Below are 143167 nucleotides of genomic sequence, written 5' to 3' on the forward strand. Positions count from 1 at the left end.
ATTTGAATGAAAAAAAAAAATAAATAAATAACTGGAGGAGTAGAGACGCGCTGCTGTTCGTCCTCTGACTTCCTGCAAATCGCTCGTCCGTTCCTAGAAGTCACCTCTGTCCCCAACGCCACCCGTCTCCCTCCCACGCCCGGTTCGCTCCTCCGGCCACGAGAGGGCACTGTGACAAGAAACCCTACCAAGCAGGGAGCGGCGCCCTTCTTCGCCCCGCGTCGCCTCCGCTGGTCGCGGGGCGGGGCCGAGGGACCGGAAGTGCCGGAGCCGCGGGAGCCCCCGAGCGATCCCCCTGCCGCCTCTGAGTGCCGCCTTCCGCCTGGGCTACCGCCGGCGCCGCCGCCGAGGGAGCTGCCGCAGCCGGGTCGGGGAGGAGGCGGCGCGGCATGAAGCGGCGCAGGCCCGCACCCTGACGCGCGTCGGGACGGTCCGGGCGGGGCCGGGGGGAAGGTGCAGTATCCGCCCCTCCTTCCTCTGCGCCTGCCAGGCCTGGGCCGCAGCCCACCCGGGCCTCGGCCTCACGGAGCCGCCCGCGCGCCCCCGGTAGCCCGCCCCGCGGTGCACCGACGCCCGGCCTGCGCGGGCCGGACTGCGGGGCCCCACTTGCCGGAAGAGGAAGCGGAGGCTCTGAAATTCCGTCCACCAACGTCCATTGGGCCCCCTGAGCTGGGTGCTGGCCTCCGCACGTCCACGTCCGTTATCTTCCGAGCCTCGCCCGGGTGGGGAGCGGGGATGGCCCAGGCTGACAGACGGGGAAACGGAAGCCCACAGGGGCGAAGGGATTTGCCTAAAGCCCGACTGGGCAGGTCGCATTTGGACCGAGATTTTTCTGGTTTCCCAGCTGGTGTTCTTTTCTCTCTACTGCCTCCCTCGAGGTCGATTCCCCTCCCTTCCCTGCTCACTACCACCTCTCCTTCTGCTTCACTCACCTGGGGCAGGACAAATACTTTCCTTTCTAAAATTTCTCTGATTACACATTTTTCTCCTCAGACTTGGCCTCTCCCTAGGCCCCCTTCTCGACATTCCTCATTCATAGATTTCAAAATCTGGGTCCACTCTCTGATGATGAACCTCTCAACTAGCTGTGGTCCCTGAAGAGGGATAGCTAGGCTGGTTCAGTGAGGCTTGGGGTGTTTAAGTGGACGACGATTTGGCCCTTGGATTAAAAGTTAAGAGATGATATTTCAGTGGGTCCAAATTCAAGAGTCCTATCGGAAGCTATTTTCTAATCCAACATGCTCTTCTCTGCGAGGCTATTAGTGCATTGGGAAGGTGTCTTGACACTTCCTACAGGACTGCCGTGCCGTCATAACTTCACCGTTTTCCCTCCATTTGCCATTGAGCTTTTCTCATTACCTCTCTCTTCAGAATTAAAACTGAAAAGTAACAGGTGTAATCACAGTTCCTCCTTTATTTTTTTTCTAAGCTATAATTTCAACAACCTTAATGCTTCCTTTTCCAGAAAGGATACCTAATTTAGTTATTTTAGGAGTATACATGGAAAAAAAAAAGCATAAGTGGAATGCATTTAAAATGGGTAGTACATTCTTTATCTTGTAAAAATCTTAAGTTACTAAATGCAAGTTAGTTCCCTTCCCACAAAAATGGCCTATTTTGTCATTTTTGGTTATTTTACTGAGTCTATTCTGTCTCCAAATAGCTCAATATGTATTATGTAAAATAATACAAATGTATTATGTAAAACAGGAACAGAAAAATAGAAATTAACTTTGTTAGTCATCTTGTCATTTTTGAGGATTTGTAATAGTCAATGAGTAACCTCATATCTGTATGCCTTTTATATTTTTTGAAGCTTTTCCATAACTTTTAATGTATGTCTGGGCGTCAGGATTTATACTATTGTTAGGATATTCTTTTGAGTACATTTCTGAAATAATTTTAATCTAAAATGTAGATACAAAATAATTCAGTTAAATTCTGAAAATTTCTGTAGAAGTTTCTGTATAAGGAACTATAAGTATCTGTATAAGAAAATTTCTGTAGAAGTTTTAAGTATATATGAGACTTTTATAATTTAATCGTTCTGGTCACATATGATTCATTTTGATAATGATTAGCAGCCTTATATCTTATTTCATTGTCTTGGTTAATAGGATTGGATGTGAGAAAAGGCAAGACTCCTGTGAGAAGAGAACAGAATGAGCAGAGGGATCTATGCTTGAAGTTGAGTCACTTGGAAAAGATCTCTTTGAATGTGGAAGAGATCTGAGCAGATGAAAATACAATCGGGTAAGCATCAGGGAAGGGCCTTAAATGAGGTAGGTGGGGGGTAGTGAAATATATGCACTGTGCTGAGAATGTATGCCGACCCTATTTTCTAATTTTTGAAATTACAAAACTCGGATCATATATTTCGAGAATGTGTAGGTGTTATGAAAATCTGAAAATTAAATCACTAAGTTACACATTTGTGTAATGTACTAAAATTATATATCGGGTCTTAGGAAATGCAGGATATCTATTTATCATAAACATGGAGTAGTAGTGTCATTTAAACTGTAAAATTTGTGTGTGTAGAAAGATAGAGAAATAGTCCAGGGATCTTACAGTTTAGGAATACTAATAATTTTGCTTAAGTACAAGCTAATGCAACTTTTATATAGGAGAAATGTCAATCAAATTAATGATAACTCAAGGAGCTGGGCAGTAAGACTTCAGAGGTCTGTCTGCTTAGCTCCCTGTTCTATTCTCTAGCCCAGTTCTTGGAGATGAAGTTCCAAATTTAACACAAGGGGAATTGAGAAAAATGAACCCAATTTGTGAAGCTGCTTCTTTCGCTCCATTAAAAATAAAGCTAGATCCATTGACGTATTTGATAGAAAGTAGGCCTACACTAGCTTTTAGGCAGACAAACAACCACCTTTGTCAAGTACTGCCATTTAATATTGGCATGCTGAATATCATTTTAGCTAAATGACTTTTTCTCTGCTGAGCTATTTGGATTTTAATCATTGGTGGTAAATGCCCAGTTGTAATAATATTACAAGTTGTATACTGATATAAAGTTGCGTTAATGTTACATGTTGTATACCTGATATAATTCTCAAATGGCTTTTCTGGCCATTTTTGCTACTATTACATTGAAAATGGTAGTACAATTCACTGTAGCATGAAAGAATGATACAATATCCTGGCCACACAGTTTAGTTTATTTTGCATGCCATACTGCATGCCTGATGGGCTAATTCACAACCCATACCGGCTAATTACTTTTTCTATGTAGTTAACTCCTGTTAACCTGTGAAATTGAGCTTTAAAAAAAAGCATATTAGATATAAAACATGTATTGATTGTTGTTCATTTGCTTACATAAAATACAATGTGAAATTGCTTACATAAATGCAATCTGCCAAGTCCACAAGTTTTTGACATTTAATAGTTCAAAAGAACTGGTTGCCATAGAATTTCTGTTTATTTTGCTTCTTTTTAGTAATGTCATGAGTAATACATATCAGAATATCACACAATGGCTTATAATAACAGTGCTTGTTATTTTTCTTTGATACTTTGCTCCTGATACATTTGAATATTGAAATAGATAAGGCAGAAATACATCATCTTCAGGATTTATATCATGAAAAGAAACATTAATAGATGAAATATTAACACTGTTTGGAGGTGTTTGGAGGTTGAACTGGTAAATTGGGCTCAAACTTTTATCAAAATATTGATAACAAACATCAGTTGCTTTCTTTAAATAAAATTTTTTAAAAATATATTTTTATTGATTTCAGAGAGAAGAGAGAGGGAGAGATAGAAACATCAATGATGAGAGAGAATTAACTCATCAGCTGCCTCCTGCACATCCTCTACTGGGAATTGAGCCCGCAACCCAGGCATGTGCCCTTACTGGGAATCGAACGCTGACCTCCCGGTTCATAGGTCGATGCTCAACCAGTGAGCCACACTGGCCAGAACCATCAATTGCTTTCTGTATCAACTACTTCAACTATTAAAGCAACTTGAAGTAGTAACTTTTTTTCCCCCTCATTTAATCAGGAGAGTAAAACTTGTGTAATCTGTAATAATAGGCACATAGATTCCTTATAGTATAGAGTTACCACAGTAATCCTAAGATAGTGATGTCTAGGCAAGAGCAGAAGACAAAGAAAAACATACCAGCCAGTTAAGTCTTTTGTTGCTTCGAGTTTCAATTAAAAGAAAACAGTATTTATATTATCTTGAGTAAGTGTCCTCAGAAGATTATTAAAAGTACGTTGTTTTGCGACAGTTTTATCGCTGTTCTAATAGGTCATGATTATTTCTGTTAGCCGAAGAAGTCTACATTTATTAAATGTGTCACTTTTTAAAGTACAGAAGCACTTAACTCCCTTGGCACATTCAGCTTCCCTGTTGACATCTCTTGGAAGGAGCATAACAGCCAACTGGCATATGGCCTGTTTCCTTCCAGTGTGGGAAAGAAAAAAGGAATTTTGGCAAGAGATACCTAAAGAGAGCCTTTTATAAAGGTTCCCAAAGGGATTTAGAGTCAATGTGAAATAGACATGACCTCAATTTTTTTAAAATCTTATTTTTAAACTGAACACAGAGAAGGGGGAGCTTTTCTTACTAGGTTTCATTGCAACTGTGCTCAAAAACTTTTTTTTCTTGCATTGGGGGGAGGGTGCAGGGTCCCTGTCAAACTGTCATTCTGATTAATATAAGAGAAGGTGGGCCTGAGAACAACTTCATGTGCTTTGTTTTTCTAGGAAAATGCAACATGGCAGCAGCAATGGAAACAGAACAGCTGGGTGTTGAGATCTTTGAAACTGCAGAGTGTGAGGAGAATATTGAATCAGGGGATCAGCCTAAATTGGAGCCGTTTTATGTGGAGCGGTATTCCTGGAGTCAGCTTAAAAAGCTGCTGGCTGATACCAGAAAATATCATGGCTACATGATGGCTAAGGCACCACATGATTTTATGTTTGTAAAGAGGAATGATCCAGATGGGCCTCATTCAGACAGGATCTATTACCTTGGTGAGTATGAAGTCAGTTTCTGAGAGGAAATGCTTTCTTAATTCAAACTTAGAGGCTAGATGCAATTGGTAAATAAATAAATGCATCAGTGATGGTTCCATGTGGGTGGGGGGGGGGGGGGCTTTTATGGCTCTAGCGGGTTTGGCTCTGGTGGAATGTTGGCCCGAAGAGTGAAGGGTCCCGGGTTGGATTCCAGTCAAGGGCACATACCTTGGTTGCAGGTTCGATTCCTGGCCCCAGTGGGGCATGTGCAGGAGGCAACCAATCGATATATCTCTCTCACATTGATGTTTCTCCTCCTCCCTTCCACTCTCTAAAAATCAATGGAAAATGTATCCTCCCTTAAGGATTAACAACAACAAAAAGCTTCTTTGAAGTCTTGGTTTATCCCATTAACTTTATTTTACTTTCAGATGACAAATCATGGTTGATCATGATCTTATTTTCAAAGTTAAAGATGCCAGAAATTAATTCTTTCTAAAGCTAGATCAGAATGCCTTTCCTTAGTAATGGTCAGATTAAGAGCACAAACAATAAAACCATTAGTTTGTTCCCATTCTCAGTAGCTGCTGCTGTCATTTTTTTTAAACCAAGGCTGGTTTTGGTCTCTTCTTCCCTATTCACTCCAGATTTAAGGCTTGTATAAATTAAATATATTATACCTTCTGGAGTTCTGCAGTCTGTTCTATGATTCTATGTCTCTAGATCTATTTTGTTCATCAGTTTATTTTGTTCATTAGACTTTCCTCCCCATTTGTGTGTGTGTGTGTGTGTGTGTGTGTGTGTTTGTTTTTTGTTGTTGCTAATCCTCACCTGAGGATATTTTTTATTGATTTTAGAGAGAGAGAAAAAGGGAAGGAGCAAGGAGGAGAGAGAGAGATAGAGACATCACTGTGAGAGAGACACATCAATTGGTTGCCTCCCATACACACCCTGACTGGGTTGGGGATGGAATCTGCAAACCAGGTCCATACCCTTGATAGGGAATCAAACCCGAGACCCTTCGGTCTGTGTGGTGATGCTCTAACCATTTAGCTACATTGGCCTGTGTGTGTGTGTGTGTGTGTGTGTGTGTGTGTGTGTATTTTAAGAGATATTCTCTGCAAGAATCCATATTGATAATTATAGATTCATTCTTTATTTCTTTAACAACCCCAGAGTTTCATTTTATAGGATGTCCCAAAAATATTTTTCTAAATAAAAAACCATTGTTTAAAAATTTTTAATATACTTCAAACACCAATTAATACCAGTGTGTCATCAGGAGAGAAACAATGAGGAATGCTCATTTTGTGCTTACACAGAACTGGTATATGTATACATAGAATGCCTTGGAAATTTAAAAAATAAATTTCAATTACAGTTGGCATTCAATAATATATTAGTTTTAGGTGTTACAGCATAGCGGTTAGACATTTACATAACTTATGAAGTGATTCCCCCGCCTAAGTTTAGTGCTTCCCTGGCACTATGCTTTGGAAATTTGTACTGCTTATGGATGAAGCCAAGGAAAACATTTTAGAATAAGGAGCAGTTTCAAGAGGGACAACTGAAACAATTATGGGGAATGGCTCTCATTTGAGGATAGCTGAGAACCAGGTGTTTTTTTTTTATATTTGAGTGCTGAAGGCTCTTGGAAGGAGAGGGCTTAAGAGGAAATGGTCACATTTAGTAAAATTAGGAATGGTGTGGATAGTTGACTGCAGTCTTAATAATTCTATAACAAAGTAACTCTGGAATATACAAAACAGAATTAAGACAAAAAAAGTGCTGAAGTAAATGTCAGCTAATATTTAACTTTCTACTCCAAAAGACAACACAAACTAAGAAAGGTTTAGGAAAATAAGGGATAAAGGATGATGTGGATATTTCAGGGCTCATCTCCAGCCTTTGCGAGGGTTGGTGTGGAAGTTACCGTGCCCTTCCACAGACCATCTTCTCTGCCTTTATCAGAAACACTAGGCTGAGACGGTTCCACTCAAGAGCTGCTTATTCCAACTGTGAGATTTATTTTCTCTTTCCTTCACTCTCTCCTACCCTTTTTGGAAATGATACCTTACTAATACCTTTTAGGGTAGCAGGGCTTTGTTTTTCTTTGAGTTTTCTTTGGTTCACATCTTCAAAACCAAAGTGTATTTCTGTTCTCTTTTGTATGTAGCTAGCTCATTCTGTACTACTTTGTCTTTATATTCAATTATTGCATGATTTCCCAGAATAGATGTGGCTTCTACTTAATATAGACCTCTTTCCTTTACCTTTACCCAATAAAGTAAAAAGAGATTTTTAGCAAATCAGATACCAGCTTCTGTGTTGTTTTAATATAAGTATGTATTTCATTGAAACTTATTAGTGATTACAGTTATAGAACATTTATAATGAAGAAAAACTAGAATTCAGACATGTGTATATCTAATAAAAGAGTAATATGCAAATTGTCACTCCAACACACAAAGATGGCTGCCCCCATGTGGACACAAGATGACTGCCACAAGATGGCCAGCAGGGGAGGGCAGTTGGGAGGGACCAGGCCTGCAGAGGAGGGCAGTTGGGGGCAATCAAGCCTGCAGAGGAGGGCAGTTAGGGGTGACCAGGCCAGCAGAGGAGGGGACTTGGGGGCGACCAGGCCTGCAGGGAAGGGCAGTTGTGGGGGACCCAGGCCTGCAGGGGAGAGCAGTTGGGGGGGACCAGGCCTGCAGGGGAGGGCAGTTGGGGGCGACCAGGCTGGCAGGGGAGGGCAGTTGGGGGTGACCAGGCTGGCAGGGGAGCAGTTAAGCATCAATCAGGCTGGCAAGGGAGTGATTAGGGATGATCAGGCTGACAGGCAGAAGCAGTTAGGGGCAATCAGGAAGGCAGGCAGGTGAGCAGTTGGGAGCCAGCAGTCTTGGATTGTGAGAGGGATGTCCGACTGCCCGTTTAGGCCCGATCCTGCCAGGAAACGAGCAGTCAGACATCCCTTGAGGGGTCCCAGATTGGAGAGGTTGCAGGCTGGGCTGAAGGACACACACCCCCCTGCACGAATTTTGTGCACCGGGCCTCTAGTTTCTAAATAAGCACTTTAGTGGTTCAGAAAAATAAGAAATTTTAGTAATCTGAAGTTGTCCCAAAGCACGCTCATTTGGAATCTCATGAGTCTGTTGCCAATTTGTAAGGGGCTAACAATTAAAAAAAAAACCCTGCCTGGCAAGTGCGGTTCAGTGGTTGAGCATCAGCCCATGAACCAGGAAGTGTCCCAGTCAGGGCACGTGCCTTGGCTGTGGAGTTCGATTCCCAGTAGGGAGTATGCAAGAGGCCGCCGATCAATGAATCTCATCATTGATGTTTCTATCTCTCCCTCTCCCTTCCTCTCTGAAATCAATTTAAAAAAAAAAAAACCAACATAAAAAAAAAACTAAAAATAAAACAAAAACTAAAAATGACACTTGTCCCTATATCATCTTATACACTTTTGTTTGTTTTGAGAGAGAATAAGATCTTATTCTCTCTCAAAACAATGAAAACAGTTTCATTCTGATATCAAGTTTTATTGAAACGAATTTCCATGGCATATGGCGTATGTATCTCCTACTTGTTAACATTTATTATAGATTCCACAGAGTAAAAATTTGCAGATATACAAGGCATTATGTACTTATTACTATGATTGCAGTCGATGGCTATTTTTAAAAGTGATTATTTAAAAGACTGTTTTTTCTTATAGCTATGTCTGGTGAGAACAGAGAAAATACACTGTTTTATTCTGAAATTCCCAAAAACATCAACAAAGCTGCAATCTTAATGCTCTCTTGGAAGCCTCTTTTGGATCTTTTTCAGGTAGGATTAGACATTGTTATTCCTGTGATTTGGTGTATGTTTTCAGCATTTATTTAGAGACAGAAATTCAGTTGGCGTTTTGTATATGAAGTAGATGTGAATCAGAGAGCATACTTTGATTACGTGAATCTTTTCCAGTTTATTGAGTCTTATTTTATGGCCCAGAATATGGTTCATCCTGGTAAATGTTCTGTGTTCACTTGAAAAGAATGTGTTCTGCTATAGTTGGGTCTATAAATGATCATTAGATCAAATTGGTTTATTGTACTGTTTTAAGTCTTCTATGTTCTTACTGATTTTTTATTTGTTCTATCAATTATTGAAAGAGGATGTAGAAATCTCCAACTGTAATTGTAGATTTGATGATTTCTCCTTGTAGTTCTGTTCGTTTTTGCTTTATTTTTTTGAAGCTATGTTATTAGGTACATCAGGCTAGGATTGTTATGAGCTGACAAATCGACTTCTTTATTGTTATGGAATGACTTTTTTTGTTTCTAGCAATAATCTTTACCATGAAATTTACTTTAATACAGCCACTCCAGCTTTCCTTTGATTAATATTAGCATGGAATATGCTTTTCCATTCTTTTCCTTTTTTTAGCTGGTTTTATTGAGATATAATTCACATACTATCCAATTCACTCAAAGTACACAGTTCAGTAGTTTTTAGTGTACTCACCGAGTTGTGCAACTATCACCACAATCTAAATTTAGAACTTTCTGTCATCCCCAAAAGATTTTGTGTAGATTTGTTTTCAATTCCCTTAGTTATATACCTAGGAGTTAAATTGCTGGGTTGTGTGGTAACTCTATGTTTAAAATTTTAAGGAACTACTAAATTGCTTTCTATAGCAGCTACACCATTTTACATTTCCATCAGTCATATATGAAGGTTCTAATTTCCTACATTCTCACTGATCCTTGTTATTCATCATTTTTACTATAGACATCCTAGAAGGTGTGAAGTCTATCTCATTGTTGTTTGCTTTGCATTTTCTTAATGACCAGTGATGTTGGGCATTTTTTCATGTGTTTATTGGCTATTTGTATATTTTCTTTGAGGAAATGTCTGTGCAAGTCCTTTGCCCATTTTTAATTGGGTCTTTCTAATGTTGAGTTGTAAGAGTTTTTTTCTGTATTCTGGATACTAGACCCTTATCAGATGTGATTTGCAAATATTTTCTCCCATTCTGTGAGTTTTCTTTTTACTTTTTTCTTTAATTGTAGTAATTATGAGTATATAATCAGCTATAGTTACCTTTGGCAAGTGTTTAGTACTATAATCATTAATTTAGATCCATACATTTAAATATAGTTACTTGGATCTCTCTTTTATGGAGGATAAAACATTTTTAGACTTCCCCTTTATTGAAGGAAGATGTTACCATCTGTTACCAGTGTGTCAGTAATGCCAAGCCTTTCTTTGGTCAGGGAACTCAAAGGGTGTACCTTTCTCCGTGTGTAAGAAGACATACATAGACAAATTATGGATGATATTGGTCAAGGTCCAGACAACAGGAATACTGAAGAAGAGGATGCTGAATAGAACCACATGTAGCAGTCCTACCAACATGATGTAGACCAGCGAGATGCCTTGGTTATTCATCACTCGAGGGTTGGGGTTTACTTCGATGTTATGCCACCCCCATATGCATCCTCCCAGTGTCAGAAGTCCAGCAAAGTTTTACATTTTGATGAATTCAGTTTTTTTCCCCCTGTGATTGCTTGTGCTTTTGGTGTCATATATAAGAAACTGTTGCTTCATCCAAGGTTACACAGATTTTCATCTGTATGTTATTAAGTGAGTTTTATAGTTTTAGCTCTTACATTTTGGTCTTGGATCCATTTTGAGTTAATTTTTGTATATGGTGTGAGATAGGGGTTCAAATTAATTTGTTTAGTACCATTTGTTGAAAAGCTATTTTCCCCCCATGGAATAGTCTTAGCACTGTTGTTGAAAGTCAATTGACCATAAATGTCTGGGTATATTTCTGGACTCTCAATTCTATTCCAGTGACCTATATGCCAGTACCATGCTGTCTTCATTAATGTAGCTTTGTACTAACTTTTGAAATTGGAAAGTGTGACTAGCGTGCATCTTAATTCTTCTTTAAACATTTGGTAGAATTTATCAGTAAAGCCATCTAATCCTGGACTTTTCTTTGTGGGAAGTTTTTTTTATTATTATTAACTCAGTATCTTTACTCATTATAAGTCTATTCAGATTTTCTATTTCTTGAGTCAGTTTTGGTGGTTTGTTTGTTTCTAGGAATTTAACCATTTTATCTACATCATCCAATTAGTTGGCATACAACTGTTTATACTATTTACTTAAAATCCTTTTTATCCATATAAGATTCTTAATAACCAACTTTTGGTTTTGTTGAGCTTTATTGTTTTTCTGTTTTCCATTTCATTTTATTTCAAATCTAATTTGTATTATTTCCTTACTTCTCCTTGCTTTGGATTTAGTCTGCTTTTCTTTTTTTACAGTCTTAGATGGAAAGTTGGCTTATTAATTTGAGCTCTCTCTCTCTTTTTTAAATAATTCTTTATTGTTGAAAATATTACATATGTCCCCTTTTTTCTCCTGAGATCTCTTTTTTAATGTAGTTGTGATTTTTAAAAATATATATATTTTATTGATTTTTAACAGAGAGGAAGGGAGAAGGGGTAGAGAGCTAGGAACATCAATGAGAGAGAAACATCGACCAGCTGCCTCCTGCACACCTCCCACCGGGGATGTGCCCGCAGCTAATGTACATGCCCTTGACCGGAATCGAACCTGGGGCCTTTCAGTCCGCAGACCGACGCTCTATCATCTGAGCCAAACCGGTTTTGGCTGATTTTTTTTTTCTTTGACCCATTAGCTTCTTCCTTCTTGTGCCAACATCTGTAAAATTGTCAAGGCAGTTCAAGTATACGGCTTACCTCATTTGTTTCCTATTTCTCAAGGATCACTGTCCTTTGTTGTCTGATGTCCAGTGTTATTTCATATATTTTGTTCATTTTCTCAGTTGTTTCAGAAACAGGGAGGATATATCTGGTCCTTGTTACTCCACCTTGGGTAGAAATGGAAAGTTTGTTTCATTTTAACATTTAAATCTCTAACATATTTGGAATATGTGAAAAGTAGATCCAGTATTATCTTTTTTTAATATATCGTTATTGATTTTAGAGAGGAAGGGAGAGGGAAGAGAGATAGAAACATCAATGATGAGACAGGATCATTGATTGGCTGCCTCCTGCATGCCTTCTACAGGGGATTGAGCCTGAAACCCGGGCACGTGCCCTGGACCAGAATCGAACCTTGGGCCCTTCAGTCCGCAGGCTGACGCTCTATCCACTGATACAAGCCAGCTAGGGCCCAGTATTATCTTTTTGTATATGACTGTGCAGTAATTCCAACTGATTTAAAATATCAGTTGTCTGTTTTGGATTTTTTTTGTTCTCTAACATTGTTCATTCTGTGTATTCATGTTTTAATTTTTAATATCTGTAAGGCTAACCTTTTTTTCCCCCCTCATAATTGATCTTTTTCAGGCTTCTTTTTATCATCTTGCTTGTTATTCTTTCAAATAACAAATTTTATAATCACAAAGTTATAAGTACAGTTTCTTGTGAAAGTTAATTTCTTAGCTCTGAAATTTCTTATGTTCTGACTATTAAGCATTAAGACATATTAAGCCCTGACCAGTTTGGCTCAGTGGATAGAGCGTTGGCCTGCGGTCAAGGGCATGTACCTTGGTTGTGGGCACATTCCTGGTGGGGGGTGTGCAGGAGGCAGCTGGTCGATGTTTCTCTCTCATCGATGTTTCTAACTCTCTATCCCTCTCCCTTCCTCTCTGTAAAAAATCAATAAAATATATATTTTTAAAAAAAGACATATTAAGCAGAGATCAAGTCTGGTGACATTCAAGGAGAATAAGAGGGGAGAAATTAAAATATATAGTCAGAATTGCTCTTGGCTTTTATGGAAAGGCTTAAGAAATATTTAAAACAAAAGATCAGAATCAATAAAACTGTATGTTCATAGAATTTGTGAGGGTTGTTTTTTTGGAGCCTAACACACACACACAAATGTATATAAATATAATTAAACATCAATAAAAAAGCGATATGATACAATGAATAAAAAAAACAAACTATGTGAGTTTTTACCAGGATTCCAAGGTTGTCTTTTTTTTTTAACCTCACCTAACATTATTTTGGGTTTGCAAGTATGTATCTGTATTTGCCATTATTGTAACAATGTTTACTTTCAGTGTGCTGGCTTAATTTTGGAGTGGCACATGCTTACAAACTTGCTAGTCCTCTTTTGTTGTTGTTAATCCTCATGGGATATATTTAAAGAGAATTAAAGGGAGGGAGGGAGGATTAGAAGGAGAGAGACATTGCCGAAACTGGTTTGGCTCAGTGGATAGAGCTTCGGTCTTCGGACTGAAGGGTCCCAGGTTCGATTCCGGTCAGGGGCATGTACATTGATTGCGGGCACATCCCCGGTGGGGGGTGTGCAGGAGGCAGCTGGTCGATGTTTCTCTTTCATCGATGTTTCTAGCTCTCTATCCCTCTCCCTTCCTCTCTGTAAAAAAATCAATAAAATATATATTAAAAAAAAAAAAAAGAAGGAGAGAGACAGAGATAGTGACAGACATTGTTGTGATAGAGATACATTGGTTGGTTGCCTCCTGCCTGCACACTGACCAGGGCCAGGGATCAAACCTACAATCCAGGTATGTACCTTGGAATTGAACCTGCATGCCCTCAATGCAGGTGCTGACTAAAAGGGCTAGACCTCTTTTTAAAGTATTATTCCTTGAGTAGAGGCCCAGTACGAATTCGTGCACGGGTAGGGTCCGACCGGCCCACCCCATGCATTGGGGGCTGATCTGGGCCGGGCCAGTGCGGGGGGGGGGCCACGGGTGGTTGGCCAGCCAGACCTGCCCCCGATTGGCGGAGGGGGGTGTGTGTTTGGGGGTGAAGCCAGCCTGGGGGAGGGGCCACAGGAGATTGGTGGGGGGCGATCAGGACCCGGATCAGGCCGGTTGGCTGCCACATGCGCATTATAGCGACTGGTCGTTCCTGTTCTGCCATTCCGGTCGATGGGCTTTTAGATAGATAGATAGATAGATAGATAGATAGATAGATAGATAGATAGATAGATAGCAGAAACCATGTCTGATTTCTTTTATCAAACTCAAAGTGTGAAGAGCTCTTAGTGAGTGAGGGAATGTATGGGATGCCATTTTTTTTAAACATTTTTATTGATTTCAGACAGGAAGGAGGAGGGAAAGAGAGAGAAAAACATCAATGATGAGAGAATCATTGATTGGCTGCCTTCTGCACACCCCCTATTGGGGATTAAGCCCACAACCCAGACATGTGCCCTTAACCGGAATTGAACCTGGGACCCTTCAGTCTGCAGGCCAATGCTCCATCCACTGAGCCAAATCAGCCAGGGCTTGGATGCAATTTTTTTAAGTTAGCACTAACTAGATTTGTTTTCTTTATATTTCTTTCTGTATTTTATATATGTGTCAAATTATATTTCTAGCTTGGGGAAAATCATCAGTCATTAATTACAAATATTCTTTTTTTTTAATGTATTTTATTGATTTTTTACAGAGAGGAAGGGAGAGGGATAGAGAGTTAGAAACATCAGTGAGAGAGAAACATCGATCAGCTGCCTCCTGCACACCCCCTACTGGGGATGTGCCCACAACCAAGGTACATGCTCTTGACCAGAATTGAACCTGGGACCCTTCAGTCCGCAGGCTGATGCTCTATCCACTGAGCCAAACCGGTTAGGGCTACAGATATTCTTTGAGAAACATTTTAACAAATACTATAGGTAGGAAAACAAAAAGACAGATTCTGCTCTCAAGTTTTTTATGCTTTTTAAAACCTATTTCTATTCAGAAATACTGACAAAAGTGAAAAGCCAAACTATAGCCAAATGAGTAAAAGAGACAGTAACTCTTACATAAATTTCAAAGAAGAGATCACTACTATACACCGTAATGCATCAGGAAGCTTTCCTGGCCAAGGTTGAATTAGAGCCAAGGTTTTGGGATATCGTTAAAACTTGTGTGGGTAGAAAGAAAAATACCCTTTCAAGGGGGGAAATGGAAGGGACAAAGGCCAGGAAGCAAAACATCACATGTTAGGTTTTACATCAGTGATGTGACCAACCTGACCTAGGGGTTTATTAGAGGACTAGAGGCCCGGTGCGTGAAATTCATGCACTCAGGTGGGGGCAGTTCCCTCAGCCTGGCCTGTGCCCTCTCACAGTCTAGGAGCCCTTGGGGGATGTCCGCAGGGAGCAGGCCTAAGCCGTCAGTCGGACATCCCTAGCGCTGCCACAGATCCTGGCTTTCATTACATTTTTTTTATGAGCAAACTATTTTATGTTAAAATTAATTTTGCATTAGGCAACACTGGACTATGGAATGTATTCTCGAGAAGAAGAACTATTAAGAGAAAGAAAACGTATTGGAACAGTTGGTATTGCTTCTTATGATTATCACCAAGGAAGTGGAACATTTCTCTTTCAAGCTGGTAGTGGAATATATCACGTAAAAGATGGAGGGCCACAAGGATTTACTGTAAGTTGGTATTACTACTTATTAAATGTGTTTTCGGGTCCTAAGAGTTATTTGCACCCAAATCAGAAAGGAAATTAAACCAAAATATACTGTTTACCTATCAGCTAAAAAATTTAGTATTAATTTCTAATTTTAGGAGTTAATTTTTCTAGTGACATTAATATAAATTTTTAAAATGCTAAAACCACATGCTATCTTATTAGGAAGATATAGTAAAGGACATCAGTGCCCACTTTCTGAGTAAGTGCTAAGGAGTGGGAGTGGGAGAATAATATTATCACAAGGCAATCTATTTTTTGTTCCCTTATAAGCTTAATTCATCTTAATAAATGGTTTTAAATGTTTGGTTTTATTCCACGCAATTTTTTATGTGCTAGTAGAACTGTTCTTTTGATAGAATTGTGATGATCCTGGCTTTCATTACATTTTTTTATGAGCAAACTTTTATATTGTTAAAATTAATTTGAAATGTTTAATAAATAAAAATAATTTATTTAATAAATAATTATTCTATTAAACAGATTTGGATAACAAAATTTATGAAGTTCCTATTACTCTTGGCTTTCTAATTCATAGTTTCTAAAAAGAACAACGAGTCCTTCCTAATAAGAAGGCATATGAAATATATTTCTAGGGAGCAATTTTCATAGTTGACATTTTACTTGGAATTATTGTTCATTTTATAGGAAGGGTGCTGGCAAACAAGTATGTATGTATCAGCCTAACACTTTCCTTAAAATGTTGTTTACTTTTCTAGCAACAACCCTTACGGCCTAATTTAGTGGAGACTAGTTGTCCCAACATTAGGATGGATCCAAAATTATGCCCAGCTGATCCAGACTGGATTGCATTTATACATAGCAATGATATTTGGATATCCAACATTGTAACCAGAGAAGAAAGGAGGCTAACCTATGTGCACAATGGTAATGATAGTTCTTCAAATCCACTTTTCTGAAAAGTTTTTTAAATGTAATTTGCTTTTGCTTATGTTTTGAAAATGAAGTTAATTAGGTGATCTTTGTATTTTAAATTCAAATCTTTAAAATTAAAAAAGAAAAACATGCAGAGGATAAGTGGTATGTATCACCTGTGTAATGCTGCCTTGTTTTGTGTGTGTGTGTGTATTATATTTTTACTGATTTCAGAGAGAAAGGGAAAAGGAGGGAGAGATAGAAACATCAATGATGAGAGAGAATCATTGATCGGCTGCCTCCTATAGCCCCCTACTGGGGAATCGAGCCCACAACCCAGGCATGTGCCCTAACTGGGAATCGAAATGTGACCTCCTGGTTCATGGGTCATCACTCAACTGCTGAGCTCCACAGGCTCAGCTATGCTGACTTGTGTTTTAATGTTCATTTCCAGACAGCACAACAGTGCACCCTTGATGTGATTGTTCTTTTAGCCAAATGAGACTGCCAGAATTTCCCCAAACTGTTCTCCTTAAAATAAAATTTTAATTTAAAAAATTAATCTTGTTTTTGGGAAACAAACAGGAAAAATTAATACTGTAACAACTACCTGAATATTTGTCTCCCCTTCTTGGAGAGTCTACTTAGTTATTTTGTCATAATAGGAAAAACAGAACTTTGTGTACCTGTGTGTTTGTGGAAATACTTAATTTTTATTGAAGTGACTATAATAATAGTATGCAGTACTCAAAGAACAGAAAAGATGTGGATGCTTTCCTCTAAAGCTTTCATACAAATGAAAGATGAGAAATACTGTATTGCTTTTTCTTTGAATATGTGAAACAGCTTAAGAATAAATTTCATAATGAAGAATGGTCACTTTGCAAATTCATTTGTCCAACTTTTTCTTTTTTAAAAAAATATATTTTATTGATTTTCCTCAGAGAGGAAGGGAGAGGGATAGTGAGTTAGAAACATCGATGAGAGAGAAACATCGATCAGCTGCCTCCTGCACACCTCCCACCAGGGATATGCCCACAACTAAGGTACATGTCCTTGACCAGAACCGAACCTGGGACCCCCCAGTTCCCAGTCCAACGCGCTATCCAGTGAGCCAAACCAGCCAGGGGGCTGTCCAACTTTTTCTCAATCTAGTGTTCACAAAGTTGATTTATTAGGCATCTTCTTTAATAAGTTATTTTAGAATATACACTGAGTGGCCAAATTATTATGATCTCTGAACACATAATAATCTGGCCACACAGTGTATATGCTATATAATAAAAGGCTAATATGCAAATTGTCCCCTCGACCAGGAGTTCGACAAGCACGCAGGCCGGCCAACCTCCCATGTCCCCTCCCCTGGCCAGGCTGGCCGGACCCCATCCATGTATGAATTCATGCACCGGGCCTCTAATACATATGTGTGTGTGTGTGTGTGTGTGTGTGTGTGTGTGTACATATATATACACACACACATATACATATATATACACATATATACATATACATACATATATATGTGTGTATATATACACATACACACATACACATACACACACACACACACACACACACACACACACTGAGTGGCCAGATTATTATGCGTTCAGAGATCATAATAATCTGGCCACTCAGTGTAGTAGTGTATTGACAGCAAACATTTTTTCTTCATTAGGATAATCAGTATTATAGAAGAAGCCTTTTCATGAACAGTTTACATTGATAGAAAGACCACTGAATTAGGAGTCAAGAAATCTGTTCTATTAGTCAATCAACAAAAATACATTAAGTTCTTGTGTACCAGACAATGTGGCAGGAACTAATGATGTAGAATTGCACAGTACAGTAGCCAGTACACTTCAAGTGAAGGGACTGTGTGAGAAAGGTCTTGATGCAGAAGGTACTGTGGTACTAGTATGTGCAAGGAATTAAAAGCAGTTATAATCCTAAAGCAAGGGGTATGAGTCAAGAAGTGGGGATAGATAAAACTGGCAGATAAGAAAAGCCAGGACAAGGGTAGACTGTATGTCATGTAAATGAGCATGATCTTTATTATGATGTGGCAGTCCATTGAAAAGTTCTAGCAGTTGAGTGGTATGGTGGGAATCATACTGTAGATAAATTGTTTCAGGTACTTTGTGGAAGTTATATTTGAGAAGCACAAGACTAGAGACAGGGATACCAAAGCTTCACTGTTGCAATTATTCAGGTTCTATGGCCTAAAACAAGTATAGGATAGAGAAAAGAGTGTGGAATAGGGAAACTTTTAAGTAAAAAGTACATTTTGGTGTTCAGTGGGTCTCCATTTGGAGTCATGGAATCAGAACAGCTACCAATGGCAGTAGAAAGATTAGGTTGGTAATTAGTGAATCTAGGTTGGAAAGCCTGGCAATTATTTTATGCTTCAATAAACTGAGTACTCATTATGTACTAGTTATTGTACTTGAGGCTGAGACTGCAAAGTTCTGATGATAACAGATTAATTAATTAGAAGTCAAGATATCTGTTATAAGTATTCAGTTAGTCAACAAAAGTATGTTAAGTACCTGTGTGCCAGGCAATGTTACAGGAATTAATGATACAGAATTGAATAAGATATAGTTCTGTCCCTCAAAGAAACTGTAGAATTAGGCATTCTTTAGGTTATTTATTTCTTCTTCTATAGAATTGTTTTCCACACAGGATTATTGTGAAGATTGGCAGAATTTAAAATAGAAAGCACTGAAAACCTGCAAAATTCTGTAGTAGTGTTTTTATTCTTTTGTATAATGGTATGTGGTATATTATTTTCAGGATTAGTATCGTAGTTAAAAGTACAATCTAGAACCAGACTCTGTCAGTTTGAGTCCCAGATCTACCATTTTTTAGCTATGTGACTGTAAGTTATTTAATTTATCTCTGTTTCTGTATCTGTAAAAAGGTTAATTAATAGCATATCACATATGGTTTTATGAGGTTTTAATGAGGTAATATTTGTGAAGTGTTTAGGACAGTGTCTGAACCATTGTAAGTGGTAAGTGTTTGTTTAGATAGAAAGGTAAGTAGAGAGTGAGCATCATCACTCTTATTCCTCTTATTCACAATAACTTTCCTAGTGAAAGTCTGCTTTTAGATGGGTTTATCAGTCAACATGTGCATGTGTTTGTTCTCTGCCTAGTGATAGAGGAATTTAAAAGTAATGTTAATGCCAGCCTCTACTCTCAAATGAGGTATCTTATTGAGAGAATAGGTTGACCATTTGTTCATTTAATAAATAACTTTTAATAATTAAGGTCTGTAATAAGTAATAGGGATATACAAATGAGTAGTACTTATTTTCATATCTAAAGGAGAACAAAACATAAAACAGTTTTGTGTGGGAGGTATATTTTGGGGTAGTTGAAAGGTCCAAGAAAACTACCATGGAATCACATGATAGCTAGTCTGGTTTATTTTAAATCTGAGCACTGGTTTTGGTTATGTCAGTAATTCCAAAATTCAAAAAAATTTGAAAACTCAGATTATTTTTCATTAGCTAGGTGCTAAAACTCATTTGGTGGCAAAACCTGACCTGACCTGAGGATATTTATAATCGTAATCCTACCTAGTGTGCCTGTTCATGTTTGCTGCAGGAATATTGGTGTATTTGATTACCTTGCTGGAGATGTTGCATAATTATATGATAGATGTATAATACTTGGGGGGAAAATTCCGAACTCCAAACACTTCTAAACTCAAATATTTTGGATAAGGGATTATTGGTTCATACTGCACATTCATTTTAGACAATATATAGTATAGAAAATACAAATAAAAATAATACATAAAATTTAAATCACTATGAAACATTACTCTACATACCCATTAGACTGGCTAAAGTGAAAACAATGAAGAACACCAAAGGCTGGAGAGACTCATCATACATTTCTAAGAATATAACAATACAAATACTTTGGAAAACTGTGTGGCAGCCCATCCTCTGAACCAGAAGGTCACAGTTCAATTCCCAGTCAGGGCACATGCCTGGCTTGCAGGCTCAAACCCTAGTGTGGGGCATACAGGAGGCAGCCGATCAACAATTCTCTGATTCATTCCCCCCTCTCCCTCCCTCTCCCCCTCTCCCTCTTCCTCCCCCTCTTCCTTCCTCTCTGAAATCAATAAAAAAATTTTTTTTTTTAAAAGAAAACTATGTGGCAGTTTCTTAAAAGTTAAGCATATACTTACCATACTATTCAGCCATTCCACTCTTATGTCTTTATTTAAGAGAAAAACATATATCTCAAAGATTCTTTTTTTGCCCTTTACAACTGACAATTTATTAAGTGATTTCAGTCTCCACTCCTGGCTCAATACTGATAGAAGTAATCTTTACCACCGAAGGACTGCAAGTCAATGAGTTGCTTGTGGGTCCTCATCTGAAAACTATTCCAAGAACCTTCCCCATGGGGAGTTTTTCTAATAGTGATTCTCAGACTCTTGGTAGGCATCCGAACTGATCCTTGCACTTTGTGATTCTTTTCCTTGGCACCTCTGATCAAGTCAGCACACACGTTCTCCAAAGATTTTATGTTGTGGCTGGTTAGAGAAATTTTAATTCGGTGAATTGCCACCTCTAGTTCCATGGGTGTCTTTCTTGTATCTTTATAACCCATGGCTGAGGTGCTGCTTTCTGACCCCCTTGTTCCTCTGCAAGAGCAAACAACAGCGAATCAGAAACAGGAGTGGGTAAAACAGCTCTGCTGCAGCTGCGACCACATCTTCCTCAAAGAGCTACAAAGATTCTTCTACAAGAATGATCATAGTGCGTCTGGCCAGTGTGGCTCAGTGGTTGAGCATGGACCTATGAACCAGGAGGTCATAGTTTGATTTCCGGTTGGGGCAGTCAGGGCACTTGCTCAGGTTGTAGGCTCAATCCCCAGTAGGGTGTGTGCAGAAGACAGTCAATCAATGATTCTCTCTCATCATCGATGTTTCTATCTCTCGATCTTCCTTCCTCTCTGAAATCAATTTTTAAAAATATTAAAAAGAAAAAAAGAATGGTCACAGCATCTTTCTTCATAATACCCAAAAATTGGAAGCAGCCCAGATGTCCATTAAGAGATAAATGTATAAAAGAACTGTGGTATACAATGGAATACGATTCAGCAATAAACAGGAAGCAATTAGCAATACATTGATACAATGTAATGTTGATGCAACAACATGGATGAATTTAAAAAACACAAATAGGTACTATATGATTTATTTTTAAATATAATTTAGTTTTGTTTTTTCCATCACCATTTACCCCTTCTATGCCCTCTTCCATCTCCATCCATCCCCTTTAACCCCCACCATCACCACACCGTTGTCCATGTCCATGAGTTCTCTCTTTTTTTCCTAAATCCCCCACCCATACTCCCCTGTATGATTTCATTTATATGGTATTCTGGAATATGCAAAACTAACCTATGATGATAGAAATCAGATCAACAGTTCCTTCTGGGCAGGAATGGACATTGACTGGGAAGGGGCATGAGAAAACATTCTGGAGTATTGGAAGTATTCTGTGTCTTGATAGGATGTTATACAACTGTATGCATTTTTCAAAAATAAAAGGTACACTTAAGGTTTTATAAATTATAAAGCATTTTTTTTTAAGCTTGTCCATAGTCCCACTATTTGGAGAAAACCACATTTTGGTTTACATCCCAATACATTTTTTAAAATACATTTTTATTGATTTCAGAGAGGAAGGAAGCGGGAGCGAGAGATAGAAACATCAACGATAAGAGAGAATCATTGAGTGGCTGCCTCCTGCAGGCCCCACACTGGGAACCGAGCCCACAGCCTGGGCATGTGCCCTGACCAGGAATCGAACCGTGACCTCCTGATTCATAGGTTGATGCTCAGCCACTGAGCCACGCCAGCCCGGCCCAATACATTTTTAAATATATGTTTAACATTTTTATAAATGGAATCACAGCATACATGCTATTTAGTGTAATATGTTTTTTAAAATTCAAGGGTATTGTAAACATTTCCCCCTGTCATGAAATCTTACATAAGTAAGGCTTTGTGTTTTGATCATTTTTGTTTTTAAAGTACAAGTTCCCTTCTAACTATTTACAGGAAACTTTTAAGTGTAAAATAGATAAAAGTTGAGCTGCTCTGGTTGAAAAGCAGGGAGGTCAGGGAGGGGGAATCATGAATTACATGATCTGTAAGACCCATTCTAGGTCTAAAAATGTACTTCTCGAGAGTTACAAGTTAACATGATCTTTTTCAGTATTCTTTTTTTCCATGATCCTAGCTAAATTGGAAAATAACATTTATGGAGCACATATTATGGTTTAGGCTTTGTTCTAAGTGCTTTATGTGAATTAATTCATTTAATCCTCATAACAACCTTAAAAGGTAGATTCTTATTCCCGTTGACAAATGGAATACTTCAGTGGAATGAGACTGGGTGATTAGCCCAAGTCAGACAGTAAATGATTAGAATTCAGTCTCTTTGGCTCCAGAGTTCACCTCTATACTACTGCTGCCTTTCAAAATAAACTGAATCATTCTACTTTGTACCCATGAAAAGGTAGAGAACTTCCTGTGATAATTTTGCCTTTTATGTTTGTCTAGAGCTAGCCAACATGGAAGAGGATCCCAGATCAGCTGGAGTTGCTACCTTTGTTCTTCAAGAAGAATTTGATAGATATTCTGGCTATTGGTGGTGTCCAGAAGCTGAAACAAGTAAGAAGGTTCAAAATAATATAGGTCAATTAAAGTATTATGAGCTTCAACTGCCAATTACTTAAGTGTACAGATTGTAAATCTTGATTAGTAGATTCTGAAGTGATGAAGATTGGATTCTACTAGTATTTGTTTATTATTCTTAAATATTGTTTAATACTCTTCTCCATTTCTGTACATCACAATACCAAGATTTTGCCATTTAGGATCTCTCTGTAGAGATTATAGAGAATGGAAGGCTGCAGTGTTTATCCCCTCATATTGATGTGTTTGTTAAGTGTAATACACATCAATATATGATGCAGTATATATCACCAAAGATAACATCAACTAGTTATTTAGAATATATAGGCTATATTCCACCATAATGAGTTCTAATAAAAAACAATTATATTGTGGTTCATTGGTTTAGGTCATTCAATTCCCCTTGCCAATTTTTCATCTAGGAGCTGGTCTTGGTATTGATTAGAGAATCTGTATGAACAGACACCCCAGTTAGTGTATTAATGGATCAGAAGAAAAAGACACAAATTTCTCCTTTGTTCTTAGTGAATTTACAACTATTTTACTGCCAGAGAAACAGCTTTCTAAAGCAGTGACTGACCATGCATGATCCAGTGAGAAGTTTGCTTTTACATTCTGACCTAATACATTGTACAATGTTTTATAGGTATAAAACTAGAAAATAAATTTTATGAAGCAATACTTTAGTGTAACATGCTCATGTATATTATTTCTGTTGTATGTGTAAAATGCTGGTTATTACCCATTAATAGATTTCATGACTCACTAATGGATTATGGCTAGCATCTGAACATTTCTCTAAGGGATCATGAAAAAAATTTATTTTTAAGCCATGTCTTACATTTGGACATTTTAAGATGTAAAATGTTTTGCTATAATTGTATGTTAGAGCAAGATTTTGACATGAGTTAGGGAAACCCATTAAAAAAAGGGGGGCTCTATTTAAATAGCATTTGTTTCATTATAGGAAGTATTACAATTGTAATTAAATAATTCATTTTTCAGTAAGGAATGCATGTTAATGTATGCAAGGACCAAAGTCCTTCACATGTATTTCCCTGTTTTAATTATGTACATATACATAATTTTTCAATTTATGTATCTTCAACTTTTCATTTTATGTATTTTCAATTTTTGCCCTCCAAAAGGAGTTAATGGTTGTTAACCAGTAAAAATGGCTTAGTAGTAACTAACCTTGCTACTGCAAAAGATGGGTGATATTTTCATACACAAAAAGTTGTATATTTTATATAAAAATTATTTTTCACTTGGAAAATATAATACTAGAGGGAATAGTCAGTTATTATTTTCTGGAATAATTCTAAATTTTCAATATTTAAATTTCTTTAAGCTCCCAGTGGCAGCAAAATTCTTAGAATTTTGTATGAAGAAAATGATGAATCTGAGGTGGAAATTATTCATGTTACATCTCCTATGTTGGAAACAAGAAGGGCAGATTCGTTTCGTTATCCTAAAACAGGTACTATATTCCTTTGGCATTTATATTTACTCATTTCTACTTTCCAAACAAAAATCTGCAATCATCCAAAGTTATGGTCAACATTGGTTATTTTACAGCCTTAGTAAGGATGGTTTGTTAAGTGTCACTGAAGTAGATTTTTAAATTATAGGATGATCCATTTTAATTATTTTCCAAGGTAGAGAAGTGCACAAAACTGGTTATTTCAAGGAATGAATAAAAAGATGTCTTTGTTAGAAAATAAAGATTTCCAAGGGATTAAGTTATTAATAAATTGTTAATTTTCCCCATTTTGCTGATTACAGCATTTCAAAATGATACAAAATTTCCCTTTATTTCATACTAATTTGATATTTTTTAGCCTCTTTTTTATTTTTTATTTACTTATTATTATTTAAATTGATTTTTAGAGACAGAGGAAGGGAGGGAGGGAGAGAGAAACATTGATTTGTTGTTCCACTTACTTATGCATTCATTGGTTGATTTTTGTCTATGCCCTGACTGGGGATCAAAACCCCAACCTTGTTTATCAGGACAATGCTCTAACCAACTTAGCTACCAGACCAGGCAGCTCCTTCTTTCCCTCCCTCCCTCCCTCTCTCCCTCCCTCCCTCCCTCCCTCCCTCCCTCCCTCCCTCCCTTCCTCTCTTCCTCCCTTTCTCACCAGGATATTTTTCCATTGCTTTTTAGAGAGAGTGGAAGGGAGGGGAAGAGAGAGAGAGAAACATCAATGTGAGAGACACATTGATTGGCTGCCTCCCCCATGCACCTGGAATCAAACTCACTGAGCCAAACCGGCTAGGGCAGGCAGCTTCTTCTTTTATTTTTTTAATACCCATATTCAAAACTGAGTTTGCAATGGAGTTCTGAGATTCTTATCCAATAAAGCTGTGACTCTAATATTCTAACTTAACTAAAGCGTAAAGAGGATTGATCTGGCAAAATTTCAATGATTTTGGATATACATTACTATTCATTTATGTCTTTTTCTAAAGGCACAGCAAATCCAAAAGTCACTTTTAAGATGTCAGAAATAATGATTGATACTGAAGGAAGGGTGAGTATAAAATGTTGAGTTGATTTTTTGTGTGTCATTTGACGAGTAGTATAGTAGAGATCTTAGGAACACTTTTTTATTTGGGGGGCTTGTTGAACTTGCAGAGACATCTGTGGGTCATGATTTCAGGTTGACCTTATTTTCTACTTTGAAAACTTTCTGCTGGTTCCCAAAATAGGAATGGGGGGATGTGCACATACCACTCCTTTCCAATAATTTATTCTCTTTGTTTTTGTTAATTCTCTAGATCAATATTTTAAAAATACTGGTTATTGACTAGTGAATTACCTTTTGTGTTGGATATATGTTTATGGTATATTAAATATCACACATTTGTCTTGTAGTGCTGCTTTCCATTTGGACAGTTGAATGCATAAAAGCTGAATGCACACAAGATTAAGTATAGACTTAATTAAGACTTATTAAAACAGCTTTATTGAGATCTGATTCACATTCGATACAGTTTACTCATTTAAAGTTTATAAGGGCTTTTTAGTATATTCACAGAGTTGTGCACCATCACCACAGTCAGTTTAGAACAGTGATGGGCAACCTTTTGAGCTTGGTGTGTCAAACTTCGCCAAAAAACTGAGCATAACTCGGGTAGTGTGTCACTTTGAGGAAAAAACTAACTCCAAGACTCTAGTCGCAAATGTTTCATCCTCAGGAGCAGCAAATGTTTCATCTTTGGCATGCGGCCGCGTGTCATCAGAAATGGCTACGCGTGTCAGTGCTGACACGCGTGTCATAGGTTCGCCATCACTGGTTTAGAACATTTTCATCATCCCAAAAAAGAAATGCCACATCCCTTAATTGTCACCCCCAACCTGCCCATGTTCCCCAGATCTGGGCAACCACCAATTTACTGTCTATAAATTTGCCAATAATGGACATTTCTTATAAATGGAATCACATGATAGCTAGTCTGGTTTATTTTACTAAGAATCATGTTTTGAAGCTCCATCCAAGTTTGATATCATGTATCAGCACTTCATTACTTTTTATCACCTAATACTCCATTGTATGGATATAGCACATTTTATTTAACCTACTCATCAGTTTGGACATTTGGGTTGTTTCCACCTTTTGGCTATTATGAATAACTAGTAGCCCTGCGCATGAATCCATGCTCCAGTAGCTTGCTGCCACACTCCAGTAGTTCTCTGCCTGCTTGCCCTGCCTTCCTGTAGCTCCCTCCGCCCCCCAGCTCATAGCTTGCTGCCCTGCCCCTTGCTGCAGCTCTCCGCTGCCCGCTTGTAGCTCTCTGCCCCACCCTCTGGCTGATCCATGATCCGAACGTTATGCGGTCGGTCGTTACGTTTCACGGCATAACAACCATTTGCATATTACATCTTTATTATATAGGATGCTATCATGAATGTGTGTGTATAAATTTTTATGTGGGCATACGGTTTTATTTTTCTTGGTTAGATACGTAGGAGTGGAATTGTTGGGTCATAAGATAACTCTATGTTTAACCTTTTGAGGAACTACCAAACTGTTTTCCAGTGTGGCTGCACTATTTAACAGCAGTGTATAAGTTGTCCAAGTTCTCCATATCCTCATCAACACTTGTTGCTATTCATCTTATTTATTATAGCCATCCTAGTGGGTTTGCAATTGTATCTCATTGTGGTGTTTTTTTTGTTTTGTTTTTTTATTTCTTCATTTAAATTTTTATTTTTTTAGAGAGAGAGAGAGGAAGGGAAAGGGGGAGAGAGATAGAAACATTGATGAGAGAGAAACATCAATTGGCTGCCTCCTATATGCCCTCCCACCCTCCCTACCAGGGATTGAGCATACAACCTGGTCAAGTGCTCTGACCGGAATCTGACCAGTGTGACCTTTTGGTGCATGGTATCCAAATATACACACACACACACACACACACACACATACTAGAGGCCCGGTGCTTGAATTCTTGCACCAGTGGGGTCCCTAGGCCTGGCCTGCGGGATCGGGCCAAAACCGGCTCTCCAGCATCCCCTGAGGGGTCCCGGATTGCGAGTGGGCACAGGCCAGGTCGAGGGACTCCACTGGTGCATTATTAGGGCCAGGGAGGGATGCGAGAGGTTGGCCAGCTGGGGAGGGGCTGCGGAAGGGCTCCAGGGTGTGTCCAGCCCGTCTCTCAGTCCTTATCGACCGGACCCCAGCAGTAAGCTAACCTACCAGTTGGAGCATCTGCCCCCTGGTGGTCAGTGCACATTATAGCCACTGGTCAACCGGTCAACTATCTGCCCCCTGGTGGTCAGTGCACGTCATAACGAGTGGTTGCGTGGCCTTAGCATATCATTAGCATATTATGCTTTGATTGGTTGAATGGACGACCGGACACTTAGCATATTAGGCTTTTATTATATAGGATATTTATATTGGCTGCCTCTTACACACCCCACACTGGGGATTTAGCCTGCAACCCGGGCATATGCCCTGACTGGGAATCAAACCATGACCTCCTGGTTCATAGGTCAATGCTCAACCACTGAGACATGCCAGCCGGGCTCATTATTGTTTTGATTTACATTTTCCTGATGGCTAATGATGTTGAGCATCTTTTTATCTGCTTATTGGCCGTTAGCATATCTTCTTTAGAGAACTGTCTATTCATATTCTTTGCCCATTTAAAAAACATTTTTTAATTGCATTGGCTAGACTTTTAAAGGAGAAAAGTTTGCTTACCGAGGACTATTTCACTAATATATCATAAAAGTAATATTTTAGACTAAAATATAGGGAACAAGTGTTGGGTTTCAGCTTCCAGGTGGACACAAGCCGCTTCCAAAATCATCTGCGAGTCAAAATGTCACACCCATCCCCCAGGCTAAGCCTTCCAACCCCAGTAACCCCCAAGTTTTTTTTGATGTGGACATAGGAGGCAAGTGAGTTGGTCGAGTTGTCCTAGAATTGTTTGTATATATTGTACCCAAAGCTGCAGAAAATTTTCGTGCATTGTATACAGAAGAAACCTCTCCATTTCAAAGGATGAGGAAACCTCTCCATTTCAAAGGATGCCCATTCTATCAAATTATTAATAAATTTACGATTCAGGGTAGAGATTTCTAAAATCAGAATGGGACAGGTGGAGAAAGTATTTATGGTGAAAAGTTTGAAGATTAAAATTTCTATTATAAGCACAACTATGAGGGTTTATTAAGCATGGCAAATGCTGGCTGCAATACAAATGGTTCTCAGTTATTTTTTTTTTTTAATATATTTTATTGATTTTTTACAGAGAGGAAAAGAGAGGGATAGTTAGAAACATCGATGAGAGAGAAACATCGATTCAGCTGCCTCTTGCACACTCCCTACTGGGGATGTGCCCACAACCAAGGTGCATGCCCTTGACCGGAATCGAACCTGGGACCCTTGAGTCTGCAGGCCGATGCTCTATCCACTGAGCCAAACTGGTTAGGGCTGGTTCTCAGTTCTTTATCACAATAGTTCCAACTCCTCATTTGGATGGAAAACATGTGGTATTTGGCCAGTTAATTAAAGGAATGGATGTGGTAAGAATTCTGGAAAATGTAGAAGTAAAAGGTGATACACCTGCCAATTTGTGTGCTACTGCAGAATGCTGAGAATTGAAGGAAGGGGTGATTGGGAAATTTGCTCAAAAGATGGTTCCAGTGGCAGTCATCCAGATTTCCTCGAGGATGTAGATATAGATTTAAAAGACATAGATAAAATATTATCCTATAAATAAAAGGCTAATATGCAAATCGACTGAATGGCAGAATGACCAGTCATTATGATGTGCACTGACCACCAGGGGGCATATGCTCAATGCAGGAGCTGCCCCCTGGTCGTCAGTGCGCTCCCACAGGGGGAGCGCTGCTCAGCCAGAAGCCAGGCTCATGGCTGGCGAGCACAGTGGCGGTAGTGGGAGTCTCTTCCACCTCCACAGCAGTGCTAAGGATGTCCGACTACTGCCTTAGGCCTGTTCCTCCGAGGGCTCCTGGACTGCGAGAGGGCGCAGGCCGGGCTGAGGCCGCCCCCCTCTCCCAAGTGCATGAATTTCGTGCACCGGGCCTCTAGTTATTAATAATAGAAGACTTAAAATATTGGAAATACTTTTTTTTTCAAATCCCAGAACTGGGAAATGGCCATTAGAAAATATACAAAGGCAGACGTCCTCAAACTACGGCCCATGGGCCACATGCGGGTGTTTTTGCCGTTTTGTTTTTTTACTTCAAAATAAGATATGTGCAGTGTGCATAGGAATTTGTTCATAGTTTTTTTTAAACTGTAGTCTGGCCCTCCAACGGTGTGAGGGACAGTGAACTGGCCCCCTGTTTAAAGTTTGAGGACCCCTGTACAAAGGTGTTAAGATATGTGGAAGGTTCAAAGACTATTACTGAGAAAGCAGATAGATCGAGGCAGCAACCTGTAGCTTTAAGCTGCATGCCGAATATTGGTGCTTGTAAACTGAAGATGTCAAATTGACAGGGAACAATGGACAGTTGTTTGGAGGCTCTTGAAATAGAACCATCAAATACCAAAGCCCAGTACCGTAGAGCTTAAAGATGGCAAGGATTAAGAGAATAGGACTAAGCATTAGCTGATCTTAAGAAACCTTAGGAGATAGCACCCAAAGTTAAAGCTATTCAGGCAGAATTGCCGAAAATCAAACAAAAGATAAAGGCACATAAAAATAAAGAGAGGGCAGCATATGCAAAAGCATTTACCTAATAAGGAATTCAGTTATGCTTAACACGTTAAGCGCCCACCCTGTTTTGTCTTCCAGACGGAAAGTATAGGGTTAGACACTGGTGACTGACATGGCGCTTAGCGTGTTAAATATTACACATTGATGTATAAAGGCAAAAGGAAAATTTAAGGGATCTTTGTCTATTATATATGATCTCTAATCTCTAATGTGTTTCCTTTGGTATTTCAGTTCCCCATTGTTTATAGTTTAGGAATACTGATATCAGTTCACTCTCTTTTTTTTAATATTTCTTTTTCTATTTTTTATTTTTTTTTAAATATATTTTTTTGATTTTTTACAGAGAGGAAGGGAGAGGGATAGAGAGCTAGAAACATCGATGAGAGAGAAACATCCACCAGCTGCCTCCTGCACACCCCCCACCGGGGATGTGCCCGCAACCAACGCACATGCCCCTGACCGGAATCGAACCTGGGACCCTTGAGTCCGCAGACCGACGCTCTATCCACTGAGCCAAACCGGTTTCGGCAATTCTATTTTTTTAAATATATTTTTTATTGATTTTTTACAGAGAGGAAGGGAGAGGGATAGAGAGTCAGAAACATCGATGAGAGAGAAACATAGATCAGCTGCCTCCTGCACACCCCCTACTGCGGATGTGCCCGCAACCAAGGTACATGCCCTGGGGTCTTTCAATTCGCAGGCCGACACGCTATCCACTGAGCCAAACCAGTCAGGGCATCAGTTCACTCTTAATAAAAGTGTTACAAAGTAAAAAATAATCCTATATAATAAAAGGGTAATATGCAAATTGACCTGATGGCCGAACAGCCAGTCGCTATGATGCACACTGACCACCAGGGGGCATATGCTCAATGCAGGAGCTGCCCCCTGGTGGTCAGTGCACTCCCACAGGGGGAGCGCTGCTCATCCACAAGCCGGGCTCACAGCTGGTGAGTGCAGCGGCAGTGGCGGGAGCCTCTCCCGCCTTCGCTGCAGGCGGGCGGTAAGGAGCGAGGGGTCCTGGATTTCGAGAGGGATCAGGTCTAAAGCCGGCAGGTGGACATCCCCTGAGGGGTCCTGGACTGCGAGAGGACACAGGCCATACTGAGGCTACCCCCTCCCCCCGGACCCCCCCTCTCCCCCCCGTGCACCAATCTCGTGCACTGGGCCTCGAGTAATAAATACAAATAAAATATAGGGAACTAGGAACTATTATTTTTTTCATAGGTACTAGAGTCTAAAGTTATTAAAACTTTTTAACCATTTATTATAAAGAGTTCTATTAGTATAAACTCATGGGAAAAGACTTTTATACTGTGCTAATACTTTTTAAATTTTTATTTTATTTTTCAGTTACAGTTTACACTCAATATTATTTTGTATTAGTTTCAGGTGTATGCCTGTGTTTAGATAGTCATATATTTTACAAAGTGGTTCCTCCAAAATTTCAAGTACCCATCTGGCACTGTACACAATTACTACAATATTATTGACTATATTTCCTATGCTGTACTTTACATTTCCGTGACTGCTTTGTGACTATCTATTGGGGATTGAGCTCGCAACCCAGGCACGTGCTCCAACCTGGTTCATAGATCGCAGCTCAACTACTGAGCCACACAAGCTGGGCCAATTTGTACTTCTTAATCCCTTCACCATTTTCTCCCAGTCCCCCAACTTTCCCCCATCCCTTCTGGCAACCATGATAGACTGTGCTAATTCTGTGGTTAGACGTTTTTTAGGCATAAAGAGCACCAGCAGAGGTAACCCACAGCTGCTTGTTTTGCTATATCCTGTGTGCCTTTTTAAATGCCTAGCTCTGGAAAAGTATCATGCTACTAAAGATAATGATTTAAATAGACTAGTAAGCTAATTATCTAAGTCTTTCATAATTAGATTCCCTTTTTCCTTTTTAATAGATTATAGATGTCATAGATAAGGAACTAATTCAGCCTTTTGAGATTCTGTTTGAAGGAGTTGAATATATTGCCAGAGCTGGATGGACTCCAGAGGGAAAATAGTACGTATGTTAAGTTGTCACTTCTTTGCAAATAATTTAGGATCCAGAACTTTAGAAATGTCTATGATATTAAGTTTGCCTTTCAGTTGGAGCTGTCTTCACATGTAAATTTGCAGTGTTATTTATACACAAAGATTTTTTTTTTACCTAAGTGGACTTTGGGATTTGTAATCCTATAAGCATAGATGCATAGCATTTTAATTGTCTCTTACTTAGCCAGTCATAGTTTCAGTTATTTGTGATTAAAATAGTATGACTTTAAGGCTCACAGGTAAGTGCATATTTTTTTATTGTATAATTTAAACAGAAGTATTTGTAGAGCCTTATGTGAAGATGTTTACATATGATTCTGTCTAATGTGGACAACGGGAGTATTATGAGGCTGGCGTTTGTTGACACTAGAGGGAGATAACGATTTCAAAGTCCATCTGTGATTTTGGAAATTTAATTAGTTATTTGTAAGGGATAATTTAACATATACTAAAGTAATTTCTTCATTATGATTGCAGAAATAACAGATGGGTGCTAGGGGAGAGAATAGGAGAATATTCATTTTCTGAGAACTTGCTTTATTTTTGGTGCTTTTCTCTTATTTGTTTAAATAGTGCTTGGTCCATCCTGCTAGATCGCTCCCAGACTCGCCTACAGATAGTATTGATCTCGCCTGAATTATTTATCCCAGTTGAAGATGATGCCATGGAAAGACAGAGACTCATTGAGTCAGTGCCTGACTCTGTGACGCCACTGATTATCTATGAAGAAACAACAGACATCTGGATAAATGTATGTCTGCCCTCCTGTGCTTGGTTAGATATCTTCTCAGAATGCTAAAGCAAATGAAGTTTTATAGCAGACTATCAGATGAATTTTTAAGTTCAAAGTAACCACAAATATTATTTACTTAGTTTTAACATTTCAGATTGGAGTGATGGTTCTAGAATAATGAAATGGTTGTAGATAGAAAATAGATGCCATTGAAATGACATCTCCCTGGCTGCAGCCTTACTCTTGTTCCTAGACACACATACTGAAAGCACAGCCTCATCAGTACCTCCGAGAGGACCGTAAGAGTCCCGTATAGAAAAGACTTTCTCTTTTTGTTGGCAAATTATACCAAAATATACCAGTTTGGGTTGAATTGTGCATTTTCCAGTTTAGTGGGAAAAACTTAAGATACAAAATAAAGAAAGCCAGCTCATTCCCTTGCTGAATATAAACTTTATAAGGTTCACCTAAAACAAATATCTGTTTTCCCTTCAACTGTTAGAATATTTTCCTTTGGAAAAAAATGTTAAAAATTTTTTCCTCATAATTTCTGTAATAAGATTTATATCCTTAAATAAGCCTCATGCTATGTTTCAAGGATTACAGAAATGATGAGTAAGAAAAAGCTTTTGGCATTTTTTTCTCCATTTGGAAACATTTATTTCTCAATGCATGAAGTCTTTGACTTAAATAAGATAAATCTGAAATGCCTAGGCAAAATCATAATTGTAAATATACCATAGCCCCTAGCACCATCAGTTATTTATACTTCAGAATATGCTTATCAAGTCTTTCTCTAGCTTAATTTAATTGTTTACGTAGTATTTCATTAATCTGTATAGTAAATTAAGCTATTCATTTTACAGATCCATGACATCTTTCATGTTTTTCCCCAAAGTCATGAAGATGAAATTGAATTTATTTTTGCCTCTGAATGCAAAACAGGTTTTCGTCATTTATATAAAATTACATCAATTTTAAAGGAGAGCAAATATAAACGATCCAGTGGTGGGCTACCTGCCCCAAGTAAGAAATCCTTTTTTACTTAAAAAAGAAAAAATGATGGGAGCAGAAGGTGGGAGGGGCAGGGGTAATGTATTGTCTCTTTTATATCTTTATAAGCATCAATACTGCTTCATTAAACTCAAGGCACAAACTAAAATACAAATACGTGCATGTGTAACAACGTAAGACAAAGATGTTTTGCTTTGTTTTTATGAGTATGTTTACTTTATTTTTGTTGTTGTTAATCCTCACCTGAGGATATTTTTTCCATTGCTTTTCAGAGAGAGTGAGAGTGGAAGAGAGGGAGCAAGGGAGGGGATGAAAGAAAGAGAAACATCGATGTGAGAGAGACACATGGCCTGGTTGCCTCCCGCATGCTGGGTGTGGGGGAGCGAACCCAAAATCCAAGTATATGCCCTTGACCGGGAATTGAACTGAAGACCTTTCATCATGCAGTCCAAATCTAACCATTGAGCAACATCTGCCAGGGCTAGTATGTTTATTTTAATGCTTGCAAACCCTAATTGGAAAATTACATTCCAGGAGAGTTGAGTTGGCATCAGCCATCTTGCCTGTGCTTCACAAGACAAAGTTCTTGATAGAAATATCTTAAACTGTTGATAATGAATGATCTCTGGGTGGTGGGATTACTTATTTTTACTTTCTGCTTTTGCCTTAACTGTAATTTTTAATTGGCTTAAAGTGAGCCCATATTTTTAGATTTAAAAAAAAACTTTTTAAACGTCATATAGAGTTATTAGATATTTTCACTAGATTTTTTAATACTGTCACCATCTACACTGAAGTTTATTTATAATTATAGCTCTTCAGATTGATATAATTATGTTGGTCCAAAGTGAAATTAAGTATTGTCAGCTGTAGTTGGGTTGCTTCTTCTTTTTGGCTATTGTGAATAATACTGCTATGAACATGGGTGAACAAATATCTGTTTGAGATGCTGCTTTCAATTCTTTTGGGTATATACCCAGAAGTGAAATTGCTGGATGTTATGGTAATTCTATTTAAAATTTTTTGAGGAACCATCTTACTCTTCCATTTTCTATTCCTATTAGCAGTACACAAGTATTCCAGTTTCTCCACATCTTTACTAACACTTGATTATTTTCTGATGACTTTTTTTTTTTAATAATAGTTATCCTAGTGGGTGTGAAGTAGTATGTCTTTATGGTTTTGATTTATATTTCCCTAATGACTAGTGACATTGTGCATCTTTTTATGTGCTTAATGGCCATTTGAATATCTTCTTTGGAGAAGTGTCTATTTGAATCCTTTGCAGAGTTTTTATTTGGGTTGCTTGTTTTTTTTAACATGGCCTTTTAAATATTCTTATTTGGGAAACAGCTACATCTTAGGACTAGCAAAGTAAATACTACCTATGATTCCATTCCTTTCCTTAGCATATTTTTAAAAAAAAAAAAAACAGACAAGATCTTATATATCTAAGACAGAGAGTTTAATGTGGCCCTTAGTGTGAAATTGTGCTACCAATTCCTTTACTGTTCAGAAATTAAATCCACTTATGGAATTCCAGAAAATGTAGTGATAAAGACGGGTCAGAGAGCTGTGAATAGTAGTTAATTAACTAAAATATTTTGGGGACAATAATATGAAAATGATAACTTAAAAAGAAGAGCCTGTTGCTCTGGCTGGTGAGGTCAGAGGTAAGAGCGTCAGCCTGCACACCAAAATGTCTCAGGTTTGATTCCTGGTCAAGGGCATGAACTTGGGTTGCAGGTTTGATTCCCTGGGAGGCAATCAATCAATGTGTCTCTCACATCAACATTTCTCTCTCTCTCTCTCTCTCTCTCTCTCTCTCTCTCTCTCTCTCTCTCTCTCCTTCCCCCATTCCATCCCTTTCACTCTTTCTAAAATTCTATGGGAAAAAATAAAAGAGCTGTTACCTCAGCTAATATGCATCTCAGAACACCAAGCTCCTGTTCCCTCTCAGTGTCTATTTCTGGGCCCCTCAATTTGTCTACCTCATTTTCCCTTTTCCTCCTTTTTTACTTAGTCTTTCTTGTTCCAAATCTTCCTCCTTTTCCATGATGTCCACATTATTTTCCTCCTCCTTTCCTTTTTCTTCCTTAAGTGGCTATAATGTGAAACAATTAGTACTTGTTATATATATATTAAATAATGTTTATTTTCTGGCCATCAAATTTAAAGTACTAGGTTGCATTTTTATATCTAAGAAAAAGAAAATAAGTCAAAAAACTTTTTAATTAGAGTGGGACAAGCTAAAAGCCTGTACTGTCTAATTATCTTATGCCCTCACCTGTCACTTCCATAGCCATCATTAGCAGCAGCTAGGCAAAGAGAAATAGTTTCTATTTTTTAATCTCCTTAAACCACTGAGAGAGCCTTATCTGCCAAGACAAAATCTCATAAAGACAAATGGTGCATGTTGGCATTTGATATGGTAATACCAATATATTTTTAGCAAGTGAAGAACAATTATATTAAAATTTTCCTCCTTAAGTAGTTTGTTGCATTTCTAGAAGAAATGCCTTGTGGACCTATTAGACTTCATTTGTCTAACCAAAGGTCTGTGAATGCAGGTGCTTTTGAGTTCTTTTCTGGCTTTGCCATGAGAACCAATTTTGCTTTTTCACTTTATTTGCATGGATCATTCCATCATTATTCCACAGTATTATGAAGACACATAATGTGAATTTTTTTAAACGGTTGACCTTTTTTTATTTTTTATTAGAGTGAACTTCCCCTAACATTAAACTAAACATTTTTAAATGAACAGTGGCATTTAGTATATTCACAGTGTTGTGCAACTACTACCTCTAACTAGTTCTAAAACGTTTAAATTATCCCAGATATAACTTGACATTTTTAATGTACTTTTTGGAAAAAAGTTTAGAATACTATTTTTTATTGTTTCATTTGCTTATATAGTATAAAGTGCTGAATTATTACTATGTTATCTTTAGGTGATTTCAAGTGTCCTGTCAAAGAGGAAATAGCAATTACCAGTGGTGAATGGGAAGTTCTTGGCCGGCATGGATCTAATGTATGTTCTTTTATTCTGCTGATATGTGTGGTCCACATCTGCTATGTGTATGTAGTGCAACTTGATATGACCCCAGTGTTTTGAGTCTTAATTTAAATTATAAATCTCACCCATTTTATAGCCCTGGTATTAGATGTGTACTGGTTATTACAGGTCACCATTTTCAAATATTGTGTTGCTACTTAATAAGGGAAGGGCTAATCAATACTTCTCAAGCTTAGCAAAAATTGTAAATTAAGATACAGTTTGAAAATTACTTTTAAAGGTCTTACAAACTACTCATGTCATTTCTAATATAGAAATGACATTTACTGCTTCTGAGGTAGTGATTCTCTTTCATTCATCTGTTTATCTTATTTCACAAATTTATTTGCATGGATTTCATCCACCATCTGCAATGAGTGATAGAAATTTATACAGAGAATAGATTGATAGGGAAATGAGGGAAATTCACCCTTTGTTGCACTCTCAGCATGTAGCTTTCTGTGGTTATTTAGTGAATTCTAATTTTTCTTTTGCCTTTCATAGTACCTTATATTTGTTTCAACTTTCAGTTAGGTGATCAGTTTTATGAAATCTCTAAGAACTCCAACCTTTATATGTGTGATACATACAGTTAAATTGATGTATACTACCAGGATTTAGTGAAGGCCTATTTTTTCCTCAAATTGATTCAAAGATTTATTGAAGGATTGTGTATACTAGCTACTAAGAGAAGTCACTCATAGTCCCCAGGTGATTGAGAAAGAAAGAAGATCCAGGTCCCAGGCTTGTTTTTGTTGGTAAAAATTGTAGAATATTATATGCAACCTTTAAAGTCTAATTATCACCGAGAGTCTCACATGGCCTTCTGGTTATATGTTCAAATAAAATTTTTTCTGTTTAGGGACCTTGGACGCTGTCAACTGAAAAAAAACAAAACTTATTGTGGAATTCTGTTTTTATAATAAAAAATTATACTAATGTAAACTCTTTTGCGTTCTGAATGAAGATTTAAGAGATCTTATCCATACAGACTATACCAATATTGAAACTATGATTGAGTTTAATTATTTCCCAGCCCAATAAATGAAACACTTTTGAATATTTGTACAAAAGACCAAAAGTACTATCTAAGATAATACTGCACTAACTAAGAAATATATAGCATGCTGAAATTAGACTGTGTTAAGTGTGCAAGAATGGTTGGCCTAAGCTGCAATATAGCTATTATTTTTTCTATAGAGGGTTGTCATTTTAATGGAATAATTCTTGTATTTTAAGAAAAGCACACATTCTGACCATATAGGAAACTCTACCAATGGTGTGCAACTCTGGTGTCCTTTTTTCTTCTGGACAGGATCTGTTCTTAGCTGTAAATCATAAACCCGACAGGAATACTTGTGGAAATGTTTTTAAAAAGAGGCACAAGTCAAAGATGACTCACATGATTCTGAATAAAATTGAGGATTGTTGATTGAATTACTGACCTTGCCAAGGTCATGCTAGCTCTGATTTTTATGTTGTTATTTTGACAGATCCAGGTTGATGAAGTCAGAAAGCTGGTATATTTTGAAGGCACCAAAGATTCTCCTTTAGAACATCACCTGTACGTGGTCAGTTATGTAAATCCTGGAGAAGTGACAAGGCTGACCGACCGTGGCTATTCCCACTCTTGCTGCATCAGCCGGGTATTAATCTCTGTTTGAAAAGGGTTTCCTGTCATAGAAAAAAACCTCTATTCATATATTACTCCTTTTGAGTAATATGCAAATTGGTCAAATTGGCCTGCAGAAGTCTGATTCTCGGGAAAAACTTTAACTTCAGCCTTGTGTGTGTACATAAATGCTCAGACTCTTATACTCCTCCTGTGGCATTAGAGCAGATGTAGCAGATAACCTTTGTTACTGTTCCCTGGGGGAAAAGTAACTGTTTCTTCTTTCTCTAGCATTGTGACTTCTTTATAAGTAAGTACAGTAACCAGAAGAATCCACACTCTGTGTCCCTTTACAAGCTGTCAAGTCCTGAAGATGACCCAACTTGCAAAACAAAGGAATTTTGGGCCACCATTTTGGATTCAGCAGGTACTCATTACCCTGAACCTGATCTTAAGTAGGATTAGCACATTAATTATTATAGGCAACCCAAAACCTGTGCGATATGTCCACATTTCCTGGACACAGTCTTCCCATCTCTCACTACTGCCTGTTCCCGAGCTGTTGGGTTTCTTTTTTTTTTTATATATATATATATTTTATTGATTTTTTACAGAGAGGAAGAGAGAGGGATAGAGAGTTAGAAACATTGATGAGAGAGAAACATCGATCAGCTGCCTCTTGCACAACCCCCACTGGGGATGTGCCCACAACCAAGGTACATGCCTTTGACCGGAATCGAACCTGGGACCCTTGAGTCCGCAGGCCGACGCTCTATCCACTGAGCCAAACCGGTTTCGGCCCGAGCTGTTGGGTTTCTGATTGATTCCACCCCTCCTATTCTGATAACTACCAAGTAATACGGGCTACCTCCCACTCGAGGCAGGAACAGGTCTGGAAGGCTTTTTTTAAAATATATTTTTATTGATTTCAGAGAGGAAGGGAGAAAGAAACATCAATGATGAGAGAGAATCATTGATCTGCTGCCTCCTGCACACACCCCACTGGGGATCGAGCCACAACCCAGGCATATGTCCTTGACCAAAATCGAACCTGGGACCTGACTCTCTGTCCACTGATCCAAACCAGCTAGGGCTGGAAGGCCTTTTTGAAAATAGGATTAAAGTAGTCAATATATCAGCCAGGAAACCATTTATTTACACATTTGGATGATTTTCCAGATAAACAAATGAGCTTGAAGATAATGGTACCCTGACTAGTAATACTCTGAGCAGTGAAGCTATAGCTTTAGGGAATAACCAGCTGGTAACTTTATTAAACTTTTAAAGCAATTGGAATGGCCATAAAAGAACTCCTTTTCTGTATGGAAGTCAAGAGCACGGTTAATTATCTATTTTTAAAATGTTTGATTTCTTAAAAAAATGTACTAATTTTATCTTTTAATTCATTTAAGTATTTTCATGCATTAATATTTGCTAAGCGATTAAGAATTAGTATAAAATCACAGGATGTAGGTATGTCCTAATGTGCACAATAGAATTTTTAATATAGTGATGATTCTGCTTAAACTATAACATCATCAGTACACACACAGACTTAGGATAGGTCTGTAAACCAAAGACTGATCATGACTTTTTTTCTGGCTTCTGGTTAGGCTTATTCTGTAATTATCAGAAACAAATGTTTATTGAGCACCTGCCTTGAGCAAGTTAAAATGACTAAGTTAAATTTGTGCTTCCAGTTTCTAATCAGATATATGTATTAACCACCAATAAGTTACACCGAACTGAGCACAAAGTCTTTGTATAGTTCTGCATATAATTACCTCCTATGTTCCAAGCATTATTCAGAATACTGTGTGTTTATTTCTGAAATAGTTTGATATGTTCATTAGGTTTTCTTTTGTAAAGATAATAGTTTGCTTATTACCTGGAAGGGGGATGGTCAGTTATTTGTGTGTGAGTGTGGGTTTATTTTTAGCTTGCTATCATATTGTAGAGCTTCTATAACAACTTCTCTTACAGGCTCGGTATGTTATTTCCTTGCAGGTCCTCTTCCTGACTATACCCCTCCAGAAATTTTCTCTTTTGAAAGTACTACTGGATTTACATTGTATGGAATGCTTTACAAACCTCATGATTTACAACCTGGAAAGAAATACCCCACTGTGCTGTTCATATATGGTGGTCCTCAGGTAGGTATATTTTATTACATATATATAATCGTTAAGTGTGTTTTACATACAAACATGATTCACATTTGTATTATAGCTATCTACACATTAATCATGAAAATGTTAAATTAGACTTCTGTTAAAAACTTGAAGGCAAATCTTTATAAACTTTAAAAAAATGCTTAATACAAAGAAGCTCAAAAGAGAAATTACAGGACGCTCTAAGCTTTATATATGTTTTGTTAAATTATTTTGATGTTAAGGCCAAGTTTTTCCTTTCCAATGAAGAAATGATATGTGAAATATGTGAAAAACACAGCATAAAAACTATCTGGTTATTTAGATTTTTAAGACTAAAAGATAACCTCATATTAGTAATTAAGTTTTAAAAATCAGTTATTTAAGTTAAGATTTGAGCATTGTTGGGCCTCTGCTATTATTGACTCTGGCTTATGTTCTAATTATCCAGTTTAGGAAGCTGGCTAATTTGTAAATCATTGTCAATTTCTTAATTTACAATAAGAATTGTAACTATTGTGGGGAATAAAATATTCATTTCAGTAGGAAAATATGTTGTTTTCTATCTAAAGAAATTTTGGGAAATGAAATTAATTAAATTTCTTGGTAAATAAAAAGAGTTTTAACAGCTATTTTTAGAAAGCCATGGTAACCTGAGGGATTTCTGCTCTTCATTCTAAGCTGTATCTCTTAAGCAACTAAATATTTTTACTAGCTAGTTAAGGCAACTGCTATATGACTATTCATCACTGTAAAAAGTTTAACCTTCATTTTCCTTTCTCTATATTAAATACTAGAGGCCCAGTGCATGATTAAATCATGCACGTGTAGGGTCCCCTAGGCCTAACCTGCCATCCAGGCCATATTCACTGCCCCGCAAAGCCTAGCACGCTCCACGGACACTGCTGGCAGCCTGCTCCCCGCTTTTGATGGCAGGGGGTCCGCTGGTGCCGGAGCGGACACACAGCTCCCCGCTTTCGATCGTGGGAGAGCTGGGTGTCCACTGGTGCACCAGGCCTTTCAAAAGCCTCTGGCGGAGGCTTTAGGCCTAGTGCTGGAGCGGACAGACACCCAGCTCCCCCGCTTTCACTTTCGATGAAACTATCTGGTTATCTAGATTTTAAGACTAAACACCTTCTCTATGCCTTTCCTCCTTTCTGCCTCTTCTGGCACACCTGCTATTCTAATATTATTACGTTTCACATTGTCCCACAGCTCTCTTAAGCTGTCCTCCTATTTTTTAATTGTTTTTTTCTTTTTGGTTCTCTGATTGAGTGATATTTTCAACTCTGTCTTCTAATTCACTGATTTGATCCTCAGCGTCCCCTAATCTGTTGTGTATTCCTTCCAATGTGTTCTTTATTTGTGTTATATCATTCTTTATTTCAGACTGTTCTTTTTTCATAGTTACTATATCTTTTTTCATGCTGTTGAGCATTTTTACCATCATTATTCTGAACTCTGATCCAGATAAATTTCTTATCTCTGCTTTATTTATCTCTTCTTCTGGAGAATTCTCTAGTTCTTTCATTTGGGGGTTGTTTCTTTGTCTCCTCATTTTGGAGATATGTTTGGGTTTGTGACTGTGTATTAGGTAGATCCTCTACACCTCTCTATGAACACAACTGTACTTTCTTGCACTTGTAGAAACAATTCCTTTCTCAAAGTGTTCCTTAGAAACATTCAAATTTGGTGAGGCCATAGGAGAATCTGACATTGAGTTTGCAGGGAGATTTCCCTAGGACAGTGATAGGCAACCTTTTGAGCTTGGTGTGTCAAACTTCGCCAAAAAACTGAGCATAACTCGGGTAGTGTGTCACTTTGAGGAAAAAAAACATTATTTCGCAAATGTTTCATCCTCAGGAGCAGCAAATGTTTCATCCTCAGCATGCGGCCGCGTGTCATCAGAAATGGCTACGCGTGTCAGTGTTGACACGCGTGTCATAGGTTCGCCATCACTGCCCTAGGAGACTTTCCATGGTAGATAGAATGCCTGTGGCACTTCAACCCACGGGGAAATCAATTCATCCTCTTGCTGGATGACTCCATTTGAGTTTATTAGGAAAAGGCTCCTTTCTAATGGCACATAACAGCCTTGTGAAATTTGATTAAATCATGTCAGTGGCCCATGTTTGTTCTTGGTGTGTGGTCAGGTCAGAGTGTCACAATTCAAGGCCTGGCCAGCATGTCTCAGTGTTTGAGCGTCAACCTATGAACCAGGAGGTCACGGTATGATCTAGACAGTGAGGATACCGCAGTGCACAACTCAGACTAATGTTCCACCCTTATAGAGCTTAATGAGGAAAATAATAAGTAGACAAAAAATATATATTATTTCATAAATGGAAGGCTATGAATAATTGTTCGGAAAGAGGATGGAAAAATCACTAAAATGGAAGTTCCTATAGGAAGGTCAGGAAAAGTCTCTACAGAGGATGAGAAAGAATGAGCCACATTAAAGATCTCAGACAGAGGGAACAATAAATGTCAAGTTCAAGGTCCTGTGATTATAATCAATCCTAATATATAAAAAGCCAGGGGCCGTCACAACCAAAACAACCAGACAACACCGAACAGCAGGCTGTGTGGGGCAACTAGGCCGGCAGGAGGAGAGTTAGGGGTGACCAATCTGGCAGAGGGGGGCTGTTGGGGGCAACCAGGCTGGCAGGGGGGGGCAGTAGAGGGTGACCAGGTTGGCAGGGGGGGCAAGAAGGGGTGACCAGGCCAGCAGGGGGGGGGGGCAGTTGGGGACGACCAGGCCGGCAGGCAGAGGCAGTTAGGGGGGATCAAACTGGCAGGGGTGGGGGGTAGTTAGGGGTGATCAGCAGGCAGGCAGGTGAGCAGTTAGGAGCCAGCGGTCCCGGATTGTGAGAGGGATGTCTGACTGCCGGTTTAGGCCTGATTTAGGATCGGGCCTAAATTGGCAATCGGACATCCCCCGAGGGGTCCCAGATTGGAGAGGGTGTAGGCTGGGCTGAGGGACACCCTCCCCTCCCATGCACGAATTTAGTACACCGGGCCTCTAGTAGTTGATAATAAGGTTAGAGTATAGTGCATAGGGAAAGAAATGGTATGCGATGAGTTCAGAGAAATTGCCAAAGGCCAGACAATGTAGGGTCTCAAAGGCAATGGTAAGGAGTTTACCAATGGAGGGCACTAAGCTACAAAATAATAGCTGATTTACATTTTTAAAACATTGCTCTGCTACCTTGTGAACAGACTATAGGAGGACAAGCATAGAAACAGGAAGACCAGTTTGACAGTTGTTACAGTGGTACTGACATCCAAATGTTCAAAGAGAGATTTTCTACAACCCCCACCCCAATCTAACCCAGTAAATGCTCGGTAGCTATTTATTGAGGGAAGGTAGTGTTGATTCTTATTTATTTATTTTTGTTTGTTTTTTGTTTTTGTTTTTGTTTTAAATCTTTATTGTTCAGATTATTACAGTTGTTCCTCTTTTTTCCCCCCCATAGCTCCCCTCCACCCGGTTCCCACCCCATCCCATGCCCTTACTCACCCCCCCACACTGTCCTCATCCATAGGTGTATGATTTTTGTCCAGTTTCTTCCCGCACCCCCCACACCCCTTTCCCCCTGAGGATTGTCAGTCCACTCCCTTTCTATGCCCCTGATTCTATTATATTCACCAGTTTATTCTGTTCATCAGATTTTTTATTCACTTGATTTTTAGATTCACTTGTTGTTAGATATGTATTTATTGTTCATAATTTTTATCTTTACCTTTTTCTTCTTCTTCATCTTCTTACAGAATACCTTTCAGCATTTCATATAATACTGGTTTGGTGGTGATGAACTCCTTTAGCTTTTTCTTATCTGTGAAGCTCTTTATCTGCCCTTCAATTCTGAATGATAGCTTTGCTGGATAGAGTTATCTTGGTGGTAGGTTCTTGCTATTCATCACTTTGAATATTTCTTGCCACTCCCGTCTGGCCTGCATAGTTTCTGTTGAGAAATCAGCTGACAGTCATATGGGTGCTCCCTTGTAGGTAACTTAACTGTTTTTCTCTTGCTGCTTGTAAGATTCTCTCTTTGTCTTTTGCTCTTGGCATTTTAATTATGATGTGTCTTGATGTGGTCCTCTTTGGATTCCTTTTGTTTGGGGTTCTGTGCACTTCCTGGACTTGTAAGTCTATTTCTTTCACCAGGTGGGGGAAGTTTTCAGTCATTATTTCTTCAAATAGGTTTTCAGTATCTTGCTCTCTCTCTTCTTCTGGCACCTGCATAATTCGGATGTTGGTACACTTGAAGTTGTCCCAGAGGCTCCTTACACTATATTCATATTTTTGGATTCTTTTTTCTTTTTGCGTTTCTAGTTGGGTGTTTTTTGCTTATTTGTATTTCAAATCTTTGACTTGATTCTTGCAATCCTCTAGTCTGCTGTTGGATCTCTGTATATTATTTTTTATTTCAGTCAGTGTATTCTTAACTTCTAGTTGGTCCTTTTTCATATCCTCGAGGGTATCGCTAAATTTATCGGCCTTTTCTAGAAAATTCTTGAAAAACCTTATAACCGTGGTTTTGAACTCTATATCCAGTCATTTGCTTTCCTCCATTTCTGTCATTTGTGACCTGTTTCTTTGTCTCCACATTTTGGCTGCTTCCCTGAGTTGATAGAGTGGCTTTGTGTGCTAGGTGTCCTATAGGGCCCAGTGGCTCAGCCTTCCCAGTTACCTGAGATGGACATTCTTGGTGCACCCCTTTGTGGGCTGTGTGCACAGTCTTGTTGTAATTAAGCCTTGATTGTTGTTGGTATCACTGGGAGGAATTGACCTCCAGGCCAATTGGCTATGAGGATCAGCTGTGTCTATGATGGGAGAACTTCTGTACTGGAGACACCCTAATGGGGCAAGACTTGCTTCTGTGGGGCTTTGGTGCTCACTGAGTCTGCTCCCTGAGTGTGTCCCTTATGGATCTGAGGAGTTGTAATCTGGATGGTCCCACTCTGACCACTGGGTACACTGGCTCTTGGATTTCCAAGGAGGTGCTAATTTAGCCTCTGCCTGGGGCCACCCAGCAGGAGCTACAGAGAGATCTGCAGATTCCTCTTCTTTGTTTGGGTTTTGGAGGTGCCCAGATGAGGCCCAGAGTGAAGCAATGCAAGCTGCTGTGGGGCTTTGGGCTTTCTTTTGGATGTTCTGGGTCTCTCTGACTCAGCTGCAGTTTGATAGGTAAGTTTAGATTTCAAAGGACCAGGTCATTCATATGCAAAAGCCTCTGCGCACTGCTTGTATGGGGCAGAGTCTCAGGGCGGAGCAAACAGCATTGGCTTCCCATCAGCCCTCCCCTAAGAGGCCCCTGGGTCTCAGTGTCCCTTGGTAATTGCTGCAAGCACCTCTGAGAGAAAGCCGCCCTCTGCCAGACAGCCCAGTTTCTCCCCATATGAGTCTGGGTCCCCAGCGTCTTACCCGGAACTGGAGTTCAGAGCAGTTGGGAGCTTGTGTTTCCCTCCGGCTTGAAAAAGCCAGCTGCGTACTCAGTTGCCAGCCCTCTCCGCGCGCGCGCGCACTTCCATACCTCTGCCTTTACTTCCACAAGTCCTCTGAGTCTCAGTGTGCTTTTCTCTTCCCTTCTAGTTGTAGAATCTCCACTTAGCTAGCCTTCCTGTGGTTCTGGATGATGTCCGTTTTGTCTTTTAGTTGTAGTTTTGAAGTGGTTGTGCGAGGCGGCAAGTTCAGGTGTTTACCTATGCCGCCATCTTGGTTTCTCCTCGATTCTTATTTATTTTAAGTGATTTTTTAAAAAGAGAGAAGCATCAGTTTGTTGTTCCACTTGTTTATGCATTCATTGGTTGATTCTTGTAGGTGCTCTGACCAGGGATCAAACTTGCAACCTTGGCATATGGGGACAACACTGAAACCAGTTGAGTTATCCAGCCAGGGCCAATGTTGATTCTTGTTTAACTCCTGACAGACTTGGTTTTCCTTTGGTATCAGCCATTTGCCAGAACTTTTTTGTTGTTTAATATCTATCTATTGTCCACCAAACCTTGAACTTCTGTAACTTTCTTCCCACTAATTAAAGTCCTCTTTTCACTAGATAGTTTATTTCTGGTGAAACACTTAAGCTACATCTAATTTCCCAGTCATTTTTAAGTATAGTTTTTGGGTGATAAAGGTATTTAAGGATTATTCTGCCTTTTGCACTGATTTTTGTAATAGGGAAAAAGAAGCTAGACTAATCACAGTATTTTATTCAAATACTAAGTTTTCCTACTACTGGTCAAAGACAATCCCAGAAGAGATGTGTAGAGAAGAAAAATGATCTATTCATCCTCCTCTCTACCATTTGACACAGTTCTTCAGGGTAGAAGTAATCATTTTAGTAACTTTGTCTATCGGGTAGGTTAAATCTCTTGTCTTATATGTAATTAACATTTAGGTTATAGTTTTAAAATCATTAGTTGCTTAGTAATTGTCCTGAATTAAGTGTGAAGTTAAGATAGAAAACAAGTACCCTCCTACCTAAAACCATGTCAGTGTTTCCTTGTCTTTGGACACGTAAGATTTGAAAGCAAAGAAATGTGGACTTGGAGAAATCTGGGGCCAGCTTGCTCCCTGCAGGCTCAAGATCAACCATCCCACATAGAAGAAAAAGAAAAGAAAAAAGAGCCTGACTGGCGTGACTCAATGGTTGAACATAGACCCATGAACCAGGAGGTCACAGTTTGATTCCAGGTCAAGGCACAAACCCAGGTTGCGGGCTTGATCCCCAGTGTGGTGCATGCAGGAGGCAGCCTATCAGTGATTCTCTCTCATCATTGATGTTTCTATCTCTCTCTTCTTTTCCCTTCCTCTCTGAAATCAATAAAAATATATTAAAAAAAAGAAACAACAGCCCTGGCCGGTGTGGCTCAGTGGATAGAGCGTCGGCCTGCGGACTCAAGGGTCCCAGGTTCGATTCCGGTCAAGGGCATGTACCTTGGTTGCGGGCACATCCCCAGTAGGAGGTGTGCAAGAGGCAGCTGATGGATGTTTCTAACTCTCTTTCTCTCTCCCTTCCTCTCTGTAAAAAAATCAATAAAATATATATTAAAAAAAAGAAACAACATAAACATGACAAAATTTAAGTTAATTTAAAAATAAATGGAGGGGGGAAAGAGTTCTAATCAATGGGCATAAAGTCTCAGTTAAGCCAGATGAATAAGTTCTAGAGATCTTCTGTACAACATTGTCCTATAATTAATGATACTATATTATTTTAAAGGCAAAATAATGTTAGAAATTTAAGCTTTCTACTTTTCACAGTGTCCTGCTTCTATTATGTTTTTGTATGCTACCATATAAGAAATTTCACTGAAGTTGTATTTCTTCCTCAGGTGCAGTTGGTGAATAATCGGTTTAAAGGAGTCAAGTATTTCCGTTTGAATACTCTAGCCTCCCTGGGTTATGTGGTTGTAGTGATAGACAACAGGGGATCCTGTCACCGAGGGCTTAAATTTGAAGGCGCCTTTAAATATAAAATGGTGTGTGAACATACAAACATTTTTCTTTCAAAGACACGTTTTCTGGTGCATTGTTTGGTGTGAAATCCCAGAGAGAGAGTCGGGGGAAGGGGCTCTGAGTGAATGAGAGAGAGTGTGTGTTAGAGTTTGGGGGTGGGAGGGAAGCTGTATCTTGATATTGACTAGGCTAGCTTGTGTGTACTTGTATATAATTTTGGGGAGCTGAAATAGAACCACCTTTACAGAGAAATAGCCTCTCTTTCTTTTTTGTGTGTCCAGCTTAGCCAGAAGGCAGCACCATTTAGCTTTCAGCATCCTGTACACTATTGAGAGGAATAATTGAGATTTGTTCTGTCCTCTGTGAAGAGAGAAACCAACTGGTTAGTGCCTTCCTTGTGACAAGCCTCTTTCTCTCTACAGGAAGCTTTAAATGCTACCTTTTAGAGATGCCCCATGTCCTTTCTGCTGCTTTGGGAAATGATGAGAATCCGATGTTCCTTTTGCACAGTAAGGCAATTACTGTGTTTGCCAGTGTATTGGACATGCTGAGTAAGACATGGGGATTTTCTCCCACAGCCAGTTCTTTGACCTTATGTTGTATTCTCATGTAAGTTTTTTGTTTTTATTTTTGTTTTTTGCTCAGTGAAGTGAGATTGTGTGCACTGGCAGGCCTAGTAATACAGACAGGGTGGTGGTAGTAGGAATTAAGACTTCATAGGACTTTAAAGAAATGGTATGTTCAGTTCTGAGGTATACTATGGGAAAATTGGAGGATAAGGCCTCGAGTGATTCCTTCGACTCTACTGCATTACATTTTAAAGGAGAAGTGAAATTAGTGAACCACTTAAGGGGGCTAATTTTTTGTCTTTGGGTATGGGAAGGCTTGTTACAAGGAAGATGCTGACTCTTAGCAGATAACAGAACAAATGGAATGGGAAATACCCACATAGTAAGGGACAGTTTGGGTTGCAGTAGGAAAGAAATTTATGACTAAGGGATAACTAAACTCTAGGGCAGACTAGCAACAGAAGCTATAGGCTCCTATCTCTAAATACAGTTTTTAAAAAAGTTTTTTGGGCGATAAATTCTAATCTTAAACTACAGGTATTTTTAATAACATTTTTTTAGCTTCAAAAGCACTCTTATAATGTGACTTTTACTCATTAATCGTGAAATGTTTTCTCTTTTTTGACAGGGACAAATAGAAATTGATGACCAGGTGGAAGGACTCCAGTATCTAGCTTCTCGATATGATTTCATTGATTTAGATCGTGTTGGCATCCATGGCTGGTCCTATGGAGGATACCTCTCCCTGATGGCATTAATCCAGAGATCAGATATCTTCAGGGTATGTGACTTCCTAATGCACGTCTTTTGGTAATAAGGATAGAATTTTCGGTAAATTGAGGATATAAGAAAATGATGATTTTCTGAAGTTTTACAGAGTTGGCATTATTATGGAATGTTAGTGTTTCTGTGGGGGTTTTTTTGTTTGTTTTGCCTTTTAATCCTCACCTAAGGATTTTTCCCCCCCATTGATTTCTGGAAAGAGTGGAAGGGAGGAAGGAGGGGGAGAGGGAAAAAAAACATGGACATGAGAGAGACACATTGATTGGTTGCCTCTCCCACATGCCGCTACTGGGGCTAGGGAACCTGCAACCAAGGTACGTAAACTTGACCAGACATTGAACCCTAGACTCTTTAGTCCTCGGGCTGATGCTGTAACCACTGAGAAAACTGTTCAGAGCCGTTTTTGTGTTTTAATATAATATGAGATAATAGAAATATCTGTCAACCTGTGTATCCATATGAGCTGTATATTTACATGTTACCTATTTTTTGAAAAAACACTTGTTGCCCTAGCCAGTTTGGATCAGTGGGTAGAGTGTCATCCTGCAGACTGAAGAGTCCCGGGTTCAATTCTGGTCAAGGGCACATGTCCAGGTTACGCACTCGATCCCCAGTGTGGGCGTGCAGGAGGCAGCTGATCGATGATTCTCTCTCATCATTGATGTTTCTGTCTCTCTCTCTCCCTTCACCTCTGAAATCAATAACAATATATTTTAAGAAAAAAGATGCTAACAAAAAAAAAAAAAAAGATGCTAACAGTTGTTAAGGGAGTGGGAATTATGAGTAGTGAGGTTTTTTTATATAGATAGGGCAAAAAGTAAGTTTACAGTTGTTCATATGAAAAATAAAACAATAATTAATAAATAATAATATAAGAATAAATTGTTTTATGTACTCATAACTATAAACCTACTTTTCTCCACCCTGTATTTCAATGACTTGATTTTATTTAATAGTGAAAAACAATTTTTATTTTTAAGAATAAAAATGGCCCTGGCCGGTGTTGCTATATGATTAGAGCATCAGCCCACTCATGGAAGGGTCACAGGTTTGATTCCCAGTCAAGGGCACATGCCTGGATTGCAGGTTCGATCCCTGGCCCCAGTTAGGGCTCATGCGCTAGGCAACCAATGTTTCTTTCTTTCACTCTCTCCTTCTCCCTCTCTCCCTTCCTCTCTTCTACTCTCTCTAAAAAAGTCAATGAAAAAAATATCCTCAGGTGAGGATCAACAAAAATTTTTTTTAAATTATAAGGTTTTATTTTGTTTTAATGTATATTCAGGTAATCTTTATTTATAATAACCACAAGGTGAACTCTGTAAACTGTCATAATTTCTCCAGGTTTATAGCTGTCAAGAATATAATTATAATATTTAAATATAAAAGTGTGTGTGGGAACCTTAAAATGAGGTAACTATTTATTGCTTAAATATATTTCATTTATTACTTTAAATTCTGTACTGCCAACAGAAGCTAAAAAAAAAAAAAGATTGTTTTTTCTGTATAAAGCTGACACTTCCAGCACATTTTTCCCCAGTGGTAGGAATGAGTTTATACTGAGGCATTCATATGTTCTAGTTCAGTCTACCCTTTTAACAAACATCCTTATATTTCAGCTCGCCCAGATTAAGGGTTTAGTATACAGCATGCCTATGGAACAAAACGTGACTCACAAAGTATCAGGTTCTTGACCTTGGCACTCCACTTTGATTTTTTGAGTGGCCTGAGACCATGTAGCTCCAGTAGTCGAGCTAAAGCCTAGGGATAATATTAGCCTATTAATTTGCAGTTACAAACCTCTTTGCTAGCCATTCTTTTCTGGACCACACTTGACTATCATTATTGTCTTATGCAGGTTGCTATTGCTGGAGCCCCAGTTACTCTGTGGATCTTCTATGATACAGGCTACACAGAACGTTACATGGGTCACCCTGACCAGAATGAACAGGGCTATTACTTAGGATCTGTGGCCATGCAAGCAGAAAAGTTCCCCTCTGAGTAAGTTCAAGCTTTTAAATTAAGATTATAAATTTAAAATTGTATTTAATAGTAATGAAAACTACAAATACTGTAACCAAGACTAATATTTTATAGAATACTAAAATGGCATGGGTGATTCTCAAAGCTGAATAATACACCATTTCCTATCATTTGTGTGTGGGGTTTTTTACAAGTTATATTTGAAGCAATTTGCTTGTGCTATAAAAGAAGTTTAAGTGCACTACTATTTAAGGTGGAAAAAAATTTATTTCTGCATTATTTTACAAATAATGTTTATGATTTTTCGTTTTCTGGGGACATGCCATTATTATTGATTAGAGGCCTGGTGCACGCATTTGTGCACCAGTGGGGTCCCTTGGCCTGGCCTGCAGGATCAGTTTGAAACTGGCTCTCCAACATCCCTCAAGAGGTCCTGGATTGCGAGAGGGCGCAGGCCAGGCCAAGGGACCCCACCAGTGCAATCAGGGACGGTGAAGGATGCGGGAGGTTGGCCAGCCAGGGAGGGACCGCAGGAGAGCTCCAGGGTATGTCCGGCCCATCTCACTCAGTCCTGATCAGCCGGACTCCAGCAGCAAGCTAACCTACCAGTTGGAGCGTCTGCCCCTAGTGGTCAGTGCACATCATAGCGACTAGTTGACCAATCGGCTCTCTGCCCCCTCATGGTCAGTGCATGTCATAGCGAGCAGTTGAGTGGCCTTAGCATATAATTAGCATATTATGCTTTGATTGGTTGAATGGATGACTGGACACTTAGCATATTAGACTTTTATTATATAGGATGTTTGCTAATATCTTAATAGGAAATTGTACAATGTTCTTTTTATTTTTTAAATATACATGTAGCATCTGGTTAATATTTTACAAATATATTAATGTTGAAAATGTTGAATCCTTGTTCTAATATCTATACTAATAAAGAGCTAATATGCTAATGGTCGATACGCTGTAACAGGTAATGACCAGGTCATTAGCATATTAGCTGGGGTGTTGCTCCAGAGATGGGGCAGAAGCGGGGAGGCGCCCGGAGGAGGCGGGACCAGGAACTGAGGGCAGGGCTTGAAGTGGCCAGAGAAGGCCAGAGGATTTGGGGGCTGGGCCAGGCATGCTGGAGCTCTGCGCGGACAGGTTCTGGTGTCAAGGCAGGGCTGCAGGTGGGTGGGCGGTGCCGCACAATTTCAAACCGCACGCTGGGCTCCTAGTTACAGTATAAGGAGGTTAGCATAGTTAATTGTGATTAGATTAAAGGAGTTAAGTGGTTTTCTCAAACTATTTTGCCTAATCCTCTGATATTTCCATTTCTCCAGACCAAATCGTTTACTGCTCTTACATGGATTCTTGGATGAGAATGTCCATTTTGCACACACCAGTATATTATTGAGTTTTTTAGTGAGGGCTGGAAAACCATATGATTTACAGGTGAGTTTTTCTACATTTTTTAAATAAATAGTGATTAATGTTTGATTACTTTAAAATACAATAAATTATGGAGTAAGGCCTAATTTCCAGCTGTGACCATTCTTTGTTTAAGAGACTAAAGTAATAGGCCCAGTTAATAGTACCCCTAGTTGGATAAAAATTAAGATTCTGTTGAAGTCAGGCTGAAGACTGGCCTATTGGATTCCATGACATGTGTATCTGTATATGCTTTCAGTTTGTAATCATGGAAGAGAAGGCAGGAGTCCATTTACTGTCCTCCTTTGGTTTTCTTCTTCCCCCTGGAAGGGTGAGGAAATGTTACTTAATTGCATTGTTGTGCAAAGGAGTTTTAGGACCTGATTGCATGGTCTTTTTATGCACACACACACACACACACACACACACATATACACATACGCACACACACATACATACATACACACATTTTTATTGATTTCAAAGAGGAAGGGAGAGGGGGAGAGAGATAGAAACATCAATGATGAGAGAGACTCATTGATCCGCTGCCTCCTGTACAACCCCTACTGGGGATCAAGCCCACAACCTGGGTGTCCTTGACCGGAATAGAACCCGGAACGCTTCAGTCCACATGCTCTATCCACTGACCCAAACCGGCTAGGGCTAAATGTGTCTTTTTTTTTTTTAATATATATTTTTACTGATTTCAGAGAGGAAGGGAGAGGGAGAGATAGAAACATCAATGGTGAGAGAGAATCATTGATCGGCTGCCTCCTGCATGCCCTCTACTGGGGATCGAGCCCACAATCCAGGCATGTGCCCTTGACTGGAATCGAACCCAGGACCCTTAAGTCTGCAGGCCAATGCTCTATTCACTGAGCCAAACCAGCTAGGGCTACATGGTCTTTTAATTTAATTTTATATTGATATTAGAGTAGAAACCAGAAAGTTATTACGCACCTTCATTGCTCCATTACTCAAATAAAAAGGTTTTAAGAAAAACTCCTCCTCTTTTCTATTTCTTACACAGATTATATGCTCATAAGAAATGAAAATATTACTTTTTCCTTTTTTGCTTCAGTTGGTAAACTATTAGATATTTATGTAGAGCAGCAATTATCAATCATTTTGGTCCCCTTTACATATCAGCTTTTGTTTATGTGGTTTATGTCTATCAGTATTTCTTGTATAAGATATTAAAACTATTAAAAATGTTAACCTTTTGCACTCGGATGTCGAGTGTGACTCGACACGGTTAGCATTATAATAAAGGAATCGAGAAAAAAGCAAGCGAGTGCAAAGGGTTAAGCCTTGGCTGGTGTGGCTCAGTTGGTTAGGGCGTCATCCTGTGCACCAAAAGGTTGCTGATTCAATTCCTGGTCAGAGCACATACCCAGGATGTGGGTTTGATTCCCAGTTGGGGTGCGTATAGGAAGCTATCCATCAGATCGTCGTTTCTCTCTCTCTCTCTCTCTCTCTCTCTCTCTCTCTCCTCACTCTCTCTCTCTCTCTCTCTCTCTCTCTCGCTCTCACTCCCTCCCTCCCTCCCTCCCTCCCTCCCTCTCTCCCTCTCTCCCCCCCTTCCTCTCTCTCTCAAATCAACTTTTAAAATTTTTTTAATTTAAAATATTTATTTAAAGCTATTACATGTTAACAAAAATCACAATTTTATAGGAGGTGGGGAGACTATTTTCTAAAACAAAACAAAAATTTACTCAGAAAAGTAGCATTGCTTTACATTTTTGTAAATCCCCTTAATGTCTGGCTTAATAAGGAAGACACCTGGATTTTCATAGCTACTTCCAATGCAGTCTGTTGTAAAATGTTTTGGCTAAAGTATGTAAAGAAAATTCAGCCTTACAGAATATGTATTTAAGAAATGGGAGGTTTAGCCTTTTCAGATAATTGTGGTTATTCTTCTTAGATGACAAATGGTAGTTTCTTAAAGGTTTTTGTGTGGAATCTGAGCCATATCTATAAACTTTTCATAGTCTGTTACATTATCATCTGTTGGATCTTGTACTTCAAATGGATCTTTTACTGTGCATTGGTCATCTGGAAAATATTGGTTCACTGTGTTATGCCAATCTTCTGAATGTTGACTCATTTAATTATATAGTATTTTAAAACTCATGAAAATTCCACTGATCTCATCAGAAAAGTCTCAAGTGCATATTGGGAAGTTCATGAACTAGTAGTGGTAGATGTAAATTTTCCAAAATTTTAATTGTCTCTTAAAAACTCAAAATTTATCATTGGCACCGGCCTGTGTGGCTCAAGATGGTTGAGTGTCATCCTATGGGCTCAACCCATCACACTCTGTGGCCCAGCGGTTGAGAGTCACCTATGAACCAAGAGGTCATGGTTCGATTCCCAATCAGGGTACATGCCTGGGTTTTGTGTTCGATCTTCTCAGGGGGCGATGGGCGGGTGTGCAGGAGGCAACTGATCAGTGTGTTTCTCTATCAGTATTTCTATTTCTCTCCCTTCCTCTCTCCTGAAATCAATAAAAATATTAAAAAGAAAAAAAAGGCAAAAAAGGAATATGTACACTACCAACAACAAATTTATCATCAGCAACAAATACTGTCAGTGTTATCCTTGAAGTGACCAAGATCACTTCATTCATTTTTGAGAAAATGTTTGCCTTTTCTGAATCATCATAATTGTCAGCCATTCTTTCATGTTAAAAATAAAGTTTCATTTAGAAAGTGGCAGTTAGGCTTGGAACTCAGTTACACACGTGGTTTTTCTTGAGACATCTGATAGCAGAAGTAATTTATGTGTTCTTTCCATTTCATCACAGAATATTTTTTTAAAAATCTACTCAAGAGTTGCAATTTAAGAAAATTTCATTCTAATTTTTTTGAGACTTACGTGAAATTGGCATTTTTCCTTTTTACTGCAAATATGTGGTGGTGAAAAATACAATGACTTCTAATACAATTTAATGTCATTGCCTTGGTTCATACTAAGGCACCAGCACTATTACCATTGCTTTTGCATTACCAATACAAATGCCAACCCAGGAAATAAAGGCAAATAATATTTCAGTATTATTCTGAAAGTAGTTTGTGTGTCTCTTGAAAGACTGTTTGAGGACCCAAGAAGTCTGCAGACCACACTTGAAGAACCATTGGTCTACACATAAATCCTGTAAGCTTAGTGGTATATAGGGAATTATAAAAAGAAGAGAGGGTCTTACATTTAAGCCTTTAATGCATTTTTTTTAATTTCTTTATTGATTAAGGTGTCACATATTTGTCCTCATCCCCCCATTTCCCTTTAATGCATTTTAAGTTTATTCTTATATATGCTGTAAGAAGGTGGTGCCGTTTGTTTGTTTATTTATTTATTTATTTATTGCATGTATCTATCTGTCCAATTTCCCCAACACCACTTATTGTATAGACTGTCTTTACCTCACTTATGGGTATATATTTGAAGAAACCCAAAACACTAATTCAAAAGAATACATGCACCCCTATGTTCATTGCAGTGTTATTTACAATAGCCAAGCTATGGAAGCAACCTAAGTGCTCATCAATAGACAAGTGGATAAAAAAGCTGTGGTACATATATACAATGGAATATTACTTGGCCATAAAAAGGAATGAAATCTTACCATTTGCAACAGCATGGATGGACCTAGAGAGTATTATGCTAAGTGAAATAAGTCAGACATATAAAGACAAAATACGAAATGATTTCACTTATATATGGACTCTAAAGAGCAAAATAAGCAAAATAGAAGCACACTCATAGATACAGAGATCAGACTGATGGTTGCCAGAGGGGAGGTTGGGTTGGTGGCTGGGTGAAAAAGGTAATGGGATTGTGAAGTACAAATTGGCAGTCACAAAATAATCATGGGAATATAAAGTACAGCATGGGGAATATAGTCAATAACATTGCAATAACTATGTAATGTGCCAGGTGGGTTTTTGAAATACTGGGGTCGGGGGACCACTTTGTAAAGTATATGATCATCTAGCCACTGTGCTGTACATCTGAAACGAATATAAAATAACATTGAATTTAAACTGTAATTGAAAAAATAATTTAAAAAGAGGAGAGGTACCTTTAGATAGGATATATGTGTGTAATATCTTGGAGAAGGTATCTTTATATTATTAATCCTGTCGAAATCTTTGGAAGGAGATGTATTATTAAGTTCTTATTTGTTGTTGTTGTTGTTAAGATCTATCCTCAGGAGAGACACAGCATAAGAGTTCCTGAATCTGGAGAACATTATGAACTGCATCTTTTGCACTACCTTCAAGAAAACCTTGGATCACGCATTGCTGCTCTGAAAGTGATATAATTTTGACCTGTGTAGAATTCTGGTATACACTGGCTGTTTAACCAAATGCGGGGGTTTAATCAATAGAAAGTATAGAATTGATCATCACATTTTGATATCTGCCACATAACATTTACTTCTAAAAGTATATTTGGTGCCATGCAGGCATCTACAGTTCATGGATAATAATCTGATACTTTTGACCATACACACAGAAAATTGAATGACACATATTTCTAAGGGACCCAGCAATACCTTGAGAATTACTGAAAGAAATAAGACATTAGCACTATGTATCCATATTACCTTTTTTTTTTTTCACTTTTAATAGCATTATAAACCTCATGGACTTAATTAGTGTATTTTTACAGTATACTTCTGAGTTTGTAAAATATGATGATATTAGTGATTGGTTGGTTCAATTCCAGAATCTCTGACTAGTTACAGATTTGATAGCACTTAAATGTAATTGAATAGCTTAAGCTTCATTGCTTGGGGTGTATCCAGCATGTTATGAACTAATCACTATTAAACCTATGACTTAACCAGTCAATAATGATTTTTTAAGGAAAACAGTGGCCTCCTAAAGACACATATTTTGTTCATTCATGTTCTGACCGGTTTTTAGCCAATTTTAACTGTACCTAGTATAAATAGTTCTCTTTGATGAAATGGCAGAGTGAGTTTTTCCTTTTCCTATATGTAGCATGTATTTAATTAATTAGTCTTAATAATATTGATAATTATAGGCAAAAATTTTTAATCAAATGATTAGAGCTTAAATATTTACTGGTGATTTGTTTTCCTTTAGGAAAAGGAAAAAGTACACATTCACTTGTATTCTTCAGAAAATGTAGTGGTGCCAGTTTCCATTGGGTATTTCCTTATTAAAATGGTCCAGGGTTTTAGAGAGATGGAAAGGAACCTCAGTAGGGTCGGGGAGACCAGGGTGTGGAGAATGACAGGGAAAGGAGAAGGTGAGGAAGGTCTGCTCAAGGACTAAGAAATATAATTTGACCAAAAGTCCTCATGACAAAGTCTGGAAAGTAAAATTTAAACTCCTGAATGTTAAGGAAACCAGGATTTAAAAATTACTCTCTTTTTATATTTATAGACTATAATGTTATTCAGGAGAGGAAAAGTTCCTTAAGAGTTACTTTTGTAATTCTAAATTCTAATTTTTTGTTATTTTCTTTTAGTTTAGAAACCTTACAAATTTAAACTATCTTGATCCTCCTTTAATTATTTGAGCATAATTTAGATATTGTGAGCTTAAAATAAAGAGGTTTCTAGAACAATCTCTTTACCATAAACTGATCCCCAACAAGCCATGTCTCTTTTTCAGTGTTCAAAGCCTAGAGCAGTTTCTTGAATGGCCATGACATTTCCTGGGTTAGCTGGCTGTAACAGCGCTCATAGGCTTTCAGGTACTGATTGGAATCTGTCCCCTAGAGTCTCGGGGTGCAGATGGGTTACATGGGAGCCAGTAGTGGAGAAGGCACCTGAGTTTGACCCTGTTTATCACAAACTTCAGTGTTTGGAAAGTTGCTACAAGTATTTTTAAACAACGCTCCAAGGAAATTGGGTGGGTTTTTTTTTTTTTTTTTCACTCTCTCTCACCACTACACAGAGGAGATTTCTCCGATAGAGAGCACAGCCTCCATTAGGAAGAGTGGTGACTGCGCATCAGAGGTGGCTTGATCAGTGAGGGCCAGGTGGGAAGTGGGGGGAGTCCAGAAGGCAGGGTGACCTGGTGGTTCTGTCCACAGGAAGGAGAAGGTTTTGCTGTTTGTATATTTATACTGTATAATAGGTGCCACAATTTCCCCTTTTGTCTGTATATGTATTGACTTCCTTGTTGATGATATTTTCCCATGCGAAGACTTGTTTATATTTTTTTCAATGTTAAATTAAATTGATTTGGTAACTTCTCTTCCCCAAGAAAGTATTTTCCCACAAGACTTAAGTATATCTGATGGCTGAAAGTGGTTTTGTTTGTGAACTAGTCGGCATCTCAGGATCTATCCTTATATAAATGTAGAAAGGATATGGACAGTGGCTTTTAGACAGTCATCCATTTGAAGCCTCTTACCCATTAAGGCTGTTTCTTCAAAATAGCATCCCTCATTTTACCAAAACAAACCTTTAAAAACCTCATGCATTCCTGAGTTCACAGGTTTTCCTTTGCATCTTGCCTTCTCCTTTCCTTCTATCACAAGGAATGCTTCTGTTATAATTCCCACTTAAATGCCAATCTCCTTCTATAGAGGGAAAAATACCTGACTGAAGTCACTTGCAGAAAGAGAGCTTGACTAAATTTGTTTTAAACTGATGTGAAAAACATTATAGTCAATTCAAGCAATAGAAATATCACTAAAACTATTGGTCCCCTGTCCATAGGTTACAACTTAAAAGGCAGGAGTCGATAAAAGTAGCAGCAGTTTTGATGAGAGCCAAAAAGCACTAGGTTAAACATCAAATGGGGTTTTTGTAGGCTTGATAAATGGGTGCACTTGATCAACCATTGGCAGGTATAGTTGCCTATTCATTGTTAAGCTAGTGGGTCTCAAAATCTAAAATTAATCTGGGACACTTAACTAAAAGAAGTGGAGTCTTGAACCCTTCTCAGAAATTTGGATTTGGTTTATTGGGGCGGAGACCAGGAATCTGTATTTCTAAGAAGCTTTCCAGGTGGTTCTAAAGCAAGCCATTTGTGGGCTGCTTTAAGAAACTGTTCTGTAGGGGAAAACACACACACACACACACACACACAACACACACACACACACACACACAAAACTGTTCTGTAGAAAAGGGAGTTGGATTAAGAAGATAATGGTTAATTTTTACACTGGACTGATTTACAAGAACCTAAAACAATAGTCAGAACAGCTGCTCACCTGTGATAACTATTGGTCCCTTCTCACTCTAAAAGAAGCAGAAGGTATTAACTGTATCCCCTCTGTCTGGAGAGTCCTTTTGGAATGAAGGTTTTTCCCTCTATGCCGTTCCTGGCTCGTGTCCAAAGCCTCATACAAGAGGATGAAGTCACAGTGCATGCGTTACTTTTTAAAAGAATGAGATATAGATAATGATGCTTACTTTTTTTTACTACTTGTTTTATTCCTTACGGATGGTGTAGCCTACCTCTCTATAACATCTTTCTCTCTTTAGGTGGAATGATTCCTATAAGATCTCTTCTTATTACAGAATCATACATTTTTTCAAGCTATTATATCTTTGCTATAATCTAATATTCTTTGTTAGAGGAGAAACATACATATATAAAGAGAAGAATATATACCCATGGCCAGTTAGTGCTCAGTTGGTACTAGACTCCATCCAGGTGTCCTGACTCATGGTAGTTAAATATGTAGAAAAGGCGAATTTTTAAAGAAGTATTTATTAATATATTCCTATGAAACATTTTAAAGATAAAACATAAAATGGTTAATTTTTCCATTCTAAAGTAAATGCTAAGCATGCTTATTAATGAAGCTGTACTTCTCATTAGTATATGACATTCTGAAATTAATTAAAATTGCTGTGCTAAATGTGTCTTCCTTGGTGTAGTGGGGGGGATTTGGGGATTGGGATATAGAGTACTTGCTTAAGCCTAGGAGCCCAACTTAGAGCAATTTGAAGTAAGAGACATGGCCCTATATAAACTAAGATGTGTGAGTGTCCATTCCTGCCAGACATAAAGGAATAAGGAAACTTCCTTAACTTCCACTTTCCAACCCCTCCCGGCCTCACTGATCCATCATGCAGCCTAAAATACGGAGACATGTTAGTGCAAGGTGCTGGCTCCTGCTTATCTGTCAAGAGCCAGCTCTAGGTAATCATTTCAGAAGCCCCTTACAGACAGAGAAAAGATAGTGTTCATGTGTTTGTTTTTAAATAACCCCCCAAAAATTTATGTTTGTATTCAGCACAATTGGAGTTCAGGTCTTTAATTTTAGAACATAAAGTGCCTGCTGTTTTAAGCATTGACTTGTACAAAAAGAATTGCATGTCTCACACCAGTAAGTTTATGGGTTTTCTCATTTTCAGCTACATAGCTTTTAATCATGTAAAGCAAAACATTAGTTTGTCGCATTTTATTACAGGTTCTTTGTTGCAATAAAGATGCTGCTAAAATTAATTGCTGTAAACTTGCCTTTTTTCCCCTGTTCCCCATTTGTACAGTGTTGCCTTGATTAGTGACAACTGTGGAGTGATGAATACACATGAACAAGGTCATGTGCTTGCAGTGGAGAAGGGAGACTGTAGGTGATTACGTGGAGCTTCTAGTCCTATAAACAAACCAAAGGGAGGTGTGCAGAGATTGCTTTGTACCTGCAAGTGGTTCCCAGCACCAGCAGTTAGTACTGCCAGGGGAGGTGGAGCTTGGAGCCAGTGATTAGCATATCCTCCCAGAGCAGCTAGCTGCGAGTTTCTTGGAAATGCCACTCGGTTGATAGTGATTTCTGCACATTCCCCGGGAAATTTTAAGGGAGTTCAGTGTAATGCTTTTTTTAGATTTTTCTTTGACAACTCTCTGGTCTTTTGAAGCTGTACTAGAGAAAGGGTGGGGAGAAATAAGCAGATAAACTCCTCTAAAATCAGTATGCTTTGGCTTGTCTGATAATCTTTCCAGAACAGACCCTATAACCCTCTGAAGTGTGCACAATATTGCATGAATGAATGGAGGTACATTCTCGGAAGAAGGGCTTTGACTTTATCAGATTCACAAAAGGATAATGTACCAAAAGAACCACTGCTATATTATGCATTGGAATCTTACTTAAACTTTAATTTGTATCCTAAAATTATTAGGAATAAAGATGACCTTGAAACAGTAATGCTATAGAACAATGCTTCCTTTTCTAACCTTTTTACCTTATGACAAAAAAAAAAAAAGACATTTATATGACACTCTGTGATTAACTAAGATACACTGGATTAGCCTGTTGAGACTGCTTGCAGCCAGAAATGACCAGCCAAGCCCATCCAAGCTCTAAAGAGTAACCATAATCCATTTGTGGCATTCTGAGAAACTTAAAGATTACCTTGGGCCCCATCAGTGTGGCTCAGCCATTGAGCATCAACCCAGGAACCAAGAAATAGCCGGTTCAATTCCCAATCAGGGCATATGTCCATGGTGCAGGCTCAAGCCCCAGTGGGGGGTGGGAGCATGCGGGAGGCAGCTGATGAATGATGATGTTCCTCTCTCATTGATGTTTCTTTTTTTTTCTTTTTTTTTTTTTTAAACTATATTTTATTGATTTTTCACAGAGAGAAAGGGAGAGGGATAGAGAGTCAGAACAGAAACATCGATCAGCTGCCTCCTCCACACCCCCCACTGGGGATGTGCCCTTGACCGGAATCGAACCTGGGACCTTTCAGTCCGCAGACCGACGCTCTATCCACTGAGCCAAACCGGTTTCGGCTGATGTTTCTTTCTATCCTTTTCCTCTCTCTCTCTCTCTCTAAAAGTCAATAAAAACATTTTTAAAAAAATAATGATTAACTTGAAAAAAAATTAAGACTTCCTTGGTCTCTTAAGTTAGCCTGAATTCAATGCTAATGAAAAATCAGCTTTCAACCTAGCCATACATTCTGCAAAGACTTGTGAGGTGCAGCCTCTAGGGCTCCAGTGCTCCAGTCAGATCAGAGCAAGCGCCCTGGTCTTGAAGCCCTTGGACTTCCTGTTGGCCTAACCTCACCCACTCCGTGGTTATGAAGAAACGGTGTTTGATCCCGTAGTAGTTACTAGGTGAGCAGAGTTCAAACAGCGACTGTATGAGACGCATAACCATAATTTTATTTTGGGCTTTGAGTGGTTTGGGGAATCACCAGGATTTAAATGTTCATCAGCCTAGTTCTGTCCACAGACCTGGGACCTGGCCCTGCCACCCTGGAAGAAGTTGGCTCCCATTGAAATGGACTGGAAGGGATTCCACTTCGACACAGGCAATGAGATTGTTGAGTTTGCTAGGAGCTTCTTACTGAAAGATGCTCTCTAAGTTGGCTCCTAGACTTGAGTTCTTGGAATAGAAGTTTGGGGAAACAATTAGCGAGGATATTTGTCCTTAGCCAGTTCCAGGAATTGCCCCACCTCTTTCCACCTTCACTGGAAAAGCACCTTATGGAAGTACATAATTTAACATTCTACTCACAGGTGACACTTCTTTGTAGGAAGGTCCTCTGGCCAGGTGGTTTCTGGAATCACACTGCCCTTCTATAAAATGAAATCTTCGTGTTGGCTAGGTTGCTGGCCATATACATGGTCATAGTTGCCCCCCTAAGTGTGCATGTGAATGTTCCTGTCTAGTTCATTCGGGTACTTAATGAAGTGTTGCCACACCAGTTCATTGCTTTGCATTGTCTCCACCGTCCATTCCTCATTCCTATTGCTCCTGCCTCAGTCTAGGACTGCATGTCATGCTGACTGCAGCTGCTCTTTCACTAGCCTGAGTTGGAGATGAAGATTAAGAATTCCAGAGGTGAATACCTGTTTGTTTTTTAAATATATATTTTATTGATTTTTTACAAAGAGGAAGGGAGAGGGATAGTTAGAAACATCGATGAGAGAGAAACATCGATCAGCTGCCTCTTGCACACCTCCTACTAGGGATGTGCCCGCAACCCAGGTACATGCCCATGACTGGAATCGAACCTGGGACCTTTCATTCCAAAGGCCGATGCTCTATCCACTGAGCCAAACCGGTTAGGGCTGAATACCTGTTTTAATGAGAAATAACTTGGTTTTGAACATGAAAATAGAAGAATTCCAAGTGACTCTAATCATCTGAGAGATGCAAATCAAAACGACAGTGAGGTACCATCTCACATCTGTCAAATGGCTATCATCAGGTGCTGGCGAGGATGTGGAGAAAAAGGAACCCTCGTGCACTGCTGGTGGGAACGGTGCAGCCACTGTGGAAACCAGTATGGAATTTCCTCAAAAAATTAAAAAATGGAACTCCCATTTGACTCAGTAATCCCACTTCTAGGAATATATCCCAAGAAATAAAAAACACCAATCAGAAAGGATATATGCACCCCTATGTTCATAGCAGCACAATTTACAATAGCTAAAATTTGGATACAGTGTAAGTGCCCATCAGCAGATGAGTGGATTAAGAAACTGGTACAACTACACGATGGAATACTACGCTGCTGTAAAAAAAAACACACACAAAAAAAAAACACCATCATTTGCAACAGCATGGATGGGCATGAAGAGCATTATGCTAAGTGAAGCAGTCGGAGAGAAATATCACATGATCTCATTTGTGGAATATAATGAACAACGTAAACTTATGAACAAAAATAGATCCAGAGACAGAAGCATCGAACAGACTCAAACTTCAGAGGGAAGGCCGGGTAGGGTAGGGGTGGGGGGGGGGGGTAAGAAATCAACCAAAGGACTTGTATGCATGCATATAAGCATAACCAATGGACACAGACACTAGTGGGGTGAGGGCATGTGCTGGGGGTTAGGGGTGGCCGGGGAGAGGTCAATGGGGGAAAAAGACAAATGTAATACTATATGTAATACTTCAAACAAAACAATTTTTAAAAAATAAAATAATATTTAAAAAAAAGAATTCCAAGTGACTTCAAAGAAGCAGTTCTCAACTTTTCACTCAGCAAATATTTAGTAACAACCATGTGCCAGGCCTGTGTTAGGCTGTGAGAAAACAAAGATGAAGAGGACCCAGCCCTTGTTCTCTGGACCAGCTTCACCTCCTACCTCACTAGCAGGTCACAGCATGATACATTCTCTTTGCTGCTCCAGTCCCTACGTTGTGCCTGACATTCAAGGCCCTGTGTCACCTGACTCAACTTTCCCTCTTCCCCCCCTCCCCCACCCCCGCCCCAGGCTCTTCACTACAAGCATCCTAGGGTTTCCTCTTTCCATTAGTAGAACACATCCTTTGAAGTTAGACCCAGGTGCCTCTTGGCATCCTCTGGAGCTCGTATGGGAATCTTCCTCACCCGGGATGGGCAGCATGGCAAATGGTACCAGCACTGGCTTTGGAGCCTGGCTTCAGCCCTTGCCTCTGATTCTTGCTAGCTTTATGGGCTTAGGCATATTTACATAACATTCTGACCCTCAGTTTCCTTAGGTGTGAAGTAGGAATAATAACAGAACTCTCCTTAACGGTTTGTCGTGAGGATTAAGTTCATTTACTATACTACAATGCCTGTGGTGCCTCGCATGCAATAAAAGTACTCAGTAAACGTATCTCAGGTTTAGCACTTCATTTTATAACATACTGTTTGCCCCTGGTTTTGCTTCTGCGGTTAGATTACAGGCTCTGAGAGTAGGCATTATATTACACTTGGTTAATTCTCTACATTATACCTACTACAGAGGTAGATATGTAGGAATCACTTGCTAATGTTTGAGTACCAAAAAAATCTTTTGACCTCCCTCAGTTAGGGTTGTCTGATGGATAGATTATAGGTTCCTAAGCACCCATCTGCCAATTTACTTGTAAGACTGCAAAAGAAATCAACTTCTCATAATTTAGCTTTTAGGACTCCTTCTTTGAACTGTCATCGGAATTGTTTTCTTTGAAGTTAGGTCTGGAGGAGTGGTGCTTCTCAGCCCTGGCTGCTATCATAGTTGCCAGGGGCGCTTTTAAAAATGTTGACGTCTGAGTTGCTCCTGGGATCAATTAATCAACATGGGGCAGGGGGTAGGGGGGAGGTAGGTCTGCCATCTTTTAATTTCTTTTTATTAGCTCCCTAGGTGATCCTAATGTGCAACCAGAGTGGAGAGCCAGAGCAGATTCTTAGAAATCGTCTCATCTGCTGCGTTACAGATGAGAAGCTGAGGCCCACGGCCGGGAAGTGATTAGAGCATAGCCATCCCAGCTGTTTAACGGGAGTCCATGCGCCCTAGCTGGTTTGGCTCAGTGGATAGAGCATCAGCCTGCGGACCAAGGGGTCCCCGGGTTCGATGACAGTCAAGGACATGTGCCTTGGTTGCAGGCTCCTCCCCAATCTGGGCCCTGGTCAGGGCTTGTGCAGGAGGCAATCAATCTATGTGTTTTTCTCACATGGATATTTCTCTCTGTTTTTCCCTCTCTCTGCCAATCTCCCTAAAAATAAATGGAAAAAGATCCTCAGGTGAGGATTAGCAACAAAATAAATAAATAAAATAATCCTATATAATAAAAGCCTAATATGCTAAGTGTCCAACCGTTTGTTCGACCATTCGACCAGTCGCTATGACACCCACTGATCACCAGGGGGCAGATGCTCTGACCAGTAGGTTAGCCTGCTGCTGGGGTCTGGCTGATCAGGACTGGGCAAGATGGGTTGGACACACCTTGGAGCCCTCCCGCGGTCCCTCCCTGGCTGGCCAACCTCTCGTGGTCCCTCCTTGGCCTCTAAAATATTTCTTCTAATTAATTTCCTTTCAATGTGCACGAATCCATGCACCAGGCCTCGAGTAATAAATAAAGAGAGTCAGTGTGTGAGCCCAGGTCTGCTAGTTCCGTCTTTACCTCCCAGAGCGAGGTTCTCCCAAACCAGAGCTGGGCAGAGGAATTTGCCAAAGGGAGCCCAGGCTGCTGCCAGGAAACCACAGGGATCTAGGCCCTTCAGCCTTTGCTTCACCCAGAGCAGCTCAGCTTTTTACTTCTGTACGATTGGGGACACATGTTCTGCAGCTTCAAAGAAGAGGTGACCCCTCAAAAACACAGTGACCCTTCCCATCAGATGAGGACACTGAGGCCCAGAGAAGACTGCAAAGCCACACAACTGTTGAGTGGCAGAGCTGGTACCAAAAAGTCAGGCTGATAAACTCCCTGAAGTACAGGCGGGTAAAATGACTTCCCCAAAGGCACAGAACTAGTTGGTAGCTGAACAGAGACACTTGGATGCAGTCTCTAGGACACCTACTAAATTTCCTAAAATCTAAGATGTTACTGTGTGTAAGACCCTGATATATAAAGATGAGAATAAGAATGTATCTTAGAATCCAGGAAATTAGGTATTTGCATGAAATCTGAGTTCCTTCAGGGACTGAGCTCATGCTGAGAAAGCATGTACTGGGTGGGTGTTGGATAGGATTCTCCCTGAACTTGCCCAGAGAAAGAAGGGGGAGCCTGGGAAAGACTAGAGAATTTGGAATCTGATAGACAGGTTCGAGTCCAGCAGTTGCGATCTTGAGCAAGCCCTTTGCTTCTCTAACCTTGGACTCTAAAGTGGCGTTCTAATACCGCTTCAGAGTTGCTGTGAGGCCAGAGTGCCAGCAGGGGATGGGGACTTGGAAGTGACTTATGAAGTTCAAGTTGGCACTCCTGTTGTTGATCTGACCTCACCCCTTCTAAGAGTATAACATTGCCAGTGGGAGCAGTCTGCTCTCCAGGACCTGAGCTGCCAGGCCCAAGCCCTGGGGAGAAGATAGATGCTGGGTGGGAAGAGGAACGTGACTCAGCCCTGGAGATCTTGGGAGAACAGCAGGTTCTGGGACATGAGCAAGAAGGGTGGGTACAGAAGCCTCCCTCCCATGGGGGCAGTTGGACTCTGCCTTGGCCTCAAATACTTCAGAATATGCTGTAACCAACTGAGCTATACGGCCAGGGATATTCTGATCTTCCAGAATTGCACATGATTAGGATAAAGGTGTCAATAACTGTGAGGCCCTGGTTAGGGATAGCATGTTTACCTTTGAGCAGGTGATTCATTTCCCTCTGAATACCAACCCCTAACATTTGAAAGATGAGTGTCCCACCACCTAAAGAATATTTCCTTATGACAGCATCATGTTCAATTTGATCTTCACAATAAGCTAGGAGACATCAGTCGGATAGTAGTATTATTTCTCCTATGTCTCCCATCCCAGAAATTAGAGTTCAGAGAGGTCACAGTGCAGAAGTGGAATGCTAATCCTGGCTTCACTCATCCATTAGCAAGCAACATGAATTGAGCAGCTGCCATGGGCTTGGCTCGTGCTGAGGAATCCAGGGATCTGAGGATGCTCAGAGGAGTCAGGCATGTTCTCTACTATCAAAGGACTCTCAGTGAGAAGGGGAGACAGAAACAAGAGGGCCAGTGCAAAGAGAGATGTGTTGAGTGTTGTGTGAGCCCCCAGGAGGCAGAGCAGGACGGCCGTTAGGAAGGAGTGTGGGCTTTGACCCAGAGAGCCTGCCATACTGTCTTCCCCTGAACCACTTCCTACTGTGTGACCTTGGGCAAGTTATTTGACCTCTCTGTGCTTCAGCTTTCTCTTCTCTAACCTAGAGCTAATGATGTGAGCTTTGATATGAGAAAACGCTTGCAAAGCTCCTAGTATCTGGCACACAATACTCAGCAAACATGAGCTATTATTTTCTCTGGGCAGTGAAAAGAGGATGGTCAGGAAAGGCTGCACAAAGGAGGTGGCATCTGAATTCGGTGTTAAGGAGTGAGCTTCCCCAGGTGGGAGGAAGTCATTCCAAGCAAAGGGAATTCTGTTGTTGTTGTTGATTTGAGAGGGGGGCAGCGGGGGAGAAAAACATCATTTGTTGTTCTATTTATTTATGTATTCATTGATTGATTCTTGTATATACCCTGTCTGGGAATTGAACCCGCCATCTTGGCGTTCTGAGAAGATGCTGTAACCAACTGAGCTATACGGCCAGGGATATATATATATATGTATGTTGGTTTTTAAGAGAAAGAGATAGAAACATAGAGGCGAGAGAAACATCAACATTGATCGGCTACCTCCTGCACGCTCCCTACTGAGGATCGAGTCCACAACTTGGGCACGTGTCCTGACTAGGAATCAAACCGGTGACCTCCTGGTGCATGGTCCTACACTTAACCTCTGAGCCACACCCGCCAGGCACAGGGAATTTTTTACACACAGACATGAAGGAATAAAGGGGAAGAACTGGCACACTAGGAGGGGCAGGAGGTGAGAGTGCTGGAGATGGAGTGTGAAGGGCCTTGAATAATGGGAGCCCAGAGTTACGCATCTGCCCTGGGCTATTCTTGCTTCCCCTCAATTGCTTAGTTTGCCTGAGGGACCAGAGGAGAGAGTGGGCCATGGAATGGACATACTTTGATGGGGAAACTGAGGAGGAAGAAAGACCCTGACCTCCAGCAGGAGAGGGTGTAGCTTCCAGAGGGGTGGACAGCGTAACCTGCATCACCTACCTTTCAGTTCTGCTGAAGGTGCTGGGCCCTTCCCGGGCAGTGTGTCCAGCTGTAGGCGGAGCATCCAAGAGACCTCGGGAGAAAATAGACCACCCAGCCCACTGTGCTGATGCATGTACAGGGGCCCTCATGACTGGGGACCAGAGAGGAGCCGTCTGGATCCCCGGCGTGTGGGCAGCCTAGCCTGGAGCAGCGGTGGGTTTTGAGGAGCCCCGGTTCCAGGCAGGAGTTAGCTGTTGGGAGCAGCAAGGCGGTGATGGGAATGCAGGGGATGGTTCAGGGCCAGCAGGCACCTGTGTGAACAATACAGAGACCTGCATCCCTCTTTTAAAATTTAGTTTTAATTTATCATGGCTACAGGCGTGACTCCATAGCTTAAGGAGTCAAATTCTAAAACAAATCTTTAAATAATGTTTGTAATGTTGTTCTGTGATTTTTTTTCTTCTTCCAGTTTTTATGCATCATCTAGAGACATCCTGCTATGAAAGATTCAAATTTGGCTGTTTTTCCTCCAATTTCCACCAAACACATACATATCCCATCTCCCTCATTTTTTCAATATAGTTGTATTGTAATTTCACTTAGACCATATTCAGTGTTTACATCATTATGACTATGTCAACGTATTCAGAGATGAGTCATGTAACAAACGGAATCATTTTTATTCATGCAGAACTTTCTGTTTTACCTAGTTAATAATTATCTTTTTTCCAGTGTATGTATTAGTTACGAATTCAATCCCAAACTTTTCAACCTTTCCATTGCTTTTTTCCCCCCGTTTTAATTGCTACTATTTCCAATGTTTTTCTGCAATATATTTTTATTGCCAATATGTAACATTTCAGATATTTAGTGCGTGAGGTTGGTTTTGATTGGGTAGTCTGAGAACATAGCCACCATTTATAGTTGTTGATTCTTTAGAGAAATGTGTTTTGCTTTCCAGGCAATTGATTTTTAAGTGTACTGTAGGCGTGACCACCTGTTTGATGCCCTCAAGGAGTTTCCAGTGTGATCTGAGACACAAGACGGACATAAATTACGTAAATGAATAAATTGCTGTATGAGGGAGAAATAATCCAGTGCCTTTGAGTGGTACAGACAGATGGGTGAGGACAGGGTGATCACCTTGAAGGAGCTGGGATTTGATTGTTAAGGGATTATATGTATTCTTTTTATTGTGGTAAAATAGGCATAACATAAATTTATCTATTCTAGCCATTTTAAGTGTATAGTTCAGTAGCACTAAGTCCACTCACACTGTTGTGCAACCATCACCTCTATTTCCAGAACTTTTTCATCTTCCCAAACTGAAGATTGTAATTTCTTTCCTCTCAGTTACATTTACCATTTCTGATTACAAAAATAATATGTGTTCACTGTAGATAATTTGGAAAAAAAATAGAAAAGCACAAAAAAGAAAATAAAAATATCCCATAATTCCACAATTGTTTAGCAATCCTATCTAATAAAGAGGGAATATGCTAAGTGACTGCCCCACCCTCAAAGATGGCGGTGCCCACAGCCACAAGATTGCGGTGCCCAGTCCCCTCAGCCCCACCGGGGTGACAGGTGCATGGCAAGGCCGGGTCCGCCCCCAGACGGGCCTGGCTGCTCCACGCACCTGCCTCCAGAGTCCCCCAATCTCCTCAGCCCCCCAGCTGCCCAGGGCCGCCCGAGGCGCAGGTAACCAGGGCCAGACGAGGCTTGCGCTGCTGGCAGTGGCAGCAGCAGAGGTGTGATGGGGCGTCGCCTTCCCCTGATCGCAGGGTCGCCTCCCGCCCCTGAGGGCTCCTGGACTGTGAGAGGGGGCAGGCCGGGCTGAGGGACCCCCCCACCTCCAGTGCATGAATTTTCATGCACCGGGCCTCTAGTTTGATATTAAGAAAGGGGTGGAAAAGCATCCCAGGGTGAGAGGAGACCGATCCCACTGGCCCAGAAGGTTTGAGCAGAGGCACAGTGTGAGAGATGGTTTTGAATATGAAGGGTGACAATATTATGTAAACATATCTATTTTTTGTATTTTCCTTAAAGGAGAATGAGTAGGGGAGGCAGTGAGTGGTTCTGATAGTGAAACCAGTCCAGTAAAGATTCCAGCAGTTGTTGTGGGTTCCAGTACAAACCACCCCAAATGCGGTGGTGGAAAACAACAGTCACCATTTTTATTATTACTGCCTCACACAGGCTGGGGGGTACCTGGGCTCAGGGCCTCCTTTGTGGTCACAGTCAGGCAGTGGCCGGCCAGGACATCGGGAAGGCGGCACCTCCCAACGGAACAGCTGGGGCTCCTCCAGCCTCTCTCCGTCCATGCCCTCTCCTCACACGGTCTCTCCAGAGGCAGCCGGGTGGGAGCTGTGTCGTCTTTTATGACAAACCTAAGAATCCACACAGCATCACCTTCACCATAGTCATCCTTTAGAAATGAGTCACTAGGGCCCAGCCTATGTCCAAAGGGAGGGGAAGCAGAGCCTATTTGTTGGAGGGAGAACTTGTACACATATTTTTAAACCACCACTGTGATGGGGTCTGTTATCTATTCTAGAATGAAATGGTGCCACAGACTCTAAATCTGCTGGTCCTATAGAGCTAGTGGTCCACACATTCTTTTTTTAAAATATATTTTTATTGATTTTTTACAGAGAGGAAGGGAGAGGGATAGAGAGCCAGAAACATCAATGAGAGAGAAACATCGATCAGCTGCCTCCTGCACACTCCCCACCGGGGATGTGCCCGCAACCAAGGCACACGCCCTTGACCGGAATCGAACCCGGGACCCCTCAGTCTGCAGGCTGACGCTCTATCCACTGAGCCAAACCAGTTAGGGCGGTCCACACATTCTTGATTTAGAGTCACAGAGTCTTAGAGGGTTACTCAGGCCAGTGCTGTCCAACATTTTTTGTTGCCCAAACCCCTTTCACAGTAATATGCTCTCCTGAGAACTCCCTTAATGATTTAACACTTTCATCATTTTTGCATGGCATATGATAAAGGATTTTATCACATTTTAAAAAACATTCATAGTGAGCAAGATCCACACGGTCCCTGCCACAGGAGCTTACTGTCTAGCAGTAGAGCCAGACAGTTCACTAAAGAATATGGCCGTAAAGTGCATTAGGTGTTTTGATAGGAGAAGCATCAGCTCACAAAACAATTTATCTGGTTCTGACCTCTCTGCTCAGATCAAAACGACATTTCCGCTCCTTTTAACATTTTCACTCGAATGCCATGAAGGCACCTCATATTCAGCAAATTATCTTCCCTCTCCTCTGTCTCACTCTCCTCACGTTCTCTTTGTTTAATAACATCCCATCCACCTGGTCAAACCAATGAAAACTGTAATCCTCTCGCCTTTTCCCAGTCTCTCAACCCCCATTTTGAGCTATCCCCAAGATGTTACTTCTGTCTTAGCATTGTCTCAAAGAAAATGAAAATATATAACAGTATATAGTTAATTGAAGAACATTTAAATACATTTAATTAAATTGATGAATTAGAAAACCTTCTTCCCCATTTAAAAAAGGATGCATGCTGATTTTAAATTAATTGCAAAAAAAGCATAATTTGTCAATAAAACTATTTTATCAAATTTGGGGACCTTATATTTGGGGGTCCTGAAATTTAACCACAGAATCAAAAATAGGCAAAAATTGCTTTCATGATCTGATTCCATTTTGTGTTACAATAATTTTTAAAAAATTGTTTTATTTCTAAAATGTGAAATAAAATATTTTCTATCTACTGGGAAGTACTTCTCCACAAATAAGATTGTAGATACAATAGGTTTGCCTTTCTGGTACACAAAAAACAAAATTAGATTAAATTATCACTAGATTTTATTTTTTTAAACATTGGCTTTTGACATATGAGTGACTAATGACTTTTGACTAGAAGACTATAATATTCTCTTCTGTCAACTAGAGGCAAATTTGCAAAATTATCATTTTCTCCTTAGCATCAGTGCTCCTTATACTTCCTGTCATGTATTTTTTATGATCCAACAAGGCTATAAATGAAACAATGTATACATAACTAAGCTGTTTTTATTTTTATTTTTTTAAATATTTTTTTATTGATTTCAGAGAGGAAGGGAGAGGGAGAGAGATAGAAACATCAATGATGAGAGAGAATAATTGATTGGCTGCCTCCTGCATGTCCCCTACTGGGGATTGAGCCGGAAACATGAGCATGTGCCCTTGACCGGTATCGAACCTGGGACCCTTCAGTCTGCAGGCTGATGCTCTATCCACTGAGCCAAACCAGCTAGGGCCATAACTAAGCTATTTCATGGTAAGAGCCATGACAGTGCTAATGATGTTCACTGAGCATGCTCACTCCCCTCCACGGCCCTCTACACGAGCACCCCATACATATTTGGAGGCGTTCCATGGTACTATTTGAAGGGGGGAAATAATAGAATATTTTATGGATTGGTTTAAAAAGAAAGAAATGAAGACACGTGCCATATCCACTCTTAATGGGGTGATGTCTTTGGAACTCCTGGTGAGAAATGTGCATCATACCCCAGCCCTCTTGTTTTTCTCACTGACCAAGCTGAGGCCCAGGAAGAGGAAGGAAGCTGCCCAAAGTCACACAGCAAATCGGTAGCAGAGCCAGGACAGGACCCATGGCTCTTATTCCTCACACTGGATTTGGCTGGCCTGACTCCACACCTGTGTGCTGAGATCTGACCCACTCCACACCTGTGTGCTGAGATCTGACCCACTCCACACCTGTGTGCTGAGATCTGACCCACTCCACACCTGTGTGCTGAGATACGACCCACTCCACACCTGTGTGCTGAGATCTGACCCACTCCACACCTGTGTGCTGAGATCTGACCCACTCTACACCTGTGTGCTGAGATACGACCCACTCCACACCTGTGTGCTGAGATATGACGACAGAAATGAACTGGGTTTTTGTGTGTGGCTTGTGGGATTAGTAACACTAGATGGTGACACCTTGTCTGTTCTTTTATTCATTCAATTGAGAGTGAAATCATCAACTGCTTTCTAGGCCAGCGGTCGCCAACCTTTCGGACCTCACGGACCACAGTGGTCCGCGGACCACCGGCTGGCGACCGCTGTTCTGGGCAACATATAAGGCCTTCGCCATCTGGCCCCAGCTTCCCTGCCTGGCTTCCTCTCCCACCCCTGCCCTCCTTCCTGCCCAGGTCACACTCCTTCCATTTTGCTTACACTGGGTTCAGGTATTTGTCTTCTCCAGAAGCTTTCCCTGCCTCCCCCCAAGTCTGGCCAGGGCGCCTCTCCTTCCTGTGGCCCATCACAGCCTGAATCATGCAGTCTTATGGCTGCCCTCCCACTTGTCTGTTTCCTTCACTAGAGCAAGCGTCGTGCAGGCAAGAACCAGGTTCACCACCGTGTTCCCAGTGCCCAGAGCAGGCCCGGCCCATCACAGGCGGCCCGTGACTGTCCGCGCGGTTAATTATTGGCTCTGCCATTTCTGGAATACTTCCGGTGCTCTCACACCACAGGGCCTCGGCAGAGGGTGTTTCTTTCCTTCACGCCTTCGGTTCCACCCTCCTTAAATTGTCAAGACCCTGGTCAAACATCTACAACAATCAACAGTCCTGTGCAGACTTCTTCCTCAACACCCCCCCACACACACACACACCACACCTGCTCCTCTTGCTCCTACCCTCCCAGCTACCCCATGCCACTCCGGATACTATCGTCCCTCTGGGTAGTGACTTGTATCTTTTATCCTGGCCACTGGCGCCTACACAGTCCCAGAGACTGGTCTAGCTGCGTAGGATTCAGCAGTGAACCTAACAGACTAAAATCCCAGTCCTCACGAAGCCCGCATTCTGGTTGCGGGGGACAAACTATAAGTAAAATGTTAGAAAGAAGCGAGATACGGAGAGTGGGGGAAGTTGTGAGGACGGGATGCGGGGACAGGATTTCAGACTTGCACTAGCTGGGCAAAGGTCTGGAGGCAGGAGGGAGGGGGCTGGTCATGATCAAGTTACAGCCAGGAGGCTAGTGTGGCCTGAGAGGTGTGAACAAGGGGGATGGTGTGGGAGGTGAGATCAGAGAGGTACAACAGGCCTCCAGATCAGACTTTGGCTTTTGCTCTGAGCTAGGAGGTCCTGGTCTGTGTTGAGCAGAGAAATGACACAATCTCATTCACATTTTAACAGAATCACTTTTTTGCTGTTGTTAATCCTCACCTGAGGGTATTTTTTTCCATGGCTTTTCAGAAAGAGTGGAAGGGAGGGAGGATTGGGGGGCGGAGGGGGGGGAAAGAGGTGAGACACATCAACTGGTTGCCTCCCTCATGCACCCAGACTGGGGGCAGGGAATGAACCTGCAACCCTGGTACATGACCTTGACCGGGAATTGAACCAGCAATCCTCTAACCACCAAGCAACACCGACTAAGGCCAGAATCACTTTTTATTCTGTTTTGAGAGAAGACTGAAGGGAGATAAGGACAGAAACAAGGAGACCTGTGAGGAGGCTCCTGCCACAATCCAGGTAAGAGGTGCTTGGATCAAGGTGGTAGTGGGAAGACAGAGCGGGAAGGATATGAAAATGAAGGGTCAAGGATAACTCCAATGTTTTGGACCTGAGCAACTGGAAGAATGGAGCTGCTAGGAACTGCATGGGCGGAAACTGTGGGAGGGTTAATAAGGAAGATCGGAGCTCAATTTTGGACATGTTAAATTTGAGAGGCCTACTAGACAGCCAATGAAAATGTCGAGCAGGTAGCTGGGTAAGTCTGGGGTTCAGGGGTCATGGTCCAGCCTGGAGGTCTAAATTTAGGCATCTTCAGTATAAAGGTGTCACTTAAAGACCTGAAGACCAGATAACATCACTAAGAGAAGCAAGTGGGAGTGGTTGGCTAAGTCAAATGCTGCTGATGGGCCTGGCAATGAAGCAATAAATGCCAGATCCCATTAGATCTGCAAAGTATAGGTCATTATTAAGGGTTACCTAGCAACAGATGGGTAAGGTGCCTACTGGGTACAGAGACAAAATGGCTCTAAGATATGGGAACACTGGACACACAGGGGATACAGTAAAGAACCACAGCATCTTGGTTTGGAAGGGACCTTAAATAGGTCATTTAATCTGCACTCCTCTCCCCACCCTCGTCTGAAGATTGAATCCCTGGCTTTAGAACAAGGAATATTTGTGGGATACTGAGGCAGCCCGTCTGGTAGGACAGAGAAGGCACAGTTGAAGAATGAGTGGGAAATGACCTTCTGGGGTCAGAAAACCAGGGTTCTGGTCCTGCATCTGCTGCTCCCTGACCTCATGTCCTTAGGCCAGCCTTCACCCCCTCCAGCCTCAGTTTCCCTAAGTGTAAAATGAAAGCAATCAAACCTTCCTTGTCCCTTTCAGGTTTGCAGAGACTTCTGGATGTGGCAGGGCTCGGGGTTGAGAAAATGCCCTGCCTGGACTGGTTATTGCAGCAGCCGGAGAGAAGCCCTGGAATGGCAATGGGAATGGGGTGAGGAGGGAACTGTCTTGTCCTCAGCGGACCTGTCGGTGCAGCGAGTGGAGAGGCTAACCAGGGCTCAGGACAGGACCTGGGCTGGGATCCACTGGGCTTCGAAGGGAAGATGGGGCCATCAGGACAGAGACCGAGTCCTTGAATCTGCCTCCATTTAGCTTGGAACTGAGATGGGGGAGACCCCGAGGCAGTGACAGGTTAACGAAACGGAGACACCAAGGCAGCGAGACCCGTGGACCCGGAGACAGACGAAGAGACAGACGGAGAAACACGCGGCCCAACAGGGGCCCCACGCGATCCAGAGAGGGCCAGGCGACGGGGCGCAGACCCCAGCAGAGCCGAGGCCAGCGCGGGGCAGGGTCGCGGGGCCCGGGCGCGGGTCTCTGCCGGGGCCCGGGCGGCCGCGCTCGCTAGACGCCACCCCCGCCCCCTCGGCCGTCCGCCCAAGATGGCGATGGAGGGGCGGGCGAGGCGGCCGCAGCCCCGGCCCCCGCGCCGGCCCCCGCTCGGGCCCGGGCCCCCGAGGCCGCGCCCCCGCCCGCGGCGCCGCGCCTCCCCAGGCCACTGACGCCCGGCGCGCCCTCCCCCGGCGGCGGCAGCCGAGGCGCGGGGCGGCGGAGGCGGCGGCGGCGGCCCGGGCCGGCCCCATGGCGCGGGGGGACGCGGGCCGCGGCGGCGGGCTCCTGGCGCTGACCTTCTGCCTGCTGGCCGTGCGCGGTAAGGGCGGGCGCCGCGGGGGCCGGGGCAGCCGCGGGGCCGGCGCGCCCAGCCCGAGTCGGTGCGGGGGGCTGCGCGGGGCGGCGGGGCTGGCGCGCGTCCTGGGTCCCGAGCGAGTAGCGAGGTCCGCGAGGCGCGGGCTGCGCGTCCAGGTCCCGGGGATGCCTGCGCGTTGGGGTCTGCGAGCAGCGCCCTGGGGCGTTGGCGGCTCTTCCTAGTCCGCAGGGGGTGTGTGTCCTTGGTTCTCGGAGTCCCGAGTGAGTGAGTGCGCGCGCGCGTGTGTGTGTGTGTGTGCGTGTGTGTGTGTGTGTGTGTGTGTGTGTGTGTGTGTGTGTGCGCGCGCGCGCTGGCCGGGGGTGGGGAGGGGGCTGCGGGGTGCGTGTCCGCAGTGCGTGCCACGGCCTCGGAGGGCACCGCGGGCGGTGGGTGAGGTGTTGGTGACGAGCGGGGCGGGCGTCCCCTTGCCCGCGCGTGTCTCCGGGGTGAGAGTGTGGGGAGAGCTGCGGGTGTGGGTGTCTGCACCTCCATCGGTGTCGAGACCGTGTGTCACTGCGTTTATGAGGCTGAGCTGATAGTTGGCCTTGGCAGTGGGGAGTGTCCTTGCCGGCGGTGGGGGCAGAGCAGCAGGTTTCTGATTGAGTAGGGGAAGTGGCGGTAAAACACTCAACTTTGCCCAGAGGGTGTGGTCCCTGGCGCTGGTGTACGTGTAGGGGTAGTGTTGCTCCCCCAAACCCGGGGCCTGGAGTGGGCTGAGGGAGAGGGCAGGAAACCAGTTGCTTTTGTGGACGCATCCAACGCTCACTCTGGGGATGGGACGCGTGTCACTCCCGCCCCAACCCCCAGGGGCAGAGCAGAGAAGCGTGGCCGAGGTCCGCAAGGCCTCCTCCCGCCTCCCACCTCAGTGCAGGGTCGGGGTAGGAGTCAGAGGTGTCCACGCTGGAGAAAGGGCTGAGGACGGGTGACGGAGTCCCGAGTCGCGATGCCTAGGGTTCCTTCTTGCGCCCCAGCCCTTTCGCTTTCTGTCCTATGTGAGTTTGGGGGGCGGCCCGTGGGGAAGGTAGGTAGGTGGTAGGGGTGGGAGGGGGTGGGGCTGCCCGCTTTGTTCGCCCAGTTCTTGCCTTCCCTTTGGAGGGGAGAGCTGAGGATGTGTCCAAGGCGAGTCGGGGAGGGACTTGGAGGCGGGATGGGGGTGGGGAGGGGGATTTCTCTCCAGCTGCTGCGGCTTTCCAGAGAGACTCAGCCAGGCCACGTGGGAGGGAGCAGGGATGGCGGAGGGGGTAGGAGCCTTACCCTGGTCAACCCCAGGCCCATCTCCTGGAAACCCAAACTGCGGGATCTGCTGGGACCCCTTCTCTCCCTACAAAGACACGCCCCTTTCTAGGCTGACTGCCCACCTGGCTGGAGGCCTCCAGGGACATGGGGAGCTCGGGGTTGTCAGGTGAAGAGGGCAGAGCACATCCCCCGGAACCAGGAGATGAGGAAAGGCTGTGCCCCCTGTCTCTGGCTTTTCCAAGAGCTCCAGACAACAAGGGCTCAGTGCCACCGGACAAAGCGGGACCAGGGCTGGGAAGTGCTCTGGAGCATTATGAATCCTGGCGGGGCCTCTGGCAAGGGGCTCGGTTTGCCTGGAAGACCCGGCCTCTGTCTGCTCCGGAGTGCACAAGGCCGTGGCAGGGGCAGATCTGGGGCTCCCTCGACAGCAGTGTGTGGGGCTAAAGCAACTACTCTACCAGCCTTCAGGCCCAAAACCTTGGCTGTACAAAGCTCAGCCCCCTTGGGGCACGCCTATAGAGTTCTGTAGAGCCACAGTGATCTGGACCAAGGTTGCTCATTCATTCATTCAACAAATATTTACTGAGCACCTATTATTATTATTATTATTATTATTATTATTACTTGGCTAGCATGTGCCCAGTGCCTAGAATATAGTAAACAAGGTGGCAGGCTTGGTCCCTGGTGCAGAGCTTCCAGTCTGGTGGAGAGAGACTGACAGGTACTCGGGAAAGGTTTCCTTCAGGAAGCAATGAGTAGTGGAGCTCAGTGCAGTGCCTGAGTTAGCCCTATAGAAGGAGAGTGGTGACGGAGGAAGTTTTCCAGAGAGAACAGCATGTGCAAACGCTCAGAGGTGACTTAGTTTGGACCAATGAATGAAGGTAAACCTGGCTGGAGTTTAGAGCACCAGGGGTGAGAGTGCAGCAGGCTGGGGAAGGATGGGATGGGCCCTGGAGTGTCAAGGGAGAAAGGGGGGTGGGGGTGGGGCCTGGAACCAGCTTATGAAGGGCCTTGTAAGCCCCACCGAGGTTTCTGAGGCCCCAGGAGCCCGTGCCGGGTTTTCAGGTCAGCGTTGCATCAGCTCACTCCAGCCAGTGTGGAGAAGCGATTGGGCAGGGGCAGGGCCGAGGCTGGAAGCTCTAGCATCTTGGGATGCTGTCCCAGTCAGGGTGGCCAGAGTAGCTGGATTCTAGAGAGATTTAGGGAGAAGAATCAGTAGGACTTGAAAATAAATTGAGTTGGTAGGAGGTGAGGGAGAGGGAAGTAAAAATTAATAGACACTTCAGCAGAATGAAGGGCTGGGTCAGGAGAGTGCCTGCCCCTCTCCTCTAGCACTTCCCTTGAACCAGGGACTGGGAACTGGGGAGACGTTTTTGTTGTCATGGGGTTGGTGCTGGAATGCTTAGTGTGCTGTTTTCATCGTATATAAGAAGTGGGGCTCTCCCTTTCACCTAGTCAGAGAGCCGGCAGTCAGTAATAGAAGGCCTCTAAGAACATGAAAACTGCTTTCTTCTCACACAGAAACTGCCCCCTCCCATCCCTTTCTCAGTCTGGAGGCTCAGAGGCCAGCCTCAGTCAGTTGTAGTATTGGGGTGGCCTTCTCTGACCCCATCTTGGAGTTTAGAAGCTAGGTGAAACGTGCTTTCTCTTAATAGTGAATCTTGTTTTTTTATCCTCACCTGAGGATATGTTATTACTGACTTTTGAGAGAGAGAACATTGATTGACTCCTATATGTGCCCTGACCAGGAATGAAACGCACAACCTTTTGGTATATGGAATGATGCTCCAACCATCTGAGCCAGGGCTCAATAGTGAATCATATCCACAAGTTATATAAACCCTCAGTGATCCTATATGTACTTTCATGGCCCAATTAATCACACATAATGTATACATTAGCATTTCTCTTTTTTCTCCTCAAGGTACCTCTTTCAAGTTAAGTGATCTCGCAATTAGAGCATCATCAAATGTCAGCACTGAAGGGAACTTAGAAATAATTTTAGCATGAACCCATTTTACAGATGAGAAAACTGAGTGACTTTCCAAAGTTACATGAATAGGGACTGAGCTGGGGCTGGAACCAGTCTCCTGGCTCTTGGAACAGCCAAACTGCCCTGGGATTTGGTACACACATACTCTCCGCACTCCCCTCCCCCTCACATAAGAAGTTATCAACTTTGGGCTTGGCCCCCCTCAGTTGGTGTGTCTGGGCTCTGGAATCCACCTTTCTCCCCCCATCTCCTCTTCCCACTGCCTCTTGTTCAGCCTCCACTGTTTCTGAGGTATAGCAACCAGACTTGACACAGAATTCCAGATGCAGAACAGATGTCATTGCCAGGCCTGCCTGGGGGCTCCCAGCTCCCTGGGGTGGGAGAGAGAGGAGTAAGAGCAGTTCTGGTGGGGGAGGCCCCAGCCTGGTCAGAGGGGAGTGATCGGAGCTGCAGGGGAAGGAAAACCAGAGAAAGGATGTTCTAGGCCTGACATGCAGAGAAATGGAATCCTCGTCTTCTGGGCTAGCTGGGCTGCCAGCTAGTACTGTCTTGCTGCTGAGGCTGAAACATCCTTTGAATTTGAGGGTCTTTGAGGTCATTGGGGTCAGGAAACAGAGGTTCAATTAGCTCTCTCTCAGATGCAAGCTGGTGCAGAGACAAGACTTCTAGATGATTCGATAAGGGGCTCATTACTTTGCTGTGGAGTTTGGAGGACAGAGCTCTGGCGAGTGAGTGGAGCATACAGGTAGAAAAAGGTGAACACAGGAGAAAGATAGTATTAATCATACAAGGCATACAGCAAGACAGGCGAGGTGGTGAGCTCCCTGGTCCTGGGAATGTTTAAGTACAGAGTCTCTGTCCGTGTGAGTTTGCTGTTCTGTCTCTGTGCTTTTTAAGTGTTTTGTTAGGTGTCTGCGAGGTGCCACATAGTATGCAAGGCAGTCTCCACATATATTTTTCACCTAATCTCCAGTCCTGAGGGAAATGCCTATAATTTTTACAGATAAGGAAATGGAGGCTCAGAAGAGCATGAGGGGCTCTGTGTGTATGTTCCTGAGCGTGTTCCGTGTGTGCTCTCCTGTGTTCAAAGAATATTTTTGGGGCACCTGCCATGTGCCAGGCACTGTTTTAGGTACCAGGGATTTAGAAAGCTGACGAGGACATCATCTTGAGCTTGTGGCCTCGTTGGGGAGAAAAGCAAATAAAAAAAGTTAGAATGATGAGGACAATGATCAAGGTGCCCAGGGTCTTCTAGGGAAGAAAAAGGAGAGGCATCTACATCAGACCCCAGATGGCCCAGTTATTGCAGGGAGAGGGACCAGCACGAGCCACGTGCGGAACAGCAACGCGCTTCCAGAGGCCTGGGAGTGGCCTGGCCTGGCCTGGTCTGGTCTGGTCTGGTCTGGTGGGGACAGAGGCCTCAGGGAGCAGGAGGTAGGCAGCTGAGTGTGGCTTTGCTGTCAAGTCAGCTGAAGGGGGTGCTCCTGCTTTGCTGGTGTCCCAGGCAACCGTCTGAAGCTCTCCTTCCAGCTGTTAGTGGGAGGGGCTTAGTGTGTGGTTAGGGAGGGGGCCAAGGTGGGGGGCAGGGAGGGAGGTTTCTGGAAAAAACTGACTTGTGTCTCCTGGGAAAGGAGAGAGGGGATGGTGTCATGGAGAATTGCCCTAGATCAAAAACAAGTTGTAAATCTGTTGGGCCCTGAAGTTCAGAAGTGACAAGGCATTGATGTTTGTGGCAAGTTCTTGGCTTAATTAAGGAGGCATCTGGCTTCATTCCCCTCCCCCCCCCCCCACCCGCCTCTTTCCTGCGAGTTCACTGAAAAATGGAACCCTGGCTCACGCCAGGCCCCTGCAAATCCCCCTGAACAGCATTGAGCTGACCCTGGGGCTCAGCAGCGTATCTCCTTTCTGTCTGAGTTCTAATTGGCCTCATAAAATCTAATTTATCCTGTAAATGGGTAAAATAATTTGTCAGAAAAAGGAGATTGAGAGATGGCCGTGGGGCTCCCGAGCATAACAGCTCTGCCATAGCAGCTCTGCGTCTCTGGCAGGGTCTCACCAAGGAGACAGAGGAGACCGGGAGAGGGAGGCCCCCTCGAGGCAGAAAGCTGGCAGGCAGCAAGTGTCCACTGCGTCTGCCCCAGCCCTGAGAGGGGCAGCTGAGAAATGCTGGTGGGAGGGGCTTTGGGGGTCAGCCATGGGGGGAGAGAAGGGGGGAGGCAGGAAAGGGCTGGCCACAAAGCCACTAGACAAACGATGCCCACTCCCCAGAGCATCACTTTTACGAAAAGATTTGATGGTGTAGAAACCACATTTATATTAAAATAAACGTTGTTTGTAATGAGCAGAATGCAAAATGTGCCAGAGGTTTAAAATAAAACCATTTCGGGCAATCAGCAAGCCTCCTGAGGATGCTCCTCTCTGCTGCTGGGCGAATTTTGGTGAAAATGAGAAATGTGGAGATTCTTCATTTTTACAACTGTGGACATGGAGGCTGAAAGGAGGAAAGTAATGGACCCAAGGTCATACATCAAATGAGCCCAGGACTCTGACTCTAGGACTAGGTCAAGGCCTGGTCTACTAAGTCCCACTGTCCGTCTAGGCAAGAGGAAGGATGGATTTCCAAGTGGCTGTGTGATGTGAGACTCAGGAAAAACTTCACCGGGGACGACAGGGGCAGCTTCATGGAGGGCCAGTGCCTGAGCTGAGTGCCTAAGGATGCATGTCTGGGCCACAGAGGTTGGGTGGGGCACTGAGGCAGAGAGAAACCTTTTCAGGAGCAACCGCCTCCAAGAGAGATGAGACCCTCCTTCTGGGCCTCAGTTTCCCCTCTGTAAAGTGAGGAATCGCAGGCTTCCCACGTGGGCTCGGGTTCCTGGCGCAGCCCTGTACCCTCCGAGGTTCTCTCTGCATGTTCATCACTGTTGGTTTCCCTGTTCTGCCTCGTTGGGTGCTGCTGGGCTCCTCAAAGGTGGGGAAGCCAGACATCTGCTGATCCACGAATATTCAGGAAGGGAATCGGAGCCTCCTCTGGGCTCCCCAGCCAGCCGCCCGCCCGGCCCCTCTGGCCGCTGTCCTGCTCGCCAGAGCCCAGGCTGCTGACATATCCAGCAGCTGCTCCGGCCCCAACTGTTCACATTGTTTGTTAAGCGCAGCAGGGATTTTCCAAGCCCCGGACGTGCTTTGGGGGGCGGGGAGGCTGCTGGAAGGCTCAGGGTTTCATGTCAGTGGGGTTTTTCTCCCCTGAAACTCAAACTGACTGATTAGCGGCTGGAACCCAGCAATTGGAAGCCACTGGGCTGAGAGCCCAGACTTGCCTGTGTTTGAATCTTAGAATCTCGGGCCTCAGAGATAGAAGGGACTGGATGTGAGAACTGCATTACCATTTGTGCAGCCCCTTTCAGTGCCTTTAAAGAATGAGCTCCCATTCCTTGATTGATGCTTACTAGGCTGGAGCCCTGGCTTACATCATCTGGTTTAATCCTTCCAAGCCTGGTGATCTCCTCTTAGTCTTACAGGCGTGGAAACTGAGGCCCAGAAAGGGTAAGTGGCTTGTCACACAGCTGGTAGGTGGAAGAACAAGATTGGAACCTTGCCAAGGTCAAATACTCTTTCCACCACAACAAACGGCCTGCAATGATGTGAATGCCGATTTTGTTTCCCCAATTAGAATGGAAACTGGGTGAGGGCAAGGATGCCTTCTCCTCCTGCACCCACTGGTAATGCTGAGCCTCGCTGTGCAGCTGGAGGTGCCAGCTGAGCCTTTCTGATACATTAAGAAAGGCAGAGACCTGGTTCAGGCCATGTCTGTCTGTCCTTCACACTGCAGCATCGGAGCCCTGGCCTCCTTACCTTAGCCAGCTTGCAGTTCTCCCCTCAGTCTTGTTCTTCTTTGAAGATGGTGGGAAGGGAGCCCGGGGACAGACAGGGGATCTAAGTGGAGGTATATGTGTCCAGGGCTCAACGAGTGTGGCAGAGCCTGGGGTGCATGTGTCCAGGTGTGAAAGGTTGTATCTACAGTTTGTGTCTATGTTCAGAGGATGCTCTGTGTTTCTTCAGCAATAGGTATGTCCAGTTCATTAATAACCCTAAAATCACAGAGTTTCAGACATCACCCCTACCTTTGAGTAAACGAAGTCGAGAAGGAGAAGTGACTGGCCCAAGGCCACACGGTAACTATGACAGAGCTGGGTCTCGCACTGAGGGTCCCTGATTTCGTAGCCATTGTGCTTTCTGTATGCCCCACATGGCTCTGTCAGGCCAGACCTGCCTTGTAATGCGTAGGGGCCATTGTCCCTGGCTCACTCTGATCCCTCATCCTGCCCTGAAGGAAGGAGTCAGGCCAAAGGATAAGAAGTGATGTTGGGCCATTGAGCTTTTATGGGACAGGGAGGCAGCAGGTCACCCTCTGGGAGACACACTGGGAGAACGTTTCTCTGTGAATGATGGCTCCCGGGCACCGCTGAAATGTTGGTTAAAATAATAAATATGGGTTGGCCATCGTGCGTTTTTGTTTTGAGGTGGCATTTCCTCCCGCCATGGTTCCCTTTGTGACAAGGACAGTGCTGGAGCTGCAGGCTCTCCTGGCGCCTCTGGAGCCTGGGTTCTGGCTCGGGCTTGCTGCGTGGCCCTGGGGAGAAGAGCTGCAGGAAGGAGTGCCCAGCTTCTCCAGCCGCTGGGGCAGAAATGGGTAGGGCTATAGTGGTCAAGACGACCTGTAAGGTTTCAGGGGAGGGAGTGACATCCCTGGGTCCCTGTCCTGTGCCAGGTCAGGCACTGTGCTGCACTCCTTCCCACACAGCATCTCACTCAGTGCTCACAGCAGCCTTATCAGGAAGCCATCACTGTGTCTTGTTTTTTTGTGGGTTTTTAAATATATATATATATATATATATATATATATATATATATATATATTTCATATATATATATTGATTTCATATATATATATTGATTTCATATATATATATATATTGATTTCATAGAGAAAGGGAGAGGGAGAGAGAAATAGAAACATTAAAACGAGAGAGAATCATTGATCAGCCGCCTCCTGCACGCCCCGCACTGGGGATCGAGCCCACAACCCGGCCATGTGCCCTGGCCAGGAATGGAACCGCGACCTCCTGGTTCATGGGTCGATGCTCAACCACTGAGACGCACCGGCTGGGCTGTCTTGTTTTTCATTGAGCTACAACTCACACACTGTAACACTCACCCCTGGAAGTGTACACATCCGTGGTGTCTAGTATATTCACAAGGTTGTGCAACCATCACCACTATCTAATTCTAGAAAATTTCATCACTTCAAAAAGGAACATTGTATATCCCTTAACGGTCACTCCTCATTCTTTCCTCTCCCCCATCCCTGGCAACCATTAATCTACTTTCTGTCTCTATGATTTGCCTATTCTGGACATTTCATGATAATGAGATCATGCGGTATGCGGCATTTTGTGACTGGCTTCTTTCACTGAGCATCAAGTTTTCAAGGTTCATCCACGTCGAAGCACATACCAGTCCTTCATTCCTTTTGGCGGCTGAGTAATGTGTTTATCCCTTCATTAGGTGATGGGCATTTGGGTTATTTCCACTTATTGCCTATTGTGAATAACGATGCTAAGAACGGTGTATTTTAGTGGGTGGGGACATTGAGCAGCTGGGGAAGGTGGGCACGGAGAAGTGCAGAGTTTGCCCAAAATCACAGTTCGTAAGGGGACAGAGCCAGGATCCAGACTCAAGTCTTCCCATGAGACCTCTTTCTCCACCATTTGCTCCAGGCCCTGGGTGCGTGGGTGACTCCGGAGCTGGGGCCTGGAGGAGGGGGGAGGACACACACTGATGGCCCTGGTGTCCCCTCCTCTTTGCAGGGGAGCTGCCGTTGCCCCAGGAGACAACCGTGGAGCTGAGCTGTGGACCGGGGCCAGTACAGGTGGTCCTGGGCCCAGAGCAGGAGGCGGTGCTGGACTGTAGTCTGGGGACTGTCGCTGCCGGACCCCCCACCAGCGTCACGTGGAGCAAAGACGGAGGAGCCCTGCTGGAGCACAGCCACCTGCGCCTGCTGCCCAGTGGCTCCCTGCGGCTGTCCCGGCCACGGGCACCCACGGGCAGTGCTGAGGCAGCCCCTGGAGCCCCCGATGGCATCGAGGGCAGCTATTCCTGCCTGGCCCATGGCCCACTCGGAGTAGTGGCCAGCCAGGCTGCCGTGGTCAAGCTCGCCAGTAAGTGCCCGTATCGGGGGACTGAGCTAGGACCCGGGAGGCCTGGGGTGTGGGAAGCGGGATCCTGATTGTTACCTGCACAAAGGCCCCTCTTTGCGGCTCAGGCCCCTTCCCCTGCCTCCCTGGTATTGTCGGCTCCGCCGTTCATTAGTCCCACTTCTCCACTCCTGTTCTTGCTCCTTTTCCTTCCCATGGAGTCTGAGAGTCTAACGTTGTGCTCTCCTCCAGGAAGCCTGCCAGAGGGGCTTTTGAGAGCATGGGAGGCACAGAGGTGGCTCTCCAGAGAGCTCCCCACCTCACAGTAGGTGGAGTCTGTGGAGTCAAGGCCCACTGTCCAGCCCACCCTTTGGGGCTCTCGGGAGGCACAGATCACCATGAAATAATTTTCAGGACAGAAGAAGCGTGCATCTTACTGTAGGCTGACCATGATTCTGATGTTAGGCCTGGGGACTTGGGAACTCACAGCATCTGACCAGTAATGACCACTCTTACCATCTCCAACTGTGTCTCTGTTGGTCTGAATTTGCTCTGCGTGTATTCTGTCACCTGTGTTTCTCGTGTGTGTTCCACTGTCTGTTTGCGCGGTGGCCTGTCCTCCCTGTCCCTCTCCTGTCCCTGCCTGTGTGTCACTGTCCCGTCCTCAGCACTCGCAGACTTCTCTCTGCACCCGGCGTCTCAGACGGTGGAGGAGAACGGGACAGCTCGATTTGAGTGCCACATTGAAGGGCTGCCAGCACCCATCGTTACTTGGGAGAAGGACCAGGTGGCAGTGCCGACGGAGCCTCGGTGAGTGCCCTGTAGGGGAGTGGAGCGTGGGGCCCAGTGGGCAGGCCGGGGAGGGCTCAGGGATTCTTAGAGGCAGGAAGCCTCCATTTGCTGGAACTGACTTAGGAGCCAAACACTGCCGGACTCTCAGCTCATTTCTGGTCCGAGGAGAAGTCGGGCAGGAAGTTTTTGCTCCCTGGGAGGAAAACCACCCCCTAAGCTATGGAGCTTGGGTGGAGAGTAGTGATAGAGTCCTTCAGAGCATCTCTAGTCCAACCACCTGCTTTATTAAGAACCTCAGGACCAGGGAGGAGCTGTGGTTTATCCAAAGCCACACCATGAACCTTGGGCAGAATGTTTATTTGTTCAAGGCCCCACGCCCGCTGGAAAGGTATTCTCTTTGCAAGGTTCTTCTGGGGTTTCTGCCTTCCTTCCGCTCTCAGGTCATCCAGTAGCATCTGAGGAATGGGTTGTGGAGGTCCTTCCTGTTTCAGCCTCCTCTCTCCCCATGAAGTCAGTGGGCACAGGGAGCCATGCCAGGGAAGCGTTTCTAAGGTGGAAAAGAAGCAGAGGCTAACCCCTCTTGTGGCCTCCTGGGTAGGCCCAGATGTTCCTGCAGCATGACCGGAAAGCATGAGGCTCATTCACATCTGAGCTGATCATCCCATGGATTCTTACATCGATGGAAACGTGGCTCCACAGGCCTTCCCCGCCTCTGGCTGCGTCTCTCTCGCCGTAGTTACCACCTCACTCTCTCCTGGTGGAGGTGGGGTTCCTTCGGCTCAGAAACACTGGTTTTCAGATCTCCCTGCCCTGGGACTAACCTACCTTGAGTGTGTTGAGTTGTCCCAGCTCTTCCTGCTTTTGCCCATGTCTAGGTAGGGGTGGAAGTGTGGGAGAAACGTCTAGGTAGAAAAGCCACAGGACACATCTCTGTAACAGTTGTGAAGGAGAAAGAAGGGAGAGAAGGCAGGATATAAGCCACCATGTTGACTTTGGTGATTGGTTAGCCCCATTGGTCCTCAGCAAGTCACTTCTCACTTAAGGGAGGGAGCGGGGAGGGAATGAAAGGATTGGATTAGATCATGGTTTCCCAAAGTGTGTTCTTTGTAGAACATTAGTCCCAAAAGAGACATTTTTTTAGGTGGTGGTGTGGGGGGCGGGGGGGAACTATTCTATAGTTAAGGTCAGGAAACTGCCTATAAATCTCTCTCTTGGAATTGACAAGGCACTGAGAAGTCCTGTATAGAAAAACTGTTTAACTTGTTTAACCAGACACTTCCTTGACTCATCTGCCCAGAGCCCCTCTTACAGCATTCCATGAATGAGCATTCTAGGAAGTGGACCACGGGAATACTGACCTTTTAAGTTCTATGCCTTCCAAATGTGGGGCTGCTCACTGCTATCTGGTGGTGCTTGCTGGGAGTTGGTGGGTCAGAACCAAGTGAGAGCCTACTCCTGGCAGGTACTTCCCCCCCTCCTCTGCCCCCCCCCCCCCCGAGAATGGGAGAGAGCAAAAACCACTTAATGAGAGCTATGTTTTCTCATTGAACCCTTCATCCTTCGAGGTAGGTATTTCTTATTTTTCATGTTATCCTCTTTTAGTGTATATTCCTAGAAAATACATTTTCAAATTCATATAAATAAAATAGAACAAATATTACTCATCATCCTGTCACCCATAGGAAGCCACTTTTAGTTTTGATGTTTAACCTCTGGACTTTCCCCCTGCATGTTTATACATATTCTCTTTAGAAATTGTACATACTGGTTTTTTTGTTCGGTCATTTATTTATTTATTTATTTATTTTATTTCAGAGAGGAAGGGAGAGGGAGAGAGAGAGAAACATCAGTGATTAGAGAGAATCATTGATCAGCAGCCTCCTGCATGCCCCACACTGGGGACTGAGCCCACAACCCAGGCATGTGCCCTGACAGGGAATGGAACCATGACCTCCTGGCCCATAGGTTGACACTCAACCACTGGGCCATGCTGGCCGGGCTCAGTCATCTTTGTGTGTGTGTGTGTTTTTCCCAAAACAGATATGGGGTTATATTTCAACTTTTACTTTTTTTTACTTAATACATAATAAACATCCTTCTCGGTCTGTACATATGGCTATGGCAGATATTATTATCCAAATTGTTCAATGAGGGAACTGAAGATCAGAGACAGGAATACCTTGGCCCAGGTCACACAGCTAGTATCCAGAGTGTTGGATGCCAGAGCGTGGCATGGATGATACCCAAGCCTCTCGAGATTTGGGGGTTGTGGTGGGGCAGCTGCAGTGTCTGAGGAAGTTCCCCTGCAGGTGGGCTTAGAGACCGGGTGGTCCAGCTGTGGCTCAGAGCAGAGAAGTTCTTTCCCCAAAGTTTCTGAGCAAGCAGTGGGATTCAGACCTCGCCTCCCAGCATCGAGTTCAGGCACCATTCCATGAAGCCACAGGCCTCTCCCAGGAGCCTGGCGCTGCCAGTTCCTGAGCTCTGGGAGTGTTTGCCCCCAAGTCCTCTGAAAAGTGATCCTCGTCTATAAATAAGCCAGGCTCACATGTCCCAGCACATTGTGTGGGGGGAATAAAGAAAAGTCTAAAACAGCAACTCGATTATGCCCAAGGTATGTATTTTTACACATGCCCAGATATAGTACATGTACAAATATGCTATTCATAAACTCAGCCCAGTGGTTTGAAGGAGACCATATGCCTTGGTGTAGGGTGTGCACATGTGCAGTTAATAAATGCACTCTGTCAGGGTATATGTGCATATTTTTGAAGCTGATGGTGAAGACTAGACCCTAAGGCAATTCCCTGGCACTTAAACTAATTTCTAATGATAGGGGATAATTTTTCTTCCCTGGGAACCAGTCATCAATGAGAGTAATGTTTTCCAAAATCCAGGCATTCATAAACCTCCTTTATAATGTTGGCCGTCCCTAAACTATTTATACAATCACTTACTTAATACATTTCTTAGAATCAACTCTCTCTTTTGTAACTTAACACATACTAAAAAGAAACATTATCTCACTGCAGTAAAATGGAAAACCAGCAATACTTACCATAAATAGAAGGTGGCCATAAAAATAAATACATAAGCACTGGAATAAAAAAATGTGTGTCTGGATCCATTTGAAGTCATTTTGGTATTGCCATTCACTCACACTTTAAAAACATGGCGCTAATGGACTCAGATTCCATGGGCTCCCTCATCCAGTCTTCCGCCCTGGCCATCTCCCAGTGTCCATCGAGTCTGTCAACATGGTGTGACCCTCAGCTAGTGTCCTTTGCCCCAGGGGCATCTCTGTAGGGCTTAGGGTGAGGCTCTTTGGCCTCAGGAAACTCAGAGCAGCTGTGTCATTTCTTCTGCGTTACTGAATCCCTGGGTCCAAGTGGCCTTTCGGGGGAGTGGGGCTGCAGGCTCAGTCTCAGGCTTGGAAAGAGAATTCGTCCCGTTTGGCTAGAGGTTGCTTTTCATTCTATAAGTAGCTATTTTGTTTTATTTGAACATTTTTTTATTTTATTTTATTGATTTTTTTACAGAGAGGAAGGGAGAGGGATAGAGAGTTAGAAACATCGATGAGAGAGAAACATCGATCAGCTGCCTCCTGCACACCCCCTACTGGGGATGTACCCGCAACCAAGGTACATGCCCTTGACCAGGAATTGAACCTGGGACCCTTCAGTCCGCAGGCCGACGCTCTATCCACTGAGCCAAACCGGTTTCGGCAGCTAAACCGGTTTCGGCTTATTTGAAATTTGAATTAATTTTTAAATGATAAACTATGCTAACTTTAAGGGGGGAAAATCATCTACCAGCTGAACACAGACAGCTATTACTATTTTTGAATATTCCAGTCTTTTTAAATATGTGTGCCATTTACACCATTGTGAAGATGTGTTTAGAGTTTGTGATTGGTAGATGTTTATGTCCATTATCTGATGTGAGTTCATAGACGTTAAAAGGGTTAAGGTTGCCTGAACCGGTTTGGCTCAGTGGATAGGCGTCGGACTGCAGACTGAAGGGTCCCAGGTTCGATTCCAGTCAAGGGCATGTACCTTGGTTGCGGGCACATCCCCAGTGGGGAGTGTGCAGGAGGCAGCTGATCGATGTCTCTAACTCTCTATCCCTCTCCCCTCCTCTCTGTAAAAAATCAATAAAGTATATTTTTTGAAAAAGGGTTAGGGTTGTGAAGGAGGCAAGACAGAAATTATTTAACCCATTTTTTCAGATGAGAAGCTGAGGCGCAGCTATGTGATGTCACTTGCTAAAATGTTGGAGCTAATTCTCTCCAATCTGCCACTGAGACTGGAGTTACAGAACAAGGTTATAAGACACATACTTTTTTCCATTTAAATTTTTTAAAGTTTTATATTTCCAAACTAATAAACATTCACTGTAATTTTTTAAAAAACCAAAAAAACAAAACAACAAATAAGTCCCCAGTAATCCCACTTCCCGAGAAAACCTCCCTGAGTGATGGGAGCTTTACCGCCCTTGACTTTTTTGTGTATATCCTAACATGTCATTTATTTATGTTCCCAAAATAGAGTTGCTTCATAAACACTGTTTTGTGACTCTTTCCCCCACTAACCAATAGATCTTGGACCTCTCTCCAAGGACAGAGCTTCTCAAACCACATTTTAACCAAACAGGAAAGATTGTACATCAGGGGTGGGGAACCCTTTTTTCTGCCAAGGGCCATTTGGATATTTATAACATCATTCGAGGGCCATACACAATGATCAACTTAAAAATTAGTCTGCCCTAGCTGATTTGGCTCAGTGGATAGAGCGTCTGCCTGTGGACTGAAGGGTCCAGGTTTGATTCCAGCCAAGGGCACATGCCCCGGTTGCGGGCTCGGTCCCCAGTGGGGGGTGAGCAGGAGGCAGCCAGTCAATGGTTCTCTCTCATCATTGATGTTTCTCTCTCTCTCCCTCTTCCTTCCTCTCTGAAATCAATAAAAACATACTTAAAAAAATAAAAATTAGTCTGCTATATTTGGTCAGACATTTCATTAACTCACCCCTAATGCCTTGGCAGGGCCGGACCAAATGATTTCTTGGGCCTTAGACGGCCCATGGGCCGGATGGTCCCCACCCTGCTGTAGATGAACACTAACAGTGGTTCTATTTCGCTCTGTTGGCCGTTGCAACAGCACACTGAGGAAAGGTATTCATTCATACACTCAACACATAATTAAGGACATGTTACTTGTCAAACGAGGTATTAGCTCTTGGGTACCTGGAGCACAATTTCCCTGGAAAGGCCAGGGAACCGTGGGGTTAAGAGGTGTGGGAAGCACGAAGGGTCTAGGAGGCCCAGTGTGTTAGGAGGAAGAAGCCTGGATGGGGGTGGGGTGGGAGCTTTGTTTCCCAGATAAGACCAATTCTCCACTTGGCCTTTCCCAAGAAATTTCCTGTGGCTGCAGGCTGGGTCCCGGCCCAACATTTTACTGCCAACCACACTTTGCCTCCTTGTCCCTTCTCCCCCACTGGCCCAACACAGATGTGGGCAGCTGTTGGAGCTGAGGGAAGATGCTGGGGCATAGGTGGGTTGGCCTTTGGGGTGAGGGAGGGAGGATGCAGATTTCTGTTTTTTTTCTCTAAGTCTTTGGGCCAGAATTCTCTCCCAACACCCTTGAGTGAGTTCTCATCTCCTGTGTTTAGATTTTCTTATACCCCGTTTCCCCACAAGCTAAGGGATCTTCGCCAAATGCACAGCTGCCCATTTCCTCTTTGACCTTGGCCCAGCCTCTATCCAGCACTGTTTGCTCTCTTGAGAAATTTGAACTCTCAGCCTCGAGCTGACCCTGCAGGGACCACAGTTGGAGGATTCAAGAGGACCCACTTATTCCCTGTTCGGGCCAGAGCCCACCACCCTGGCCTCCATGGACACATTTCCCTGCTTTGTCTGTCAAGCAAGGTCTCTGGGCCTTCCTAGCCTGAGCCATGTTCCAGCCCTGTAACTCCGAGGGCAGAGAATACTGCCCTCAGCCAGCCTGCTGCTCCTCAGTAACACTGGTATACATGTTGACGGGGGCTTCCTGGGGACCACGTCCCTTCCATTGGCATTCTCAGCCACCTAAGGGCTGCTGACACAGGCAGGTGGGAAGAACATGGGATTTGGTACCAGAAGACCTGGATTCAAGTTTTAACTCTGCTCCAGTTGTGAGGCTCTGCTCTCGAAGCCTTCGTTTTGTCACCAATAAAATGAAGGTTGTGATCCCCTCTGTTTCTTGGGCTTGTTTTGAGGGTCAGGTGAGAGAGTGTGAATAAAAGAGACTTTACCAGGGAAGGAAGGAGGCATAGAAGTTGTATAATAAAAGTAAGTCCTTGCCCACTTTCAGCTCCCAGGATCCTAGGGCCGCTCCTCAGAGACAACCACCATCACCAGGGACACTCAGTGCCAGCATATATGTGCACATATCCCCCCCCCACACACACACTGTTCTGCACCACACACGTTGTGGAAATCTTCCTGTATCGGCACACATGGAGCTGCCTCCTTTGTAGCAGCTGCCTAGCATTCCATTGTATGAATGTACCCAAACCGATTTAGGCAGTCCCCACCCTACAGATGGACACTGGATTGTTTCCAGCCTTTTGCTATTCAAGACAACGCTGGAGTGAATATTGTTAAACATACATTTTTGTGTACGTGTTTGAGAATATCTGTGGGATAGAGTCCTCAAAGCGGTGCCGCTGGGTCAAAAGGCACGTGCAGGTTTGAGTTGAAGATATCACCAGCTTGCCCTTGAACGAGGGTGTATGGATTGGCATGGCCACTGACAAGGCAGGAGCGCCTTCCCCCCATTCCTTCATCCAAGTAGGGTGTATTTAACCTTTTGGCCTTTGCCTATCTGGTAGGTGAAGATGGTATCTTCTAGTTCTAATTTGCATTTTAAAAATGATGGGTGCGGCTGGAGAATGAGACACCGTAGATATTGCCGGTTGGAGCCGGGAGGCCCACTTTGGGCATGCCAGCCACTCTCCCTGTAGAGCTCCTGCCCCCTCACCGGTGCCTTCTTCCCCTTCCCAAGGCTCATCACTCTTCCCAACGGGGTTCTCCAGATCCTGGACGTTCAGGAGAGTGATGCCGGCTCCTACCGCTGCGTGGCCACCAACTCCGCCCACCAGCGCGTCAGCCAGGAGGCCCTGCTCAGTGTGGCCGGCAGAGGTAAGGGGGCTCCCTGTTGGGGGAAACCAGGGTGTTTCTGGAGTCAGCTTGGAGAGGCCTCAGAGGTCCAAGCCCTGCCTTCAAAGAGGTGATGGGGTGTCACTCTCATCAGACAGGAGAGGTGATGAAGCCCAGAGAAGCAGTGCCGCCCAGCAAGTCAGGGAGAGGCCTGGGCTGGATTCCCAATGCAGGGTTCCCTTCCCCTTGGGCTGGCTGGAGCATTTAGGGCTGGGGGCAGGGGTGGGGAGGTAAGGCATCTGAGGACGGGTGTCAGTGCCCTGAAGCCCTGGTCCCTGTCCCTCTGGGGGCTCAGGGAACGCGGGGGTTTACTCCTCGCTACTTGCTGTGCCCTGCAAATCCAGCTCCCCACATCTGGTGTTTCTGTATTTTCCATTTCTTGGAAAAGCTCATGTCCCAGGGTGATGCAATCGGAAGGTCACAGTCTTTGGGGTCAGAAAGACCTGACTTGAATCCTGGCGTCTTTACTCACCATCTGTGTGACCGTGGGTTGGTTATCGAATGTCCAGCCCTGGGAGGCTGTGAGAATAGCTGAGCTGAGTGGAAGGTGCCTGGCACCTAGCAGGTGCCCCTCTGATCTTACTTCAGGCCTCCCCCAAGGTCTCTCACCTGCCTCCCTTTGCCATGGGCATCTCCCCTGACTCCTGCCCTTCGACACATCTCCTCCCATCCCCCAGTCCCTCCAATTCCACCCTGCTTCCTGGGGGCTTAGTTCCTGAGCTGCTCTGAGTCTGGTTTGCTCTCCCTCCAGTGCCTGGGGTCTCTGCCTCCATCTGCTGGACAAAGCAGGTATTCACAGGCTGACCCAGGGGACAAAGTCACACTGAGAACTTGGCAGGAATCGGTGCTCAGGGAGCTGCCAAGCCAGCAGGAACTCGAGCCCACCCCATACCTTTCGCACATGGGGACGGGAGACCCTTTGGAGAAGGGACTTGTCTAAGGTCACCCAGCAGATTATGATGATAATAAGTGTTGGAACTAGGAACTATGACTGTTGACTCCAAGTCTACTCATGACCCTGACAGTCCTGGAGGTTGGGTGCAGTGTGGCAGGGAAGATGGGGCGGTGTGTTGGAAACCAGGTTACTCCTCTCCTGGCTCCAAGAGAAAACGGTCCCAGGCCCAGTTCTGGGGAACTACATGGCTGCTTTCCCCAGCTGTCAGACGGAACCCTGGCCGCTCCCTGCCCTACCTGCCTCGCCAGGGGCACCAGGGGAAGCACACATGTGAAGGCACCTAATGGGCCTGACGGTAAGACTGCCTGCTGGTCTGCCCTCTCTCCAGGGTCCCTGGCGTCTGCCGGGGGGCAGGACGTGGTCATTGTGGCAGCTCCGGAGAACACCACCGTGGTGTCTGGACAGAGTGTGGTGATGGAATGTGTGGCCTCTGCTGACCCCACCCCTTTCGTGTCCTGGGTCCGACAGGGTAAGTAGAGGGAGGGAACTGGGAGGGCCGGAGGGGGGGTGGGGAGGGGCGTGGCATCTCATGTGTCCACAAGTCACGGAGCTCTAAGGGTGACCACTTCATAGTCACAGCCTTTGGTGTGGCAGGAACTCCTCCCCCAGGGCCGGGCGTGGGTAGGGGACCTGGACAAACGTAATAATCAATCAGCGTAGCATGTTTCCTTTACAAGGCACGTTGAATTTGCCACTCACAAAATCGTTATTGAGACCTTACTTAATGTGGGCACTGGGCTAGCTTCTCCCCCTTACTTATTTCATTCCTCACAACAGTGTTGCAAGTGAGTGTGTGAGCTGGAGAGGTGCCCCACAGCCAGCGAGTCAGGTTGGAACCAGGCCCCCTCTGCTGCTCTGGTTAATCACCACGCTGCCTCTTGGTCCACCCAGAGTTCCCCGCCTTTGTGTGCCGGGCTTCATGCTGGGCACAGTGAATAAAATGCCCAGATGAGAGCCAGGGGGCCCTCTGCACTCAGAGTCTGGGTGAGGGAGATAAGACGCAGCCATGAGAGAGGCTTCACAGTGTGACAGTATCGGGCGGCAGGTGATAAGTGCCAAGTGGGACTGCGTTACAGGAGATGCTATCAGGGTAATGAGAGCGCTGGGCCAACCGTCACCTTGCAGTCTACTGAACACTCACACCTGCTCTCCCTCCAGAGCCCCAAGAGCCCTTGGAGGAGAGTGTAAGAAGTAAGGCGAGCCCCCAAATCCAGGGGTCCTGGTAGAACACAAAGCATACTCGGGAGCCAGGCAGCAAGGCAAATATCTTTACTCCTGCAGGAGGGGGTGCACAGCACAGGGTCTGGGAGCACACCCACACGGAGTCAGGTCTGCTCGGCTTTTTAATCCTGACGCATGTGACCTGTCCCTCACTCTTGACTGGAGCTCAGGCGCATAGTCTTTCGTGATTGGCTAATTCAAAGGGAGGGGTTGGCCTTTGCCGTTTCAAGATGGCGGCCCCCAGGGGAGCTGCAAGTCATGCGGCCAACATGACGGCTGCCAAGTCACGCAGTCCAAAATGGCGGCTGTCTAAACTGTTCTTTGACAAAAAAGATGACTTGTTTATCCTCACAATTCCCCCCTTTTCTTTATTTAAACTCTTTTCTTCAAACTCGGCTGACATCCATTGACTTTCATGCTCTACAGTGTCTAGAAGACTATTTTGCTGTTTGGTCAATGTGGTTTCAATTAACCTTTGGATAATACATGGGATGATGTAACATCCCATCACTGTAGCTCCTAATCAAAGGGGTGAATGTGGATACCATCGCTCCCTTCCACATTCAAACCATTGCTTTAGTGGATCAGAGAAAGGGGCCTCAATCCCAGGTTCCAGCTCACTCATCGGCTAAAGCTGCCAATGCCTTAGGGCTCAGTGATGGTCTGTGAGCTGTGTTGTCAGGGATGAATGAACAACACTGGCCCCCAACATTACACATCTTCCTCCTTTTTCTGCCAAAATCATATTCAAGGCCAATCTGTTCTCCCAGGTCATCCTGCTGGTGGCATCTAGCTGTTCAGCTATCCCTTTAACTGTGTCTCAAGTATAGTTAACAAGCCTTTGCTGGTTATCCTATACTAGACGCCCAGTGCAGGAAATTCATGCATGGGTAGGGTACCTAGCGGCTGCTGGCTGCTGGCCAGGGCCTCCCTTCCCCAGCTGCCCACTGCCAGCCAGGGCCTTCCTTCATTCTTAACTGCCCCCTGGTGGTCAGCGCACGTCATAGTGAGCGATCAAACTCCCAGTCAGTCGAACTCCCGAAGGGACACTTTGCATATTAGGCTTTTATATATACACAGATAATAAAAGGCTAATATGCAAATCGACCGAATGGCAGAACAACTGGTCGCTATGACACACACTGACCACCAGATGCAGGAGCTGCCCCCTGGTGGTCAGTGCACTCCCAAGCTAACCTCCTGTAGCCAGCCAACCTCCCACGGTGCCTCCCTCCACCCGGCCGGTCCCAATCGTCGAGGTAAGCCTGTGATGTTGCCCATAAGTTCAAATATCAGTGTTTCTCAAATACTGACCATGCACCAGAATGACCCCAGGAACTTGTTAAAACTGCAGACTCCTTCCCTTCACACCTAGAGAGTTGTAACCCAGGAATCAAGTGCCCTAGGTCTTTGCTACTGAACGTGTGGTCTTTGGATCTACCACCTGGGCCTAGTTAGAAATGCAAAATCTGGGTCCTGCCCTAGGCCTCTGCATATTAGCATCCCCTGCAATTCCATCATTCACGTGTAACAACAAGGATTTGAGAATTGCTGCTCCAGAGGATCCTGATAGCTGTAGTTTTGGGAACTCACTTGGAGAAACTCAGCTAGTAACACTCCTGGACAGAGGCTGGGAAGAGAAAGAACCCAAAAGGACTTTATTCCTGACCCTGAGCACAGTTATTTTTCCACTACGTCAGGGAAGGGACTTTTGTTTTATTTTCTTCTTATTGCGAACGTTGTATGTGTTCACTGTAGAAAACCGGCGAAAAGCAGAAACAGAAAACATCTCACCATTCAGAGATAAAAACTGTTAACATATGGGTGTATTTTCTTCCAGATTTTTTTTCTATGCACATGTACATTTCCCCCTGAGATTGAGAGCGTGTTGAATTTACAGTTCCAAGCCCTATTTTCATTCAACAGTATCTCATTAGCATTTTCCCATCTTTAAAACTTTTTCAAAAAATAGTTATGACTCTACTAGAGGCCTGGTGCATGGATTCGTGCACCGGTGGGGTCCCTCAGCCTGGCCGGTGATCAGGGCTGATCGGGGCCGGCTGGCTGGAGGGAGGCACCATGGGAGGTTGGCCAGCCGTAGGAGGTTGGCTGTGGGAGTGCACTGACCACTAGGGGGCAGCTCCTGCATTGAGTGTCTGCCCCCTGGTGGTCAGTGCCCGTCATAGCGACTGATTGACTGGTCATTCAGTCATTCAGTCGCGTAGGCTTTTATATATATACTAGTAGCCCGTTTGCACGAAGATTCGTGCCATAGACCTTCATTCACCTGGCTGCCTGCACCAGTTTTCTGCCGGCACCGGGGACCCAGGCCTTGGCTGTGGCCACCGCCTTCTGCCTTTTTTCAGGGTCCGGGCTTGGCCCCGGGCAGTGGCCTTGGGCTCGGCCGCACCCAGCATCCCTGCTAAGGATCGCAGGAGCCAACCCCCAGTGGTTTCCTGCGATCCGTGCAGGCTCCCCGCTGGTGCCCAAGGCCGGGAAAGCCTCCGCCCGAGGCTTTCCTGGCCTTGGGCTCGGCCGCACCCAGCGTCCCTGCTAGGGATCACAGGAGCCGACCCCCAGTGGTTTCCTGCGATCCGTGCAGGCTCCCCGCTGGTGCCCAAGGCCGGGAAAGCCTCCACGGAGGCTTTCCCGGCCTTGGGCTCCACCACACCCCAACGTCCCTGCAAGGGTTTCCTGGTGGGCGTGGCTGGTGGGCGTGGCTTGGGCGTAGCGAAGGTGCGGTCAATTTGCATATTTGTCTATTATAAGGTAAGATACTAGAGGCCCGGTGCACAAAATTTGTGCACAGGTAGGGTCCCTAGGCCTGGCCGCGATCAGAGCCAATCTGTGTGGCAACCGTTGGTGCAATCGAGGGGCCCCCGCTGGCACCTGCCTTGGCCAGCCTGGGGCCTGCCGGCTGGGGGCAGCTCCTGTGTTGAGTGTCTGTCCCCTGGTGGTCAGTGCATGTCATAGCGACTGTCAGTCTGCTATTGGGTCAATTTGCATATTAGGCTTTTATTATATAGGATAGACTAGAGGCCTGATGCACAGGATTCGTGCACTGGTGCAGGGCATGGCCTGCGGGGATTGGCCTGCTGTGGGAGCACTGCTCATCCTGGTCAGCTGAGCGGCTGCTTCCCACTCATCCCAGTCAGCCCAGTGGCGCTCCCAGTGTTGGAGTGCACTGACCACCAGGGGGCAGCTCCTGTGTCGAGCGTGTGCCCCCTGGTGGTCAGTGCGCATCATAGCGACTGGTTGACTGGTCGTTCCCCCGTTCAGTCCCTGGGCTTCTATTATATAGGATAATGTTCCATTATTTGAATATAGCTGTAATGCAATTTTCCAGTTCCTACTGTTAAAATTTTAAGTCCTTTTCAGTTGTCCGCTATTACAGTTAACACTACGATGATCATCCCTGTTCACATCTCCCCAGGACAGGTGCCTGCCCATAAGTGAAATCCCTGGCTTCTAGGTTAAGGTGGAGCCCCTGTATGGCCCTAACAGCATTTACTCTTTCTCCGGCATTGCAACTTATGTCTTTAAATACATTCCCAATATGCTAGGTCCATGGTTCGGCAAATTGCGGCTCGCGAGCCACATGTGGCTCTTTGGCCCCTTGAGTGTGGCTCTTCCACAAAATACCAGGGCCTGGGCGAGTCTATTTTGAAGAAGTGGCGTTAGAAGAAGTTTAAGTTTAACAAATTTGGCTCTCAAAAGAAATTTCAATTGTTGTCCTGTTGATATTTGGCTCTGTTGACTAATGAGTTTGCAGACCACTGTGCTAGGTGAAAATGAACATCTGTATTTTGATGTGCATTTCTTTGATTATGTGAAGTTGAACGCTTTTTTTATGTGTTTCTTGGCCATTTGTGTTTTTTCCATTCAGGAGTGTGTCCTTGTAAGAAATCAAGTTTAACAACAATGGTAATAGTAATTGATGAGTGTACTGAGCACCTGTTACGCGCCTGCACTGTGCCAGGGGTTCTCACAAACCTTATTCATTCCACCCCCTAGCAGTCCTTCCCGCTAGGGACTATCTCCTTATTTTACAGAGGGGACACTAAGATGCAAAGACCTGAGATTCCAACCCGGCGCTGTTATGGCCTCATAACCTGGGTGTAGAGGGGCCGTGAGGTCCGGGGAGTGGGTGGAGGGGCAGCCCTCACCTACCCCGTCAGCACTCTCCCTTCTCCCCCAGACGGGAAGCCCATCGCCACCGACGTCATCGTCCTGGGCCGCACCAACCTGCTGATCGCCAGCGCGCACCCCGGCCACTCCGGCGTCTACGTCTGCCGCGCCAACAAGCCCCGCACGCGCGACTTCGCCGCCGCCGCCGCCGAGCTCCGCGTGCTGGGTGAGGCGGGGTGAAGCTGGGGGAGCGGGTGTGCGGGGACCGGATGAGGCAGGCTAGCTGGGACCGAGGGGAGGAGAGGAAGGGGGAAGGGAGCAACGGGGTGTTTTGGAGAATTGGGAGACGTGATGCCAGAGAGGTAGGGCTGGGGGAGGGGCGGGTGTCGGGTTGGTGGGGAAGAGATCTTCCTAAAGCGGGCGGGGGTGGGGGGTGAGGTTTGGAGGGGACAGACTAGAACATTGAAGGGGGTGGGGGAGGTGGTAGGAGGAGATCGGAGGATGGAGTGGGAAGAGTTGGGTCCAGGAAAGAAGGAGAGGGTGATTGGGGCTTGGGTGAGTGGAGGGTGGGGAGGGGTGGTCTGGGTGGGCCTTAGGCACTGGGGGCGGGGAGACAGGTTACTGGGAGAGCTAGTGGATCTCTGAGGGACTCTAAGAAAACCGGAACGGCGTTGCTCAGCACCGGGATAACTGTGGAGAGGGGTAAACCTGGCAGGTGTGGGAGGCCCTGGTAGGGGAGAAGGAATTGATACAAGAGGAAGTGGGGTTAGACCCAGGAGGAGAGGAGGCTAGGCGGGACTAGGGTCAATGGGAGAAGAGGTAGAGCTGCGTTGCACTGGAGTCTTTGGGGGAAGGGGTGAGGCAGGGAGAGGTTAGACAGATTGGAGGGGGTGCGGGAGCCAGTTGGAGTCTTTGGGGGAAGGGGCGAGGCAGGGAGAGGTTAGACAGATTGGAGGGGGTGCGGGAGCCAGTTGGAGTATTTGGGGGAGGGCGCAGAGAGCGCGCGGTCAGCGTCCTCCTCCTCGCCCCCAGCGGCCCCTGCCATCTCGCAGGCGCCCGAGGCGCTGTCTCGGACGCGGGCCAGCACCGCGCGCTTCGTGTGCCGCGCGTCGGGGGAGCCGCGGCCGGCGCTGCGCTGGCTGCACGACGGGGTGCCGCTGCGGCCCAACGGGCGCGTCAAGGTGCAGGGCGGCGGCAGCAGCCTGGTCATCACGCAGATCGGCCTGCAGGACGCCGGCTACTACCAGTGCGTGGCCGAGAACGGCGCGGGCACCGCGTGCGCCGCCGCTCCGCTGGCGGTAGTGGTGCGCGAAGGGCTGCCCAGCGCTCCCACGCGCGTCACGGCCACCCCGCTGAGCAGCTCCGCCGTGCTGGTGGCCTGGGAGCGGCCCGAGCTGCACAGCGAGCAGATCATTGGCTTCTCCCTCCACTACCAGAAAGCTCGCGGTACGTCTGCGGGGGAGGGGGGGGAGGGGGGACAGACCCCAGTAGAGGCCCCAGCTGGACGCGTTGAGGGCGGGACAGTTGGATGACTGACGGGTTGACTGCCCACCTTCTTTGGGGCTAGGATGGGATGGGGCAGGAGCCCACAGGAGACACCCGTGTGGATACGGGTTGGGCCTGGTGCTGGAGGGGTCCGTGTGTGTGGCATGTCACTCCTGAGTCCCAGTTTATGAGAGAGAAGGGACAGGATGCTTCACCTCCCAGGGAAAATGCCTTGGCGTTCCTGGAGCCAGCTAGTCAATGCAGCAGGAGTCGCTTCAGTGGGCGGCCAGAAAGAACTTCCTAACCAGTGGAGGATTAACGCCGTGGCACTGGAAGCCAGGGGAGTTTATATCTCCAGGGCAGGTTACCTGGGATGATTTAACGACACATAGACTGTTCCGGAGACTGGGACGATGTGAAGGATCCTTAGCCTCCAGCAGGCGGGCCCTGTGACAGTCCCTGTGCCCCCGGTGTCCCCACCCCAGGCACGGACAACGTGGAATACCAGTTTGCAGTGAACAATGACACAACAGAGCTACAGGTTCGGGACCTGGAACCCAACACGGATTATGAGTTCTACGTAGTGGCCTACTCTCAGCTGGGGGCCAGCCGCACCTCCGCCCCGGCGCTGGCCCACACACTGGATGATGGTAGGGCCTCTGTACCTGCAACGCGCACCTTGGGGTCCAGAGAACTCCCTGGGATGGTGGCTTGGCTTCTCTTTACTAGTGAGTGCCAAGACGCTTACCTGCCTTGCGTCATCTCTTGTACCCTAAAAGGGTGGGCAGGGGTTCTATTTCCCGACTTACAGTTGGGGAAACTGAGGCCCAGAAAACGAGAGCGACTTGCCCAGGGTCAGTAGGACAACTGGGACTTGCGATCTCAGCTTGTGATTCTATATCACGTGGCCCTTGACCCCCCCCCCCCCCACATGCCATCCAGTCAGGCAGGGACCAGTGACTCTGACCCACTGACTGTGAAAGATGTTGCCCCAAACCTTTTTCAGGGTGGGAAGGACGTCCCCTCCTCTCCAGCTTGGGGCTCCCCTGAGAGGCTCCCTTTCCTCCCTCAGATCCCGGTCCTGGGCCTCCTTCTGACTTGCTGTGTGACCTGGGCAAGTCTCTGACCGCTCCTGGGCCTGACCTTCCCGTCGGTGGAACAGAGCTCACGCTGATGTTCTTCTGTCTCAGTCCCCAGTGCAGCGCCCCAGCTCTCCCTGTCCAGCCCCAACCCCTCGGACATCAGGGTGGCGTGGCTGCCCCTGCCTCCCAGCCTGAGCAATGGGCAGGTGGTGAAGTACAAGATAGAGTACAGTTTGGGGAAGGAAGGTGAGTAGAGGTAGGGTTCGGGGTCACCTGGCTGGGAATTGTGTGTCTGTGAGAAGTTGGTCAGAGCCTCCGAGGACCTGAGCAGAGTGGCCTGGAGTCTGAGGAAATTAGGCAGCACCGGGGAGGAGAGAAAGGTGAGCCCAGAAAAGAGGAGTGTGGGCTAGGGGTAGAGGTGGCAGGAATGAAAAGAGGGCCAGCTTAAGGCAGAGGGAGGCCTGGGTTCTGGCCCCACCTCCTCTGCAGCTGCAGTGTGTCATCCTGCTGAATCCCTGGCTCCGTTTCCTTATCTTTGAAATGGGGCAGGTGGCCTAGGCCAGTGGTCGGCAAACGGTGGCTCGCGAGCCACATGCAGCTCTTTGGCCCCTTGAGTGTTCTAACGCCACTTCTTCAAAATAGACTCGCCCAGGCCGAAAACCGACTTCTGCGCATGGGCCTCGAAGTTTCAATCGCACGGTACGTGCGCGCCCACACGTGGTATTTTGTGGAAGAGCCACACTCAAGGGGCCAAAGAGCCGCATGTGGCTCGCGGGCCGCGGTTTACCGACCACTGGCCTAGGCGATCCCTGGGGACCCTTCCAGCTCACCAAAGAGCAGATGAGGGATAAGGAGGTGGGGGATTGCTTGTGGGGTGGGGGAATGGAGCATTGGGGAGGGTGTGTTAGGGCAGATGTCGGGAATCTAGGGCAGGAGTTTGAAAGGAGTAAAAAGCTAGGAGAAGGCAAGTAGCTGGAGAGCCAGGGTGAGGGTGAAGAGGGAGGGAAGGGTGAGGCAGGGGCTTGGGGTGGCTGTCAGGATTCTAAAAGGCAGGTGGTGCCTGGTAGCTCTCACAGCCAACCCTTGTGCTTGTGCCCTGTGTGTGTGTTGGGGTTGCGGGGGGGATTGACTGCTTATGGGGAAGTGGGGACCACATGCCATGATTCTCCTGACTCGGAGCTGGGGGTGATGGCAGTGTCAGCTAGGGCGGGAGGCCCAGGAGTGGGCCTGGAGCCATGGGGTCCATCCAGGCCCGGAGGGGCCAGTGCTGAGAGCGCCTCCGGGCTCTGATGGGCACTGAGGAAACAGATGTGGGTGGAAGAGTGGGTGGGGGAGTTTGGGGTCATTGTCTTCAGGTGGCCTCCCAGCAGCCAGTCTTTTCTGTCTCAGCAGATCAGATTTTCTCCAGCGAGGTGCGAGGGAATGAGACACAGCTTACGCTGCACTCACTTCTGCCCAACAAGGCGTACCGAGTGCGGATCTCGGCTGGCACAGGGGCTGGCTACGGGGCGCCCTCCCAGTGGATGCAGCACAGGACGCCCAGCATGCACAACCAGAGCCACGGTACGGGCCAGAGGGGACAGGACCAGGAGGTGTGCGTGACTGTGTGGGTGTGGGTGTGACCTTGGAACCCAAACCCAACCACCCTCCATCAGAGACCCGCCATGGCTCCCCCTGTCTGACGGGTCGGGGGGATGGGTGTGCAGGTGAAGGGCTGGCTTTTGCAGGCACATCTGGCCTCAAGGGCCCCTTCCTCTGCTGTGTGAGCTCCTACAAACCATTCACGGCTCTAAGGCTTCATCTACTTGCAAGCAGAGGAGTGGGGATTGATAATTAATGTATTGCAAACAAAATATTTAGTACACAATAGCTGTTACACAGCAGCTGCTTCCGTAATTACAATTGTTGGTTTTGTTGAAAGGCCCAATAGTAGGGTGATTAAATGCAGACAAAACCTGGTGCATATACTATCTGTGTGACCTTGGGCAAGTTACTTCTCTGAGAGTCAATTTCTTATAAAATGGGATAATGGTATTTCCGTTATTTGATAGGGTTGTGAGAATGAAGTTAAAATATATGTACAAAGGGCTTAGAACAGTGTCCAACACATAGCAAGTCCCCCACATTTAGGCTTCAAGTAGGGTCCCCATTGCCAGGGCTCCACCCCTCCTTGCTGGCCTCAGCAACCCTTGTGACCCTCCTGCGTTGCTAGTATCCATGCATTCATTCCTTCAGGAAACGTAGAGATCCTGTCCGCCTGCCTCAGAGGTGCTCCTTGCTGACTCTGTGCACACGCACAGGAGCCATCCCTCCATTCTCTGCACTCGGCTTGTGGGATAGTGAGTTCGCCTCTAGATAAGCCCTGGCCTGGCACTTAGAGTGCTGGCTGAGTGGTGATCATTGGGAGGAGGTAGGCAAGGCTCTCACTCAGTGCCTCTTCCTCCTGCCTCTTCCCCCCTCTCCCATCCCTGACCTCCTCCTCATTCTCCATCCACTTTCTCCTCCTTCTTCTCATCCTGCTCCCCAGTCCCTTTTGCCCCTGCAGAGTTGAAGGTACGGGCAAGGATGGAGTCCCTGGTTGTGTCGTGGCAGCCGCCTCCTCACCCGGCCCAGATCTCTGGCTACAAACTGTACTGGCGGGAGGTGGGGGCCGAGGAGGAGGCTGACGGTGAGAGCCCCCCAGGGAGCCGTGGAGACCAGGCTTGGGATGTGGGGCCTGTCCGGCTCAAGAAGAAAGTGAAGCAGTATGAACTGACCCAGCTAGGTGAGGAGGATTGGGGGGGCGGGGGGGGGGGGGAGCCAGACAGTGGGGTACTGCATAAGCTGAGTGCAGGAGTTGGAGATGGCATCCTTTCTGGGGAGGAGAGACCCCACAGGTTCCTCTAGCTAGTGAGTGACCCCGTGACCTTCCTCAGTCCCTGGCCGGCTGTACGAGGTCAAGCTTGTGGCATTCAACAAACACGAGGACGGATATGCAGCAGTGTGGAAGGGCAAGACGGAGAAGGCTCCCACACCAGGTGAGAGGGGCTCAGGCAAGGGGTCTGTGTACAACTTCCTTCCCCTTTCCTCTGGGCCAGCCTTGGTGGTCAGGCTGTCTGCTAACCTCCCCCTCCCCCAAACCCTAGGCTCAGGGGTCCTCACTGAGATCCAGACAGCCTCTGTCATAGAAAGAAGCTCCAGAGTAGGCAAATCCATAGAGAGATAAAGTGGATTTGTGGTTCCAGGGGCTGGAGGAAAGGTGAAATGGGGATTCATGGGTAAAAACAAGATTTCTTTTCAGGGTGGTAACAACTTTATGGAATTAGATAGTGTGGGTGGCTGCACAACCTTATGAATGTACTAAAAACCACTGTATTGTACATTTTTAAACTGAATTTTATGTGAATCATATCTCAAAAATAAAACAGAAAACAACACTTTCTATATACTTTACAAATATTAGCTAACAATCCTCATAACGATACTATGAGGTAGGTAATGTTCTAAGCTCCACTGACAGAAGCGGGAATGGAGACATGGAGAGTTTACATAAGTAACTTCCCCAAGGTCACAGCTGGTAAGTGGCAAGCTGGAATTCGAACCAGGGCAACCTGGCTCTAGAATACGTGCTCTTAATTGCCGTGACTTGCTGCCTCTCTCTTTCACAGTTTGCTATATATATATGACCTTGCCCCCCCCCCCCCCAAAAAAAATCACTTAAATTCTCAGGAGCCTCAGTTTTCTCATCTATGAAGTGGGAATGATGCTACCCAATTCACAGGATCAAAGGAGAAAGGGTAGAAGGAGATGACTTTTTAAACTGGCACTGTGAAGCACCATACATTTTTAGGATTACTGTTCTTCCTCCTTTCCCCACACTCTTAATTTTCACCTTCCAGACCTGCCCATCCAGAGGGGGCCACCCTTACCCCCCGCTCATGTCCATGCGGAATCCAACAGCTCCACATCCATTTGGCTTCGGTGGAAGAAGCCAGACTTCACCGCAGTCAAGATTGTCAACTACACTGTCCGCTTCAGCCCCTGGGGGCTCAGGAACGCCTCCCTGGTCACCTATTACACCAGGTGGGAAAGAGGAGCCACGGCTGTGAAGGGGGGGAAGGCAGCAGGTGATGAGGAGGAGGAGGACCCAGGGGCTTCTGAAGCCTTCAGGCCTCACCTGTCACACTGAGGGAACACTGGGGGTCTGATGACCTGGTGGCGGAAAAGGAGAGTCCATGCCATCCCGTCCCTTTACAACAGAGCCTTGTCCTGAACTCTTGGGAACATGATGCCGACAGGCCTCTTTCTTCCATCTCAGAGGGCTCCCAATAGGATGACGGAGAGGCAGCCCCGCCGCTGTCCTGGGAGGGCCCCCAGTCAGATGGGGAGACAGAGCCCTGCTCTCGGGAGCTGCTGGTTTGGCAAAGGAAACTGCCTAAAAAGCAATAGATGCCGTACGTTGGCAGCTAAAGTAAAATTACATCAATGGAAAGATGCATCCCAGATGGTTCCTTGGGTGAAGTAGGACTCGGGTTAATCCAGGAAGGTTTCCTGGAGGAGGGGCCTGGCTTGGACATTGGACATGGAGCCTGGTACCCTGGGAGCAGCGTCCACTCAGACCTCTCTGTAGGCTCTCTGGCTAGTGTTAGTGGCCCACTCCCGGGGTAGGGCCTGGGCTGGGGCTGGGGGTCGGGGAGTAGATTTGGAGGAGCTGCCCTGCCTGGAGGGCGTGCCCGAGATCACTAGTCACATGTCTTGCCTTGGCAGCTCTGGAGAAGACATCCTCATTGGCGGGCTGAAGCCATTCACCAAATATGAGTTTGCGGTACAGTCCCATGGCGTGGACATGGACGGGCCTTTCGGCTCCGTGGTAGAGCGCTCCACCCTGCCAGACCGTGAGTGGCCCCTCAGCCCTGCTACCACCAACCCACCTTTTATCCAACTCCTTGCCCAGAAGCCCCCTTTTCCGAACTATTCCTCAGAACCCCATAAGGATGTGTCATTTGCTGGCATTCACACAGGCCAGTCCTGTGCTGGCCTTACCCATTTGTCCATAAAAGTAATAACATAGGCTTTAGAGGAGTGGCTTCTTTTAAGAGTCTGTGCCAAGACCCACTGAGCTGGTGAAGAGGGGCCAGGGAAACGGGGGAGGCAGGTGTCCTGGATTCTGCATACGGGTCCCATCCTGCCTCGGACACACCGGGAGAACTGGGAAGGTTCCTTCCCCACCAGGGCCTCTGTGTCCTCATCTGTAAAAACTGAGGGTGGGCCTGGCCGGTGTGGCTCAGTGCTTGAGCATCAACCTATGAACCAGGAGGTTGCCATTCGATTCCCGGTCTGGGTACATGCCCGGTTGCAGGCTTGATCCCCAGTGGGGGGGCATGCAGGAGGCAGCCAATCAATGATTCTCTGTCATCATTGATGTTTCTAACTCTCTCTTCCTTTCCCTTCCTCTCTGAAATCAATAAAAACATATTTTAAAAAGAGATAGAGAGAGAAGGTGGGACCATTCACTCTGCAAGCCTGTGACTCTTGAACTCTCTGGAAATGGCATTTGAAGACAAAAGGACTTTTGTTCTCACAGCGGGAGGCTCTTCTGTTCAATTGGGACTAAGACTGTTCACCTTCCCATCTACAGAAGACCTTTGTGCCGGACCTGAAATAGGAAGATGTGTGTGGGGTGGCGTGTGAAGGCCCTCTGGTCTCGTGAATTTCCTTTTTTAAAAACTGCTTGCAAATTGTTTCTCACCCCCCTATAACCTCAGTTATTATGGTCTTAAATTTCATACAGAATTTAGGAAGACTTACTGTTTTCTTTTTTTTTTTTTTAGATATGTTTTTATTTATCTCAGAGAGAGAGGAAGGGAGAGGGAGAGAGAGAAACATTTATGAGAGAGAAACATCAACATGATTGATTGGGCTGTCCTGCATGCCCCCTGCTGCCTCCTGCACGCCCCCTGCTGGGGATCGGGCCTGAAACCCGGGCATGTGCCCTGACAATACAGTGACCTGGTGCATGGGTCGATGCTCAACCACTGAGCCACACCGGCCCGGCCCAGTGTTTCCTTGAAGCTGACTTTATGACTTTGGATCCCCAGCACAAGTGACCAGGCTATAGAGGGGGATGGTTTCTCCTTCTTCAGGTGGGAACACTGGAGCCTGAGAAGTGGAGAGTCACCTAGGGTCAAAGCGGTGGCCCTGTTACACCTTAGCATCCTGGGTCCCCGTCCCACCCTCTGTCAGGCCTTGAAGACCTGAACTCCCAAATCTCTGTCCTTCCAAATCTGAACTCCCAAATCCCTGTCCTTCCCAACTCACCTAGCACCCTGTGTCCCTCCTTCTCACCCTTTTCATTCACCTCCACCTCCCAGGATCAGCTTCTTCTCTAAAAACAAAACAAACACAAAGTCTGCCAAGGTTGTACTTCTCACATTGGGGTGCCCATCACTCTGTAGGGCCTGGGGGCATGGACACAGGCTACACAGAGCATCAACCAATTTGACTTAAAGATTTGGGGTGGCAAGGGGCGTTAGGAACTTTAAATGATAATTTTAGACACTATTTTTATATTAAACTTTGCCATGGAATAGATGGCAAATTTAGTGTGAGAGTTTAAAGTAAAATGTAAGCCTTCCAAAAATGTTTGAGCTCTGCCCCCAGGTCCCTAGAACACCAGACAGTCTCCTCGACCTTGGAAATATCTGGGTGCGGAGGTTTAGGGAGCTCTGCTCCAAGGAGTGGAGAAGAGCTGCAGGGAGGGGAGGCATGGTGGAGAAGCCCCTGCCCAAATGTTTTCCAGAAATTCCCCCGTTAGAGACCAGGCCTCATTTTGCTTTGTGGTTTGTGGTTTGTTCCAGTGAAGGAGGAAGAAGAAAGGCCATGACCTCACGCCCTGTCTCACGACTGCCCCGGGGCTGGGGCTCCCAGTGATCCCGCCTCTACCCTTCTCCTCCTCTGCACCCCAGGACCCTCGACGCCCCCATCGGACCTGCGCCTGAGCTCCCTGACGCCGTCCACCGTTCTGCTGCACTGGTGCCCCCCCACGGAGCCCAATGGGGAGATCGTGGAGTATCTGATCCTGTACAGCAACAACCACACCCAGCCCGAGCACCAGTGGACCCTGCTCACCACGGAGGGTGAGGGCTCCCGCCCAGGGGTATTGGAGCAAGAGCTTCCCCCCCCCGCCTCCCCCTTCCCAGCCTCTCCAGAGGCTGGATTAGTAGTGAGAATGCCACGGGGCCCTTGGGGTTCCAAAAGGAACGGGCAGAAGCCACTGCCTGAGTGGGAGGAGCAGACTTTCGCAGTCCAGCTTCCAGCCCATCCCTGCATCCACCCCCACTCAACCCAGAGCCCTGCTCTCCCTGCTTCCCCCGCCTCCCAGGAAACATCTTCAGTGCTGAGGTACGTGGCCTTGAGAGCGACACTAGGTACTTCTTCAAGATGGGGGCCCGCACGGAGGTGGGGCCTGGGCCCTTCTCCGGCCTGCAGGATGTGATCACTCTCCAGGAGAAACTCGCAGGTAAGAGGGCAGGGAGGGAGGGTGGGTCCATCCTGGGGCAGCCGAGGTCCCCAAGGGACCCCTGGAGCTGACTTGTAACCCTAACGTCATCTCTTCCAAGGCCCTGCCTCCAAACAGCTGCCCTCCTAGTTTGGTGCAGAGAGGACAGATGTGAAGGGGAAGTTGGTGTGGTTTAGTTCAGTGGTGATTCGGTTAGAGGTCAGATTTGGGGGAGATTGCTTGGATTAGAGGGCTGTCTTGGAGAGGTGAGGAGCTTTAGGGGATGTTGGGGGACAGCAGGACTGGTTATGTAATTTGCAGGCCCGATGTGAAATGAAAATGAGGGTGTGTGTTTTTTTTTTTTTTCATTTTAAAAGTAGGAAGAATTTCAAGATGGTGACAGCACAGCGTTAAACCAAGCACAGAGCCCTTCTAAGCATGGGCCGTGCCACTGCACTTACTGTACCCCCCGAACCAGCCCTGGGCGACGGGCAGGCAGGCTGATGGGGAGGGACCACAGCTTTCAGATGTCCAGTGGGGAGGACATTGGGAGAGAGAGGTCGCTGTGGTCTCTGTGAGGCTGTGGGCCCCTCCTGTCCTTGCAGAAGAAGGTTTTGTTCAAGCCAGTGGTCCCCCGAGGAAATCACTGATCGAAGTCCTGATCTAGGAACCCTGGGCCTTCTCCTGGCCGTGACCTGTCCTGTCCCCTCTCTTTCCCCCAACCAGACTCCTTGGACGTGCACTCAGTCACGGGCATCATCGTGGGTGTCTGCCTGGGCCTCCTCTGCCTGCTGGCCTGCATGTGTGCTGGCTTGCGCCGTGGCCCCCACAGGTGGGCGAAGGAGCCAGTCTGACCGCGGAGAGCAGAGATTTCCAGAAGGGCTGCAGAGATGAAAGAGCAGGGAAAGTGGCCATGACTTGCCCTAGGCACCCCCAGAATCCCCATTAAAACTGGGTCTCTGGAATGAAGGGATTAGGGGTAATGTTCTCATGAGAGTGGGGGATGGTTTTAGGGGAGCCCCCTCAACAAGGGCATGCATAGGCAGAGCTGCCTGTCTCCCATTTCCTCGGTAGCTGCCAGCATCCTGGAAGGAGGGAATCCAAATCTCCAGATGCCTGGAGCCAAGGGAGGAAGGGTCCCATTTGCAGCGTCACAGCTGTTTTGAACAAACAGTTAATTACTCATTGCACAGACCGGAAACCAAGTCCTAGAGATGGACAGGACCCCGCCCAGGGACATAAGCTGGACTAGTTCCCAGTCCCGCCCCCACCTCTCACTCTCTGACCACCGTTCCCATCTTCCCTTCCAGGGAAGCCCTCCCAGGCCTGTCCTCCACGGCCACTGCTGGGAACCCCGCGCTGTACTCCCGAGCCCGCCTTGGACCCCCCAACCCCCCAGCTACCCATGAACTGGAGTCCCTTGTGCACCCCCGCCCCCAGGACTGGGCCCCACCACCCTCAGACATCGAGGACAGGGCTGAAGTGCACAGCCTTATGGGTGGCGGAGTTTCCGACGGCCGGGGTCACTCCAAGAGAAAGGTGAGCCTGGGGCCTAGGCAGGTTAGTCCCATACTGGGGTGCACTCCCAAACAGGTCACCAGGGGGCGCAAGAGCACAACGGGTAACCCGGTGGGAGAACCTGCACCCCACCCCTTCCTCTGGGCCAGCTGCAGAAGAAAAGGCCCTGTCTCTCCCTCCATGAAAGGGTTGGCAGGGCTGGGAAGCAGATGGGCCCCGGCAGAAGAGGTCAGCCTGCTCTCATGGAAGGAGGGGAGGACCCCCGATGGGCTGTTTGCAGGTGACTCAGGGTTTCCAGAACCCCCAGACCCCTCATCCTAGGAGCTGGGGAAACCTCTGAGATCCAGCCTCTCCAATAAGGGGAAAAGAGGATGATCAGCTTGGCTGTAGCCAAGTGGAACTGGGACCTGGATAAGGTGGGCCACGGGGGGCAGGCTCCCGCCGTGCTGGCAGCGGGGGCTCATCCCACCTTCTCTGACCAGCCTGCTCAAAGCCCTTAGTCCTTCCTCACCTCTTCCCTGTCTCTCTGCTGAAGGAGGCCCTGCCTGGCTGGGAAACCTCCGGGCTTTGCCAAAACAATGGCAGTGGGCTTTTCTGCAGGAGGACTTCTTCCTTAGCTCCCTCCAGACTCTCAGCTATTCTGCGCTCCTCCCCACAGCCTTGGCGAGGGAGAAGATGGGTGTCAGAGACCATGGCGGGGCTCCATCCACTTCCCTCTCACAGCTAGTGCTCCGGCTTCTCTCCCCATGCAGATCTCCTGGGCTCAGCCAGGTGGGCCGAGCTGGGCAGGTTCCTGGGCAGGCTGTGAGTTGCCCCAGGCAGGCCCTGTGCCTTATCTGACCCGGGCCCTGCTGCCCCCTGCTGGAACTGGACAGACGCTGTTTCTGCAGGCTCTGGTGTATGATGCCATAAAGGTCAGTTCCCAGGGAGGAAGGGGGAGGAAAGGAGAGAAGGGTCCCCATGCTTGTGAAGAGCAAGTAGTGAGCTCTCTGGAGACCCCTGAGGGTAATGTCCCTGGGGATAGAGGTCTAGCCAGGAGACTACTGGAGCCTCTATAGGTGAGTGGGTAGAGGCCGCTACTTTGCAGGAGTCTGTGTTTCACCTGAGTTGGGGACAATTCCTCCTCTGCATAGACCTAAGCAGGCCTCAGCCGAGTTACCATGGGCCTGAGTGCCTTCAGCCCCTCCTTCTCGTCACTGACGCCTGACTGATCCCGTACTTCTGGAACTCCTGGGCAAGGGCGAATGGCAGTATTCCATTTTTCCCTGCCTTCCCATGGGTCACCATCTCTTGTAGGGTAGTCAGCATGAATCCTTTACCAACTCCCATGTAATATATACTCTGGGTCGCTGGGGAGTGGGGTGTCAGTCTCTCTCCACCCCAAATATGTTGGTCATTCTTCTCATGACCACTCTCAGTGATGGTCACCTGTCTTTGTGTTCTCCGCTCTGACCAGGGCAACGGAAGGAAGAAGCCACCCCCAGCCTGCAGGAACCAGGTGGAGGCTGACGTTATTGTTCACTCTGACTTCAGTGCCTCCAAAGGGAACCCTGACCTCCACCTCCAGGACCTGGAACCTGAGGATTTCCTGCCTTCGGAGGCTCCTGACCTCACTTCGGGTGTTGTGGATTTAGGGCAGGGGGGAGACTGGCTGGACAGGGAGCTGGGAGGCTGTGAACAGGCGACCACTGGGCCAGACAGACTCACCTGCCTGCCAGAGGCACCTTCTTGCCCCTACCTGGACCTCCAGCCCAGTGAGGCTCTGGAGGAGGCCCCTGGGAACAGCTGCCAGTCCAAGGCCCCCTGCCCGCTGGGAGCCAGCCCAGGCTTGTCCAGGGCCTCCGTCTCCTCCTCTGCCTAGCTCCCCTAGAGGTGCAGTTTGGGACAGGCTGTCATGGATCATGGGATATGACACCTGTGTACCTGCGGATACTGAGCGTCATCAAGCCATGTGGAGCCTCCTAGGGTGCTTTGGCTAGAGGGAGAGGAAGAAATGGCTTATTCACTCCCCCCATACTCTGTGACACGTGTGGTATGTGAGAGACATGTGAGGCATGGCTATATGTGAGGCACATGTGTGTGCTGGTTGGTGAGCTGGGAAACCTTGGTCCAGGCAGTGGTTACTACAGCCTAATTGGCCCTCCAGGTCAGGACTGTGCCCCAGAATGGTCAGTGCCCAGCCCTGTGGGTCCCCCACCTCCGTCACCCAGCCTTTTATTACACACTCTGAGAGTGTTTCCAGTGCCCTGTCTGACAAGACAGCCCCAGCCCATTTTCCTGTCTGGCTGGGCTGAGTGCAGGTAGGCCCTGAATGCCTGATATTTTGGTTCCATTGCTGCCTCCCATTGCCCAAACGGAGAGGGTGACTCTGGTCCCTCAGAGCAACTCTGCATTTAATTTTGTAATTTGGGAAGTGCCTGGTTTTGAACATCCGCTCTCTCTTGCTCTCCCCTCCTTCCTTTCCTTTCACTACTCCAGTGGCCTCTCCCCAGCCAGCTTGCTCTCCCAATTCTAGTGCCCTTCGCTTCCTCCCTGCTAGTCTTTCCCTTCCTCTCTGCTGTTTCTAGCTCTCCTCTTTCTGCCTGCCTCTCCTGTCTCTCACACCTCTCATAGACTGTGTCATGTGATCTCCCGCCTTCCTTCCCTTAACAACATGACTACCTCATGTCTGCTTCGAGGCCATAGCGTGACTCCTGCCCCTTCACTTTACCGGGTACCCTCCTGCCCCCTCTTCTTTCTGTACCTCCGTCGGCCTCCGCCCCAGGCAGGCTGCTGACCCCCCGTGCAGGTTTGGAGAACCTTGCAGCTTCCCTTGTATCTTTTTTCCCTGGGATTGAGACGGGAGGGTCCTCCTTGGAAGTGATGAATTCAAGTCACACAAGGGGACTTTGGAGATGGGGAAACAGAAACGCAACTCAGAGGCTCAGGATAAAATTCCTCCCTCCCTTCTATGCAGGAGGCAGGCTTGCTGCTTGGAGCGGGGGATTTGGGACATTCCTTCCCAGCTAAAGCTAAAGGGGGAGGGGAGTGGGACTTGGGGGCTCTGCAGCCCCGCAGCTTCCCACTCTGAGCACCTTGAACATGAGCTGATGGGGTAGGAGAGAGAAATCTCATTCCTCTGGGTGCAGGAAGAGAGGTCTTTGCGCAGGACAAGGGCAATTGGCTCATTTTGTTTTGTTTTGAATTCAATCCTGAAGTCATTTTCTCTTGACCTGCCACACAAGGACAAGCCTGACTTCTATTTCCTGTGTAGAGAAAACAATGCAATTTATTTGATTTTTGCACCTCAGCCTCTCGTAGGGGTATGAAATGTAGGGTCTTTTCTCCCTAAGTGCATCTTTTTTTAACTGATTGGCACATCACGGGTTAACTGTGGCTTCTGGGCTAAATTAGAAATAACCAGTCTATCTCCACCACCACCCCCCTCTTTTTTTTTTTTATGGTAAAATGTCTCTCAGCAGAGTTGCAGCTTCCTCAGACCCTTTCAGCATCTGTGTTTATTACACTCGGGTGTCACTCACGTTTGACATCGCACCTACATCTCTCCCTTCCCCCTCCTTCACCCAGCCTATGATAACACTAAAGATTATTAATGTTGGTTTTGTGTCTTGTTAAGGGCAGAATTGTCACTTGTACTATTTCTGTAGCATTCAGCGTTGCTGTGGCTAACACCACTCTATATGTTTCATCATTGCTCTGAAGGTCAAAAGCCTCATTTTATTTTGCTGGTTTGATTTTTTTTTTCTAAAGGGAAAAAAAAAAAACTGCCCTGAATTAAATGGCTGTTTTAACAGTAGGCTCTTAGCATTACACTACATAGTCATTTTTCATGTTCTTGTTTAACAGGCACTGAGGTTCTGGTTTAAATTAAATAGCTGCAAATGAGACAATTTATAACCCATTAGGTTGGGTGGAAAATTGTTTCTCAAAAGCAAATAAGTAATAAATCTGGTATCTGCCTATAACTCACAGTTGATAAGAAAGTGGCCATTACTCACTAGTATTATATATGATTTTGGACTCTGGGTAATTTGGAAGTGTTAGGTTTGTGTCTTTGTAGTAGTATTTTTATTAGAAAAGAGTCTATTGGCCTTTTACAGGGTATTAATCCCTTTGTCACCTACCATTGATGCCTTACGTTTTTGAGTCTCATTTTAAAACATCCTCCTTTTTTTTGATGCATGACAAGTGTAATCATACCTGCTCATTTATTTGTTTGCATTTAGTTTATGCTATGTTATTTAATTATTTTTCCAGCATTTTTTTCTCTTTACAAATAGGACATTTTTTAGTGTTAAGCCAAGGCATTGATCATGTATCTGTCCTTATAATGAATTAATAAACTATTTTCCAAAAATGTGGGGTTCTCTGGTGGAACCAATGTCTAGAATTTCCTCAGCCTTTCTGCATAGAGAATGCATTTCTTACCAGATGGGAAGTGTTGGTGTTTGAGGGCAGAGAGCAGGTGGTCATGAGAAAGAACTGAACCATCTTCCTCCCTCAGCAGGCACTTAGGAAAAAGACTTAAACTTAGGAAAGATATGTTCATTGATGGCATTCTTTTAGGCTCTCTGGGGATCTTGTTCCTTCTGTCCTTCTGGACACCTTTTTTTTTTTTTTACTTTCTTGGGTGGAAGAGAAGAGTGAACAAACAACTCCAGAGATTTGGGGCTCCACAATTGTTCTTTGATTAACTCTGGTCTCCAAAATGGCTCATGGCTGCACATTCACACATTTAGGCAAGCTCAGAGCTTCACATGTGCATACTGATCTTCACAAATACCTTTGTGTCCATTAGCTCCAATGTGGGCACACAGTCACACACAAAACTTCTCACTCACACCCCACACTCATCTCAGGATCATGGTTGGCAGCTTCTCTGCTAAGATCTTTACAGAGCCTGGGACATGCATACCTTTTAATTTTTTAAAAAATGTATATTTTATTGATTTTTTTACAGAGAGGAAGGGAGAGGGATAGAGAATCAGAAACATCAATGAGAGAGAAACATAGATCAGCTGCCTCCTGCACACCCTCCACCGGGGATGTGCCCGCAACCAAGGCACATGCCCTTGACCGGAATCGACCCCGGGACCCTTCAGTCCGCAGGCCGATGCTCCATCCACTGAACCAAACCGGTTAGGGCTCTTTCTTTTAATTTTTCTTTATTGATTTGAGAGAGAGAGATGGAAACATCAATTTGTTGTTCCACTTATTTACGCTTTCATTGGTTGATTTTTGCATGTGCCCTGGCCGGGGATCAAACCTGAAACCTTGGTACATTGGGACAATACTCCAACCTACTACCGAGCTACCTGCCCAGGGCCACGTGCATGCTTTTCTAATGGAGGGAACCAAAAGCCAGAGGCTACCCTGCCCAGGACCACCCCCAAAGTGGCTGGTGGGCCAGACCCAAGTTAATTGACAGATCATATGGAGAGATACTGCACATTTTACATGTGGCAGAATAGCCATTATTTGCATATCACTCTTAGACCAGGGTTGTGATAAAGAAGAATTAAACACTTGTCAAAATGAATTTAAAATGACAGCAGCTCAGGACACCAATTTGACCCCTCTGAGTTCAGGACAAGCCAAGAAGGGTTTGTTGAGAATTCAAAGCCCTGTGGGAGGGAGTGCCAGGGCTTTGGGCCCAAGGTGGGCCCCCCCCCTTCCCTCCCTTTCCTATGGCCAATAGAAGTCCACCATTCCTGCTCTTCCTTACTAAAATCGGTTGGGGCTTTGGTGTGCGGCTGTCCCCTGACCCTGAATTTCTCCATTGCCTCCCACTGTTCACATGCCTCAAGCGCTTGCCTCTCAGCGTTAGGAGTAGCTGGGCTGCGCACACCCCATCATGAATAAGCTTGTCGGGTTTCTGGAGGCCTGCACTTCTTTACTCATCTGCACCAAGGTTTTATAGGTGGGTAACATTCCTGATCCCAAGATCCCAGAGTTGGTATCAAAAGAGAGACTTGGTTCTTCCTCTGCCATCCCAGTCCAATGCCAGGAGCAAATAGCTGAGTGAGGCAGAGACTACTCCCTTTAAGTCTCCTGCTCCTAGAACTAAGTAGGTGCTCAATAATTTTATATGTTTTTTTATTGATTTTAGAGAGGGTGGGGGATAAAGAGAAACATCAATGAGAGGCTGCCTTCTGCACGCCTCTTACTGGGGATTGAGCCTGAAATCCGGACATGCACCCCCAGCGGCAACCTCCTGGTTCATGGGTCGATACCCAACCACCCAGTCACACCAGCCAGGCGGTGCTCAATAATTTCGTTGGACTAGCCCAGTGGTCGGCAAACTCATTAGTCAACAGAGCCAAATGTCAACAGTACAACGATTGAAATTTCTTTTGAGAGCCAAATTTTTTAAACTTCATCTTCTAACGCCACTTCTTCAAAATAGACTCTCCCAGGCCGTGGTATTTTGTGGAAGAGCCACACGCAAGGGGCCAAAGAGCCACATGTGGCTCCGGAGGCCGCAGTTTGCCGACCACGGGACCAGCCCATCACGCTGGACTCAACAGATCAGATAATAGTGAGTGGTGAAGATGCAAGATCTCTGAGGCCTAGCATGTCCTTGTAACTCCTAGGAGTTGTCATTTTCACACGGGACCTATGTTGTCTCATTTGTTCTCTGATTCGAAACACTGAGTCGTCTTTGGGCTTTGGAAATGTTACTGGGAATTTTAACCTGTAGTTTGCTTTTCCAGTTCCCAGGTCATCTGCCAGGACCTGTGTGGTTTAAAGGTCCCTAGGGGTGAGTAGGAGAGAGAGGATTATTTTGCAGGTGAGCTCAGAGAGTGACTGCCGCCGGGCTTGGCTGGGCTACCCAGCCCGCGGAACTGCGGTGGGGAGCCGGGTCACTGGGTTACTCTAGCCTTCTCATTGTCCTGTGGGGTCGACTCTCCCCACCCTGGAGGAGGCTTCCCACCCCTCCTATCTCCCGTCCACCCAAGCGCGGGACTCCCGCTTCAGTCTAGAGAGGCCAGTCTTGCAGCTCAGCGTCCTCGCCTTTGGGTGGAAGTACCCGAAACCCGTGGAAAACTGCATCTTTGACAACTTTATGCCGTTTTAAGGGAATTATCTCGAAAATATAGACTTGGACACGGTGGAGATGAAAGAGATGGTCAGAGCAAATCCCGCATCTGTGCGTGTTTCTCCGCAGCCCGGACCCACTCCACAGTCCGCTGGGTCTCCAATTTTCCAGTCCCCCCAGTCCGGGCCGGCCAAGGGGGGGGGAGGGCAGGGGCTGCTGTGCGGGACGGCGCCGGCCGCTCCAGCCGCAGTTCAAAGCTCAGGGGGCGCGTCCGCCGAGCCGCCCGGAATGTCCGGCCGCTCAAAGCGCTCGCCGGCTCTTTTGTTCCCTAGACCGGGCCTCCGGGGAGAGGGGACTGGGGGAGGGGACCGGAGGGGTGGGAAGGGGGGCGGCCGTCGGCGGGCGGAGGGAAGAGGGCGGGGCGGGCTCGGCGTTGCGAGTGCGGAGCGCGCACCTCGGGCGAGGCTGACAGATCGCCGGGGTAGGTGCAAGATGGCGCAAGCGGCGCTCCCCCGGTGCCCCCGGCGCCCCTAGGCGGGCATGTGGCCCCAGCCCCCCGCCGCCCGGGCTCGGCCCCGGCCGGTGCTCCGGCCCCGGCTCCGGCGCCGGCCCCGCGGGACGCTGTGAGCCGCGAGAGGCCCCGGAGCCGCGCGTCGCTGAGTCGAACGGACCGAGAGCCCCATGGCTGCTCCGCGCGCCGCGCCCCCGCGCCGCCCGCCCGCGCCGCGCCGGCCCCGGCTCCTGCCGCTGCTGCCGCTGCTGCTGCTGCTGCTGCCCGCGCCGAGCGGGGGTGAGTGAGGGCGCCCGCCCCGTGCGGCTGCGGACCGCGCCGGGAAGGGGTGGAAGGGAGTCAGCGGCCGAGAGGGGCGGACCTGGGGGAGCGCGCGGACCTGCGGGAGGACGCGGGGCGGGAGCGACTCGCCCGGGAAGGGGAGCCGAGCTGGACAGGGCGGAGCCGGGGGGAGAGGGCACCGAGGCCGGGCTGCTGGGGCGGCTGGGGGATGCTGAGGACCGAGCCCCGGCTGAGTCCGAAGCGGCTCCAGGACTCGGGGCAGAACCCGAACCCGGACCGAGGGGTAAGGCGTGAGGCAAAACGTGAGCTAGGCGGGCGGACTGGAGTTGGGGAGCTGGGGAAACCAACCGGGGGGCGGGGACCGCAGGACTGAGTCCCTCCGAGAGGGCCAGCTGGGGTGCCCGGAGCCCGGCGGGCGGGCACGGAGTAGCCCGAGGCGGCCGGGGCTGGAGACAGCAGACCTGGGGGGCTGGGGGTGGGCGGAGGCGGGCACCCAGCGGGCTGCCCCGGGCGGAAAGGACGCGTCTTGGGTTTGGAGGTAGGACCGGGACGCGGCGTGCGCGGGAGAGACGGAGGAAGAGAGGGAGGAAGATTCCCGGCGGCCGCGCGTGGGGATGGGGAGACTGAGGAAGGGGGAGAGAAGCCGACCCGGAGCCAGCGAGCGAGCGAGCGAGCGCGGGGATGCCCACGTGCCCGCCTTCCCCGGGGTGTGCGCACGCCCAGCCGCCCCGTCCCCGGACTCCGGGGTCCGGCTCTGCTGCCCAGAGTCCGGCTGACCACCCTGTTCTCTCAGTGGCTGTAATGGGTGCACATCTAGTCCTTTCCTCTCCTGCCCCAAGTTCTCAGCAGACATTCCTCCGGGCATCGGGGCGTGTTCTCGCTCCTCTCGGCTCCGAGAAGCAGGCTATCGCGTGCGCCTCCAGGAGAAACTTTAATCCTGGTTCCTGTACCGAGGTTGGGTTGGGGACTGCAGGGCCTGGGAAGGATGGGTAGCGGTTTGAAGAGGTTGATCCTCAAACGTCTTAAAGCCTGACATATCCCTGAGGGTGGGGGGGCCGTCCATACCCCCAGCCCCCCTCCCCTCCTTTTTCTCCGCCTACTTCCCCATCTCCCCCAGCCGGGCGCACGCTGGTCTGTTGGGGAGGGCAGCTCTGGGATCGCTAGTTTCCTGGAGATGTGAGGAGGGGTCTGTGGCTGCCCTTTCAGCGTAGCTGGGTCCACAGCTCCTGGAGTGAAGTTGTAGCTGGCCTGGTGAGTTGCTTGTTGGAGAAGTTGGCGACTTGGCATCATGCCTGGGATTGGAGCGCTTGTCTTTCCTTGAAGGCTTTTCCTGATTTCCCCATCCTGCTCTTCCTCTACACTCCTTCCCCTCGTCTTCCAGCTCTCCTCTCTTCTCTGCAGGAGTGGATCTGTTGCTGGGACTAAAGGTTCTAGGAACCTTCTCTTCCAGAATTTTGGGAAATCTGACTTGACGTTTGGTGCTCCTCTTCTCTCCTTATGACAAAAACACAACCACCAAAAACAAACCGACAACAAAAAACAATGCCCAGTGCATTCTAGGTACTGGGCCCACACATCCTGCTCCCTGCCAGGCATCCAGCAGACCTCAGATGGTTTTTGCCAGGAAAAAAAAAAAGCACTGGTTTATTTCTATCTTACTTTATAAGTGTCCAGAAATTTGTTGGTTTTTTAAAAATATATTTTTATTTATTTCAAAGAGGAAGGGAGAGAGAGAAACATCAGTGATGAGAGGAAATCATTGATTGGCTGTCTCCTGCACCTTGGCCCGAGTCCACAGCCAGGGCATGTGCCCTTGACCGGAATCGAACCTGGCACCCTTTGGTCCGCAGACCGACACTCTATCCACTGAGCCAAACTGGCTAAGGCTGTGTCTAGAATTTTTAACTTTTCATAGTACCTTTAAGTCTTCTAATCATGTTCAGTAACCTTATAACTCAAGTTGTATTATTGTTGTTCCCGATTTAAACAGATGAAGAACGGGAAGCCAGGACAGGCTGAATACTGTACCTAAGGTCACACTCTGAAAGTCTGTGAAGCTTCGTGCTTAAACATGCTGACCACAGAAGTGGCAGCAGCTGTGTTGGAACCAATCTTGCTTTGGGATCCCAAATTTGCAACTATTAACCGCGAGACCCTGGACAAGTTGCTTAATATCTCTGGCTTCCGCTTCCTTGTAAAAGAGGAAATAGAATAAATAAGATCTACCTTTCTGAGATTGTGTGTTGATTAAATTACTGCATGAGATGACACTTCATAATGCATAAAGTCCTACCTATCAATAGAGATTCCTATTAACATTACAGAAAGATGGGGATGAAATGTACAGATCCAGAGAACTTAGAACTCGTGTGTGTGGAGTTCTTTCTGTCTGCTCATTCCACACCGATCTCTTCTTTTCCTCTCATCTCCCCTGCCCCATGCAGGTCTTGACCACTCTGCCGAACTGGCATTTGCTGTGGAGCCAAGCGATGATGTTGCCGTCCCTGGGCAGCCTGTAGTGCTGGGCTGCAGGGTCGAAGGGACCCCTCCAGTGCGAATCACCTGGAGGAAGAATGGGGTGGAGCTGTCGGAGAGCCCTCACTCCACCATGCTGGCCAATGGGTCCTTGATGATCCGTCACTTCCGGCTGGATGAAGGAGACAGCCCTTCAGATGAGGGCGACTATGAGTGTGTGGCTCAGAACCGCTTTGGGCTGGTGGTTAGCCGGAAGGCTCGCATCCAGGCAGCAAGTAAGTGGACACCTTTTACTTTTTTCCCCAAATTGGGGGTCAAGGGCATGGGGAGCCAGAGGAGCAGTTCCATGTTAGCCTTCCAGAGGACTAATTTCTCAGCCTGTGTCTGTTGAGAGGTGCATAGCAGTAATTTATGGTGGTGGAATTATATCATATACTCATTTAATTGATTAGAATGTGATTTGACAATAATATAGCCAAACAGTGTAGTGGGGAGAGGGAGAGAGAGTGAGCACTTTATCCAACTTTGTGTGTCTTAGTTTCTATATGCCTGTATATTGTGAGCTTCCTGATCCATTGAGTATGAGTCTTGTGTTTCAAGATAAACAGTTGTCATATTTTTGGGTGGTTTAAGAGATTTTTGAAGGGAAATTTTGGCTACATGGAATTTTTGTTAATCCTTACCCAAGGATATTTTCCCCCATTGATTGTTAGAGAGAGTGGAAGGGAGGGGGAGAGACAGAGAGAGAGAAACATCGATGTGAGAGAGACACATTGATTGGGATGTGCCCTTGACTGGAATCGAACCCGAGACCCTTCAGTCCAAGGGCCGACGCTCTAACCACAGAGCAAAACTGGCTAGGGTGGAATTTTTAATTATGTGCTGACTTTCAACCTTTTGGGTAGGATAAATCTCAGTATACCAGGAATGACATTCTGAAGCTTGTCGACAATTTGCTTTACAAGAAATATGGTAAAATGATTTTGGAGTTATTGCAATAATGGCATTAACACTTCTCCCACTCGCCTTCATGCTGATGTGCTTTTTTAAAATTTCAGTTTTATTGAGGTATACTTGACAATAAAATCCTAAGATACTTAAAGTGTACATTGTGGTGAATTGATACCTGCTGTGCTTTTTTGAATAGGAGAGAAAATGCCAAGCAAGGTGCTTTAGCGCTAGAATTGTGCTTTGCTTGAGCTGATGGTGTGATGGGAGGATGGGTGTGTTTTACTGCCCTGTTCTGCGCAATTCTGTTGTTGTTGAGTGTAGTCTGTGGACTCTTGTGGGAGTGTGTTGCATAAACCAAAATTACCTATGTATCTTGGGGAGATGGCAGGCTATCGGGTGGGGGAGCCATGGTTGGAACTACTGCTCTTGAGAAACGACCAAAGTTTCGGCAGGTGTATATGTTCTCCATCTCAAAGCTCTGTACTCCGCAGGGAGAGGGTTCCCTTAGAGAGGGTGCTTTAACTGGTTGGCAGTAATTCTAGCTGATACTTATTAAGCACTTGCTGCATGAGGGGCGCCCTAAGTGCTTTACATGAATTACCTCATTTAGCCATCGCAGAGACCCAGGAGGATTGGTAGTTATCACCCCCCTTTCACAGATGAGAAAACTGACACGTAGGAGGATTCAGGGCCATTCTGGTCAGCAGAGAAGCCAGGACTGCAGCCCAGGCAGTCTGAACCCTACCCCCTCCCGCTTAACTCCTATGGCATGCTGCCTCTTTCCTGTCTGATCACTGACAAGTTTCTTCCTGGCTCTGAGGGCATTTGCACAGTTGCTCTGAACGGCTGGTGAGTGATGAATCGTTCTGCGGCAGGAGCCCTCTGGTTGAGTTTAAGATGCCCCTTTGTTCTAAGGAAGGCTGATCCAGGCCCCCATATGGAGCTCTCTGGGAGGCAGCTCTGGACCTCGAGGCTGAATCACTTCTGGCTCAGCGACCCTCATGCCCTGGCCCTCCGGGCGGTGTCGGGGAAGGCTGGTGTACCCTCTGAGCAGATGGCTGGGTGTGAGGAAGAGAAGCACGGACAGAGGGCAGGGACTTGAGGACGCTTGCGGGTGGGAGAAATGAGACTTTCCAGGCCACACTCCCTCACCTGCATCAATGCCAAGGGATTGATGACCTCTGCATCTGGGAGATAAATCCCCAGGTGTTTCTATATAGTTAATTGTAAATGTGTTTTTCTATAAATGGTAATACTTTCAAGATGTTTGGTTTCCTTAAATGCCTAACAGTATAAAAAACTGCACTGTGGGCTCTGGCTGGGGGAAGCAGTGGTGGGTGAGGTCACCTTCGTTAAGCCTTTGGGGTCCGGGGAAAGCTGGGGGGTGTTGCCCCCAAACACTGGCAGTCTGATATGGCCTCTCTCCACCCCACAAGGCGGGGGGCCCCATGGGGGAACGCTTGGATATCAAGCAAGCAGGGCTGGATCCCCTTTTCTCACTTCACAGGCTGATGTCCCTAGAAACCTGCAGAGCTGCTTAGTTGCCTAGGTTTCCTCCTTTGGGACGAACTCCCTGCCCGTATACCTGCAGGCACTGCAGATGGGGTGTGACCTGGGAGGGTGCTGTGCTGGAAAGGTGTGAGGAGACCTCTGAGGCCCCACTTCTCCTGCCTGCTTCACAGGGACTGATGGGGAGGCGCATGCTAAGCACCCCTTACAGACACACAGTCCACCCAGAGGACTAACCCAGTGAAGCAGATGGGGTCCATGTCTATGTGGGCAGGTGTGCTGAGACATCCGGGCTGACCCCTGGGAATACCCCCCTTCCACCCCAGTGGGCTCAGACGCTGCTTTGAACGTTGGCCTGACCAGAGTGGGCTGAACTGCAGGCTGATTCCTTGGGGGCCTCAGTTCCAAGTATCTCCCTTTTAGGATGGAGTGGGTCAGGGTCCTAGCATGTGGGTCAAGCTTCTAGCATGTCTGTTTTCTCCGCCCTGCTGTTCCATGTGCTTATTGTTTGGGGGGTTGAAAATGGAGACACTTGTTAAGAGGGAAACCCTGGACAGGTCAGCCTCTCCATGGCCCAGTTTCCTCACCTGTAACATGTACACCCTACCCTGTGAGATGGTTGTGGGGACTAGCACACCCCACACTTTGCCTGGCACATAGAAGGTGCCCAGTAGTGGGAGCCAGTACTTTCATCTTCGTTTAAAGGCGGCTGCACTGACATGGCTAACAAAAGCAAGCTGCCCAAGTCCGCGCCCAGCCTCCAGCTCCCTCCTTCCCTGGGATTCAGGCAGGGAGCACTCCAGGGAACTCTACCAGGGAGTGGAATTATCGGAGCCCGAATGTGACTTGTTCTTTTTTAACCCCTTCCTGAGGGGGCCTGGGGATTCTCCCAAGCCTTTGGGTATCGGCTAAAGCTGGGCTGTGAGGCCCTGCGAGGCCCTCTGCCATCCCTCTGGAGGGGTTCTAGAGAGGGCACATGGTTCTAGAGGGAACATGTGCATTGACTCATACCTGTTGAGTTCTGTGTGCCTGGATGACTCAAAGAGGGATGGCTACCTACAGGAGGGGTGATAACTGGGGGATCCTCTCCCAGCTCCCCTGCTCCCCTCAGGCAGAAGCCCTCAGTTCCTGCCCTTCACTTCCTGGCCTCAGTTCTTTTTTTTTTACAGAGAGGAAGGGAGAGGGATAGAGAGCCAGAAATATTGATGAGAGAGAAACATCAATCAGCTGCCTCCTGCACACCCCCCACCAGGGATGTGCCTGCAACCAAGGTACATGCCTTTGACCGGAATCGAACCCGGGACCCCTGAGTCCGCAGGCCGACGCTCTATCCACTGAGCCATACCGGCCAGGGCCTGGCCTCAGTTCTTGGTGTCAGGCCCCTTGGGGAACTGGAGTGAAGAGCTATGTGACCTAGAGCAGGACTTCCCCAAACTTTATTGTGCCTGTGAATTGCCTGGGGATCTTGATACAATTCGGATTTTGAATCAGTAGGTCTAGGCCAAGGGGGGTTCTACATGTCTAACAGAAGCCCAGCTGATGCTGACGCTGCTGGTCCCCAGGTGCTGGAGAACCCACGCCCGTGTCATAATCACTGGTGTGGGGTCTATAGGCAGCATGGTGAAGTCAGAAGTACATGGGCTTCAGGACCCCTGAACCTTACCCATTTGTACCTACTTCTGTGCCATGAGGTTCAGACCAAGGTGGGTTTGAACCCTGGCTCTGACACTCCTTGGTCATGTGTCCTTAAGCACAAGTTACTTAACCCTCTTGACCTCTGTGCCCTCATCTTTAAAAAATGGGCATAATCCCATCAGCCTATCGGGACTGTTGGGGGATTAAATGAGGAGATGGATGTAAAGCACCTGGCACAGGCCTGGCATCTAGGAAATGCTCATTATTGTTGTTGTTGGTAGTGCTGGGTATTGACCACTAGTTTAGGGTGAGGTCCAGCCCGTTTCAATGCTGGCTGGGTTCTCAAAAGCCAGGATTGCCTCCCTCCCGGCCTGAGCCATCCTGACTGGGCAGGCCCAGCAGTGGTTAAGCAGGTGGGCTATGCAGGCCACAAGACGCTGGCTAGATGGACTTGGGCAAGTCTCTTAATCTCTCTGAGTCTCAGTTTCCTCATATTTAGAATGGGGAAATAATACCAAGGAGAAATCTTGTGAGGATGACCTAGGATAATATGTGTAAAGAACTTAGCAGGTACAGGGCACATAGAAAGTGTTCCTTAAAGATTAACTATTATTATTCTGGGGAGGCATTAGAGGTGAGAAATGTGAAGTTCTAAGCTGTCAGTTGTGGTGGTTCCAGCAATGCCCCTGGTGAGTCCAGATCCCTAGAAAGAGGCAGTGGGGTGTGGTGAGAGGGGAGGAAGTCCAGTTCTAATCCCTTCTGTCTCTACTTCAGTAAATCACTGTTTCTCAGGCCCTCCGTTACCCACTTCTAAAGTCCACATCATCCTCAACCTGTCTGAGGGAGGGCAGTTTAAGCAACTACTCTGAAACCCTCTTTCAGCAGCAAGATCCTTGGTTGTGTGGATCTGCGGGCAGAGTCTGGGCATAGGTGTGTGTAACCAGGTCTGGGTGGGGGGTGGGGGTGCCAGGAAAACTATGGGCTGGAGCTGTTGGGGAGTAGAGCTTGTGTAGAGGGGCTCATTGGATTCAGGGGGCTTCTGTCCAGGGCAGTGGGCGAAGTGGCTGTAACCCTGGAGGCCTTTGTCACCCGGAGATTATATACTCAGACGTGGTATGTGAAAACCAGGCTCTTCTCTCCTCCGGGAAGAGCAGCTCAGCAGAGAGAGTCTCCCCCACTGGCCCTCAAATGCATGTCTGCCTACCCACCAGGACAGTAATCAGGTCCTGAAGTGTCACTGGTGTGATGGTGCCTAGATCTGCTCTCATGCCACAGGCAGCTTACCCGTATGTATGCCATGGCACAGAAGTAGGTGCAGATGGGTAAGGTTCAGGCCCTTTTACCTGCTAGTCAGCCTTCCACAGACCAACGCCTTCTGACACTCCTGAGAAGCTGTAAGGTACCATGGGAAGACCCTTACCTGGACACCAGGTGTCCTGTGTGGCTCTGGGCAAGTCAGTCACCCTCTCTGGGCTTCGCTTTTCTCGTTGTAAAGTTGGGTGGTTGGACTGAGGTTCATCTCTGCCCTAAGGTAGTAAGGCTTCCTTGTCATCCAGCCAACCCCTGGGACACATCTGTCTTCTTTGGGCCTTTTCCCAGTCTAGTTTTGCCCCTGCTCCTCTTCACCCAGTCATTCCCTAAAGACCATTTAGCTTACAGTAATTTCTTCTGCCCCCTGCTAAGGCAGGCAGTGTTTGTGGTCTGTGGCATTCAGGCTCAACCTTCCTCTCAGTGATGGCTGCTTGCATTGTTAAGTAACTGTTTTGTCGCTGGATATTCCATCTGACTCCTCAACTAGATTTTAAGGTCCTAAAGGGCTTCTCTTTCTTTTGTATTTCTCACATCCCCTGCCTGTGGAGCCTGGTAAAAACTAAAGAACATGTGGCTTCTGGGTGCAAAACTCTGTCTCTCTTGTTTCTCTCTCTCTCTGCTTCTCTCTTGCTTTCTCTCTCTCTCCCTGCCTCGTAATTGATAGCATAGCTCAAAGGAACAGAAGCTTGTGAACAGGGAGGATCGGCAGGGGAATATAACACACTCGGGGCACGCACGATCATGGGGTGGCTGCTGCTGCGTGTTTATCTCTAGAGGAACTGAGACTCTCTCTTCCTCGCCAGATGGGGTGTGAATCAGAGACCAAATTGCCTGGAATCCCTCATGGCTGGATCTTGGGGTCTCCCGCCTTGGACTTTATTCCCTGGCTGGATGAGGCCTGTATCCCCAGGCCCGTTGGGGGAGGGCTCCCCTCACTTCCACCCGCAGGACTTGAGTGTGGAAGTCGAATGCTTCTGGTTCCCACACCTTGGCTCCACTGTCGAAGGCAGCCAGCTGGCCCCTTGAACACAATGTGCAAATCTTCTCTGTTCCTGTTCCCGGCATTGTCCCTGGCCAGGCGCCTTGGCTGGGAATGTGGGCCGGTGAATAGGAGAGGCATTTGCAGCCTGCAAATGAAACAGGCCCCCAGCCCCCCTTAACCCCTTGTCCCCTCCCCACCCCCAGGGAGAAAGGACTTTTTCACTCCTGGCCTTCTTGTATTGCCTTTCTCTCTCTTCTGCAGAGTCCCTGCAGGCGTGTGTGTGTGTGTGTGTGTGTGTGTGTGTGTGTGTGTGTGTAAGAGAGAGACTTTTCACAGCAGCTTGAAGGCTGTTGTACACAGCCTTCAATAAAAGTAGGATGGAACAGAAGGGCACCCAGGATGGAAAACCAAACAGCTCACTGCTGTCTTTGTTTAAACTGGACCGAGTGATTCCAAAACTGTCTGCCTTGTGTAATTAACCTATGCCCCCCTAAGATTCTCTGGCCATAACCTTGATGCAACAAGAAATGTAGAGACCTTATGTATGTGTATGTGTGTGCGTGCATGCCTGTGTATTGCCATATGTACCTATGTGGGTACTTGAGCAAATAGGTGCATGCCTAAAGGATGTGCATGGGGCCCAAGATTGGGGTCCAGCTCTCCTTGAAGGGCCTTCTTGTGGGAACCCCTTTTCCCTGGAGCTTTGTGGCCAGGCTAGAGAGCTAGGGTGGGCAGAACTGGTGGAAAGGCCCGGGGTGGAACAAAGGCCTGAAGAGGGGCAAGCAGGAGGGGCGCCTGGCCAGATCACAGGGAAATGAAGGGAGTGGGGAGTCTGGGCTTAATACAGGCCAGCCAGCCACCTGATTCAGGCAGGGGGAGCAAAATTTGATGCCAAGGGCTCACATCCCCGCTTCTCCCTCCCACTCACCCTTCTTCAGCTCTTCTCTGGATCTTGGTCTCTCTGCTGTTTGATACTCCTATACATACACTGCTCCTCCTCTCTGCCTTCCTGTGAGACCATGATTAAGGTCTTTGTCTTTATCATCCCTCATCCCTAGTTTCTCCTGCCTTGTCCTACCTATTGTCTCTCTTTCTCTAGCTCCTTTCTTTCTATTGCCCTGTCCTTCCTCCTGCCTCTTTCTCCCTTTGGGGTGATTTCTGTGTCCCACCATCCTCTGCTCTGCTTGGAGGGAGATCTTCCTATTTCAGGAGCAAAGTAGGTGAGCTCAGACCTCAGCACAAAACAAAGAGATAGGAAGAAGACAGACTGTGAGGGTCAGGTTCAAAGAGGACCCCAAAGGAAAGGGTCCCTGGCTTCCCCAGCAAGTCGAAGCCTCCCCAGGGGCCGACCTTCACTGGGAGGAATCTGAGAACCCTGGCCCCTGCTTGGGGCCTGTCTCTGAGCCTGGACACTGACCACAGTGGGTGGTGGGGGCAGCTCTCTGGAATGCTGGTGTTGGGTTGCAGTGCAGATGTGAACAGTGATAATGGGCAGGAACTGGACTTTCTGGTCTGGCTGCTGCCCCCAAGGCCATTGGAATGTGAGGGGGGACAAGCAGGAGGCCCTAGGGACTTGGGGTGGGCAGATGGAGACCAGACCACCTAAATGGAGAGGAGGGGGCAGACCACCAGGAAAGAGAACCAAATTCTAGTCCTGTCACTGAGTTGCAGGCTGCAGCAAAAGCATCCTAAAATTCCTAGCCCGTGTAGGGTCTTTGAGGTCTTCCCCGCCTTCAGGTCAGATCCCAGGCATCCAGAACCTCGGGAGAAACTGTGTAGCTCTTCTGGCCCAATCTTCTCATTTTACAGATTCAAAAACTGAGGCCCTGAGCCTTCCCCAGTGTCTCACTTCTCTCTGGTTGAAAAAGAGGGGATCTTTTTATATCTTCCCAGGGCAGACTGGCAGGCTCATTTCTCTTTTTATTAGGTCCTGATGTGCCCCAGGCTTTGTTGGTGGTTGTGGTTCTGGATGGGAATGTTAACCAGCAAACCCTGGGTGGGGCCTCCTGACATTCATGGTATATTACAGAGGGCCTCTGAGTTTCCCAAGCACACTGGATGCTGAGCTGAGTGGTTTTGGTGGTGAAGTAACTAGTAGTTGTAGAAGCAGTCCTAGTATTATGGAGCTGCGCTGTCTTAAGCCCTCCATGTATTAATTTACTTAATTCCCATAACAATTCCACTAATGGCTATTACTAGTCCTCTTTTACAGATGAGTAAACAACAGAAGCCCAGAATGGTTAATTAACTTGCCCAAAGGTACACAGTATGTAGGTAAGCTGGGATTTAAATCCAGGTCTGCCTGACCCAAAATTCAATGGCCTGAATCCTTCGAGGGGGCTAGAGTCCCCTGAGAACATAATCGGTATTAATGCCTCAGAAATGGAGGCAGGTACCTGGGCATGAGCAGGGTGGGGGTTCGGGAGTATTGGGAGTAGAGGACAGCTTAGAAGCCTTGCCAGAGTGGGAGCCACGTCTGGGTGGGCCAGGAAGGGCTACAGCCCTCCTCCTGCCCCCACCATCCCCAGGCACTGCTGGAGGCCCTTGGGGAGTCTGAAGGGCCAGCTAGGCTGGGATGCTCCGCTCTGCATAGAGGGTCTTACTCTAGCTGTGAGGTTGTCCTCTGACTGTTTTAGATGAGGAAAATGCACTTGCCCAGTGTCACACAGCTGAACGAGCCTCTGACCCCAGGTTATCATGGATTCCCAGCACGGGTCAGCCAGATAGGGAGGACCGCTGGAAAGAGCCCAGGCCCTATTGTGGGCTAGAGCAGAACTGCATCCTACGGGACACCCTCTGACTGTTTTTTAGCTGTGAGGTTGGACAGGGCTGGCTGGGGCAGAGCTGGCTGCCAGGAAAGGAAATTAGGAGGGTGCTGGGGCTGCTGAAGGTGGAGGCGGGGGTTGCTTCTTCCCTCAGAGGGAAGACAAGTTACCCTCCCCCTGGGGCTCCTCAGCTCCCTTTCCCTTTCTTGTTTCCCTGAATAATGATGCTGATTGCGCCACATCTGTCATAATTACTCTTTGTTTGAAAATTCAGAACAAATCACAGGAGAGGAACTGGTATGGTTTGAGAAGGATCCTTCTCCCCAGGGGTCCTGTTGGGGGGGGGGGGGGGGGGAGGCAGGGAAAAGCCGTAATCAAGCGGGAAGAGCAAGGCTGCTGATTGTCCTTGTGCTATCCCTTCGCCTGGGCAAGGTGGCCTCCGGGAGTCACGTGCCCCCCCTCCCCAACCCCACTCCAGGCCACAGTCCCTACCTGCTGTGGTGGCTGAGAGATTCTGCCCCCACGCCAAGCTGAGGGTCCCCTGCCCTCTTGGCCCCACGGAACAGTGGGTTGGACAAAGGCTGCCCAGTAACCTGAGCAGCACTGCAGGGAGGGGCAGCCCCAGGTGTGGCGCTGGGGTCCTTATTGGCAAGAGGAGTGGGGACCTTTGTGGGTCTCTGGAACAGGCCAGGCCTGAGGTGAGAACCAGGAAGGGGGCTCTCACTTCTAGGGAGCACCAAACGAGGCCCCCTGGGGAGCCTGCAGCAGCCCTGGGTACGCAGTGCTCTCACACTCTCTTCTCCACAGCCTGACTTCCGGTGAGGGTCCTGGTTCCAACGTCCATCCCCAACCTGAAGGCCCTTGGTTTAGGGGGCTAATAATTCCTGGAGCCCCAGCCTGTGGCCCTGCCTGCCATGGGCACCCCTCCATGTCCCCCTCCCAAACTAGCCCCTTCCCACCTGGGATTGTGTCCTGCAAATACTCTATGCACTTTTGTGGGGAGAAATCAAGGACAACCTAGAATTTATCCCCAAACCCTACCTATAATGAAACCCCAGTGTTCTTGCCGGGACTATGGGGGACCACAGACACCCTCAAGGAGCTGGAAGCTGGCTGAGATGCACGTAGACTTGCACTGAGGGCTGGTTCGGGGTTCAAGCTTCCTTCTTCCCTTAAAGGGCTAGGCCTCAGTTTGTCTTTGTGGGAAATGGGTGAGAGTACTATCCTGCCTGTCTTTTGAAGGGAAGAGGATGAGTAGGGTCCTGCTACCCATCCACCAATGGAGGCACCCTTAGTTTATGTTTCAGCAGGGCAGAGAAGCTGGGAGAGGGCCCGGTCCTGGAGGTGCCAGGCTGGGAGGGGACACCTCCTCCAGTCTCACCATTATTGATTGAGGGTCATGAGAGGAGCTTGGACTTGACTTAGACACCATCATGCTTACCTCTCTGCCCTCCCTGGCTCCCACTTCAGCAAGAAGATGCTTTTAATGTGTAAATATTCAACCCACCCCTTAGTGACTGGTTCCCTCATAGGTGGAGGTGGTGTGGAGAGGACCAGGTTAAAAGATTCCTCAAGTCCCCTCCCACTTCTAAAATTCGGAGACACTGACTGGTTTTCCTTTTGAGCCCGGTTCCTCCTGCCAGCCTCTCCCCTCTCTGCCTCTCTCCAGGCTCGCTCCAGCTCTCTCCTCCATCTCCCTCCATCCCTCTCATCTCGAGCTCTCCTGGCGCGCTGAGCTGGGCCTCCTCCTTTTTAAAATGTCAAGATCAAAGTTTTGCAGAAAACGCTCTTGTCATTCTCACCCTCATTCGCTGCCCCCACTGGGTGGCTGCCCTCCTCCGCCTGAGCACGCGGCCAGAGCGACCGGCGGGTCCCCGCGGAGTTTTGCGTTGTGCTCTCAGGTCCTGCGTGCGCTCCTGGAGCCGGGTCGCCTGCGAAGCCTGTCCCCGCGCAGGGACTCGCTCTCCGCCTGGGGGCCGAGCGCAGCAGAGAGAGAGAGAGTGGCCCGGGAGCAACCGGGCCCTGAAAACGACCCCGGCCCCAGCACAAAGCGGCCGCTTCCCGCCCGCAGAAGCAATGTGCATTCAATTAACCCTGCGCCGCGCAGCCGCGGGGCTGTCCAGTAACCGCGCTCCGGTGTCTGTGGGGCAAGTACGAGTGCGCGTGTGGACGTGTGAGTGTCTCTTACCTGTGAGTGCGGGGGGCCCTTGCTTCCTGGAGCCCTCGGCTTGGTATCTCGAGGTCACTACTTCCCTGGCCTGCGCTGGCCAGGGTGGAAGAGACTTTTTCACTTGGTAACCCGGGAACCTGGAACTGGTCCCGGCGGGTGAAAGGAAGCAGGGGAGTGGAGATACCAGCCCCCTTTCTCAGTATTGGCTTGGGGTGTAGGCCACGGGTTTCTGACAAGGGGCTACAGCTAGACAGAAGTTTGTGGGCAGACCTTCCAACAGAGCTGGCCCAGAAGCAGAGAGGGTGCCGGAGCCATTATGGAATAGCAGACTTGAACACAGGATGGGAGCTTGTCTCTCCAACAGTGCTTGGGAGTGCTCTCACCCAGGGGCAGACGGGACTGAGGTGGGGGTAAAGCTTTTTAGGTTTTGGTGGGCCTACTCTCTCCTCTCCCCCAGCCTCCTGCCCATGTTTCTCATATCCCTGCTGTGGAAGCTGAGGCCCAGAGAGAGGGCCTTGCCCAAGTCCCGGGTGTACAATCAGCATGTTGGGAATTGCTGGGACAGAAAGGTCCAGATGCTCTGCCCAGCATGCTGATTGGCCAAGTGAGATGTGGGCTCTAACTTCAGAGCCAGGACCTCAGAGAACTGAAACCCAGTATTTGGCTTGTGGTAAACAATTCTTGGGTCTTTTTCTGCTATCTTCATCCCCTTATGGCTTAGTTTTGTTTTGCCTCTTACATCCTGGCTTATATGGAATGTCACCCTCTCCCCTCTCTCTGTAACAATGCCCTTCATTCACCCCAACTTTTGGAGGTACCTTTAAATTGTATTCCGAACCTTTAGTACTTTCGAGAAGCCCTGTCTAATTTAGCCCACTTGCGGATTGGAATATTCTTCCTTCTATTATGTCAGATTACCAATAACATTACATAGAAAGTCTCAAGATTGAGCCTCTTTGATATTTCTGCCCTCCTGTATTTCTGATTTTGCTTCTCAAATCAGTCATTTTCTCATCAAACTGTGACAAAATCAAAATAATTACAAGCAAGCTGTTAACGGTGATATTGATAGGATCAAGGCTTTCCTGAAATACAGTGATATGGCTTTTATTATGTCGATTCAAGAAAGATGCATTGGGTGGTGTGCCCAGCTTTGCTTTTGGGGGGTACAGGGGGTCAGAAGACTCAGTCTGTTCTGAGACAGAGAGTATATAGCTTGTCCCTCTCACTGGTTTGCAAGCTCCTTGAAGGGAGGGGCTGGATTCTCCACGTCCTCAGTGCCCAAAAGTCCGCACTGGGAGAGGGTGAGAGGATGAGGAGCTGTGGGTGTGTTAAATGGAAGGGTAGGAACACTTCCTGCCTGCTTTGGGTCCATCACGCTTTGAAGCTAAACAGCCTAGGGTAGGGGGCGGGGTGAGGGAGGGCTGATAAAGCTGAGTCAGATGTTACTCCCCAAGGATTTTCAGACATTCTTGCTGAAATCCAGGCAAACCACAAAGACACACCTATAGTAATACATAGTAACAATTATATTTGTAGTTCCTGTTTGAATCGTCATTTTAGTCTTGTGAAATGACTAAACCATTCTCTGAGTCCCTATGTCAGGAGCTGAGGGGGCATGTCTGCATCTAACTGTGCCCTAAGTCTCCTTCCCCACCCTCTTCTGGTCTTAAAAGGCACCCCTATCTCCCTATTCTGTTCCCTTGAAATGGCCTTCTCCCAGGGTCCCACCGCTGGCCACCTGGGGGAGGGGAGGGATTAGACTGAGCTGAAGGTGCCACAACTTAGGGCTGAGTGGGAAGGACTCGGCCTGGTGAGTTCAGAATTCAGTCTTGCTACCCCAGGACAGGTGGCTACTAGTACTCAGTCACCCCAGAGTGGCACACCTTCCCAGGCAAGCTGGAGAATGTCCCAGGATGCCAGACCACTGGCCCCATCCCCCAAAGATCTAACAGGCCAGGGTCCATGCTGAGAAGCATCCCGCTGCCCTCCAGCTTCTCGTGCATCCTCTTCGAAAAGACTAGGCCTGCATGAACATGCCTACCTTCCTGTTATCTTGAAAAGTCATAACTGTGATAACGAAGCGTTCTGTGAATGCCGATTGCTGTGGAAATGGATAAGGGGAGAAAAAAACAGATTCTCACTATTATATTCATTATCTTCCTATCAGAATACTCACCCACAGAGCATTATTTTTAAAGTTACTTATGGTCTGGGGTATGGAGAAAGAAGAGATGTGAGGGGAAATAGGTTTCCTTTGAAAGCACTTTTTCAGTTGAAAGTATTGAGTCTCTAATTTGGGCCTGGAGACAACTCTTGCCTTTCGAATAGTGGATCATCTTTTAAAGTATACTTTATCTGGGGATTAGACATTCAGACATTCTTGCTGAAATCCAGGCAAACCATAAAGACACACCTATAGTAATATATAGTAACAATTATATTTGTAGTTCCTGTTTGAATCGTCATTTTAGTCTTGTGAAATGAAGCTAGTGGTCCTTATAGTGTTAAAATGTCCTTAGACCTGCTATCTAGTTGTAGGATCTTTGGATAAATCTTTTTTTTTTTTTTTTTTCCTCTAGAACAGGGGACTTTAGGCATCATTCTTTATAGTCCTTGGGCCTTGGAGGGGGCTTAGGGTCTGGAGACGGGGGTGGTGGAAGGAAGGCTAGATTGTTGGAGCTCCGGGCCTCCATATCTACCCCATCCACAGCAGCTCTGCTTTATCTGATGGTTTTGTTTTGGAGCTCTGCAAACCAACTGGCTAAGCAGAACTAGCTGATTGGCCTAAGCGGAGCAGTGCTGCAGCAGCAGCAGCAGGTGCTATGATGCCAAGTGAGCTTAAGGTTCTAGAGCCCTAGGCAGAAAAAGTATGACTCTAAGATGCAGATTTAGGAGAATTATAAAGAAAAACATTATGGATCACATCTGAAGTTATGGCCAGAGTTGATTAAGGAATGGGTCAGAAAAACAATGAGCTACACTTAAATTTTTCTCTTCTTTAAAATCATGCTTCTCACCCAGCCGGCGTGGCTCAGTGGTTGAACTCCAACCTATGAACCAGGAGGTCATAGTTCGATTCCCGGTCAGGGCACATGCCTGCGTTGCGGGCTCAATCCCCAGTGTGGGGCGTGCAGCAGGCCGTTGATCAGTGGTTCTCATCATTGATGTTTCTATCTCTCTCTCCTCTCCCTTCCTCTCTGAAATCAATAAAAAGTATTTAAAAAATAAAAATAAAATCATTCTTCTCATGTATTAATTACTATTACAACTAGTGCTTTGTAATGTTAAATATGGTTGGTTGGTCAGAGCAAGGAACAATTTTGTCTGCTGGTTACTCAGTCTCAATATTGTTGTCCGTTCTTTAATTTTATTCTCAAATAAATGGATAAATGGATGTGTAGATGGATGGTCCTGTTTATGACTTTGGCTACGGGTGGCCCACAAAGGTTTTATAATCTAGCTGTGGTGACTTGGGCATTAGAAAAGATTGTAGTGCCCTGGCTGGTTTGGCTCAGTGGGTAGAGCATTAGCCTGCAGACTGAAGGAAGGGTCCCAGGTTCGATTCCCAGTCAGGGTACATGCCTGGGTTGCGGGCTCAATCCCCAGTGTGGGGTGTACAAGAGGCAGCCGATCCATGATTCTCTCTCATCATTGATGTTTCTCTCTCCCTTCCTCTCTGAAATCAATAAAAACATATTTTAAAAAAATAAGATTGTAGCCTTAGAAAGAGCTCTGTGATTTGCATCAAATGTGTGGTGTAACTATGAGTGACTGTTTCAGCCCAACGGCCTACTGTTGATCTGAGCAACATACCAGACCTTTGTATCATTTGATGAGCCCAATAGAACATTGACCCATATTACATTCTTCCTTTAGGCAGAAATAGTTTAAGGGCCATCAGCAGTGATTAGAACGTATGTGCTCCCAGGAAAAGGATGTGTGGAATGAAGGGATATTAAAGCAGGTCCGTTCTCAAATCCACAAATTTCCAGGAGCATCTATCTTGTACCTACCTTCCTCTGAACTAAGTACTCTGAGGAACAGCAAAATAAGACACTTCCTATCTTGAAGGATGTCATCTCCTTCTCGTCCCCCTCCCCAAGGGAAAGCCAGCCTTGCTTGGTGGTGATGGTGAAGAGGAGGCAGCCTGAGCTAGCACGAAGAATCTGCTTGTCCATCGGCATTGTGGTTTCCTTTAGGTCTGGTTTCTAGGCTGAGTTACTTCGTATCCTTATACGTGAAAAAGAGGGAAATGCCCCAGACGAGTCCCCTTTCTGATGATGAGTCCGTTTCCTTGGACATGTGGTTGGAACTCCAATCTTACCTCTCAGCCCACCACTCCCATGGGGCCCTTCCTCAGATCAAACAGGGGCCTCACATCCACATTCCAGCTTGGCTTTGCAGCCCCTCTGTAACTTGGGTCCCCCCTTTCCAGCCATGGCTCTCTTCCTTCCTGAGTACACTCCAGTCCTTTCCTCAGTCCAGGCTCCCCACGGTTCCCCACCTTCCTTCCCCGGCTTTTCCCGGAGTCTCTCTCTCCTGCCTTCCCCACTCAGACCTCTCCCAGCCCTTCTCTGAACTTCTCCAGCCCTTCCCGGTGGTGGCACACAACTCCACCGACTGTTCCGTGTGTTCGGGACGAAATCTAATTAGCCTGCTGAATGCAGGGCCAGGCCTGCGTCTGTCTTAGGTGCCCCTAAGAACCTGCTGGCGGGGAAAGCCTGGCGAGGAGCCGGGTGGTGGAGGGGCGAGGGGAGCTCCCGGCCGGGTGTGTCCGCCGGCCCTCAGTTTCCCCGGGGCCACCGCCGAGCCCCGCTGCGGGGAGGGGGTGGCGGGAAATGGTGCCTCGCTCGCCCCAGCGACATCAAACCCTCGTTTGGCGTGTGAGGACAATGGCTGTCTTATTTTCTCCGTTCGCCGCGCACAATGCCGGATTCTCTCATTCACCCGCGGCGGTGCGAGCGAGGTAATTAGCCAGCGCCATTCAGCGCGGACACCATGGCTATGCGGGGGGGCGGGACCCCGCTCGGCGGGATTAGCCGCGGGCCGGGGTGTGCAGCTGCGGCCACTTCAAAGGGGCCCGGCGGGCCCGGCGGGTGTGGGAACCGGCGCCGCCTCCCCCGGGAGCCGCCCCGCCGGCTCGATCCCGGGCCGCTGCGGAGGGGACCCGCCGGTGCTCCCCGGCCCGGCCCGGCCGCGCTCCCCGCGCTCCCCGGGACTGCTCGGCCCCAGCTCCCGCGGCCGCCCCGCCCCCGGTCCCGCTCCAGCTTTCTTCGGGACCTCAAGTGCTTTTTTCCTTTGAGTCCCGGGAGTCAAAGGGCAAGGAGGGGGAGGAGCCGGGGGGATGGGAGCGTGACACAAAGCGCTGACCCCGGAGGAGTGCAGCAGATGGTCCCACTTACTCCTGCCGCCGAGCGAGCCGCTCTCAGGGCCTCGGGGCTCGGGGCCCTGACCCCGCCCGCCACCCGAATGCCTGAACTGGGGCCCCGCGGGGGCTGGGCGCCCACAGGCTCCTCCACCCGCCCCGCTGCCCGCTCTACGCCTCCTGGCACTGGAGTCAGACGGCCTGGGCCAGGGTCCTCCCGCCGGGCTCGAGGGGCTGGGCCAGGAATACGCCCTCGTCTGAGGCTGGAGCCCCAGGGAAGAGGAGGCATCTTGGAGAACCTGGCAGACCAGGGGTTCCCAATCCTGGCTGTCCATATGAAACACCTTCCCGAGCTTTAATAGGAATGCAGATTCCTGAGCACCGCGCCAGATCGAGGGGTCTGACCCTCGGGCAGTGCAGACCAGAAACCTGCCCGGCTCCCCAGCCCCCGAGGTTATTCTGATGCACAGCCACGTTTGCTGATGGGGGAGCCTAATCCAACTCATTACTGAAGAAGCTGAGACCCGGGTAGAGAAGAAGCTTACCCAAGGGCAGACACTGAATTGTGGCAGGGTAGGGTGGAAGCGAAGATGATGGAGAATGCCCTCCCCCCCGCCCCCCACTCCCCAACCATGTGACCCATTAAGGTCAGCACTCAGGAAACGGTTTATGAGGACTTATTATTTACCTTATTATTTATTTGTTCTAGGTACTGGAGGGTAGAAAGATAAATTTGACTCCTCTGCCCCTAAGGGACTCATAGACTAGTAGGAGGATTGATGTGTGAACAACGGACTCTAATACAGTCTGATAAGGGCTAGGGAAGATGCACAAGACAACATATTTGAGGCAGGAATGAATTCTGCCGCCTTTGGAGGATGTGGAGGATGAAGGTGCTCATAGAGAAAGAAGCAAAAGAGCTCCAGGCAGAGGGGACAGCAGAAGAAATATAAGCATGAACATCTATGGTATGTCCAAGGAAGGCAAACTTGTCTTGCATGGTCAGAGTACAAATGACATGAAGACAATTAGCTGACCCTGGCCCTTATGGCGTAGTTGGTTGAGTGTCCTCCCATGCACCAAAGGGTCGCTGGTTCCATTCCTGGTCAGGGCACTTGCCCAAGTTTTGAGTTCATCCCTGGTTGGGCTGCGTGCTGGCGATGTTTCTCTTTCCCTCGCTTTTCCTCTCTCTCTCAAAATCAATCAAAACATATATATTTTTTAAAAGACAGAATTAGCTGGCATTTGAGGCTGGAAAGATGAAACAGAACTTAATAACAAAGACCTTGAATGCCATTCAAAGGAATGTACCTTGATTCAAGGAATGAAGAACCACCAGAGATGTTTAATGGTCCTATTGGATGTTCAGGAAGATAATTATGGATTCAGGATGGAGGAAGAAGGTTGGAAAGAGGACTAGAAGTGGGAAGGCTGGAAGGCGGAAGCTATTACAGAAACAGAGTAATATGAGCCTAAGCCAAGGCAATGGGATGGAAAAGGGAGGGTAGACTGGGATTTGGTGACCAAGTTAGCTGCTGTGGGAGAGAAGGAGAGGATGGGGCAGTAACTCCTTGAGACACCATGATCCTCGAATGGAATGTAGGCCTCCATCTTCCCCAAAACAGAGAGGGCTTATTCTGGAGTGTTGTTGGGGTAGAAGACCTTCAGGCCTTACTCTATTGTGGTTTTGTGTTGAGCCACCAGAGATTCTGTAGAGCCATGAGATATAAGTACAGCATCAGATCAAGGTTCGAGAACAAGAAAGGGTCCTTTCATGGATGGAGAGGGACCATTTTACCCAGTGTTATCTTAGAATCATTTTTTAAAAATTTATTTATTGATTTTAGAGAGAGGGAAGCATTAATTTGTTGTTCCACTTATTTATGCATTCATTGGTTGATTCTTGTACATGGCTTGACCAGGGATCGAACGTGCAACCTTGGCCTATCGGGAGGATGCTCTAACCAATTGAGCCATCCGGCCAGGGCCAGAATCTTAATATTGGTATAGAATTCAAAGATTATTCTGTCTATTCTGCCCCACTCCCATTTTACAGCTGAGAAAACCAAGATTAGAAATGAAAAGTCATATAAGAGTCTGTGACAGCCAGGCATGATCCCAGGTTGTGTCTCCACTAACTGACTCCTACTATATTAGTCCCTACAAATCCTAATATATGGCTCTGGAAATTTGGGGGAAGTATCTGTTTTTGTTGAATAGACCTCATGGTCATGTGAAAGCAATTTACTTAATAGCTCCAGCCTGGGCCCCCTAACCAGACGCCCTTCCGGGAGGTGAGGGAGATCCGGTGTCCCAACCAGAATGACGGAAGTTAAGGATGTTGTGGGCCTGGGCAGGTTTACATAAGGAAGATTGGTGACCCTGACATGGGCGGAGACATGCAGGCTGTGGAGAGGGGCTTTGCTGGGCCTGGACATTTTCAAGTCTAAGGCAGAGAGTGATTCCTAAGTGAACTCCCAGCCCCGTACCCTTGGCTGGAGCTTGGAAGCAGATGTGTCTCAAAGGATGCAACTGGATGAGACTTTATAACTTGTCCAACTAAACACCCCCATTTTACAGAGGAGGAAACAGAGGCCTAGAGAGGGGCTTTGGCTTTATCAAAATCACACATCCAGATTTGCAACAACATGAATGACCTTGAGAGAATTATGCTAGTTAAATAAGAAAGACAAATTCTGTTCACTTATATGTGGAATCTAAAAACAAAAAGCTCATAGAGTCCTGGGGATGTAATGTACAGTAAGGCAACTATAGTTAATAATACTGTAATGCACCCTAGCCGGTTTGGCTCAGTGGATAAAGCATCGGCCTGTGGACTGAAGGGTCCCAGGTTCAATTCTGGTCAGGGGCACATGCCTGGATTGTGGGCTTAATCCCCAGTGTAGGGCGTGCAGAGGGCAGCTGATCAGTGATTCTCTCTCATCATTTATGTTTCTATCTCCCTCTCCCTCTCCCTTCCTCTCTGAAATCAATAAAAATATGTATAAAATTTTTGGGAAAAAAAACTGTAATGCATTTTTAAAAAATCCTCACCTGAGGATATGTTTTTATTAATTAATTAATTTTTTTTTTTTGAGAGAGAGAGAAAGAGGAAGGGAGAAAGAGA

General features: G+C 46.2%; 3 protein-coding genes, 1 non-coding gene and 2 pseudogenes across 6 annotated transcripts in view; 5 read left to right on the forward strand and 1 right to left on the reverse strand.

The window, feature by feature from the left end:
- Positions 1 to 269: 269 nt before the first annotated feature.
- On the forward strand, positions 270 to 59325 carry DPP8 (dipeptidyl peptidase 8). 3 transcript variants are annotated; one of them, XM_008139112.3, is made up of 21 exons: positions 270 to 453; positions 2118 to 2253; positions 4734 to 5003; positions 8701 to 8813; positions 15244 to 15417; positions 16175 to 16343; positions 22929 to 23039; positions 24415 to 24543; positions 25539 to 25600; positions 32189 to 32289; positions 32895 to 33072; positions 33921 to 34080; positions 37023 to 37102; positions 38620 to 38772; positions 39030 to 39165; positions 40746 to 40891; positions 48227 to 48373; positions 49548 to 49700; positions 51558 to 51700; positions 53008 to 53119; positions 57297 to 59325. In XM_008139112.3, exons 2-21 carry the CDS (start codon positions 2217 to 2219, stop codon positions 57417 to 57419), a joined length of 2697 nt encoding a protein of 898 aa, XP_008137334.1. In that variant the 5' UTR covers positions 270 to 453; positions 2118 to 2216; the 3' UTR covers positions 57420 to 59325. The 3 variants fall into 3 exon arrangements, with proteins under 3 accessions (XP_008137334.1, XP_054572098.1, XP_054572099.1); XM_054716123.1 differs by lacking the exon at positions 270 to 453 and adding an exon at positions 624 to 722; XM_054716124.1 differs by lacking the exons at positions 270 to 453; positions 2118 to 2253; positions 8701 to 8813 and having other exon boundaries at positions 4887 to 5003.
- On the reverse strand, positions 20632 to 20965 carry LOC103283800 (40S ribosomal protein S20-like; annotated as a pseudogene).
- On the forward strand, positions 26888 to 30289 carry LOC129148919 (peptidyl-prolyl cis-trans isomerase D-like; annotated as a pseudogene).
- On the forward strand, positions 47364 to 47496 carry LOC114230716 (small nucleolar RNA SNORA38). The gene has a single exon (XR_003616678.1). It is a non-coding gene; the product is annotated as a small nucleolar RNA SNORA38 (small nucleolar RNA).
- An 18312-nt stretch (positions 59326 to 77637) lies between the features above and the next one.
- IGDCC4 (immunoglobulin superfamily DCC subclass member 4) lies at positions 77638 to 114912 on the forward strand. Its single transcript, XM_054715410.1, is given in 20 exon segments — positions 77638 to 77737; positions 86867 to 87217; positions 87862 to 88003; positions 95022 to 95158; positions 96460 to 96600; positions 101551 to 101706; positions 102513 to 102926; positions 103451 to 103615; positions 104156 to 104293; positions 105440 to 105610; positions 106575 to 106811; positions 106963 to 107064; positions 107926 to 108109; positions 108794 to 108921; positions 110992 to 111162; positions 111408 to 111545; positions 112251 to 112356; positions 112835 to 113063; positions 113795 to 113956; positions 114499 to 114912. Coding segments are annotated over 20 exon segments (3756 nt in total). The 5' UTR covers positions 77638 to 77667.
- A 5850-nt stretch (positions 114913 to 120762) lies between these two features.
- IGDCC3 (immunoglobulin superfamily DCC subclass member 3) overlaps positions 120763 to 143167 on the forward strand; it is a 40761-nt gene continuing 18356 nt past the window's right edge. Inside the window, exons 1-2 of the mRNA XM_054715518.1 lie at positions 120763 to 120871; positions 123319 to 123624. Of these exons, the coding sequence (XP_054571493.1) occupies positions 120763 to 120871; positions 123319 to 123624 (415 nt within the window). The remainder of the gene's footprint in view (positions 120872 to 123318; positions 123625 to 143167) is intronic.

The sequence above is a fragment of the Eptesicus fuscus genome, chromosome 5, assembly GCF_027574615.1.
Source record: "Eptesicus fuscus isolate TK198812 chromosome 5, DD_ASM_mEF_20220401, whole genome shotgun sequence".
In the NCBI taxonomy this organism is placed as follows: Eukaryota; Metazoa; Chordata; class Mammalia; order Chiroptera; family Vespertilionidae; genus Eptesicus; species Eptesicus fuscus.

Bases quoted from the DNA above. Each gene is read 5' to 3' on its own strand.
- DPP8 (XM_008139112.3), top strand. From the start codon at position 2,217: ATGTGGAAGAGATCTGAGCAGATGAAAATACAATCGG. The intron at 5,004-8,700 runs GTGAGTATGAAG...TTTTTCTTATAG, and splicing joins AGACAGGATCTATTACCTTG to CTATGTCTGGTGAGAACAGA. The intron at 49,701-51,557 runs GTATGTGACTTC...TGTCTTATGCAG, and splicing joins AGAGATCAGATATCTTCAGG to GTTGCTATTGCTGGAGCCCC.